This window comes from Anas acuta, chromosome 6, assembly GCF_963932015.1.
Source record: "Anas acuta chromosome 6, bAnaAcu1.1, whole genome shotgun sequence".
In the NCBI taxonomy this organism is placed as follows: Eukaryota; Metazoa; Chordata; class Aves; order Anseriformes; family Anatidae; genus Anas; species Anas acuta.
In genome coordinates this window covers 22574412-22692490 of record NC_088984.1, presented here as the reverse complement: position 1 = coordinate 22692490, position 118079 = coordinate 22574412, and the positions used below count along the sequence as shown (strand labels likewise).

General features: G+C 37.6%; 1 long non-coding RNA gene across 3 annotated transcripts; it reads left to right on the top strand.

The window, feature by feature from the left end:
• Positions 1-36766: 36766 nt before the first annotated feature.
• On the top strand, positions 36767-94290 carry LOC137858277 (uncharacterized). 3 transcript variants are annotated; one of them, XR_011097616.1, is made up of 6 exons: positions 36767-36803; positions 37544-37691; positions 37778-37862; positions 92792-92858; positions 92978-93051; positions 93637-94290. It is a non-coding gene; the product is annotated as an uncharacterized lncRNA (long non-coding RNA). The 3 variants fall into 3 exon arrangements; XR_011097614.1 differs by having other exon boundaries at positions 36768-36821; XR_011097615.1 differs by lacking the exon at positions 37544-37691 and having other exon boundaries at positions 36767-36821.
• The last annotated feature ends 23789 nt before the right edge of the window (positions 94291-118079 follow it).

The window sequence follows — 118079 nt, the reverse complement described above, 5'->3', positions numbered from 1 at the left end:
ATCTGCAATGTGCTATAAAGTATGTTTGGAAATAAACAGAATTAAGAGTCAATTTGAAGCATAAATTTTATTTGGTCACGACTTGGGCACAATATTTTCAAATTACACACTTCCCATTAGAAAAGGCAAAGTTCTCTTGTGTTCCACATCCATAGTTGACTGCCAGTCCAGATCTCAATACCTCTCTGGATATTTGGAATTGTTTCCAAGAGATTTGTCTCAGAACAAGCTGACATTTGAAAATCTGTCCCAAGTTTGGGAAATAAGTTATTTAGAAAATCAAATCTTTAAAGTGTGTGTGCCCTTGGCTGTGTTTAAGCAAGGTCTGGAGGTGATGGTTGACAGGATGTGGTTTGTTTCAGGAGATCCATGTGGGGAGCTCAGAGGCACTGGTTACATGCACTAACTCTGCAACAGTAGAAGGTTTTGGGTCACACAGCAGCTGATGGGGCCAGGGGAGATAATTAAGCTGTGTAAAAACTAATTTTGTAGAAAGTAACACTCCAGCATGAGAACTTTAAAGCATCACTGACACTTTGGAGAGAATAAAAGGAGTGATGAGTCTCTTTTTTGACACTACTTTTAGATCTTGCTGAGAATATTTGCTAATGTTTCATAATGAAGAACTGCAGCCTTTATTGATAAGCATATTTCAGCTCTTGAAAACTTAAGTATTATGGAAGTAACTCATTTTTTCTTACCCAACTGAAGTTATAGTGGACCATTATGGAAATTGATAGCACCACCTATTGATGTTATTAGAAAACTGCAGCTCGTAATGCTATTCTGCATTAATTTTAAAATCCAAGGGGAAAGAAAAAAAAAATCTTTGCTGTTTTATTATTGAATCAGCCAAATGTGTAACTGATCTGATTCTGTAAATGTTATATAGAAAGTTTCAGAGACTATTTCTGGCAAGTTTATTGAGAGAGAGGAGTGTAGTGCTGTGCTCATGAAGGAACCACTGACAGCGTGGTGTACAAAGAGGTGGTCCAGAGCAGATGATGCTGATGAGGCAATGGCAAGTGCTTTAGGAAAATCTTGGAATTACAGCTCGTCCACAGGAATGACTACTTGCAAAAAAAGTACTCCAGAAATATGCACCCTACCTTGCACAGCATGTGTTTGAGCTTGTCCAAGCAATGCCGTTTTTCTGTGGCAGCAGTGCAAGCCTCCGACAGGTTGTGTGCTGGGTGTCTCAGTGCACATGGGAGCTGCTGAAATCAATGGGTCTCTTTGCTGGTGCAGATCAGATTGCAAGACCAGGGCACTGGATGTCAGATTTATGGACCTATTACTTCCAACCTCGTTTTTGTTTCCTTTCCCTGCTAGCCTGTAGCACAACTATTTTAGTTGTTTCCCAAACTCCCTTTTCTTGCACGATAGGAAAAGACCCGGTTAAAAATAACTCTTAGCAGTTCAACAATTTTTAACCTTAATCTCCCATAACACATACAAATTTAACTCTTTGCTGTCTGCTGCTGCATTCAGTATGCCCCAGCCCAAATTTGGGAATAGGGAGTGAGAAATGCTATGTGCATGTCACCCAGCATACTCCCAGAGCCCTGCTGGTAATCAGCATACTTTTGGGCCATACCCAGAGGCCATACCCAGAATGGGCTTCTTAAGACCAAATCTGGATCTAATTTGGCTGTTCACTTTCTCACAAGACTTGCCCTCTCCACTGCTTCCCACAGACTCAGCTGAAGGTGGTGGGTGGAAGGCGAGTGCAGGATTTGGAAGGTGGGTGGTGCAGGATCTGCCTCGTTCCCAACACCTAGTGGGAATCTTTGTCTCTTCTGCCCATCCTAACTGCAGTTAGGATGGTTGTGCTGTGTGTTTGGGTTAGGTCTAATTCAGTGCTTTGTACCTATTGTTTTAACATTTAGGGGTGGCTTTGCATTTGGGTAGTTTTTTTTTGCAGTGTATCTGTCAAGCAGATGTTTGTGTGTGTTTGTGGGAATGTAACATTTGCTTCCTAGAACACTGATCTGCACCAGGTACTACCTCAAGCTAATAAAAACTCAATGAGAGAATCTTACTGGTAACTGAAATTAATGCTGCATTTTACTTGGCAAATGTCAAGATTTTCTTCTGTACTAAGCTCGAAATCCAACTAGGGTTGCTATGGGTTAATGTCTTAATTGGTCTCCTGACTAATTTTATTATATAAAGTTATAAAGCATCTAAAATCATAGATGATGCTTTTCTTCAGCACATTGTGAATAGTATAGTTCCCTAGGCTTCTATGCACAGCATATGATGGAAGACCATCAGCTTGAAATGGAGTTAGAAAAAAATGCACAAATTAAGTAATTTGGGGTACTGAGACACCACCAAGTGACCCTGATGACACCGTTCTGTTGCAGATGTTTCATCTTCTGAATAAAGCTTTATGAAAGAACAAGTATATAAAAAGAAAAGCCAAGTGAAACACCAGAAAAAAACAAGACCGTTCAAAAAGCAAGGTACCTAGCCTGAAAAAGTAGAACAATAAGATTCTCTCTTTTTCTGATCTTTTCATATTTCCCTTTTCATATGCCAGGCCAAATATGAGATGAATTTCAAACTGATGTTATAATATTAACTCTGCAGCATGTTTCAGTTCATCTGGCTTTGGCTTGCTGAGAGAGTGGCAGGATGCCTGTGCTGCCTTATTCCCTTTAAGCTTTTGGTCTATTTTTTTATTGTTATTATTACATGTTGTGCAAGTTTGTCATGTGAAAGGCTGGATCATGAACACACCCTGCTACCCACTGTCCAACAACTCACTCAAATTCCTGAAGAAAAATAAATATTTTATTTTCCTATCTAGTTCTGGAAATGTTCATGAATACAAATAACAAATGCAAATGGCACAGGGACAGTGATATTAGGAATTGAAATGCCCTCTGTGTATTTTGTACAAATATATTCATTATGCTAGAAATGCATGATGACTGAGAGACAGTCCCTGTTGGTCAGTAGTGGCTACAGTTGATGGATACAGATTATTAAATTTTATTTTAATAACAGGTAGTGACAAAGTAGCTCAGTGCCTAAAAATACATACAGATATCTGCCATATAAACACATGCAAATATATTTTTGTAACAGTCCATAAATACTATTACTTCTTTTAGGTTCAAAGAAGAAGTTGATATGTAAGTCCACATGCACCTAGATGGATACGAAGTCAGGAGAAGGGTGCAGTTTTTTGGTAGGTCATTCGAAAAAGATTTCATCCCAAACCCAAGGCCAACACAGGGTTTTTGTGGCAGGCATGTCTGCTGGACACATGTGATCATCTGAGGGCTGGCCACTAGCCAGGCTGGCAGTTTTGGTTGCACCAAATTTCAGCTCAGCAGGGTGTTCCTGCAGTGTCCAGCGCCACGACTGAGGCAAGGCCTGTGGCTCGCTGTAGGCAATGGAAACCAGCACGGGGCACTTGTGAAGGGAGCAAGGCCCCCACAGGGCACTGCTGGCAGGCCCAGCCATGGCGTGTCCTAGCAGATTCCTGCAGCCTCAGCACCCACAGGAGAGCAGAGGAGGCCTTGTGGGGGGAGGATTGGCAGGATAGGGAGATGTCATGCTGATGGTTTGAGAATAAACACTCTGCAATTACTGCTTTCCCCTCCTCTGACCTCTCAGCCCCGTGGTGCTTATTAGGAGTGGGGCCTGAACCCCGAGCTGCCCAGTTCGAAGGACTGACTCTGGCTCAATCCCTGTGCTCTGGCAGGTTACCGCTGCCTTCAGGACAAGTTTGATTTAATAGAAGGACTAAAATCCTCAGGGCCTGGCCTTGGGAGAGCAGTAAATGCGATCAGCTGCCTTGGTCTGACAGAATGAATGAACAGGGGCTCAGGGGCACCTGTGGCAGCAGAGATTATGAGGGAAGACCTGGATCACATTGCTGACTCCAACTTTGCCCTAACTACTTGTGCAGGAGGCGTAGGCATCACCCTGCACAGCCCAGGAAGGGGCTCCTCTCAGTGCCTTGCAGTGGTTAAAAACCAAATGAAAGGTATCAGTCGGGAGAGTGAAATGACAGCAAGAATATTAGAACAGCGTTATTATAAAAGCCTTTCTTTGCATTCAGTTCTCATTACTCTGACTCACAAAGGAAACAGCAGAAATAACGGGGCTTGTAGTAGGATGATGGAAATCTGTAAAGATGTGAAAAGACTTCTGAATGAGATGAGAGTGAAAAGATTGGTGCTACTTAATTTAGAATGAAGATAAACAAGAAGGGACATGACAGGGGCACATAGGGTAGCAGATGCTGTTCAGAAGGTAAATCCAGAACCTGTGTTTGCCTCTTCTCATGATACCTGAATAAGGGGACAATCAATGAAATGATAAAGTGCACATTTCATCCAAAACCAAAAAAAGGTATTTGAATTCATGTTATGAGACTTATTGCCATGAGGTGCAGCCCAAGGAAAGTAGATAATGAAACTTGAAAAAGAGCTAGATATTTGCATGGTCTTTTCCCAGCAACATTAGAGGAAGTATATGAGTCTTTAGGAGGTACATAAGCTTGCAGGCTATAGGGGCTAAGCAAATGAATGGTCAGAAGGTGGGAGGTGATCTCCCCTGCGTAAGTTATCTTGCTGGCCTGCCATGGGCTGCTTGCATATGCTCTAAAAAAAATGAAACTTTGGTAGGAACACCTCTCCACTGTGTTAGATAGGTCCTTGTTTTGAACTGGTGTAGCAATTAACTCTTAGAAATTTGTGTTAAAAAGCAAGTGATGTTATTTTTCCATCTTGTAACCCAACTATGCATGAAATGTCTAGGCCTGACCAAAAGAAATACCAGTAGAGTTGGCTGCTTGTGGTCGAGTTCAGTTGTCGAGTCTCATCCCCATGTCGCTGTGGCCATACTTCACTGCAGGTTTCTTCTCTTCCCTAGCATTTTTCAGAATAGCTAATCTCTGAAATCTGTAGCTGCCTTGGGATTTGCACAAACACAAATTACTGGTGACATGGAGGTAGGGACGGTCAACGAGTTCTGTTTTTCAAACCTTGTGTCTCAGGAATGTATGTGGCCTGGACTCATCCCTTGGGTGAACTGAAATGAATGGTTTAAGCTCACATACTCAATTCCCTAATTACTATAGGTTAAGAGCAGGTAGAAGTACTGCTGCTCAGCTAATGAGCAGTAACTAGTTTAGGCACAGAAATTCACTTGCTGTCTCTATACACCTGCACTCTGTTTTACTAGGGCTTTACATATGGGTGAACTTCAAACAAACCAAATTAAGTAAAGGTGTGAAAGGAATTTTTTCTTCATGTTTTCCATTCACTTGGTACTAATACATAGCACCTCTTTCATTCAGTATGAAGTAAGGGAAGACCACAGACTTGATTTTGATCACTGGTCATTACTGAAGTGAATAGCAAAGGCAACTAGAGAGATTTTGGTTAAGGTGATCATAGATAAGTCTTTGGGAAAGAACCAAAATATAAGAAAACATGTGATGTCACGTAACTGTATGTGACATGATGTCACATGACAGCTGCATGAAAAAACCCTGGCTGGGTGCTTGCTTCTTGCTTTTCCTTTTGCAGGGAGGAGTCAGGATTACCTGCTAACTCATTTCAGGTGCACTGAATCAGTTATGGGCCAATTTCAGGTTAGGGGGAAGTTTTGTTTGTTTGTTTGTTTGTTTGTTTTTATTTTCCTTCTTCCCTCCCTCCCTCCCTCCTCCTCCTCCTCCTCCTCCTCCTCCTCCTCCTCATAAAATTACTGAATGCAATCCTCCATGTATCTCTTTGTGAAGAGCTGTATTGCAACTCATATGAATACCTGGTGAGTAGAGCTTTATCGCTGTCCTGGCTGAGTTGTGGCTGCATTGAAGTTTGTCTTTTCACATCTCTTTAGCTGGACTATATGCCTCCTGTAGGAGGCACACTACCTATTATGTGGTTACATGGCAAGCATATTATTTCTTAAACTCCACATGGAGAAAAGAGAGCCAGAGAATGAAAAATCCCTGAAAAAGGCTATTGATATAATGGAGTATTTGTCATAAATTACTGAAAAATACACTACCTATTGTGTCCTAGCACATAAAAAGGGATGATTTTAAGTTGCCTTGATGGGAATACAATTCTATGTGTTTGTGGTGGTGACTGGGACTGGCTGTGTCTGTGCATTTGTGGGTGGGTTATGGGCAAGCTGGCGGCAGTCTGGCAGAGGTATACGGAGCAGGGGGCTCTTGGCATTACTGTGATCCCAAGGCTTGGCTTGGCTTGGCTTTTCTGAGGCCTTCTGTTTAACAGCTGATGAGTTTACTCGTTATGTACTCTGACTCTGGTCTCCTGACTGAAAACAAAGTCCACAGCAAGACCCAAAGTTTTTCATGTGGATATTGCTTTGTGCTTGCACCAGGTTCTCCCTGTGAACCTACCTTTGAGTTATGTGCCATGACTGGGGAAGGTCTTTGGAGCTGGTCAGGGTTGCTTGTGGCTGTCTGGCTGGATTTGGTTGGGGTGAAGCTCCAGAGAGCTTTTTTGAAGGAGCTCAAAACCAGTTTTACTTATTTTTCCTAAGTACTTATTACTTGCATTTGGGAACATGCTCTCATCAGGCTTGCAGAGAAGGATCAGATTTGGTAACATCTTTGTGCCTTGTATGCTTGGATTTTTTGCGTGATAGGGTCACAGTCAAAGCAGGGACCTCTTGAAAACTGGGCTATACAAGCCTCAGCATTTATTGCTGTTGCTCTGTGTCTTTAATGAATTGGGAATATGAAGGTAGAAGTAAAGGCAATCAATGAAGTTTGGGCTTTTATGTATAAAGGCAACACATTAGGGTAGCAGTAGCCTTGCTAGGTGTTGGTCTGAAGCCACACCTGCAATATTGCATGGAATTCTGGAAAATGCGTAGTTACAAAAATATTGACAAACTGTTGAGGAGGTGAAAGGAGTAACAAAGCAATCAGGGCAGAAGGGATCGAATGATGAGGAAAGATTAAAAAAAAAAAAAAAAGGCGCTAACTGCCATATCTGTGACTTTGCTAGAAGATGATTGATTGGAAACACAGATAAGTTTGAAGGGAGCCTGAACTCCAAAAAGAGAGAGAACGAGAACAGTTAGGATGGTACAGGAAGGTATAACTAAGAGTGATGGGGTGAAATTAAGCAAGAGAAAATTTAAGCTGAATCTTAGGAAAAAATCATTACTGAAATATATTAGGCTGCTGAGTGATTGCCCATGGGGAGTAGTGCAAACTGCTGCCAGTAGATTGTTTAGCCTGGGCAAAATGCTTTCAGGCATGCAGCTGAGGAAACTACAGAAGCAGGAGAGTGAAGTATTTGCCTTTTTCAGTGTTTCTTTAGTGTTTAATGTGTAACGTTTACAGGCATAATTTGCTTAAACCTAGAGCTTCAAAGAGTTTTTTTTGTTGTTTGTTTGTTTCTCTCTCTCTCTCTCTCTCTCTCTCCCCTCAGCCTTGTTGAAATTTGTGCGAGTTGGAAAATAGAAAAATGGAAGGTATCTATGGATTTTGGGTGATTTGGGATATAAGTGGCATCTTGATGGGGAGTTGAGGGCTTTGATTCTCAGTAATGGTGGCATAAGCAAGTTACCAGGGTCTGGATGGCCAGAAGTCTTGCTGGTGATGAGGAATATTTCCTTGTTATGTGGGGCTTCTGCAACTCCCACCTTGCCTTTGTGAAGGAGACAAATAGAAAATAAGTCTTGAAGGAAACAAGTCTAACCATTTACATCTCTTTTTTTCAGTTAACAATTTTGTTTCATAATGCTGCTTACTGTTTTTAGAGTTCTGGTTCTGTTTTTATAACTGTTTGGAAGAGTTTGGAGGGTGTTCCCTCCCACCTTCCATTTCTGCCCTCTGCCTTTTATTCTATGTATTTGCTACTCCCTATCTGAAAAAATTCTGCCTAAATTCCTTGAGGGTCTGACCCTTCCCTTAGCTTTAGTTTATACTCCTTTGTTCTTGTGTTTGACATTAGCTCAAACAGCCTTGTAAAATCTCATTTCTGTTCCCTTCAGGATTGTGTATTCCTCCATGAAGTATTTTCCCCACCCTCCTCTAGCCTGCGTCTGCCTAGAAAAGTGCTTCTATTTTAGTAACAGTTTTGTACAAGTAGTCGTTGGTGTTGTGAATTGTTTCCTTACTTTCTCTGTTACTGTCTCTGTTCCATGCTACTGTTCTACGCTGTTTTAATTAAAAAATAAGTTTTACTCATTTTTGGATATGCAGTACTCCATTTTATTTCCTTTACATTCTCTTATTTTTTCCCTTCAGTAGCTCAGTATAGAGTAACAAACTAGGCTATTTGCACCACATTCTGACCTCTGAAACATATATTTTGGTCCACATCTGATGCAGTTCACAATGGAAGATCAAGTCTGTCTTCCCTAAAACCTTTGTTATGCATTTAATTCATCTAAATGATCTTATACAAAATCCCTAGTTAAGCTATCCATAAATGGGAAATTAATTTTTGTAAAGTCTAACAGACTTTATGTTCCTTTGGTAAGAATTATATTTTTGAGCCTGTGCTAGTTCTGCAAATTGCCGTACTATCTATAATATATTATAAATTACATTTAAACCAGGTCTTTATCATAAATAGTGCTAAGTAGACACTGTTGAATTTGAATAACTGTATTGCTGCAGACAGCATGAAATTAGGAATTTGGCAAGAAGAAAGTTGATTGAAGAGGGGAATGAAAATTTGCAGAGAAAAGTGTTTCACTAGTCATACAGGAGAGCTGAAGGTTTCTGCAAGGCATATCTCTAAAAACTCAGGCTGCTTTTTATAACACAGTTTTCCAGTTTCTTTTCTCTGGAGTGTGCCATTAGCTTCAATCTTCCATTAACTTCCTTGGTAACTTCTCAGAAGAACTCTCTAGAGACCATCTCATCTCTGGAGGACCAAATACCAGCTTGATGAAATTGAACAAATGAGTGATCTTACTGGTAGGCAATTTTGCTGTTTGTCTTTTTTATTTTGACTTCAACCAGAGAATAGAAAGTCTGTGATTTTATATTTTATGAAATACAGAATAGGTATTAATCTAAATGCCTCATGATTAGTTTACACGCTGCACTGGCCAGGAAGGAAAGAAAGAAAACGTAAGCTTTAACATTGGTAGTAGATATTATTCATGAAATGAAATCTTTTATTGTGCAACTCTGACTGTGAATTTACATGCTTCCTGGTGTTTTAATTGTCTACAAAAGTTTCTCAAAATGAAATGCAAAATTCAACACAGGCTTTTTTTGCAGACATGGATATTTCTAGGATTGAGCTTGACAGATAATTTAGCCAACATCTTGAATGCTTTCTTCCCTTTATCCAAAGGAAGTACAGCTGGAGACTGAGGAAAAATGTTTCATCTTTGCTAGCGTTATTATCCTAGACTATTGTGCAATGTTTTCTAGCAAATGTTTTCAACTTACAGATTCCTACAGTGTTTAGTAATGAGAGGGAAAAAAAAAAGTTCTTTGTTACCAGCTAAAATGTATCACAGCTTTTAGTATCTTGAGCAAGTTTATGGGTTCCGGGGTTCCTGTTGGCACCATTCAAGCATAGTTTTCTGAGGAGATAATGGTGCTTTAGAGTGATCTGGCTTCTGGACAGCCTTGCATGAGGCACCTCTGTGGCAGCTCCCTTGGTGCATTTCAGTGCTCTGTCCTAGTAAAGGTGCATGCTCTTATCTAGGAGCTCTTATCTAGAGTGCATGTCTGATCTTCGCGAACTATGCAGTGAGCCTTGGGCCTCGAACTAGCTGGTAGGAACTGCTTCGCATATACATATATTTATTTTTTAATTTTGTCTCTGGGACTGCCACACTACCACCAGCAGAATGGGTCTGGCCCGCTCAGGTGAGTGCTGCTCATCATAACTGTGCTTGAGCTGGTAAAGGTGAAGTGGTGGTCCTCCTCAGTGTCATTATGATTTGTAAATCTGGTAGCACTAGAAACATCTGCCAAAATGCCTGCTGCAGGGGAAGCTCTATCTTTCATCCAAATGACATCTTGGATCATCCTGGGAGGTGCCGGAGGCCTCCTGAGTGCAGCCCAGCCTTGTCGGACACACCAGACAGCACATGCAGCAGTGATACCCCACACCCAGCAGTGGCCCCAGGTTTGGGCCAGATCCCCAGGGATCAGAGCCAAGGCCCCTCCAGATTCCGTGTTGGAACAAATGAAGCCAGATGGCCAAATGTTGTTAAAGCTGTTTTGCTTCCAGACTTCTGTTTTTATGGTATGCTGTCATGATGTGAGGATATGTCAGGGTACCAGAAAGCACAGGGCCTGCCAAAAAAGCAGCAGAGGGCTGTTCTGGGCAGAGGGAACAAAATCTGGTGCAGATCATGTTCAGGCCCTCTACCAGTAATGCTGTCTCTTCTCAACCTTGTTGTTTGACATGGGTGCACAAGAGCACATGAACATGCAATGATCAAGGATCAAAGGATTTTCTTCAGCCAAACCAAGTCAGTTATCACCAACCTGCTGACTCGCGAATGGTGGTGGTCAGTGGCAAGGCCCACTCCGCTCCTGCAGCACAGGGTATTCCCTTCCTTTAGCTCACAAAACTCCAGGTAAGCAATATGGATCTGAGCAGACCACAGTAGGTAGGATCAAACTAAAAATTACAGCATTTACAGGTAATTGTAATGCGTTGTATTTCACGTGAAGGCAGGTGTCATGAGCAAGAAAACTTTTTCCTTAACCTATTTTTCATTCTTTTTAAACAGAATTTTTAGGGAGAGGATTTTTTTTTTTTTTTTTTTTTTTTTTTTACTTCTAGAGCTAGCCGATACAGAGACAAAAGCTAGTTTGACATTCAGCAGAAACCACTGGGTTCAGGAAGGAAAGGTAAAGAAGCTTCCTGTCTCCAAATAAAATTCTGTGTAAGCCGTTCATGGAAGATGAGCAGATTACTCTTTAGAAAGATCAGGGAGATCATTGCTGTCAATGTGTATTTTTTCAGAAAACAGCGTATTTTTTCTTTTTCACTTCACATACACAGATCAGAGATATATCTGGCCTCAAATTGTGGAAAGTTTCTAGTAAAAATGGTTGCAGTGATGAATAAGACTGAGTTATTGGGGTTTTGGTTTTGCTTTTTGAGAATTATCCAGTAGGCTTAGATTTCTGACAAAGCTGATTACCTATTATTACCACTTCCATGCTGGATAACTGCAGCAAATAGCCTCTTTTTGATGGGATGGCAGACATCGCCTTGCTGCACAGTGCAAAACCTGCTGTTTGTTTTATTTGATGAAGGCAAAATTCAGCCTTGGGGTAAGGAGTTAAAATGACAACAGGGACTGGCCACCAGCATGCTATCAAAGCAGTGCAGAAAAGACAGACTTAGCACATTTCCAACATCCTCTAGCCTGTTTTAGCATTTTAAAGAAAACAGATGCATATATGATGGCTTTTATATAGGGCTGTGCTTTTGTACTGCACCTAGAAACTGTGTGTTTATACAGCATGTACCACGTTACAGCTTCATCCCCATGAAGACCTCTGTGCTCCACAATAATAATTTTGGTCTTTATCACTGCGCAGCTATCACAGTCTAGGAGCTTAGCTGAGCTCTTGCGATAGCTTAACTTTTTTTATTGACGATCAGAAAACAAATCTTGACGTTGTGGCAGGAGCTGATCTTAGTCTTGCAGTTTATTGGGCAGTATTCAAGTTGTTTGTACAGCTCCATAGATATTCTGGATACTTTACAGACAAATATAAACCTGGCATCTGCCCCAAGGAATTTGCACTCTAAATACAAGGTGACTTAGGAATAGGAAAGAGAAAATGAAGGAGGAATGGAAAGGACTGGGAGTAAAACATCAACTCGTAGTGCAACATTAGCATCGGCATTGTGAATACTGAAGTCACTAAAAAGCTTCTTGTTCTGAGGATTGCATTCTTCTTTTCTCATTAAATATTCACTTTTACAGTGATGCTAATGGCTAGTCACTATGAGACTTTGTAGGTAGCAGTTGCTGGAGGTCTGAAGTTGCGTGCCAGTGTACTAATCACAGCACACCGTACCAGCCAAGCAGCCGTGGGGTACAAAGCACGAGGCAGAATGATAGTGTGAGCATACTGCTACCACATTGCTTCTATGCAGGGATGCTCATTTTGGGATGCACTGCCAAATCTCTGTCGTCACACTGTCTAAAAGAGTTTTCTTCTTGTCACTGAACAATTTTATGCATACAGTCCAGTGCAGTAGGGCTGTAATCTTGTTTATTCTTCACAGAAACTATGTGACTGTCTAAAAGCCTTAGAGATCATCACCCCTTTGTTATCATAGCAAGCAGGTATGCACCCTGTGATGTCTCTGTACTAATTGTTAAGAAAATGTGCTCGGTAGTCCTTTACCGGCAGAATCCCAATTGCCAAGGTAATTAATAGTGTTACAGACTTCAAGGCCATAATGCTCATCAGTTATTAATTAGCAATTCATTTTGCTGAATAAATAATACTTATGATTGATGATGGAACTTGTAATTGGGCACTAGTAGTGTTTCTCAAGGGAACTGCTTCTCTGCAAGTATTAACTACGACAGTAACAGCTAAGAAACCCAGGATTACTTAAGAAAATCTACCCTAAACAACTGTGATGCAGCCAAGGGAATTTACATGTAATGCTGGAGAAGTAGAGCTTAAAGATCAGAGCCTTGCCTGTAGTAACCAAATGCTGTTATTGTCGTCTATTTTGCTTATGTTTTTTCCCCTTTAAATATCATCTCCTTATAAGGAAGTGTCCTATATAATTATATTGCAGATGTTACATTGTCCTTATGAGCTTTCATATGCATTTTTCACAATTTCAGAAGATGGTATAGAAAAGGAAATACTTTCCAATCACAACAACTAATTTTAAAGAAATTTACTCAGAATAAATCTATTTAATCTTAATAGATTGTGGAAAATCTATTTTATTTTATACTAGTTGGCACTGCTCTTCAGCATGAATAAAGTTGAGTTCAGCCCTCCACCCCCTGAGCGGAAGGAGAAGCTGGCAAATAAAGCAAATAAGCTGTTAGCTTTAACTGGGTAGTCAACAAAGACGACAAGTAGGGGAGGTCAGCTGCTGACCAGATGCTGCCTTCAATTAATATTCCAACCCTAAAAGACATTTATCGTTCAGTTTAGAAGGCAGAGCAGCTGAGTCATAAAAGCAGCCCACAAAAGATATTTTAAAGCATTTATAATGGCTAAATTGCTTGAAATAAATTAGCCCTGAAAATAAACATATTTTGTGCAGTCTATGTAAACCCAATTTCTTCTCCCTGCAAATTGCTCGGGCTAAGTGGGAGTTTGTGTTTGACAAGAACATACGTTTGCTTCATTACTCCGCATGGGTTATTTTTTCCCGTGAAAAGGGTTAACAAACTATAAGGTATCATTGCCAACTAAATGAGTCCCGCACCCTTTTAAAAGGGGAAGATGCTGCAGAAGAACAAGTTAAAAAGAAACGCAGAGACTGTGTTGTAATGCTAACAGGCAATTAACAAACTCATGGGTGTTAATTATCTTCATACTGTATCATGTTCAATTAGCTCAGCCCCTGCAACAAAGGCGACCATGAGCAATTGCTTTGATAGGCGTACAGTACTTCATTTGTAGTTAATCGGTTTAAGCCTTGCAGTTGCTAGGCTACACTGGTCTCCAGAGGTAAAAAGCTGCACAGATGCACTATGTTTAAATGACTACAGAGAACTGTTTAAACTCAAACCATGTATAACTCTTTATTGATTTTTCACAGAAGATCTCAGCTCTGATGATAAGGTTTTGATATATTTTCCTGCTACAGCCAGTTCCTTGGAGTATTGCAGAAAAAAAATCTGTCAATATGCTTCTATTATGATCTCTTGATCTGTGGCTATAAAAACCTTTAGCTGCAGCCCTTATTATAAAATAATGGAAGAAGCAATATTTGATTTCCCTCCCCCCTAGTCTGTAATACATGGAGATTTTTTTTTCCCCACTGCCTCTGGAACCAAATTACAGTATGTTCCTTCTGTATTTCTGTGTTAGAATAATACAGAAGAATTTCTAGCACTAATTAATTTGATTGACTCTCAGCAGGAAAGGATCAGCTGTAGCATCATGAACTTTAACAATAACTACCGACTGATGGGCAGTTCACATCAATAAGACCATCACTAGCCTCCCTCACCTGTCACCAGGCAGGGAATGAGCAATAACCACCCCCTGCAGATGCACTGCTTAGCACTTTCTGCCCGATTAGCAATTTATAATGGTGATCAAGAAACAGTCAGCGGCAAATCAAGACAACTGTCTGGCTGCCTGTTTAATTGGCCTTGTTTGCTTTTTGATAAATGGCTCGTGACTGCTATAGGCCCCCGTATTTTGACTTTTAATAGGCCACTGTGATTAGACTACCAACAGATACTAGGTCAAAGCCAAGGGAAGGTGCAAAAAATGTTAATTAATATCAATAATAGGCAATTATTAGTTAGACAGAAGGACCTACTAGCTGCGTGGTCTAATGACTCAGAGCTAACTTGAAGGGAAGCAGTGCCAAATTAGCATAACTGTGTATGCAGACTGCATGGTGGATCCTAGCAAACATCTGTTATGTGAGCAATTCAGACAGAATTCTTGCTTTTTGCATGATACCCACAAAATCATCAATTCTTTTTGGTCATTTTGAGACACTAATGATACCCTAGCGATTTGCAGTCTTGCAGTTCGGCTTTGTGTTGGCCCTTCATATCAAGAACTAAATTGCAAAAGTTACTTTGGGTGAGGTTTCCAAGATGTTTAGGTTAGTAACTTCTGTATAAAGGTCCCTAATATTGTACTTAGAGGAACATATGCCGAACAACTATGTTACACCAAGTGTTACTCCTATTACAGATAATTTTTTTTCCTCTTTATCTCTTTTAAGGAAAAAAAAAAAAAAAAAACACACCAACAGCACAAAAACAAACAAAAACCAACCACAGCAATAAAAAACAGTGATTGGGATGGGCAGTGAAATATTTGTCTGTTGTTGCTGACCATTTGAATATATATGATGTGATATGGGGGTCAGAACAATTGAAGGGATGAGACAAAGTAGTGAAGGAGTTCCTCTGGCTCACTACATGCTTATCTGCATGTTTGCAGTGATTTTCATGATGCTGGGAACGTCATCTTCATTGCAAATGTGAAGTGGACAAAGTGCGCACAAAGTGGAAGCATTTCACTTAAAAGTAGCATTTTAAGTATACTTTAGGTAGAGGGCTAATGGCCTTAGATTTTAGGGGACAATTTATTCTTGCAAACATAAAAGTCTAAGCAAGCTGAACTTTTCTGATGGTGGAGATTAGAGGAGACTTGTTCAGAGCATATTATTCTGTAAGTAGTTTTATCATTCTATTGATATCACACTGCAACAGTTTCTCATTCTCTGAAATGGTCAGAATTCCCTTTTAATAGTGGTAGTATCTGCTATGTAATACTGTTCTGCCTGTTCTTCATTCCTCTTGCCCTAGCATCTGCATGTGGTTGGATAAGGAGTTAGAGCCAAGCTCTGGCAGAGCTCTACCATTGGTATTTCTAAGGCAGCCAAAGTCCCCACTAAAGCTGATGTGTCACTGATGGGAATCGTACCATGACAATATCACACTGATGCAAACAGAGTCAAGGTCTCATTATCAGTCCAACAGAAACATCTCTGCCTGCTGGCTCAGGGAAGTGCTGCAAGTCCCAGTACAGGCTGGTTATGATTTGGGTGGAGAAACCTCCCTTGTTAAGGGCCTTCCCTTTTCTTTCTTATTTATTTATTTTTGTACATATAACAAATGCAGCACCAAGATCAGGTTGATGAACACTCTGATTTGAACAGGGTTTGGCTTTTGAAGCCTGCAGCACTCAGCTTTTTTGCTGATATGTTTTGCTATATAACTGTTTGGAGCAGAAAATGTTTGTGCATATCTTTCCTCTGGTATTTCAAAAACTTTGACCTATACTCTAAAGTTAAAGGCAGGTTTTCAGTAGCTGAGAGCTAACTTCTGGTGACAAGATGAGAGGTATGTTTCAGATGTCTTGAAAATAGTATTTGGGAAAGAGAACATGCTCCTGGCACATTCTCTTTTGTAGGATTCAGGTGTCTGGCTGCTGAGTACCCGCAGTGTTGACTGACAGGAGGGAAATATCTACTTAGCAATGCTTCACTTGTCAAGGGAAACTTTGCTGGAAGCTGAACCCCTCCATTCAGAGAAAGAAAAATGCAGGGAGCCAGTAGGATTTAGGACAAAACAAGTCACTACTTGTAGGATTGGACCACGCTGTGCTCTTGCCCCTGTGTAGTATGTGCACTTAAGGAAACCATTGTTGGCTTCTGACAAATACAGTTGGCAGGGAGCATAAATGCTCATTTCCTTCATTTTCTTCTTCTGATTGACCTCTGCTGCTTGGTAGCTTCCTTTGTAGGGTGCCACAGACCTTCATGGTTTTGTAGTTTGGCAGAGGGTGTTGTGTGGAGGTGTCTCAGCTTCTTCTCAGCAGCCTAATTCTTGGCAGCCATGAGCCAGCTGAAAGGGAATTGTAGTAGGTTCAGGCACAAACACCTCCACCTGTTATGACTTGCTTGCAGTGTTGCATTGTTTATTTGCAATAGAACTATACACAGGGGCCCCAGAGGAGATTATTGTGTAACACAGTGGTGAAAACACCTCTCTGAAAGAATTTAAGAGCTGAACAAACAACATGGCAGGAGATGTTTCCGCTTCCTTGCTGGAAGCAAAGGCAACGAGAGGCAGTGACTGAGGCAGGCTTTGTTCACTTCGTCATCCCCTGATCTCCAGCCCACAGTCTTATCTGCAGAACTGTGCTCCTAAATACTCCAAAATTCTCCTATGTTCTCCTATGTTTTTTTTTTTTTTTTAAATATATTTGCATCTAGTGCTTAATGGGCACACATCACCTGTAATCACACTTTTTTCTACTATAACGTGTGGACTTTTTTTTTTTTTTAAATAATATTTATGCCAAAGTGAGAAAGAAAATTGTGACTGAAGAATTATCTTCCCACTAAGAATCAACTAAAGACTTTACATTGAGGAGTAGAATTAATATGAACCATAGGAAAACATAACAGCTGTGTGTTCCATATAATGGCCACTTATAAGGAAGGTATTTTGTTGTCTATTACCTCATTTATGCAACAAGAGAAGTACTTTGTACTTCTAGCTTCTATAGGACTATGAGATTGTTATCAGCTTAAAGAGTTATACATGGTACTACTTAAATTTTGAAATTTGGATGATACCAAGAGGAACCATCATAGAAAATGATCCTTTTCAGGAGCTGATTTTTTCCCTTGAACAAAGGTCTTTTAGTTACATAAATAAAAGAATCAAACACAGAACCTACATTTATGTACTTCATATCATTTGTTATTTCTTTCACGTGTAACTGTCATTATTACAAATACTGCTCTTTAAACACAAAATTAACTGAATATACTAGTTTTTGGCTGTCTTGGGGCTGGGTTCCTCTGTCCTGGTCATAATTTCTACTTATACTTTTTTAATGAAACAAACAAACAAACAAAACCAAGGCTTCTGTTATCTACAGCTGAATTTTGATTTTTTTTTTTTTTTCCCTTAACATGAAATAATTGAAGACATGGCAGGCAGTAAAATTTTCTTAACTTTAAACTTTTTTTTATTTAGGCAGGATTTGTCTTGAAAATAATTTGCTTAAAATTCAGGAATCCTGAGGTCTTAAGGGCATCTAAACTGCTCAGTTGTTGTCTGTTATCTGTCTCTCTCAAGCATTCTTGATAGCTAGAGACTTAAACAGTCTTCTGGAGGAAGAAAACAAAACAAAACCGACAACCCCCTCTTGTAGTTTAAATATCCTGACTGACCTTTTTATATTCTCATTTATTTTGCATAAATTATTTTACTAACCTCATCAGGGAAAGAGTTGTGGAAATCTAAGGTTTATACAGCATGGAAATGTTGCATAGGAACTCATGCTCAATACAACATGTTCTAGTACTTAAGGACTATCATCTGAAAGAGCTCCAGGAGGTTTTCATTTCAGTAGGAGAGAAAAATTTACCCCAGCTGTTAAGTGTTTTTGTTTTGTTTTAATTTTCCCAGTTCCTTTGAATTATTCAGGTGCTTAGAGAATTGTTTCCTTCAACAGAAGTGCATTACACTAGTACAAAGAAGTTGCTTTTTGTCTTCAGGTTTGCTGAAAGCATTGGAACCTTTTGCCAGATCACAGTTCTGTCCCAGGGTGTCCTCATTGTTCTTCAAGATTAATTCTGTTTAAATCTCTTTTGAGGTGCTCTGGATGGAGATGCTGTCTTCTTGTGGCTGCGTGTGATGAAGTTGCTTTTGCATAGTGAGTGGTCTAGAACATGTTTTTGTTCTAGAATCCCATGCTCAGTGATGGGATTTATTTTCCGTTAGCATATGAATTTAACAAGAATGAAGAGAAACCAGCACTCTGCTGGGAAAAATAGTACGCTGTGGTCTTTAATGATTTTGTAGTCTTGCATCACAGAGCACAAATGTCTAAACAGCCCCTCTAACCTCAGAGTAGCATACAAACCACTTGTAACATTGGAAGTAATGACCATTTATATCGCATGATTTCCCCATATTAAAAGTTGGTTTAAAGTTCTTGGCTTTAGTTTTTATAAAAATACAATCTCTTAATGAAATGCAGCCATGATTTGTTATTATCATCTTATTTAAAATACATGAGAAGCATTTAAAATCCAACAGGTTTAATTCAGAAATCTTGCATTCAAATTCTGCTTCATGACTGGCTTTCAAACATTAAAATCTTTTCTGTAAAGCTGTAGGCACCAGGAAGCTGCATGTATGTATTCTAGATTTACAAGTAGACATGCATTGCATACCCATGTAAAATAGGAAAAAGCCTAGGAATACAACATCAGAAATGACCTTTAACTTTTCAAAATAATATCCCCTGTATTTTCCATGGTTTCTTGGATGATATATTTACTACTACATATATAAAGCGAGAAAGTGTATTGCTACTATTGCTACATGTGTATATTAAACACTATTATGAAAATACATGTGGAATTATTTATGGATTTAATTTTTTATGGCATATGACTTTATAATATTTCTGTTTTATTAACCTTTTATTTTAAATCAATAGACAATGCTTTATCACAGGCCGTCATCTCAGAACGTTTGAGTTCAGACTTTAGCAAAAGATGTCTCCATCTCCCATGCTTTGTATGGCCTGATGCCTGTATGCTGGCAGCCTGTTGTCACATCTACCTGATAGGGTAATGATATGAGTCTAGGTAATATATATATGTATGTATGTATGTGTATATATAATTTATTTATTTATTTATTTTTTGCACAGATTGTTCTTGGCAAAAGAGTCAATTGAAAAATGCCAGAGATGTGTAGTATGATGTTTTGTATCTTGGGGGGCAGGGCAGGTGGGAAGAAAGAAAGAAAGAAGCAAAGGAAGAAAGAAATAAAAAAAAGTGCTAGACTCAAAACAGAATCCAGGAAAATTAATTCTGATTTCTTGGATCCCTTGCAGCCAACTCTGTATTTGGTCTTGCTTGGCAAACTTCATGGCAGAAACTTCTGCCACTCTCTTTGTACTGTACTGATAACTATGCATCTCCCCTTCTATGCTTGCTGTGTTTTTAAATAATACTGTCCTGACAATAAGTGTTAGAAATTTGCAAATCAATGTGGCAATGAGTAGATAAAGACTTTGATATTTTAGAAGGTATGGTAAAGAGATTAAAACCTGATCCAATCTATGTTGTCAAAAGATAAGTTTAGGGCATAGTCCTTGCTAGAAGTAGGGAGAGGTTGAATTAAAGCTCTTTAAATTCAGAACTAATAAAGGTGGATCCCTGCCTTTCTCAAATTTATCATATTGAAGACATCTGAAAACTTAATCTTAAAAATCAAATAAAATCTCTCTTAAGGATACTGGGTTTTGAAAAAAAAAAAAAAAAAACAAACCACACAAACAAACAAACAAACCTTAATCTTAAATTGTGTTGGGAAAAAAAACAACCTTCAAATGTACAGCAGAACTAGCTTTAGGGACATGCAGATGATGCAGTACAGTCTGAAGTACATTGCTCTATTTCATACACTTAGGTAACCTGTGTACTTCCTTACAGATAAAACTACCAAGTAGAAAAACACAAAGTAGAATGATCTTTCTGTATTAAGCAGTAATCTCATGATTTTGTACTAGGATTCTTAGTTAAATGTTGTGAAAAGAGCACAGACATTTATGTGCTATTAACATGAAATAAACAGTTCAGCAAAGATGGGGGGGAAAAAAAAAGGCCCATTTCCTAGGTCTTTCATTTTCTTCTTCCTATATATCTGGAGTCATATAGTCCATCACAGGTCCCCCTCCAAACACGTTACCTTTCTATGATGATTCTGTCATCTTTGTGCGGTGTCAAGAGTTGGACTTGATGATCCTTAAGGGTCCCTTCCAACTCAGGATATTCTATGATTCTATGATCTTTATGTACCTTTAGCATTAATAGAAAAAAGCCCTAGGAGCAATATTAATATTGCTGATATTTGAGGAGTTATTTCTGGCTAGATCAACACCTAGATTAAATGATAGCCTTTAGGAAGGCAAGTGCATCTGTTGGAGTTGCACTTGGACTGTGCTGCTTCTATGGACTCGGATGCAGAGGGTACATTTGGGAGGAAAGTAAAAAATTCTGCTCTCATCTGAGCTCAAATCCTGTAACACCATTGAAAACCAAATCCTTCAAGTGTATCCATTTAATCTGTGAGGCCAGATACAAGACTAATTTGAATGTACTTCTAATCTATAGATCTCCAGGCACAGGAGCTTCCCATAGGGGCTGAAAGAGATGCTTCCCGACATGGTGATGCTCACAGTTCGTTGTCTGAAGAGGCTCAAGCAGCTGTGCTCCAAATACTCACCTTGCATGGAGGCTCAAAACTGCTTTAGATTTATTTTAGACTCGGAGCACACCGCATGTATGCATGGATATACTTTTGACTTTTATCTTTGGAGGGTTCGTGAACAAGCAAAGCAGGAGAGCCACTCTAGTGCTCTAGCTACTCTCTTCTCTTAGGTAGAAATCAAAATTATTGCTGTCAGGAGGAAAGGTTTGTTATCAACTTCCTGAAAAAAAAAATCACCCTATTGACCAAAACCTCCAGCTTCCTTAAATAAAGCTGTTGCTAGTTAGGATGTAGGACTTAAAGGGAAACAGAAGAGCCTCTCAAAGTGCAGTTTGATGTGATTGAGTTTAGGAGAATAGATGCAGTTCTAAGCTAAAAGCTGAGTATTTGAATTGACTGACACCACTTGTATTCACATAGGAAAACCAAACCAAAACAAAAACCGTTAAGACAATTAAAAGATTTTCTGGTTTTCTGACAGAAAAATATTCTGCTACTGGCCAACCCCAAACAGGTTTCTTCCCTTATCACTTCTGTATCTTTTAGTGTTTTTGTGTTCTTGTTGAAAAATAAAATTCAGCTACTTCTTGAAACAAAACACTCAGTGTTTTTTTAATGAAGCTTTCATCAGGATGCAGTCCAGATGGAAAACAGAGGCAAATACAGCAGCTTCACTCAGCAGTTGGTATCTGACTGTAGGTATCCAAGCCCAAATGAAATAAAATGACTAACTTTAATTCCACTACCTTAGAAAACAAAAGAAAATGGCACTTTGCTTTGATCTTTATCTTTACTTTGTTTTACTTATAAATATGCTGGACATAAACCAAGTTGTTTCTCCTGAAGAAGACAGAAAAATGAGGCAATTCTTTCATTTCATTCAGTATTTGTACAGTACTTGAATGTGACAGTACCTGATGTGGTATGCAAACCTAGATACAATTGACTGCTCACAGGCAAGTCGCCTTTTGAGATGGCCTCAGGCAAAAGGCTTCTCCCTAAGATCAAGTGCCTCCCAAACACTAAACAGACCCAATGGTGCCTGTTAGGGTCTCACAGGTGTATCGGGAACCCCAAGCTGCTGAGATCCGGACCAGCTGGTATTAGTCCTCTCCTTCTGTATGTGCCTCCCATTCCCAGTCTCAGATAGATCTCTGGCAGTTTTTAACATTACCATGGTTGAGCCCTAAGAACAAAGGAGTGGTTTTAAGTAAGGTTTTTTCCTTTCCTTACTCTTGCTTTCACTTCCATGGAAGATGACATATTTCTTTCTCTTCCTGCCCAGTCTTGAACAAGGCCAGCAGCAAGCAAAGCAGGGAAATGTAAAGCTGGTTCTGCAAAGTCTGAAGTTAAAATCCTGTTCTTTGCAGTGTACCTAGAATGCAGGGAGAAAACTGAGAGCCTGCAGGTTACACTCATAAAGCTCTAGAGAAGGCTTAATGGTATTTTTATTTTTGGACATTTTTTGTTAAATTAAGTAGCAATTATATGACTTGTTAGCATGGATGCTTAATGATTGATTTGCTTTCCAAACTTTAGCAGGATGGGAGAAATTTCTGCATGACTTGAATATGAGCATCTGACCTCAGTGCATATTCTTTTCCCTGAGTTTGTTTAGGCATCTTCAGCGTCCCACACGATCAGTTTAGAGCGAGACAGTAACTCAGGGTTCACTTGCTTTTTCCTTTGTACCTTACCGCCCTCTTCCACTGTATGTCATCTCTATCCTAAATAAAAATAAGGATGAACTGTATGTTAAGTATATCATAAAACCTGCTGGTACAACCATAATTTGTGTATCCAATCAGACTGTGTTATAAATAATTGTCCTTTACTTTGTTTTCAGTAGTCAGCCTTTAGCTATACATTTCCTCAGGAATTCTTCACCACATTAAAAATTACCACATGGTTAACTAATGTTCTGTTTAGCATTTTTGCAAAGAATAATTGACATAGATGCACAATCAATGTTGTCTATACTAACTTAAATTTAGCTGTTTCAGCTCTCATTAATGCAAAAAATTGCATGAAATGCTATAATCTGATGGTGAAAAGTTTAATAAATGAAGCACACTTCTGCTTTTCTGTCTGTTATTTAATGCAAAATAAACAAGGATTTGTTCTTTGGGGAAGTAAGTTTTTTTGGTGAGGGGAAAAAGGGGGGAGGAGCTGTTAAAGAAAGCTTTGGAAAAGCCAAATACATGACCAAATTTTCAATGAACCTCCCAGGATTTGTTTTTATTTAATACCACTTAGTTGTGAAATTTGAATTCTATTCCTTGGTTTTAATGGTTAATCTGTTTTAAAACTATAGAAGCTTAATTGTGACATACGAAAGTCCTTATTTAGGGTAGATTTTTAATTTGATTGCTGTCTGCCCTGCTGTGTAAATAGTCTCTTGGGTATGGATTTTTAAGAGTGTGTGTTCTCCTTTACATTTCACTGTATAACAATTCCTCTTTACCCATCCTCTCCATCCTCTAAGCAAGCCAAGAGCAGACAATAGATACATACTAATGGAGCTGTGTACTTGCCATCTGTAAGAGCAGCTGCTCTCCTGCATCTGTACAATATGTTGGAACTGAGAGCTTCACTAATCTGCATAATAAGGAGAAGGCTTATCCCACTCTAGCTAATAATCGCAAGCAATCGATGCACTTCATTCCCTCACTGTAGAAAACAACAAAGTTTCAATATGTTTACATATTCTCCAGATATACAGAGGTCAAGCAAAAGAATGGACTGCTTATTCTGCCTCAAGCATAAAAAAAAAAAATGTAAAAAATCCAATTCACTGTCATTTTTTAAAAAATGTTATCAACAAAACCCCGTTATTATATTCTTATTTTGCAATTCAAATAGAAAATTAAGAACCTTAAGAACCAAATTAAAATATCAGTACATTCAGTCAAGCATAGCTTTTAAGCTTTCTGTAGTATTGAGCATTTTGATTTTGTACTATGACCCCTCTACCGAACTCCAACACCTTTGGAAATATTAAATTAGCTAATGTGATTTCCCTACCCCATGTCCTGCTGAATATAATCCACTCAGAGATGTGCTGGATTAATTTCTTTTGGTATGAACTTGTTACAGAAAAGCACTTGTGGTTGAGTATACAAATGTCCTTTTCCTAGCTATTGTGCACATACGGGATGAATTTGATATTCATAGCCATTTTAGAATGGAAATTCTATCCGTGACTCCCATATTGTCAGAAATAGCTGTAATGTTATGTTACTCTACAGAACAACAGAATGAGCATGAAAATGGGTCAAGAGCAAGCTATAAGCAGTATTTATTTTCATTTCACTTACAACACCAGAATGAGATGTATATCTCATCTTTACCGGCATACTGTGGGCAGCAATGCTGAAAGTAGAACAATGAGAACAATTCCATGAAGGAAAAAGAAAAGTAAAATACAAAGGTAGGAGAATATCTGCATTCCTGTTGAAAACACATCTAAATAAATGCTAACCTTGGATTTCTTGGCAACATGTTGCAACTATACATTTTCTCATATTGACAACTTATCCTAGATGAAATGCAAGGTGACTCTGAAGGAAAATAGGAGGAGATAGCACTCACAGCCATCAGTCAGTGTGCAGTCCCTCTGCACCTAGCCCAGTTTCCCAGGAGGGAGGCAGGCCAGCAGGCCTTCCCCATCCCTCCTGGAGGAGCATCCCAGCGGCAGTCGTGGCAGCTTCCTGAAAACTTCTCTGTTCTAACATATTGCATAATAATAAAAACTCTTTCAAGAGCAGGGCCTGCAATAATCAGCTTCTCTTATAAACCAAATATTAATGCTCCAGTTAGGCTAAAATCTCTTATGTTAAAATCAATCTCTTATTATCTTTTAGTTGTCCCCAAAGTCAAGGTTTAACCACGAATATTTGGTGATACTGTGTAGGTGATTATGTAGTAATATTGTACTTGTGAGTAGTTGTGTATGTGAGTGTGCAGACAGTAGATGTATGGGAAAAATGGGAGGCGAGGCTGAATCACTTGTGACAAAAGTACCAATGAATACCAGTGCTCTGGTTCCAGAGCCCAGGTAGGAAGCCCAAACAATCCCTCTTGGTGTCTGTTAGTGTACAATAATTGTTAAAATAGAATTGAGGGGAATATATTAAATCATATTTTTTCCAATAATTTCCATTTTTTTTTTCTGGGATTTTGTGATATTCTGGACATGTGAGGCACTTCAGTTTGTCATATTACAGCTTTTACATTTTGCACTGTTTTCTTGCTCTGAGCTAAGCAGAGTGGAAGGAATCTTGGGAGAACATTCAGATCCTAAGGATTTGGAGGTAATGTCAGATATATCCATCCTCCCTCTCACGGTGGTCAGCCAGGCTCTTTGCTTACATCATGCTTAGAAAGGAACCAGTGGCTCTAATGGGGGAAAATCAGCACAAAACAGTGACATCCCCAGATGTCCACTCTCCATTTGGTGACTGACAAATGTGCAGCAGATGGTACAAGTGCTCCCAGATGTATTTACAGATCAATGTGAAAGTACACAAATAAATAACCAACAACAAATGCAAGCCACCAACCTTACTGCCAGTGTCTTGGTGGTACTAATGAGGCATGTGGAGGAAGAAAAAATGTGTGATGTGCCTGAATTTACCTGGGCCAGTGCAATGAAAGGAAATGCTGCATTCTCTGTAGAGCTGCCTTTATCTTAGGACAAGGCCCTTTTGCCCCTAAGAGGAAATTCGGAGATAAGTACATTTATCAGTGTTATTGTCACCTTCTCTGTAGGTGCAGAGATCCCACCTGTTTTAAGGTAGCATCTGACTTCCTCCATCCTCCATACATACGGAAATGTTGAGAGATGCACAGTCTTGGCACACCCGGTGAAGTGTCTGATGGGTATCACTTGCTGGTTGCTGCCTCTGCAAGAAGACACAAGAACAAGGGTGAAGTACAACTGGCTTTTTATTTCCCTCTATAAAAGCACCAGTTATACAGGGAGTCTGACCACATTTCCCTGTGAAGAAGGCAAGGGAGAGCTGGGGCTGTGGGGTTAAGCCACTGAACTCCTCTCACTCTGTCCCACTGGGCTGTGCTGGATGACCAGAGTAGAAAGGGAGCACTAAGTTTTTTCAAAGCAGAGTTTAGCAGGTTTCATAGTTTGGGGAAGGCTTGTTAGGCTCCTGGGTTAATCAAGCAGGGAAAAAAAAATAAATCAGCAGAACATTTTTCATTGGTATTATTTTAACAGTGATCATGATGCCATGCTCTGTAAACAAATGTGAGCACAGCATGTCTGCCAGTAAAATGTCTCATAGTCTAAATGCAAGAGTACTTGAGGCTTCTATATGGCACAGGTGGCACAGAGATAGCACAGGTATTGCTTACCTTAAAATCAAACCAGCCTGACTCACCTGCCATTCTCCTGCTTGGTTTTTGTGCTGAAGTAAATTCCTCTTCTAAAAGCAATCACACACTCAAATTTGTGAGTAAGAATCCTATTACTTGTGAGATGTTTCATAGCTGTGAAACACTTCATGAAAGGCTGTTAGAAACATTATTCTCTGGAAAATGTGTTAAAATTTTTGCCCAGTGAAATCAAGGACAGCAACCTACTCAGACAAAAGAAGTATGTCTAGATGTGGGAATGCTTTGAAGTTGTGTAGCTACCAGCTAACCACCAGGAGCATTTTAGAAATAGTCTTCCCCAGTGAGCATTTATTCACTCAGCCACTTTTTCCATTTACAAGTATTTCTGTGGCTAGGTAAAATTGGGACATCCCAACATCCCCAGTTTCTCTGAATCTGAAGCTGTTCTTGTGATTTCTCAGTGCCATGACAGGACGAGATTACTGGATTATTGATTTGTAGCATCTACATTTTAATATCTGTGTATTCACAAATTTAGTCTCCTATTCCAGCATTGAGCTGAATGTTTGTTTGACCTAAGAACCTTCCAGAGCTGCTTTCAGACTTTACCTAGGAGGTTTCCAGGGCTGGAGAAACAATTACTGCCTGTGGGAGTTTGATTCATTACCTCCAATGTTAAAAATTAGCACCATTTGTCCATTTTAAAATTGTTTGCCTTTAAATTCCAACTCTTGTCGAGTTCTTAATAACACCAACACAATGAATTCTATATAGTTACAAAAATATTGATTTTTAACGCGTGTTGAAGTAATTGATGGCCTTAAAAATACAGCCACACAGAAGCTGTAGCGATGCACAGAAGCGACCAGCTCTTGAAACAAATTGAGTCATGAGAGTTTTTGCACTCACCTTCAGTGGGTCCAGGATTATGCCCTTCAGCTCACAGGCATGAAGAGACTAAACATTTGTTGGGCAGTTATGGTTCTTCCTCTGATGAATGTGTTAGTTGGAAGACTCACTTTTTATGACTTTGTTTGCACGGTTTATATTTCACATTGCCTGCAATGTGGTATTAGACTCTGGACATGAAGTCCAAACAGGATCCAGGTGAGAATCGGGCAGTGCTAAACCTGGGAGTCAGACCTGGATACAAGATGCAAAGACAAACACAAAATGGTGGTCAATTGTTGCATCCACCCCATAGAATCAGTGCTTGGAAGGCTCAAACACCTCCTCTTTTCTGGTATGGACTTTTTTTCCCTCAAGCCCTCTCTGAAATAAGAGATTTGCATTGACAATTGGACAGTGTTTACTAAAGGATGCCTTGCCTTCTGGCAGTTCTTTGTTTTCCAAGATTAAAGCACAATTGTACCCTTTGCCACTGGATATTTGTTTGCTTTCCTGTGAACTCCATCCTGCAGTGCCCTCTTGCATGCACAGATTTTCTTCTTTTTGTGTTGGATGTCATTTTCTCTTGCAAGTGATAATTTTGTTGTTTTGGTTGCTTTCACTCTGACATATCTTTTTTCGTGGGAAGGCTTTTCTTCAATTTAAGATGCTCTCCCTGACTTTCTGGATGACATTTATATTTTAGATTGCAAAACTGAAATGTGTATGTCCAGCAACATACACAGGGGTTTTGTTACTTGTCACTTTTTTGAGAGCTTAGAGAAATGACACTGCTTTTGGAACAAGAAAATCCCAATTTTAATTTGCGACTTTGCCACTAATTCTCTTTGGCCATACACAACCAAAGGTGTAATTTCAAATCAAGAAACTGCACCTGAAGTATGTAGCTAAGGCAGCAGTATGTGCCCAGTGTCCTGGATGGGATGTGCAGCTCCTGTGCCACAGCACGTTGTGCCTGGTGGTGGCCCTTGCTGGAGCAGGCACATGTGGGCAAGCAGCAGCCATGTGTTCAGCTAAGGTATAGTTACAGCAGGTGTTGTGATCTTGTTTCGATAGATATAAACCATAAGATGTATCTATATACCCAGCTATCTGGACTTAATTTTCATTCTATAATTCCAATTTTATTTTCATTTTGCCTTTCAATAAAGATCAGAAGCTATCACGATGTCTCTTACCAACAGTATTGGTATAATCTCGAAGAGGGCACGTTAGATTTAAAGAAGCCTGTCTGCGTCCAGATGTGAAGAGGTCCCTGAATGAATGCCCAGCTCACAACAGAGAATAGTATTGCATGGTGAACAGAACGCACGTGGTAGGGGAAGGAGCACACAGTGCTTTGCAGCCTGGGTGAACTATTTTAATCTGAGCTCCTGGCATCTGAACCTAAACTGCAACAGGTAGTGCAAATTCAGCTCCACTGCCTTTGCACAATAATGGCATAGAGTAAGTGTTATCCATTGCTGACCCTGTGCTGAAAAAATAACTCCAGATGCACTCCATATACCCAGACATCTCTTGTACAAAAGCCTACTTACTTGCACTGTGTATAACAAAATAGGGTTTGGTGTCCAATACTGTTTTTAAAATGTAAAAAAGCAAACAAATACAAATGCATACAAAATAAGTTTGACATAGTCAAAATTAAATACCGACTGAAAAGGCATCTCATATTTTTCAGTGCAATTTGGAAGTGGTGGTTTTGGAAGGCAGCTGCTTCTGTGCATCTTTAAAATTATTTGCCTTCTCCTTAGCTGTGTATTATAGTGGTTAGTTCCTGTTTGAAAAACATGCAGCAGGAAAGTGTATTTTCAGTTCTGTGATAACCAGCTTGTGCTTGCACTCACAAACCTGGGCAAGTCTTTGAATTGGTGCTGCAGGAATTTAGCACTCAAAAGACAAATGAAGATTCTTGGTTTAAGAAATGTTACTATCACCACCAAAGGCAACAAAAATCAGACCTTGCTCTTGACTTGGAATAAGGAAAAATGTGCAAGGCGAGAAATACTTAAAAGATTTTGAATAATTGGTAAAGTCAATTTAGATTTTAAAATATGTTGGGTCTTCTGCCTATAAATGCAGAACCATTTTTCCCCTCATTTACATCATTACTAAGCTGGCTGAAATAAATGATGTTCTCCTTTTTAGTCTGTGATATTGCAGTGATGCCATTTCACACATCTAAGTGGGAGCAGATTTTGCCTGACTAAGCCTATTAAAAAAATTCCTTGTTTTTGTTGTACCAATGTATGCTGCGTGTGACAGCACAGCAGGTGGCTGTATCGAGGTGAACTCTAATTAATTCAAATCAAAAAGTGAAACCCAGATAACAAGCTCTACAATTAGCGAATTACATCAAGTGTATGCAAGCATCTATCAGCAAGTGGCTGACTGGCCACCGGTGTCCTCAGGGTAGATTCAGCCAATGTGTTATTCATGACTACAGTGAGTGCTTACACTTCTAAGCCAATGGGAGATTTCTGGGTTGATTACCACTGGTGCCACCACTGTCTGGCCAGAACCTGTGGGCTTTTCTCTCCTAAAGGGGCAAAACTCCAATGGGAGCACATTCTGGGGTTTAACTTGGGTTGCACCAAGCAGCAGTCCATCCAGTTGCTATCACCACTCACTTCATTACGGAATAAAATAACCCACAATAATATGAAATAAAATGGGTGGTCTTGCTTCGTTACTATTAGAGAGTCTGGAGTTATACAGCGTATTTATGAATAGTGCAGTCTTATGCCTGCTTTTAAAAGCTGTGCTCCAAGTATTTCACTGTTCTTTTCAAAGTAGCTATAAAACGTAGGAAAGGCTTAGGGGAAAAAGATTCTGCTCCCACAGTAAATCAAAAGTGAGCAGACAAAGGTCAAAATACCAAAAGACACAAGAACATTAACACTTAGGATATAAAGATTTCCTAAGAAACTAATGCTTGCTCTTTCCCCAGATAACACAGACACCTTATCTTTGGGAGTTTACAAAATGGAGCCAAGCTATACAAGTAACCACTTAACTAAACCAAGGCCTGGATCTTTTAGCAGTCTGCAGTCATTAAAGCTCTCAGAAAGTCTCCCAGGAGCCAATGTGCTTGCTTAAGTATATGCTGTAAAAGGTCCCTGAGATTTACAAGGAACCACTCCATGCTAAGCTAGGCACCATCTGATAAACAAGCAATTTTAGCTTCAGGGTAAATGATGCTCTTTGAGGCTTTGATTTACAAGGCTGCCGATGATATATTTGTAGTTCTAGGATAGGTTCTGTTGTGGACCTGCTGTGATTACTCATCCATGAACCAAGTTAGGGCTCAGATCTTCAACTAGGAGGTCAGAAAATTGTCAGTGGAGTAAGAAATGTTTGATAAGGTTTATTTAGATGCTAACTGTGTTTAAAAAAAAAAAAATTAAATTAAGCAAACAGTGGTGAACAATTCTTAAGCTTTCTAGGGAGTAAGGCTATTTTTTTCTTTTTTGTTTTTCTTTTGGTTAAGTTAAATGTATCTTTGAGTCAAAAAGATATGAGAGTAACTCCCAAATTGACTCTCTGGACTAATTTTACTTTCATTAGACTATCTCTTGGAAAGAGGAATGCACTTAGTTTAACATCTTAAAAAAGAAAATTCTAACTTAGAGTTTATGAAATTTCTGAGCTCTGTTATACTTCTCTCCAACATCTAAAAACCAGCTTGGAAATAAACTATACAGGACAAACCATATAAACTTCGGGAGTTTAGATTAAAAACCTAGACAGCCTTAGGGGAAAGGAAGCAGGACCTAGCATTTCAGGAACGTGTTGCTTTCATAATTTTTTCACTGATCCAAGACCTGTGGGCCCAAACCTGCACACTGCTGAGTACCTTCTGAAAAATGGTGAGTAGTCTCAAATGACATTCAAAGCAGAGATTTTTTTTTAGAAGTTCCTCTAAAATTGCTGACAGTAATATATAATCCATGGAATAATAATAATAAAAAAGTGATTTTAAGCTTGTCACTACAATTTTTTTTCCTCAAAAAAAAAAAAAAAAAAAAGCAAAACACAAAAAAAGCCAAGTTACATAGATAAAAACTTGTTAAAGGTAGTATAAACACAAAAGCTTTAGTTCAGGAAAAATACAGCATTAATTTATTACTTTTAAACAGAATTCATGTTTTTTTGAAGTTTAGAAACACTGTAACAGTTGAGCTTGTTTAATGTCACTGTAAAAGGCTGAAAAAAGTTTTTTGTTATCTCAGAAAATGTATACAATTTTTAAAAATATAGCTAAATTTTTGCTGTTTTTTCCAGATCATTTTCAAATTTAAAGCTCATATTTTGGGGAAACTGTTGATATGATTATTTCCAAAAATGCTTTTCTTTTAAAATGAAGTTTGCAAAAACTCTTCTGAATATACAATTTAGTTTCTATACCTATCTATATTTGGCTCCTTTAAATATTTTTTCCATTAACCTCTGCTTTGCAAGTGCCACATGCTATTTATTTATTTCTTGCAAAGTTAAATTGAATTTGTCTTGAAGTTTACGCAATCATTAAGGCTTCATAATGCAAACAAGGCATTTATCAAATGATCATATGCCTGAAATAAAACAAAATATTGTTTCCAAAACTGTCAAGGATGCAGCAACTGCAAAAGGGCATGCTGCAGAATGTACCTGGGCTTGCCTATCGGTGTGTGTGTGTGTGTGCGCGTGTAAATACGTAATGCTGTGCAAAGAATGCATGTGGTGATCGAAGTACTCAGGTAATATAATCCTGTAACGTGACATCATTTTATTTTTCAGAGCTGTGGCAGTTATGTCTATGAAGGATCATATTCAGTGTTTGGAAATTTTTAAGAACAGCAATTGTGGTCACATAAGTACTAATAGCTAGACCTAAGGTACCCAAGACATATTATAAATCACTACATATTATTTTCTCACTTTTTTTCAGATTTTTATTTATATAACTACATTTCTGTTGAAATCTCTCAGCACAGTAAAATCTCACCGGTGAAGACAAGAGCCTGGGTGTGCTTCTGAGTGCTAGGGGAATGGCACCCCTGAAGGAAAGCAGCACCCTGCCTGCTCTTCTCCTCACTGTCTTGGCCAGTAATTAAGTCCTGCTTTTTCTGCAGATATTGCATGTGATACAAGCCAAATTGTATCAATAGCGTGATAATGCAGATATCCCATGGGAGATTTCTACTTCACAAAGCACCCTACTGGAGTTTTAACAGTGTCAAGAAAATGACTTTTAATTGAAACAACCCAGAGGCTGTGCACTAGCTACCTTCTAGAGTGTGCGCTCGTGTTGTGCCTGGTGACATAAATGGGATTTACAGGTTTGCAAATGACTGGTGTGTATATCTATCTATCTATCTGTTAGACATATAATGTAGGTGAAATACGGCATTGAGGTTCAATTAGCAATGTAGAAAGTCACTTAAAAAGAGCTTGACTTTTGAAGTAGTTTGTAAGAGCAGACAACTGGTGTTCCTTTTTTGGTCTCAAGACTTTACATAAAATTAAATATTTCTTTAATAAGAGAAAAGCTAGTAGAATAAGAAATGTCTTCTAAAACATAGTTTTTACTGTAATAATTGTTTTTTGGTCATAGCTTTTACTGCCATACTATCAGTGAGAGAACATGTATGTTTGTGTCTGGTACTTCCAAGACAAAGACTGTAAACATTTAGAAGTGTCCTTGCCCCAGCCTGTTACACTGATTATCACTCCCAACCATGTTTGTATGTTGGTTGAAATTAAAGCCTCTCTGTCCAGTCTCAGAGTACTGGACTGGCAAACCAAGAGTGGGTTATTTCCTCCCTGCAATGCTCCTGGGATTGTTCTCACCCCTGGAGCTTGCTCTTTGAGATCCTGTGGCCTCATCGTATCTGTCAAGGTCAGATGAATGTGGAATCTGAATCCTCATGAATATCATTATGCCCCAGAATTTTCCCAAATTCTGAATGTTGGGACCTTTTCCGATCCTTTGCAAGGCTACTCATCTTGAAAAATAAAATAAATTGGTAAATCTCCATTCCAATTGCAAAAGATAGAATCTAGGCAGCTCACAAAAATGTGAAAATATGCAAAGTAAACAGATTGTTTCTGACAGTAACAACCTTGCGATTGTATAAAGCATCATCAAATTGCAACATGCACATATTAAGCTTTGAGAACAACTGAATTCACAGTGACACATTCTGAGCTCTTGAATTCATTATCACACCTGCTCAGCTTGGAGATTTGCAGTATTGTACCTTGTTCTCAAAGGTGGCCTCCAAAGGAGCGCCGTATTATCAAGGTAATCTCATTTCGGTTCAATTTTCTGAAGTTCTTTGTGAGCTATATGGAGAATTGTAGCAAGGGCAGGGCAAAAAGGTGCCAAGTAGAGAGAAGGATACTCAAGCTCTTCTTTTGGTACTGCTATCTGGAAAGATGCCTGAAACAAGTCCTTAAGAGCTGCTGAAAGGAGACTGTGGAAGGGTGAAAGGATGTGTACTGCAGTGCCCTCGCACCTTGCCATGGTCAGCTGGGCTGATCCACATGCACATTTCTCTTTGTGACTTATAACAGCTTTTTAAATAAATTCTTAGGGAAAACAAAAGAAAAAATATTTAAATATCTAATTCATTATTAACCAAATGGTACCAATGACCCACCAGAAAACAAACTTTTTAAAACAAGAAAAATAAATACTTCTAGATATTAAAGCTGGGCTCTCAGCCCCCCAATAAATACCTAGATAAACTTTAATTGAATTATAAAGAAATACGTACTTCATGACAATGCTGCAGTCTCGATACTGGTCAGTCTGCTGGGATTCTTTAAATCAACAAGTTAACGGCTATGGACATTTTTAATAGTCTAATATTTGAACCGGATGTAGAATTTTTAAGCATTTCAAAGTGCTGTGGCTTCTGTTAGTTCTACTGGGTAATTTATTAAAGTACTTTTCCACTTATTCTAAGGAAATATATATATGTGCAGACTTGCATTTGGGGCTGGTCGGTAGGTATCACTAATGCTTATATAAATAATTTTTCATGGTTGTATTTTCCAGAAGTAGTTGTTATTGTTATGTTTGGAATCTGAGAATTCTCTTGTAATAATATTTAAGGTCAGAATTAAGGTTATGCTCTGATATAATGCATTCTCTATAAAACATGTGTGCTGAAGCAGCACACAATTTATTATGTATTTATATTCATTTCCTTGATTTTATATAATTGATACATGAAGATGAGATAGTTGATGATATATTTATTAAAAAGACTTTAAACGTGTTAAAGGGTTTCCATTTCTGTTTGTTTGGGTTCACCGTAATGTGTTTATTTACGCAATTCATTTCCTTAGTTCTCACAGATGTAATAATACATATTCCAATAAGAAAATTGTTTCCTCTCATGAGAAGAAACATGCTATTACAGCAAACGGCTGCAGCTAATAATGGCTGCAGACTGATAGATCTTTACAGCATGAGGTCTTTCAAGGTCTTGCAGAAGCAGTTTGGCAGAGAGAAGTCACCCAGTCACTGCAGCAGTGCAGGCAGGCAATGCTGGGTCTGACAGCAGTCGTCTGATGCCAGCAGCACCAGCAGTCAGTGACAACAGGTGCCCTACTTCTTCCTCCACTCTTTTGCTCACTCACATATATGGAAAGTGGAATGCAAATACGAAATCATATCATAAGAAAATGAAAAAGATTTAAAGACTTTTCATTCTTACTCCTTTTCATCCTTATCCTAATAAGAAATGTTACCATGTTTCAAATTTTCAGTGCAACTCTTACTCAAAAATGCCTGTCAGTTAAAAACTGGTTATACGTACCAAAATATCAATAAAAAATGTTTTTGGTAGGGTTTCCCTAACACTCTTTCTGCACAGAGCAGAACGACTGACAATGAAGGACTTTAGGCTCAGAAGAGTTTCCTAGGAGCAAGCTGTAACAGGAGGAGCTGTAGAGATATTCTATTTCTATTGCCACAGGACAGCATGCCAAGCAAGCCAAGTGTTCCCTTCACCATCCAGTCTGTGTCAGCTTGCTAATCAGGTAGCAATCATTATGAATACAGTATTGTAAAACAGAGGGAATTGAGAGAAGAGATAAGATTTTTTTATTGCTTTTAAGGACAGAAGCTCACTGTTTACAAGGAGAGCTCTGAGAGCAGCAAATGTTTCCTGCTAGCAGGAGAAAAGTGCATTGCACAGCAGAAGCTGCCCACTGGGTGATTGTTGCTGATAACACAACAGTCTGTCCTGATAGCTTTCTCTGATTTTTTATTTTTATTTTTTATTTTTTTGAGGTGTCAAAGCAAACCAAACTGTTATCACTTTGTAGCAAAGGCAGTTTTAAATATGTTTTCTGTCCACAATGCTAGTTCATTTTTCTTTTTTTTTTCTCCCATAAACCAGGTGTGTCCATTTTCAGTAGTGAAAGGATAGGAACAGCAGGCACACAGAAGTTTTCTGTTTAATTCCCTGCTATAAGAAAACATGCCTCCTTCTACAACAGTCTGTGCCAATTCCAAGATGCCAAATAAACTTTGCCTGCAATGTTTAAGAGGTTGAGATTTGTTGTATTTTATATCTGAATTGGTAGGGATAGTAATGCTGCATCAGACAACAAAGAGCAGTTTCTCTTCTCCTAGTCCTCCGCTCCATCATCTACTTCTATTCATCTTCTCCCATTCATCCACTGTCACTACAGTTAAAACCTTTAGCCAGGTGTTTAACGGGGTTGTTATTTACACCTCAAGGTCATGGGCTAGGTCAGGAGTGCCAAACTACTGCATGAAGGTGTCCTCATTGAGCCTGCAGCTCCAGTCATCTTTGAAGAGGCAGAAGCTATGCTCAGCTCCTGAGGCCTTCCCTGCAGCCTGATGGCTCTCACTGGCTTCTGCAAGAAAATATCCTCATGCCCAGATGCCAGCTTGTCACAGCTCATTGCCACAAAGTAGTGCTCTTCACTTCTTCTAGACATTAGTAATAGGCAAAGATATCCAAGTATATGTCAGTACATAACCTGTCTGCTCTCCTTTGCCACTATTCTACATTATAAATCACCAAGGGTGCCTGTCAGTAAATACATTTTAGCACAAACATGCCTGGTATTTGTGTACTGAGATACATTTCCATATAACTGTGTGAGAGGACAGCTCAGATACCCACACGTAAATGGGACTTGCCTTTATTACAACATTTCTATATGCTTGCTATAGTGTTGAAAAGCTAAATTAGCCATCTAGCTCCATTTAACAACGCTTTGGAAGCAAACATGCACCTTTAACTCTTCAAACAGGCTTTCTTGTGCTGATGACTTGCTCATCTCCACCAAACATCAGCATGTCCAGGAAAATCCTCCACACCTGCCATTCAGGATGGAGCAAGGAGGCAGCTGGCACTGCTCTTGATGTGCCCGGTGCCAAGCAAAGCCCTCAGTGGCTGGGGGAGGCTGCGGAGGCCCCAGCTGCAGGCAAGAGGCACCAACAGAGGCTGGAGAGCAGCTGAGCTGATGGCAGGGCAATGGGAGCAGGTGGAGTTGGTTACCCTGATCAGGAGCTATATAACAGCTGGGGAGGGGGGAATGGGGTGGTTTAGCTCAGCCCAACCTTGGTTTTGCTCTGGATGTGAGGGGTCTGTGCTGGTTTCCAAGTAGTCATTCATTTTCAAAGCTTCCAATTTTATCCTCTGTTTGCAGGTTCACTGTGGTGGTGGTGGTGATAGGGATGAGGGATGTTTTGCTGGAGGCTTTTTGTTTTAGTATGGGGATAGTGTATGTGCTCTTCTTGCCTGGTAGGACTGGAAGAGCTCTCGTTTTTGGGGCACTGCTGGAAGAAAAGGGAGAATGTGTGCTTCATCCCCTAGTAGATGGTTTGCTTTTGCAAATAACTGTAACTAATGTAATAATTTTGACAATAACTTTTTGCAAAGCTTTTGACACTGGCTGGGTATGGTTAGGTAGGTAACAAGTACAACATTTCTGAAGGTTGGTGTAGTCTAGCTATTTTATGCCCAAGGAGCGGAAAACAGGAGTTAAACTAGCGTTTTTTGTTTGCTATATGTAAAGTTTTTCAGTACTAAATGACTCCCTTTGTAGAGGTGAAATGTGTCCTCAAAGCATAGCTTGTATGCTAAAGAAGTTAAGATAAGTTTTGTGTTAAAGATTAATAAAGAAATCTCTAAAGCAATAGGACCATCTCTGTGAAAGTAAATGTAGCTTGCCTGAATGGTGACTCTTAGAAAAGAAACCCTGTCTGACTTATTGCTGGTTTAAGTTCATGGGTTTCTTTAGTTCAATTCTAATTTACCTTGGACTGACATAACAATTCTATTCTGTATCTCTGCCTGTATTGAATTATCTGCCAACTCAACAGTTGGTTGCTGATGCAACTGTTGCTGCAGCAAGGAAAGTTGCAGCTGGCGTTGATGAAGCTTAATGAAGTTTAAAGCAGGAGGCAAAGTTTGCTGATGACCATGGTTGCTTTCTTTGTCTTTGCTTCGAGTTTATGCTGAATTACCCATGTAGGTAGCTGAGAGGAAAAGGACTGTGTGTTCTGTTTCCTGCTCTTACATTAAGAATTTAAATTAATTTTGTGTTTTAAACCTAGAAGACAGTTATGAAGAAGGAAAATGAGAAGCACTTCTTTTGGGTGACATGAAATGCACCTCAGGCTACCAGAATAAATGAATGCGGTGAGTAACATATTCTGAATTCTTCTACCTAATATTTGCTTACACTTTCTGCTATGAAGTACACAAAAATACATCAAATATACTGTATTTACTAGTTATCAATGCATAATTAAAAATAAAGGCTCTCAAGGAAGCTCTTTTAATAATTATTCAAGGGTTGTAAACGTTTACCTTCATTTACAATAACACTCAAAACTGAAACTGTAGTCCTGCAAAGACATTTGACTGTGTCATTTAAAAAATGTGTATTCAAACATTGGAAAAAATTGAGTAACACAGAGAAGCTAGCAGAGACAAAAATAAGTGATAAATAACTAGGTAGAAAAATAAAATGAACTGACTGAGAAAGGAAAAAAGAACAGAGAATAGAGTGAATGACAAAAAGAAAACAAAAGCCAGAGGTATCTTAACTACTGCTATAAACAAACACTGAATTATTTGCAGTATGGAATATTTGCAAATGTATGGATTTTTCCCATTGTAAACTCAGATCACAGGATGTCACATTAGTTTTGATCTCATTGGAATGTACTGAAGATGGGGTTTGGAAATATTTTCTGATCACTGTGTTGCCAGGTGGGTGGGAACAGGTTCTACTCTGAGGCTTTGGTGCTTTTAACTGAAGCTGGAGATTTGTGCAATGGGTATCTTGAGCATAAATTCTCGATGACCTTGAAGGTCTCTTCCAACCTGAATGATTCTGTGATTTTACATTTTGTCCTTTGTCCTTGTGTTATATCTTTACTGTCTTTGTGAGGAATGTAAAATTAATTGGTTATGGAAAAAGTGTGTGGCTTTTTTTGTTATTGGAAACTGTGTATACATGTGGTTCCTAAGCTGTAATGAAAAATCTTAATGCTGTTTTGGAATACTTTGAGAGGTGAGGAGAGAATTTCACTGTAGCTCTTAGAAGATATTCTAGTAGTTCTTTCAGAGGTTTGACTGTCCTAGAAGAACTCTATTGTTCAGCAGTAGGAAGGCTATTCTTTGGAAATGTGAGGAAAGTATGTCTTCTGTGGTCTTTATAAACAATTAGCTTTAACTAGCTGGTTGCATGATGGAAATCAATGATCTGCTGATGGAAATCAGACAATGTTATTTTAATACTAGATAACTTTACTAAGATTGCTGTTCAATTTCTTGTAGGCTCTAATAAGTAATTTCAGAAGGAGCTTAAATAACGCAAAGAAATAGGATTGAGTATCTGACTCTGTACTGGAAGAGGGGGTCAGAAGAAACAGGATCAAGTCCTCAGTGTGACTCCTCAACTGCATTGGATGGCTTTTAAGCTGGAGAGATCTTGGTTCCCTGTTTTGTTTTTCTTGAAAAGGTTTATCAATAAGAGATACTTCAAACTATTTGTTCTGTCCACATTAATACTATCCCTAGCAAAATCCGTGGAAATTCTGTTATTAGTACCAAAACTTCAGTCAGGATCTGCAGCTCCTCATCTCCAGTTTATCACTTACTATTTTCTGATGGAGGTAGGGGATGTTGCTTTAAACAACAAATTTTGCAGACAAATTCATTGTAGCCTTAATGGACAAGACAAAAGCTAAAGAAGAAATTCAGGGAATTTTATGCCCCTTTCATGGGGCAGAATCAGATTTGGGAGAGACACAGCAGGGTGGCTGGAGCCTTACAGCAAAGGAGCTAGAAAACCTGGGTTCCTCGTCACAGCTGGATGCTGGGTCATACAGCCAGGACATACCAGCAGGTGTTATGTCCTCAGCATGTGTCCTGCCAGAACCTGGGAGTCAGTTCTATAGTTAATATTCATCTGACTGATGCTAACAATAGTAACTGATAACACTGAGCTAAGGTTATTGCTCTAAAACATTTCCAGTTTCAAGTATCTAGGACAGTGAGTATACTATTGTGAATGCTAATCATGTAAAGGGGGCTAACTTTCAGATACCTGATGTGAAAATATATTTATTGATTTAAAGAAGCTAGTAGGGTTTTAGGTTTTACCTATAAAACAGAAGTATCCTGGAGGTAAAGAATGTGGGACTTGGATAAAGATTTAAGTATACAATTTTCTTTGTAGTGTTGTGTGTAGAAGTATTTTTCATTTTCAGATAGATGTGTTTTAAGCAACTGAGGGCCAGCCGTGCAATGTTTCAACACGTTTTAGGGAGTTGCAATGTAATCAGTCATATTTCAGATTAATGGATTGATTAGATTAGGAAAAATGTGTATATATTGCATTTTAAACACTTTTAAAATAGCGATATGCAGTAATGTACCAAGCTAGTCTCCTCTATTACCTGCCTTATTAGAGTAATAATGTGCAGGTCTTGTTTTGCAGTACAGTTATAAACACTTTTTGACATGTAAATTCACTGATGTTCTTCAAGCTTGTATTGATTTTTGCAAAAGAGAATTGGTTTATTTGACCTACCTTGCTTAGCTTTTTTTTTTTTTCCTAGGAAAATCAATATAATAAAGTAATTCTTTCCTGTTATCCTCTTCTTCACTAAGCTCTTTTGAGAACAGTCTAAAAATGTCTTTCCTTCAATTATTTCAGTCTTGTTTGCATTAAATCCTTTCAAAGGGACCTATGTAAATGTGCTACTTTAATAAGGATGTCTCCCTATGATATAAGCTAAATAAAATTTTATATTTAAGGTGAATAAGAACCAGTTACAAAGAAAATTGTTCAATATGTGTTCTACCCTAATTTCTTTTTCCATACAAAACCAGCTCTAGCTATAAAGTAGGATGGGAATTTGATGATACAGTATGCATAATTCATGCTTTTGGCCTTCTGTCTGCTCTTTTTCTGGAATCCTACATATTTAGATTAGGTAAAATTATTCTTGTCTACTATCAATACAGTTTGTTTTTGAGGGATATAATGCAATCTATAACAGACTACTTGGGGGAAAAATGCTATTTTCTGTTCTGCGTGACAGATCCTGACTTTAATGTTATTTTGGTGCTCTGTAATAGGATTTTGAACAAATTTTCTATATTGTTGTAATTTATCTTTTTTTTTTTTTAATAGAGGTTTATATACTTAGAAGTTTTGCTAGCTTGTTGTTTCAATTAATGTTGAATTTATCAGTTACTCATTACTGGCTTTATGGTTCACGTGTCTTTTCCATGGCCAAAAGTCACTTTCTGCTGCTGGGCAGGAGTCTTACTTGCCCAGCAGCAGAACTGTTTGAGATTTCCTGGCCGAATATTTTAAATTTCATAATCCTTCAAGACAAAAATTTAGACTGACATGCCTTTTCTGGACTTCTGGAAGTTGCACAAGTCCAATGCAACTTGCCAAACAATGTGACAAAATTTGGTGCTGCAAAATGCTTGCAAGACAACATGTTATTTTTCAGTCTTTCAATGTTCCAGAACTGTAGAGGGCAAAAAAAGGCTTTATGGATTAAACTTCGTGTTTGATATTACGGTTCAACCTGATCTTGGTCATGAGGTGGTACTGTACTGAAGTAGTGGGACTCAGATTTGATTGAATATAAGTATTTGCTGTTAGATTCCTTTATGGTTTTGTTCACTCAGACCAAATGGGGAGGGATTGGGTTTCAATAAGATTGTAAAAAGACCAAATTAAATGATGGTTTCCTGACTTCTAGAGTAAGCGTTAGAATAAGAATTCTTCATTTTAGAATAAACTGGTAATAATGTTATTCAACCTTTTTCACCAGCATTACAAGTTGAACATTTTTGGGAAAATGACAAACATAGCTTGCATTTTAAAAACTTTGAATATTTTTTTTTAACAAAACTATTCTAAACTATCCACCAAAAGAAATTTCATTTGAAAACCTCCCTTATTTCAATTACTCACTAGTCTTTTTCTGCCCTTTTTTTTTTTTTTTTTTGAAAGAACTTGGCATATATGTATATGCAATTATAGCTTTGAAACAGCAGAATTGTGCAAAATCCTTATGTAAGATGGCCAGTCTGGATTTCACAGCTGGAATTGAGTTTGTGTCTACAGATGAACATGTAAAGTCTTATTCTAAATACTTTCTCATGTGTTTCAAAGTTCCCTTTCTGCTCAAACTTATGCTTACAGAAAGAAAACATAATAAAGGAGTATTTCTGCACTCCTAAAGAAAAACTCTCTTTTCCTTGGATACCCTAGCTGCTACCAGTTTCAGGTGTTGCAAGCTAGGGCTGGAAAATGGCTGGAGAGACAGTTTCTACTCTTAAAAATGTGGAATTTACCTTCATTCCTCTGAAAATACTTACTGAAAGGCAGGAATTGGTCCCTGATGGTTAATTCACTGTCACAGACAATATCAGCCCATCCTTCCCGAACTGTTTTTATTTACCCATACTATTACTTGAAAAGAATAATACTGTGAGTTCCATTTCCCCAGGGGTCTCCTGCTTCAGTATAGATCCTCCTGCTTTGGCATAGATCCTAAGTCTGTGAATTTGCATCAGAAATTCTGATGTGTAAGTGTTCCTGTTTGTTCTGTCTGCGGTTACTTAACTGTCCTGGAAAGTGAAACAATAGTTTAGCACTGCATTTATTGTTTTGTTATTATGCATTGTGACTATTTTGGTTGCAAGTTCCAAATTCCTGGTAATACTCTATGCTACGTAGTCATTCTTGACTGAGCCCAGGGTCTTTTCTGTAGTCTTTTCTTGTCTGGAAAATACTCTAATTCAAACAAATATTGAGGAAGTAAAAATGAAAGCATTGGCAGGGTCAATTCCTTCTAGCACAGCTTAGTTTTTTTTTTTGTATCGCTCACTTACCACTGATGCTGGGATCTGCCTTTAGTGGCTGCTAGATGTTGGCAAACTTCATTGGTTTACCAGATTGTGAAAGTAATTGTGTGAATGGCACGAAGGTGCTTAGTACAAAGTCTTGTGTGAAATAGCTCATATAAAATACAAAATGATTTTTGAGATTACTTGAAAAGCCACTTGTGACTCTTTGGTTCCTGTTTCTGTGTTGTAAATGCTCTATAAGATAATCTTGTTCACATCCATAGAATCTGTATTTAAAGCTGTTTGAAAATGATTGTTAGCTGTGTTCAGTCTGACTGTGGACAGTCCTGCTCTGTGCCTAGTAGAATTATTATGTGGCTGCTCTCATTAAAGCTCGGTAGAACTTAATCATAACTTCAGGATCACTTCTGCTAGAGTGGCTAGATCTGTTCTGGGCTTTGGTTTTCTCAGGACTAGTACTATTCCTGTGATTGTAGAACTGGGTTGGAAAATGCTCAACACAGTGCAAAAGTAATTAAGTTGGCTAGATGGCCAAAGAAGCATATGTCCAAATAATTTATAAATCTTATTCAGAATCCATTATCTTCCTTTTCATTCTTTCTGCCACATTCATATTTTTCTCAGGCTATTCTGTCTCTATTGGCATTGTTCATGGAGTTGCAGCCTAACAGATCTCTTGTAAGGAGCAAGCTCTCCTTTACAGAGTCTTCCTGGTACCAGTTAAAGGCTTTGTGTTGGGTCCCCCAGATGCTTGCCGTGATGTGGGACTAAGGGCAGTTTCATAGTCTGGGAAGGAAGAAGCATCATGCTGGAGTCAGCAGAGACTGGGTTGCTCCTGGAGTTAGTCTGGGATATAAGCTGTATTTAACTGATAAATTTTGGCCTTGAGAGTGCTTTGACTCTATATTGCCTCTGTTGTGTATCTTTCAAGGAATTTGATTTCTCCTCACTTATTTTACTGTGCACTTCTTGAGTTCAGTAGTGTCTCTCTTTACATGGAAATCACTGTCATAATTTATGCCATGTTCTTGCTGAATTTAGTACTTTGTAAAGGCAATAATCCTAAGTATGAATAAAAATTCAGCACTCCAGGCAGTAATAGAAGCAATTCTTATATTCTTAATATATTGTAGCATTTTTAAACGTTTAAAAAAAAAAATGTTTTCAGTTTTCCTTTAAATGACTTCTGAATGATAGTCTTCAGCTGATTGCTTCCTTGACATCCTGTGTTGCACATTCATAACTTAGGATGTGAAATGTGTTGCAAAGGAAAGAGTAGAAAATGGGTTTGAAGTTTAATATATTGTTCTTAGGACAAAATTAACAAGAAATAATGCATACATTCCTAGTCTTTATGTTTACTTAGTACATACACAGGATGGGAATGAATATATTATATCATGATGTATATGTTCTCATATATAAAATTGAAACTATAAATATTTGTCTGTCACTTCATATGTAGAACATCTATTGTAAGTCAGCGGGAATGTTGTGCAGGGAAAAAGTATTCAATTTAACTTCAAAGACCAAGCCTATCTTGGCTTTAACTAAAAGTAGTGGAACTTGCTGCTGATGAATTTGAAGAACAAATTCTTCAGTTAAGCCTGTCATCTGTACTTATGTAAAATTTCAATTGAAAGGTGTGTATTACTTTCTTTTTTTTGCTTAGCAATATTGCCTAGTGATATATTTTAAATGCAACTTATTCATGTTAGAACTTCTGCTGACATAGAACGAATTAAAGGAGGACACATTTTCTTATAACTTTTGCAGAATGAACTACCTCAAACTATTTTGGAAAAAAAAAAAAAAAAACAAAAACAAACAAAACAACAACAACAAACAAACTGTGGGACAACAAACTTTTGAATAAACTGGTGGAGTTATTCTATCTTATACCTCTTAGATATAGACTGTGCTTCTGAAGTTATTGTCATTCAGTAAAGATTTATCGGATTATGGAACTCTAGGAGCATTTCAGCTGGTGCAAACCAGTGGGTGGTGACTTGGGCAGTTTCATGAGACAAAGCACATCACTGCCTCAGTGCTGCTGCAGAGGAGGGCTGGTCCCCTTCCCTCCTCTCTCACAAACTTATGCTGCTCAGGCGTTGCTGCCATGACAGAAGCTCAACTAGCTTCTGCCATTTGAGCCAATGGTGGAGCCTGCAGAAATGATGGGAGGTCAAAGGGAAGGCCCTGGGTTTCAAAGTTGGAGCTGGGGAGGGAGCAGAAGGGAAAAGATAAGACCATTCCCCTTCATGCTTTAGTGGCAAGGAGCTCGCTAGTCTTGGAGACTGCAGTGTAGACTACCTGGGACACATGATGGCACCTGAGGAACCAGTTCATTAAACCTACTACTTTTACCTTCTGCACCACTCCCCATCCCTGCCCACCTGCCTAGAGCTTAAAATTATCTGTTTATGGAAATCTGTTAGCTCTTCCATGTGAATTGTGGCATTCAGATTTGCAGATCTTCATATATTTGTAACAATTCCTGTGTTTTAATGCTTCTGCATGAAATATGAAGGGACTTATTTTTTTTTCTTCACGTATCCATTACTATCTAAAAAGTATTACTGTTCAGTCCTTCCTGTCTGATCAGTTGCTTTCTCTTCCTGCACATAAAAGTTTGAAAATGAGTGCTTTATCAGGACCATATTTGTTTGCCTTTTTACATTCAGTAGTTCAGCCACAGGCTCTGGTGTGATCTGTGAGCTTCAGGAGTGGTAAAGAGCAAAAATCTATTCTTAGAAGTGTTTGCTTTTATCAAGATCTAACTTGTCTTTTTGCCTATAGTCTTTTGTCTGTAGTTATTAATTATAGTCAGGGCAACATTTTCAATGATTAATTGACTACTGCTTAAAACAATAAGGCTGCTTAATAAGCAAAACACAATGCAAACTTCTTTTGCATTGTTGTCTATATTTCTGTGTGATCTTTAAGTGAGCTCCTATGCACAATACCAATTTTGGCTCTATAAAATAAGGGAAAACATTTCTAATAGCTGTATACTGTTAAGACTAATAAACTGCTGGCTCTGAAGAGGCCTCAATGCTCGTCTCGACACACTTCTTGATTTAACCCCTGATTAAAACAAGAAATATAATATTGGTATTCTTTAAAAAGGAGGAAGAAAAAAAAACAAAACAAAAACAAAACAACTAAAATTGTTGGACTTAGTAGAGCTAGCAGAAGTATACAAATAACAGCTTTGAGACAATAGGCTTCAAAAACCCTAGAGAGGAATGATAGAATTCAGATAAAAGGAGGATGTAATCAAGATGATCCCATTTTTAATTTCACCTTGACGTTGATGAGTTTAAGTTACTGAGTTAAGGTATGACCCTTGTTCCACCTTGTCCACCTCCAAGTTGTGGTGTGCTCTTACTGCTTTTTAGATATTGCTGACTTCTACTTCCTGTAAGAAAGCATCTGAATGCTCACAGGAAATTATATACATCCTTGACCTCTAATTTGTCTAATTATACCATCAAGATGCTGTCAATATCTTCAAGGATAAAGCTAAGACCTGCAGGTAGTGCTGGCATAAGCTGACACCTGACTTGTGTCACCATATTGGCATTTCCATACCATAGCCTCCTGCCCTGCCACCTCCTTTCCATGTGCTTCCTCCACATCATGGACCAGTACAATAAATATTTTTGCTAGCTGAAGAGAGAGATATGTTGCATGAGGGATTGATCTCTCACGTTCTTGCAAAAGTTAAATACCTTAAATAGTGGCCGTATACACATGGATTGCTTTTCATTAGATTATTTAATTCTTTATTTTTGATTGCTCTGGTTTCTTTCACTTCCTTTTACATGCCCATCCCTCATAACTTATCTCAAAATTCTTTTGCTATTTGCACACCATCTCTCTTAACTGGGATACCATTGTAATAATACTTAAATATGGTATCATAATAGTATTTGAGATCAGGCTAAACCAGGCTCCCTTTCTCCTGCCAGGAAGATGGCAGGGATGGTACTTTGTAGATTCTCAGTGTCTTATCTACTGCTTTGCAAGAACAAAACAAAAAGCCTGATGACATGTTTTAGAAGTGCGGTTAAGGACTATACCAATCAAATTTCATATGCTTTCATGGCCTCTAGCAAAGGAAGGTCTCCCTTGGAATCCTTGGAATTAACATTTTAATTGGAATTAAAATCAGACTTCTACTACTGACTTTACAGGAACAATGGTATCCACAGGTCTCTAACCATAACCAATAGAATGTGCAGTAAATATAGCAAGGAAGTAAATTCAGAAATGTGTTAAGATTACTGTAGCTGCTTGGTTTGAATATAAGCAAGTTAAAAATAAAATAAATAAAAACACCACCAAATTGTGGTCATTCCAGTTCAGTGATTCTTTATTGAACCAGCTTAATTCTACAAGTTTACTGGGAAGCTATGTGAATACAATAGCAAGTATTCACATTCTCTTCCCCTAGCAGGAGATAACTCTTATAGATAATTAAAAGATGAATTATATCACTTATGTATTTTTTTTCATGCTGGGATTGTCCTTGGCACCTGTCTTGTTTGGTTCCTGAAAGTAATCAACATGTAGGGAACAGTGGAAAGAATTCTTACAGCTGTGTTTTTATCTTTCTGTCTGTAAACTTTCAGGTAATCTGTAATATATTGTAGATGACACTGCTTATCAATAAAATTGACTTAAGCATCTTAAATCAAACCCACAATTAGACTAAAATTGGCAGTACTAATATATGTTAGTAATAGGATGGAAACCTCATTTTGTGAAACAATAATGATTTCTACTAGTTTACAAATTAAACTTTTAGTGTTATAATTGGCCTACTAATGTACTGTTGTTAATGCCTAAAGCAAGCTAAGTTGATCTATTGTTAGGCAATAAAGCACTTAAAAATAAATTGTGACAATAAATCAGAGCTTTGTGAGATCTTTTATTTCTAGTTAAAGATAGAGGATAATTTCCTAGAAAGGGATCTGAGAGTATAACACTTCAAAATGTATATATGACATGATTTAGGTGGTGTTGAGCCTTCTGATGTGCATAGCAAAAGGAGATGATATATCTAGTATTTTTTTTGAAGATCTATATGAGAGAAACTTGTTCAGTGAAAGCAGTGTACAAGCTGTAAAGTCCACAAACAGCATTAGCAATAACATTTAAGTATGGTGGCTATCACCATTTTTTAAATTAAATGTATTAAACACATCTTTATAAAAATACATAAGGAAGCTCTTCTAGATTTTCAGCAGAAAATTGCTACCACTCTTGACATTTAATATCTCCACGCTACCAAGTGCATGTCTGACATCAGGAAGGTCTTTGATCCAAATAGCGTTCATGTGGTTATAAACTCGCAAGTCATATTAAGGACTCCCTAGGTTCCTCAGATAGTTGGGAACAGTGGAAGCTAAGAGCTGGGTACTGAGATTCTTGAACAGACCTGGTGAGAGAAAAGCTGTGAACAGAAATTTGTCTATGCTAGGGCAAAAATTTGGAAATGAACATGATGTCATCTTATGCATTAGATATACTGACTTCCAAGTGGGAAAGTGTGTTGTTTTTTTTTCTCTGTTTTGCTGTTCTCAAAGGAACAAGAATTTGCATTCAGTAGCTGTTAGTAAGCAGGCTGTTACTGAGAACTTCCCCTGCTACTCCTCTAGGTGGAAGAAATCCTGCGAGACTTGTTTTCCGAAGATGAATAATTTGACCAAAAAATGCTCTACCACAGAATTTCAAATCAAGGCATTCTACAATTGTGGAGATGATCTGGCTGTATTTAAATATATGTACTCTGCAGCTGTGTTTGTACCTTCTGGAAGCTTTTTGGTTTTTAAAGTTCTCCAACCAGAAAATCAGTGTCTCCTCCAACAAAAACTGCGGTCATCTTTGTAATATTATTGTTTCTAAACAACATACGTCTATGAGGCGATAAACTTCTATGTTATTCAGACCAATACTTTAAATATTACATTTATACTCTTCAAGAATATTTTTGATTGGTTTAAGAATGTTTGAAATATGTACAAGTGGCACTATTCCACTACAGCAATGTATGACACTTGTCAAACTCACCAAAACAATCCTCAGAAAACATGAAGTTATTCTTTCATAAGAATGAGTTACTTTCACTTGTAAACTTGTACAGCCTTGAAAATAGGAATTGCTTATTGAAAAAGACAAGTGATTTGTATAGGTAAATGTATTATTAGTGGACAATGCCAAATGGTTAATATTGAATTTAAAACATTAAGCCTCACTTTCTGCTGAATTAACATCCCTATGTAAGGGGAAGAAACTTATTGCAAAGTCTCAATGTGTTGAACTTTAACTTTTTCCTGCTACAGTTACGCTTAGCTCTGCTATAATAACTTTGGTGTTCTATATTCAAGATGTACCTTACAATGAAGCATGTCAAAAAAAAAAAAAAGTGAATTAATGCCTGCTTTTTGGGTTTCTGCATCCTATCATAGCTAATCAGATGATATGCCTGGGTAGTGAAGCTCCTTTGGGAGATGAGTTATTATTTTATTGGAACAAATAAGATTTCCTTTTACAACTTAAATTGTCCCTGAAAGCCAGCAAAATCATCCCAAATTTATTTCCAAACACTGAAGGTAAATTACTATGGAGGTGAAAACTTTAAGAAATGCTATTCATTTCTAATAAAGAAGTTATAAAATGTGAAACAGATCTAGCAGAACAGAAATGGTTAGGAAATGGAAAAGCTCATACAGAGACTGAAACACTTAGTGGTAGATGGGGAATTATGAAATGGAGGAGGACATTGGCATTAGGCTGGAGCTCCTGAAGAACTTAGGTACATGCAGATAAAGTGAAGAAGTGAGAAGCTAAGTATCCAGCAAGACACTTCCAGAGTTTAAGGTCTAGCTGTAATTCCAGAGAACACTGTAAAAACACAATTTTTGTTGTTTATTGGTTACTTGCTGTATTTCTCATCTGACCTTTATTTTTACAGACAACAGGTTTCTGGTTGATCACCCAGAATTTCTGGTCACAATACGGATTTCAGACAGTTGCAGGGGGTTGATAAAACTGTAATAAACCTATATTGGCACAGGAACCTGTGAACTGTCATTACGGGATCTGACCAGTGGTCTGTTACAGCCACTCATCTGTCTCTAACATCAGTCTACTGCTCTTACAGAGCTGAAAAAAAAAAGGCAAATCCAAAGTAGAAACGGATAGAAGACTCCTTGTAATTAAGGCTACAATTGCTCTTTTATTTTTTTCTCTTTTATTACAATTTTTGCTGAAGTACTGCCAATGTATATTCAAATAGAAGAAATTAAAGTGTTTTTCTGACTTGATTGGAGCCAGACCTGTGCAAGTGGCAGTGATCCTATTCCAAGAGGATTTTAATTTCAAAATAAAATTCCCTCCCAAACCTGGAAAATAGTAATGTTTTCCAACAGTATAGCAAGAGCATCTTGAAACTAAAGCCTTTACTTACAGTGCAGTTTGTGATCTTACAGGGATAGCATAACTCTACTTTGAAATAAAGGACAGGAAGGCTGTGTGTAACTTGAACTGGCTGCCCAAGTTACTGGCTGTAACAATTACAGCTAGACAAAAGCTTCAACAAAGATAAATCAGGAGGAAATAACCTTCTTGTGAGTCCATTATGAAACTTGGAAAGAATTTGCTGGTGCACCTCTGTGAGTAAAAATGCTAATATGTACAAAATTTTCTTTATCAGCTTTGAGGCTGGAAAATGATAGTTGAAGAGATATACATTCTAAAACTGGAAGATGGCATATGCAAATTCCACTGTCTTTTTTTCCTAAATCCTCTTCTTAAAATTCCGTGGGGCTCAAAAACATGAGAGAAATTCTGCACTTTTAAAAGTAGAATTTATTACATAAATTAATGGCATTTCAAGTGATCTTGCTGGAGTAAGGAGATAAGTCTGAAAGGAGGAAGAAGAGTGATGAGCAAGTTGTAGCTGTTTGAAATGACAGCACTGAGGATTTCTAAATGTAGAAATGTAGCTATCACTATATTGCATGAGTCATAGCAAGAAGTAATAGAAGTGGAACTCTAGAGAGAGAATGACTGAAGTTGGTGCAATAGCAACATCATTTGAACATAAAAATTTTGGAAATAAAGGAGAGCCACAAAAAAAAGGGGGGGAAATTGGAGAAGCAGACAATGGATGCAAGTGTTCCAAGCAGCTCAGCATGCATCAAATGCACATTCTAGTGGGTAGTATTTACTAAAATTTCAGGATTATTCATGGGCATTTTTATGACAAAGCATGTTATTCACCTTGTGTAATGCGGCTGATACTTTTTTTTTTTTTTTACTGCTATGCATGTTGTTATTTGTACTTAACTGCAATGAAGCTATATGTTTCGGTATGGAGAGGAACTATGCACTGGCTGGAGAATCATAGAAGCACAGAATCTGGGGTTAAACACTAGGTTCCTTATCTCTAATTAAGTCCAAGAAGGACTTCTGCATGAGGCCCAAGGAGTGTCCCTTTCTATCGTGGTCTCCTTTAGCAAGGCAAGTTAATCTAATAGTCCCTGGCATCACAGTGCCAGGGGTTAAGCATATTTTGAGTAATGGCAGTGGGAATATTTTAAATAGGTGACAGTGGCAGCTCTTGTACTGGGAGCTGCTGATTCTCAATCTGATGATAAAACCTTCAGAGAATACACAAAACTTGTAATTGCCCTAAACTCACTCATGAGAAAGGAACTAACACACATGAAGTACTTTCTGTGCAGTAGTTAAGTGAAATTAGCAGAAAGAGTTAGGTTTTAGGTGGCAATCTAAAATGGCCATATTAGTATAGCTGTTCTTCAACACAGGGATATTATAGTTGTTACATATGTACACTGTAACTGAGATGAAATCAGAACAGGGAGGGAAAATGGTCTAAGTCATTGGCAAGACCTTTATTCTGAGCTGGAGAAATTACTGTTACTTATAGAAGAAATATCAGAAGAATCTCTAAAATAACTGTGTGATGGAAAAGGCAGTGTGAACTTCTTGATCTGAGTGAAAATACAGAGAATAAGGAGCTGAGAAAATGTAGCAGTTAAAATGTGGAAGACAGGTACTTCCTATTATGCATCTGTTGGAAGTCAAAGTCAGTATCCAGCCAGCAGTCTGTGCAGTGCCTGGAAATGGAGAAGCCTCTAAAGCCTGCCTGCAGAGCACTTCTCTTCAGTTTACTGCTAGCTGCTGGAGCTCTTTATTGTCACTATTATCTTTCCCTTTTTGCATATGTACAGTATAGAAGTCTGTTAGAGTAGCCTGAAGAAAACCTAAGGGACAAATTCTACATTCTGATGCACTGCTAATACCTGGTCAACAGGAGTCTTAAGTGTTTTGTTTTAAAGTAAAAGTCATTGCCTTATAAATCCATGTGCTACAGATGGAATTTTTAAGAAATCCTGCAAAACTTCGTAATAAAAACATCACTGGTCTGTTCTGGGCTCATTTGCTGTGATAAGCACTGTGTTCAACAAACCTAGGGACAGTGTGGAAATATTGCAATGACAGGTTCAGCATCTTGATCCAGTCTGTTTTCCTGGGTCTGATAATGAGCATCATTGTAGAATTGCCAGTGACAGAAGAAAAGTCTTCCAAAAATACATGTATAAATTAGTACTATCTTATTTGTAGGCTGAAGTGTTCAAAGGACAGTTAATTACAGCTGTGTGTGCTGTAGCTGCATGTGCAGACTGATTATGCTGCTGCATTGCTGATGGGAGTTGTGTTGTGGAGTTGCACTGGATCGGAGCTGGGCTTGTGGGGAGGTGTTGGGCAGCCTGCAAAACTCTTAATAAACCTGTGGTCTGCGTATAGCAACTGGCTACCTCATACAACCAAGATATTTAAAATTTCAATATTAGCAACAACAAAAAAAGTAGCTGCTGGGCCTCCACACGTCCTGTGTGGCAGTTCCTACCCCTAGCAAAGAGATGGTACTTGGAGGTGTTGCTGTACCAGGTGTACAGCATGGACTGCAAGGTCCATGCTGGATCTAAACCAGGACTGGAATAATTTCTGTAAGAACCCATTCACCTTCTGAAGTGTGTTAGTTTCCATTTTTACTCAGAGGAAATGGGAAGCCTTATTTCAGTAGTAAGCCTTAGTCTGCGCTAGGAAGCAAATTCTGTTGCAGGCATAAAACTTGTTTATGCTGTCTTAAGATAACTTACTGGCATACAAAATCTTCAGCATTAGTATTGCTAAAACTTTCCTATTGTGGATAGATGCACTGCAAGCCAGAAAGCCCAAACCTTCTGAACTTTAATTTTTACAAGTTAAAAGGAGAAAACAAAAAAAAAAAATAAAAAAAAATAAAAAATTATAAACTGCTATAGTCTTGACTTACTCGCAAATTTTAATATCTAGAAACTAAAACTGTTTTCTAAGTTAGTATCTCTAGGGAGAAACTATTTCTGTTTCTACACATCTTTGTTTTCCCTCTGAGATGCTTATGGCCATTTTGTTTGCAAAGCTCTTTCTCAGTTTGTAGTAATCTCTTCAGCCCATGCTCTCACAGAATGCAGCTTTTTGTACCACTCTCTGTTCTGGTGTGTCTGTTAGCAAGGTCTGAGTGCCATGACGCTGCTGTTGCTTGTCTGTGCTTCTGTAGGTGCCTCCCTGTCTCCCTTCTTTTATAGCTCTCTTTCCTCTGTCTCCCAAAAGACAGGCAGTATGTATGCACAAAAGTACTTTGTACTAAGAACTACCTTCTAGTGCAGATTTATTTACGAATTTGTCAGAAGCAGGTATTTATGGGTACTCTGTTTATTCTTAAATGCAGCTGGTGGCTGCTGCTGCTTTGGTTTAGAGCCGCAGGACTAAATGAGACCTTGAGTGAATAACTGCACGTCACCCTGAATAGAGCAGCCCTCATGTACTTCATCTACAAAAAATTCAGAAAACTGGAAACGCTGCATAATAGCAACCAGCAGGACAGCTGAGCCAGTTCAGGACTCTGGCACCAGAAGGCTTCTGTAGCTATCTCCTATGCATCCAAGTCTGTCTCTTCTGTGCTTCATTCCCAAATGCATTTGCCTCATAAAAAAAAATAGAAATAAAATGGCATACATGTCTATCAAAAATATCACCTAGCAAAATCAACTGAGTGGAAAAGCTTTTAAAAAGATGATTCTGCCACAACTAAACAAAACTCTATGGGGACAAAAAATAGTAATAGCACTTAGTGAATTTATCATTTGTTTGATCTAGAGCCTTGCTGGAACAGTGCTACACAGAAGCTGGTGAGCAGGAGAGGAACACACAGCATGTGGATAAGCTATGAAATACCGAGCTGTCCTTCTGTAATTTGGTAGCAGCGTTCATATTTGTGTTTGTCTTTCTGATGTAAGACTTAAGAAGGTTTAAAGTGACCCTCCAAAAATTCCTTCAGGATTTTTCAAAGCATCTTCATTTATGCTTGAAAACTTGAAAGAAAACACAGCTTAAAAGAAACAAACAAAACAAACACACCCCACCAATAACTCCTTAGAAAAATATCCTGTAATCACTGGGTTTTTATTACTATTATCCAAAAGGTAAAATGACAAAAGAAAAAATAAATGTTTGAGCCAGAGATGCCTGGCAGTAATAGTTTAGAGAAGAAATGGTACAAAGAAATGGTTCACCTCGAGTACTGTGTTCAGTTTTGGGCCCCTCGCTACAAGAAGGACATCGAGGTGCTTGAGCGGGTCCAAAGAAGGGCGACGAAGCTGGTGAGGGGCCTGGAGAGCAAGTCCTACGAGGAGCGGCTGAAGGAGCTGGGCTTGTTCAGCCTAGAGAAGAGGAGGCTCAGGGGTGACCTTATTGCTCTGTATAAGTACATTAAAGGAGGCTGTAGCGAGGTGGGGGTTGGCCTGTTCTCCCATGTGCCTGGTGACAGGACGAGGGGGAATGGGCTAAAGTTACGCCAGGGGAGTTTTAGGTTAGATGTTAGGAAGAATTTCTTTACTGAAAGGGTTGTGAGGCATTGGAACGGGCTGCCCAGGGAGGTGGTGGAGTCACCATCCCTGGAAGTCTTCAAAAGACGTTTAGATGTAGAGCTTAGGGATATGGTTTAGTGGGGACTGTTAGTTTTAGGTCAGAGGTTGGACTCGATGATCTTGAGGTCTCTTCCAACCTAGAAAATTCTGTGTGATTCTGTGAAAGCAAAACAAAGGAGCTCTCCTGCATACTCTTGCTGTAGAATTAATTTTTTCTTTGCCTCCAAATGCTCAGAAAATTCTACCAACAGGTCTTCAACATCTTAAGTTTCTGATCTGCCATCGCTCACTGTCAAATTGTGAATTCTATAAGGGTCTTTATTATTTTTTTTGGTCCTACTATCTATAATAGTGGTTCTGACATAAAAAGCCAGAGCAGGGTTTCTAGGCCCAGAACAACCAAGGGCTGGAGGTCTGTGGAGCCATAAGTGGAATGGAGCCATTTTCTCAGCCTGGATGTAGTTGGGGGAAATACAGGAAAGGACAGAATTGCCTTGCTACCTCGGCATCTCCTCACAGCTGGAGGAGGAAGGCCTCGTCATAGCTGTAGCCTGTGGTACTGGTTGGGGACAAATCTTTCTCCAGCACAGACCATTTAGGCTTTCCCAAGATGTGGGCCATGTTGTCCATCTCTTCCCAGCTTGTCTCTCTCCATCCATAAAATCCATTTTGTTTAAAGGCAGAAGTTTAGTCTGTCATTCATAAGTAGTGAAATATTTATTTTTGAGTCTTACATATTGCATACTCCATTATTTTAGTTCCTGGCAACATATACAAGATTTTTTAAGAAGTCTTTTTTAAAAGGTAAACCTGGTCATGAAAAAAAGTAATGAAAATGATGTTTCATTTATGAAATGTGCAGCAATATGCTACACTATCTTATGAACACATGAGTGATGCAAGAAAGCAGTGCTTTAGTCACTAACATGAACCTATCTTTGAGGTCAGGCATATCAATGGAAGGGAGAGCCCCCCATGATTAAGGTTGTGGCTGAGGCTGAGTCTGTGGACAAATGGGGATGCTCAGAGCACTGCAGACCAAAGTTACAGTCATTAAGGGCTTCTTCTGGAGGTTTTGGAGGAAATTGTGTGTAAAAGACTGGAGAGGCAGAAGGGAAGGATTTATGGAGTCTTATCCCTGAGGGTTGCTGGAGGTGGGTGAGAGAAAAGGATTTGGATGTGTTCCTGAGATGGGAGGGAAAGAAGCGGTAGGAGAAGTGAGAGAAACCTTCAAAGTCTGGATCTGAAGAGACTTCTGCCAGGGTAGAGACCTGAATAAAAATTGAATAGATACCTCTGCAAATGAGAGACCTTCGAGTAGAACTTGGGTCAAACAAAATAAAAAACAACCACCTTAGATGATGGCCCCATAACACAAATTATCCTTTAATGACTTCAATAAAATTTTGTCTTCCAGTTCAGGGAAATTTAGGAGACAGATAAGAACTACATGAGTTTAATAGATGAGGAAAAGAAGGATGGCAGTTTTGACTTCCTTTCCTAAGTGACCATTGCCATTTTAAAATGTTTCAGACTGAGGACTGGATCTATTGATTTTTGCATGATTTTTCATGTATTGCAAGCTGCCTTCTTTGCCATGTCTTCCATTTAAATTGTGCAATTACCATTTCTTATTTATCAAGACAATTTTTTTCTATATGGGAAAATAACTCACAGCTGGTGAAATGTTGAATCTGGACAGACCTATGCCACTTGTTCTAGGTACTTGAGAAGATATCTTAAAATAATAAAATAAAACAACACTAAAGGTAAAGTAAACCTTTAAATAGTTAAAACATGTTTCAAGTACTTAAAACAAATAACAAAACCAAACCAACTAACACTTCTCCCTGTTTTTTGGGAATGAGGAAAGGGGAAGAGGAATATATACTGCCAGGAAAAAACATTGCAGATACATATTTGGCAAAAAAGTCCTTTTTTCCTCCTGTGTCTCATGAATAAAAACAGCACTTACAGCCAACTCTAGTTCTGCTTTAGCATTTCTACTTTTTTCCAGTGTTCTGTTTTATTAAAAAAAAAAAAATATCTTTTAATATAAAAAATATATTTAATTCAAGTGATATAGCATTTTAGGATTCTGCAAACTGGACCCATAACCTATGATCTTTTTCTTTAGCTCTCATTTGCAGAGTGACTGTCTTTCTTCACAATGAGGATTAAATGCTCCCCTAAGAATGCTCCTTAGCTCTTAGACAGCCCTTGCAGTCTCTGATCCCCCTGAGGAACACAAGCTGAGAAAGGAAGAGAACCATCTGTATTAACTGTGTAACCTTTCTAAACATAAATTGTCAAAAATTTAGATTGGGCACTTTTAGTTAAATAAACTGGGATTGGCATAAGGGTGATTTGACCATCAGGATCACTGTAATATTCTATATGTAACTAATAAATTTAAAAATGTAATGCTTGTTAGTGGTACATAACTTCTGGAGATTTCTTTTTAAGCTGACTGGATTTTTATGGCACTTCCAATTATTATTGTGCTGGCTGTTTTCTTAATTTCTGTACCAAATAGAGAAAGCCAAGACACCTCTCCCCTTCCAAGAAGTGAAGAGTATGGGTGTGTATGATTAGTGACAACCAGCCCTGGCTTCAAGATGCAAACACGCTTGATCCAGATCATAAATACTCATTAAATTTAAGAATGTTCAGATTCATGAAATGGCTCCTTCCTATCCAAAGGAAGAACTTGAGTTAATCTGACATTGAGATTTTTTTTCTGGTATGGATGTTATGTTGATCCTCATCTAATAGCTTCATCACACAGGAAAACATTAACTTTGAAACCTAGCACAAAAGGCATTCGTCTGCATTTTTTTTTTTTTTTTGTAAGGGATCAGCCCGCAATTTGTACCAGACTTGTAGCTGTTTGACGTCCTATGGCTGAATCTGAAAAATCATTTAAATCAAGTGAAAAATGCATTTTTTCACTTGTTTCTAACAATGATAATTCCTGCTCTTTGGTACTCTGCTTGGAGTCTCCTCAGTTCTTCATGGTACATAGCAACTTAGGAAAGATTGTTTGAAAGATGTAACAGGAAAAAATGCTTTGTTGTTGCTGGTTTTAGTACCCATCTTATTGATCAGTGACTCATCAGGGAGAAGACAGTATTTTATTTTCAGATAGATGGTATGGCTGCCTACATGAACAATATGATTTGTGACTACCGCTATAGACAGTTAAGCAAAGGAAAAATGTTAGTGACTCTTACTTTGTGGGCTGCTGGCTGGTGTACTTGCCTAGCATGTGCTGTATGAAGTCATGTCCACTCAAACACATTTATCTCTTTCTGTGGCTACCACACTGACCACAAATATCTGTCTCATGTCACGAGGATTTTTTCTGATTTGGTGGAAACTAGCTTAATTTACTGTTACCAGCTGCTACTAAGCTAAGTTGACCTTCCTGTAGACTCAGCAGTCCCATCTTTTTCTTTTAAAAAAAAAAAAAAAAAAGTTGAAACCAGGTTTACTTAACCTTGTCTTTGCATCTCCTTTTCCTTCTCTATCTTCCAAGAGTAGACAAGAAAGTTTACTTTTTTGGGTTTGCATGTGCTTGCGTGAGGTGAGAGGGATGAGGACTTACTGCACAAAAGCCAAAGCAGTAAGAACAGCCTTTTTTTCTTTTACTGCCAGTGAGTTAAGCCTCTTGGTGCTTAGTAGTGCTTGGAGCTAAGTGAGTTAACTCACTTGGCTCTTGCAGCAATGAGTTCTATAGTTGAAATTTTTTGAAACTTATCTGATGTATGATGGAGACTCTTGCTTGACTGTAACTTTGGAGGTTTGAATGGAATCAGTCCTTTGAAGGTGGTCAATGGCACTGGAGGGAAAAAGTTGACAGGCCTTGGGATGCAGCTCACCAGTTCTGATGGTGCATCAAGCTCAGTTCATGCCTATAGCTCTCTAGAAAGCCTCTTAAAGCTGCAAGTATGATCCTCAAAAATGCAATGTTTTGGTAGCCCTGATAACCCAGAAAGAGCTGTAGTGTTGGGGGAGTTAATGTTCCTGTGATGTCTCAGGAAAGACCATCCAGAAATGTTCCTCCACTGGATTTCACTACAGAAAGACATTTGGGCAGCTGATGCAGAATAAGATTCTGCATTTGGGCAGAATAAGATACAGATGTAGGTGGTAATTATGTAATGAGGAAGAAATCAAAACAAACTATATGCACTGTTATTTATGCACAAAAATGCTTTAAGAAGACCAGACCTTGTAACTAGCTTATAAAACATGAGTGCTAATTTCAGTTTGGTGAACTACTATTGCATATCTTAACTATTATAACTATTGCATTAACTGGCAAGTATTTGCAGTTTCACTTTGTTTCCACTGATGCCGCTATCACCAGAGGAATCTTGTCACCATGAATATCCTCTTTTCATTGTCTACTGAAGTTAAGATGGGTTGGTAACTGCTGCCGGTGTGTGTCCTGCGCTAATACTTCTGTGTGGTCAGGCAAGTAAAAGAAATATGTACGGAGCCAAGCTGTTAGGTGGATGTATCAGTGTGTCCTTCCCCTGGAAGTGCAGAAAATGTCTGACATTGAAAGGGAAAAAAAAGAGGACAAAAAGGCTTTTCTCTTTGGTCTCCTGCCTTGAAAGTTAATATGAGAGAAAATTTGAAGAAAAAAATGAATGAAATATGAGTTGTTCATGTGAAAAATAAAATAATAAAATATTAGTATTGTGATACCCCCATGAGAAACTACTAATCCTTAGGCACTGTAAATTAAATATATCTAGTCCTTACTACTGACATTTTAACAAATATCATATTCTTCCACGACTGTTTTCCAGAGGCATTATTCTGTGTTTAATATTTAGATTTCAAATGGCATTCTAGCTATAAACCCTGTGACAGTTTTACAATTCAGTAATACCAGTACACTTTATTTTCAGTGTTTTTATTCCTTTATTTTAATAAGTCAAGAGGGGGAAAAAGTATCTGTACATTTGGATTTATCAGTGTACAATATTGCTTCATCTCTGCTGCAAAAAAAAATAAAAACTCATAAGAACTGCCTTATATCTTTATTATAGAATTATATTTTCTCTACAATGTAAAGTTCAATTTCAGAAGGCTAAATTTTTGTTAATAGATTCTTCTTTCTAATTTTCATTTAAAAAGCTTTTTCTATGCTTTCAGAATATCAAAATGATTATCAAAATGTATATGATCAAAATTATTCTTATTCCAAAAAACTGCTCATACATAATTGGGAATAATTTTCATCCACTGTTATTACTCATCTCGATGAGAGAATGGACTTGCTGTCTGTGATCCCATCTGCTCTTTGGAAAAAGGTCCTAGAAATTACTAGGTCAGTAAGTTCATCTTCCCAGTTGCCTTCAAGTGCTGTAGTTTAAAGTGCTTGTTTGAAGGTAAGAACTGTATTCCCTCACTGCATGAGCAGTATCATACTGTGAGATTTACAAGCAAGCAGCTTAATTCCTTCCTCATATTGTCTTCAAGGTATTCCACGGCCTTTATTTTCCTTATTTATTAAATAAGGCTGCAAATTTCAAATCTGAGTGCTTAAAATTAGGCTTTTAGATCTGTAGTCAGGCTTTTAAATAGCAGTGTTCTGATTCTCAAAAGTGAAACCAGGTTGATTTTGGAAGCCTACAGAGGGTATTAGAAAAACAAATTTAAGCAGGCAGCTTTGGTATTTTTTTTAACCTCAAATTTATGGTTTGCACTGAGGTATTTTCTTCTGATCACAGGGAGTTATGTGGTCGTCATCACACAGCAGCAAACCCTGAACTAAACTGTGTATGCGCAAAGAATAGGAGTCATAACACTCTTCTATTATGACCACTGAGTTGTCAGATCATAAATTATCTTTATTTAATGTCTTAAAGTTATGAGGTGCTTGTGTGTCCAAACTGGGTAAACAGCTCTGTGCGTGAAATGAATTCTTTATTGTCTTTAATTCTGAAGTTTGAATGATTCAAATATGAAAAAAAACTTTTCACCTTGTAAAACTGCTTTTCACCTCTCTTCCAAGATCACATTACTTAGGAACCCGTGCCCAGAATTTTTTTGCTACCTTCCTTTTGCCTTGCTTGTAGCATCCCCAAGGAACTCAGCAGAGCATGGCAGGGTGGTGATGGATCCAAACAGATCCTGCAGCCACTGCATGGGGACCTGTGCAGGGGCAGTGCAAAGCATCCCATGATTAACTTTACTCCTCCTAGACAAAGGCTCAAGTTAGGCTACTGAAAATCTGCTCAGAAATAGCTGGACTATATCCAGCTCCACATTTATGTAACTGCCCAAGCTAAGCGGTTCCGTATTCTCCCTGCCAGTGGTCTCTCTGAAGGTAAATTTATGGCTGTGTTTGTCAGTACTGTGTCTGAATCAAAATAATAACCTCTCTTCACAAGCAAACAAAACATTCTTACTTTTAAGGGGGATTTCCAAAAGCATAATGTGGAGAAATCAATATGGTCACTGTACAGAGATATAATTGCAAACAGGTACCTTTAATAGGGGGTGTGCTGCCTCATTTAGTCAGATAAAACCCCACTTTGCCATGTCAAAGTGGGTTTGGCTCATTGCACTCGGGAGAGAACTTTTTGCCAGTCTTTTGAAGCTCCAAAAGGTCATAAAAGCCCTTAATGTTTATCTCATGTAAACTACCATTGCTGTTATTTTATAGCTAATTCTGGATACTCAAGTAAAAATAAATGAACCTTCATAGTGTTTTTGGATGAGCCAAGTATATATTAGAAATAACTAAATAGAATCTAGTGTTATGACAAAAATCAATTCATTTCTCTTCTTGCCTACCTTGTTCTTCATAGTAAGAAGTCTTACCCAACTACTGCCTCTGTGTCCTCCCATCACTCCTTCAGCTATTGAGAAAAACAGTTTAATTGCTTAAAAGACATGAGACAGCTAAGGCGTGAGAGATTGGTTCCTGCAATACAGGACATTCACCAGTGGTGTCCCATGGGGCTATGCTGTTCATAAACATCCTTATAAAAGGGCTTGAAAAGGCGGAGAAAAGTGAGGTGACTAAGTTTGCTGTTGATAGAAAATTATTCAAGGTAGTAAGGATGAGGGCAGGCTGTGAAGAATTACACAAGGATCTGAAGAGACTGTGTGACTGGGCAATAAAATAGTAGATGAAATTCAGTGTAGATAAATGTGAAGTGATGCATGTGGGGAAAAACAATCCTAGTTTCACATATAAAATGATTGGCTCTGAGCTGTCTGTTGCCACTCAGGAGTGAGACCTTGGCTCATGATGGATAGTTCCATGAAAACATCAGCCTGTACTGAACAGCAGGCTAAAAAGCAAATCAAATTTTAGGAATTATGAGGAAAGGACTAGAGAACAAAACAGATAACATCATTATGCCACCATATAAATCTGTGGTTCACCTGCACCTTGGATATTGCACGTAGATCTGACTCTCTCATCTCAATGAGGATGTACTAGGACTGGGAAGATTCAAAAGAAAGCATGTAAGCCAAGGCTTTGATGCGAAAGGATGAGTGGTTTGGGACTCTCATCTAGGAAAAAGACAACTGAGGGTGATATTATAGTGGTCTACAAAATCATGAAGGGTTGGAGAGGGACAGATCTGTCACTGTCTGTTTCAGCATAAGAGCCAAGGGCCATCAAATGAAGGTTATAGAAAACTGATTCAGAAAACAGGAGATGTCATTCTTCAAAAGTACATTGTGTGCCTTGCCAAAGGTGTGTAGAAGCTCCTTGGGAGACTGGGCGAATACTTGGATTATATGCCTGGTCAAGGGTTGCTAGATGTGCAAACAACAGCGAGCTCAAGAAATCTCCTGAAAAAGTGTTGGAGAGTTTTAGGTTAGAAATGCGATGTGTTCATCCTGTACTTTCCAGTGTGTCCACTGCTGGTCTTTGAGGTGGGTAAGTGCACTTGAGTAAGCAAGCATCTATAGTCTGATTACTTGAGTGAATCTATGAAGTATATGCATGCAAGCAATTCATATATTAATTGAATACTGCCACAACTGCAATCTCTTTTTGTCCATTCCTGAGTGCAAAGATAACAGGAAAAGCAGTCTGACTTTGGTAGCACAACAAACCAGTTATTAAGGTCTAACAAACACTTTAATGTGACCAAAAATGCTTATAGTGCAAATTCAAATATGATTGATGTTGGAATCTGAGTGTACATTAGTAGAAGAAAATGTATACCTTATGAATTTGAGTAATATTCAAGGGCACCAAGTAGCTATTGAAATTACGTATGAAGGTGATCACAGGTGGGAATCAAAAATTTTGGTTGGATCCTGCTCTAAATATGTTGAGATGTAAAACTTGGAAAAGTAGTAAATACATCCTCCTTCTCATTTTACTTTTTTTTTTTTTTTTCTGAAGTCAGTTCTCTATTTACACTTACTGCATTTACTGGATGCAAACATTCTTTTCACTATATATTTTTTCAGTTAAAGAAATGAAGTATTGTGCAGACAAATGAATAAATGGAATAAAATAAAACAGTTGTAGTCAATCAGTGCTCATTCTTTTACTTGTCTTGCAAGGAGCACAGTGGTTTACTTGAGCAGCTGCTGCTTGGGACTGAAGAGAAATTTAATTTATGAATGAAGAAAATGTAGCAGTATAATGTGTATAGTAAATATGACAATGCAAATTCTAGAAAGATATGGAGGAAGAAAAGGGTATGTGCACAAGAGCTATGTATATAAAGCTGAGAAACAGTAACTAAGATGAGTAAAGAATTACCTTGAATTCTCCTACTAGTTTTTGGAATATTACACCTTTTGTGTCTTCCATTCCACAAATCAAAATGAACTTATTGAGTAAAATAGAAAGGTAAGTACTAAATTTGCAATTCCTATATTTTTTATTATGCATCGAAGAGAAAAACCCTAACTTACATTCTGGGAGTAAACTAAATTATCTTTCCTTTTGTATTTTGAAGAGCCTATGAAAGTATTCCTGGTAAAAGGTAGGGGTGAATAGTATATTGATGAACAGTGATGCGTAAATTTTAGGTGGAAGAGGTTGCTCTTCTATGCCTATTCCTTAATCAACGTTTTAGGTCTTTCTTCAAAGGAAATTGCAAGGTGAGGAGCCCAGCAGATGGTAGGGAATGAAAAACTAGGAACGTAAAAGGCCAATCTGACATCTAATTCTTACATTGTGGGGAACATTTCTTTAGCACAAAGAAATATCCTTATCGACTATTTCTCTTAAAAAGGCAGAAAAATCAAACCCCAAATACCTGATGTATATATATTGCAGGGAAAGTAGGCAAAGTATTTTCAACTCAGTGTTCATTTATCATCTTATGTCTGTAAGGCTGCATTATTCAGCCAGAAGTATTATGACCTATTTAAATATTCTTTTAGAGTATTGGCTAATATTTAGTTCAGTAATAACCTAAAAGATGTGAAGAATGGGTTTTTATTTAAAAAATAAATTAGTAAAATGTAACATTGCAGTGTCATCTATGGTATTCAAGCAACAGATCATCTTTCTTTTTGTAACTCATGAACCTATTTCTGGAAGATGTAGGAAGTTGCCTGCTCCAACACCATTTTTGTTAGCATGCCTATAAAAGCCTTGTTAAAATACACTTGTTCCAGCAGTCCCTGACAATACGTGAATAGTATGTGTCCTTGTTTTGATTTTGCAATCCTCCATAACAGAAATTAGAAACACTGTTAAAGTATGAGTATAAAGTCTGTACAAATATCATTCATAATAAATACTGGTACTGCTTAGTGTTTATATCTGAGGGAAAACTTCATGTGAAAAAAAAAAAAGCTTTGTTTCCTCTCAGAGAAAGGAAGACTTGAATCTGGCACTAACAGGAAAAGCTATCCTGTGTAAGAGCCACTGCAGCAGCAGCTGACCACAAAACTGCAACTCTTTGGTGGTTGTTAGCTGCTTCAAAAAGCCTGCCAGGTGCTTTCTTATGACCTTTCCTGCCTTCTGCTGCCCTTTTATTTTTACGTAGTGTAATAGCAAGAATTAACTTGTATATTTTTTTAGTTTTACATATCAGTGCTGGCTTTCCAGAAGGCCAGCCTAATCTCCTTGATGCTATCCTACATTTTGTTTGATTGCTAACATTAGATGATGTGACTGCGATAATGTCCTCATATTTTCACATACTGATTAGCAACACTGCTGTGAGTACAACATTTTTATCTCTTCAGAAAGATTTGGTGGTTTTGGTTGGCTGTTGGAAGTATTGAAGATTTCTGATCATTCTTTTAGCTATCAGTAAGACAATAAACTTGTTTTTTTGCTTTCCAGCTTAATCTGCTAGGCAGGTTGGGGTGTTTCTGCAAGTCTGAACTACAGCGTGCTTGTTAAAGACATTTCAATTAATTCACAGTGCTTGCTACAGAAGGGATAGTGGCATCTCTATGAGTGCTTTCATTCTGTTGAATTTTTGGTGGCATTGTTAGCTTGATCGTTATTTGCATGGCCGGAGAAATTGAATCCTATTTATTTTTACATAGATAAATCTTAACTATTTAGTGCACTTTGCAAAGTAAGGCATCTGTCTAGAGGTCTTTATTTATATGGTCCTTTAATGATTTTTTTTTTTCCAGGCCCTCAATTCTCAGCTGATTTTGTAAAGGAATAGTCACTGAGATACTGAACAATCCTGAGATGGCTTCTTTGCTGCTGATGGTTAGGAGGGTAAAGAAATTATCTGAATCTCTCTCTTCATTTGCTACCTTCCCATTTTCATTAGGAACAGATATAAATGTTCACCAAGGATAATTATCAGATTTTGGAGCAACTTAACAGGAACTGTGGTGGATTTGAAGATACCAGATCAATTGATTTGAATACTGGTTTTAGTTCAACCAGAAGTTAGTTGTCATTCTCAGCTAAAGGTCCCTGACTGCCTTTGTGTAGGGCTGCAGAGTTGTAACCAGTGTTAACACACAGAGCTCTGAAGGCAAGATGCTTCCTGAGAAGTTTGTGGCACTGTGGTGATTTGAGTTGTTTTGTTACAAATTTAATTTTAAGCAGATTTCAAGTTTTTCATTTTGAATTTCCGAAGCACCACATGGCTCTAAATAGAGAAAAAAGAAAATTAAATGTTTCAAAGTATTTTTTTTTTCTTTTTCTCATTATCAAGACCATTAGATATTAGTTGTCCTTACATTTCCCCAGCAACTACTGGTAGTTTACCCAGTCTCTGCCTTGTAATATTGTCCTACTTAATATCTCATACAACAGTACTTTTTTTGTTTGTTTGTTTGTTTGTTCTACTTGCTGAACAGGAATAAGATAGATGTGTGTGTTCTTGACCCCTTGATGAGACATTTCTAAAACATGGAGGGTGTTCTCAATCAGCCCCTTAACCAGTTAAAGCTCTGAAATATTAAGCCTATACCCACCGTTGTAGAAATATATATCTCCAAATGAAATATAATTTTAGATATCACAGTACAAATCCGACCCTTTGCATATTTGTTGTATTACATAACCTTGTTGTGGGTTATGTGGCAGAAGACATGGTTCAAATCTGCAAAGTTAACCTTCATTGTGTTGCTCAGATGATCTCATTGAGCAATGCATGCTCAATGCATTCCTGGGTTTTGTTGGGCCGTTTCTGTGCTCAGGAAGCCTACATTTCAGAATTGCAAAGCTCATAACATCCAGCTACTGTGTTGGGAAACAAAAAGTGCTCAGTGGTTTCCCAAAGCTATTCTATGTCCATGTAGGAATAAAATTAAACTTATGAGAGTTAATGCCACAAAGAGCTTGAATGATCCCTCTAAGTGAAATATTACAAACCTTCTTACCTCTGTCCTGCAGTCCCTTAAATGAGAGCAAATAGATGAAAAAAGTATTGTACCAATGAATAGTTCAGGAGCTGAAAGTGTGACTGGAAGGACTGTTAGTGGCACAGCTTCAGTAGTGCAAAAAATAATAATAATAATAAAAAATAACTAGAGATCCACTGTTTTCTACTTCTGAATTAGAAAATACTTCTGGTTTACTTCATGCATAGGTTGATGAACAAGGTAACAGGATCTTGATTAGAAAATGTATTCATGAAACTGCCAATATTTCCTGAAGTATAAATCCAAATTTTACTTTGATCTGTCACAAGTGCTAAATACTGGTGTAGAAGGCACCTGAGAACTTGCTGATGCTGATCTGTTAGGAGATATATTGTGAGGTCCATGAATGCATGGAGATAGCCTCTCTGATTAATAGTCCTGCTGTGTGTGACATATCTGTGCTGCTGTGTAACTTTCTGGATGCTAGACACTTATGTTTAATGATATTTGCCACTTCAGTAGGAGGAAAAAGATTGAGATGATGTTAAATTGCTTTTCTCATTGTGTGTGCCATAGAAAGGGAAGTAAAACATTGTGGGTTTTTTTGTTTATTTGTTTTTTCTTTTTTTATGCCTGTGAAGTGAGGGCTCTGGTTTTACCCCATCAGTCTGCACGTGGGCAAATCTGAGTCAGCTGTGCCCCATCTGGGAGGGGAATATCCTGTCTCAGTAGCGTGGTGGATCCTCATGCTACCTCTGATGGCCAGCCAAGGACAGTCACAGCTCCTCTTCAGGGTGGAAGAGCCTTCCCATAAGTTTAGAAAACCCCCAAAACCTGAGCTCTAAACAAACTCAGAACTCAAAATCAGGCAACTTAATTTTCAGGGCTTCTTGTGCTCTTCATCTGAAACAGCCTGTTACTGCTGCTAAAGCTGAGGCCCCAAAGAAGTTCGCTTTTTGAAAACGATACCTTTTAAACCCCCCAAAGATACTATTTTCCCCTGACTTTTAACAATGCTTCGGTGTGGGAGGACTATGGAAATAGCTCAGTGGCGTGACTGCCACCTACTGCTCGCTGCTCATCACACCAGCCATCAGCAGCTTCGGCAGCAGGAGGGATAATATTCTTGTCAAATTCGAAGAAAAGCTATTTATTACAAGGTATTTTTGATCTAAAAGGAGGCTACAGCTGGATTTGCAAATATTAAGTGTTGCTTGTGGCTTGAAATCTATAAATTTCCAGTGTGAAAGATGCTGAAGAACTTGAGAGGTGTATTTAGCATGCAGAGCTGGCAAAAAAGTTGGAGAAGCTCCACATTTGAATTTCAAAACCAACAAAGTTAAACAAGGGAAAGCACTTGATTTAGAAGCCTCTTGGACTTTCAAATGGCAAATATGGGTTTTCATCATTTTTTAGTGTCTAGCAGATTTCTAGTTGGGGCTGTCATTTAACTCTCATTTCACCCAGCATTAATCCCAATTTAAGGGGAAAACTGAGGAGCAGCCTACCAAATGCTCTCTCTCCTGCTTCACCAAAGGCCCCATCCTGCATCATACAGAATTGTCCTCTCCATCTGAGGCCCTTGTGGGGGCCCTGTCACCAGTCACTACCATAATCTTGTGCAGTATCTGTACCACTCAAAATCCTGAGAATCAGACAGCACAGTTCAGACCATTTTCATGGTAGCATTTCTGGAAAAAAAAAAAAAAAAAAAAAAAAAAAAAAAGTTACTTCAGACAATTGAGATTACATTACTTCAGGGACTGTCACAAGCTTTTCCTTTTACTTGGTGTCCTGCAGTCTCGTGCCTGTGGTAATTATAACAGTTACTACATGAAAAATATTGTGTGCACACACATAACATTACAAAATGACAAACTCAAGCATCAAACTGTATTACTATATTAATGTTTACTAATAGAATCAGGATAAGAGGTAAAATAAAAATTTCTTCACAAAAGTTATAGTTCACCATAAACTACATATGGGGAACATTTTATGTAATAGCCTCTCTGATAGTAAGCAGGTTGCTACCTCTGGGGTTTCATTTACTACATGTCTTTTCACACATTAAGTGCCTGTGATGGGAGATGGATTTAATTCCTATGAAAACCTTTCACTGTCCAGGAGGAGGAGGAGAAGAAGAAGGGTGGGGGTGGGGGTGGGGAAGCTCATCCTCCCTCATTTTCCAATGCTGGTGGAAAGAAAAGGCATGCTCACAAAGTTCAGTGACAACCTTATATAATGCTTTCAAAAAACTAACCATTAGGGCACCATCCATGGAGACAAACTAGTGGTGTCTTTTCAGTACTAATATCATCCAGTCACGTAAAAAGTAAAACAAGTCCTATGATTCAAGTGACCAATCTAATTATATCAAATAGTGAATAACAAACAGCCGCTTGGAGTGAGCTGTTTGTAAATTATTCTGAGCTTAAAATTCTTTTAAATAGATTTCTCACAGAGGAAAATGTCAAATATCTAGCACCTTTACAATAAATCCATGGGCTTTTCAGGAACTAAAATATGTAAATAATGTATCTGTTGAATTTAGTTCAATGAGTAACTCAGCCAGCTGTACTCATAACTTTAGGAAAGCATTGTCTTCTGCTTGTTGTTTGTCTAAACTCTGTCTGAAGATAAATGTTATTTAAAGATTTAGAGAAATACTTTTAATCTGGTAACATAATTTTATCATTTTCAGAAAAAAAAAAAAAAAAGAAAAAAAGAGGTGAAATTAGTAACTTCCCCCTGATGTGGTTAATAAGAAAACCTGGTAATTATTTCATTTAGATGAGTGAGTAATGCTTACAGAAGACTACCTGCCTTACTAAATTTTAAAGAAGGTAGTGTGAGAAATCTATTAAACTGATAAGTGCACCTAGCAGAGTAAAATAGTTTTAAGAAAACAATACATAATTCTTGAGAAAGCTCCATAGTGTATGCAGTGCAAGTATGCAGTCAACCAGTTAAAGGGATTTTGAATTTACTTTATTTCATAACTTTAAAAATCCAAACATAAATGAACAATATCCAGCTGATCAAGTGCTGTTGAATAATTTTTGGCAGTATTGAGCTGTTGATTGTTTTACTGAACCTAAAGCTGTGCTAGACCCTTCACAGCACAACTGAATGAAAACATGCAAAGAGCTTGCAGTTTAATTTCATGTGACAGAACAAGAAGACAAAGCGATGTAGGTTGTATTAATAAGTTCATATGATTATTCAGCAATGTCAGTCCACCAAATGTTTCAACTGCTATTTTGGGGCATATATTATACATACATAAGTATATATTTATAAATAGCACATAATAAACGCTACGGTTGACTCATTCCTTAGGATGTGGCAGGGGGATGGCTTTTAAAGGGCATTTTGGTGCCTGCCAAACCCATTCAGGAGTGTCAGAGGCAGCGCCTCTCTAAGCAAGAGCTTTGTGTGCAGGAAGGCTTGAAGTATCGGGTCCTTTTGTATTGTGTGAGCCAATATTGTAAAAAGTTACCAGGTTGAATTAAGGGCTAGCTGTACTCCTCAGGATTGAATTACACATTTCATCCCAAACCAGTGCCAATGAATGCTTTGAATCTGAATTGCCAAGAGGTAGCATAATGGCAAAACTGACACATACTTGATAGCTGTAACCTTATTTACATCGACCCTGACAGAACTCATCACATTATAATGTAGTATTAATAACATGTTAATTGAACTACTAATTGTCATCAGCCATTAAAGTTACAGGTTGCTGCTTCAGTCCTCAAATACAACATTTATCAGCAACTAAAGAAAAAAAAATGCTTTTATTTAAAATATTGGTAAAGAAGCTGGACAAATAAAATTAGGCTGACCTTTTGATAGATGTCTGTTTATTGATTTAAATTCACCATTTTGTGAACAATGTCGAAGAGGTCTGTTAGAATAGAAGCATGTATAATAACACGAGCTAAACAATTTCTATTTCTTTGTGTGTCATTACGGAGAGATTGAAGCAAGCTTCACCTAAGTGTAGTGATGCAAAAAAAATAATAGTACCCAGTCTGGATGTGCAAAGGCAGAGGAAAACAAGAGCTTCATATTAAAGTGCCTTCTAGGTAGCTGACATGACGCATCTAGTCAGACGTAAATAATGACAGACGGAAACTATCATGAGGTCTGTGAAGCATCAACATGCTGCCATCATTTTCTTTCTAACCTTGCCTTGCTAGCAGCTCTCAGACTTACAGGCTGAGAGATCATTTAAAAAGCAAATCCTAATGATGCTGCCCACTGTAACAACAGCCAGTGAGATTGGCATCAATTTAGTTCGGTTTGGGAGCTCAGGCAAGCAGCCATGGCTGGCTCCTGACACCCTCACCAGGAACTATCCCTCCTGCCCTGGCTCCTGGGTGTCCTGGGGAAAAGGAGGCTCCTGCATGGGCACGGGGGAGAGGGCAGCCACTGCTCCCACCTGCATCTCAGCAGAGGAGCTCTCTGGTTCCTTCTTGTTGTATTGGTTCACTTGGGTGCAGGATGCCTGGAATATGTTTTTCTCTGTATATGTTTTGTTTGCAGTATGTGTGTGTGTAGGAAAACAGGTAGTAACATGCCAGTGTCCCTGTAGCATCAGATGAGCAGTGTTATGGTTCAGATAAACACATCTGTACATGGCTGCCATGATGTGGAATGGCAGAGCAGTTTTGCAGCTGCAACTCAGGGAGAGAAAAAAAAAAAAAAAGCAAAACACAAAAACCTCATTGCAGTTACCTGTCTTGTCCAGCTCAATAGACTCTATTCGTCAAAACCACCTACAATAAAACAGTCACACATTTTATTTAAGCCCGTGACTTCATTGCAAACCACCGGGAAACAAAGCTGATGTGCAATAACATAATGGCATTATCACTTTGGAAATCAGCATGTGGCTTTGCTTGGGTGCTAGCAGGGCATGAGGTCTCAGAGAGAGACAGATGACAATGTGGGGGAAAAAAGCAAGTAGCTCAGACTGCTTGTTTTTGATTGTAAACATCATTTTCATATACAACAATGAATTTCATCTTGTTTGGTAAGCCTGACCCCAGTCTGTATCACTGTATTTCCATTGTTTGTATGTAAATTAAAACGTGACCAAAAAAAAATATATATATATCCTCCCCAGCCCTCCCCATCAGAAGTCTATTTACGCTTCATGGATCTTTCCAGTACTTTAAGCACAACTAAGCAGATATCTCAGGTAAAGAAGATGCTATTTTTTTTCAAGGAGGCATTTTAAAAGATTTCTCCCCACACACTTCTAAATGCTCTAAATACTAATGCAGAATTCGTGACTCTCAAAGTAAATAGATGGCACTTAATTATGCTGGTGATGTCAGGTACTGTATAGGTTGATTTCCCAAGGCGTAAGTGAAAAATGTACTATTTGGTCTTAAATTTAGACTTAATAAATAGCTAATTTAGGATCTTGTTCTATATGCAAGGATATAATCACAAGGCATTCATTTTTAAAAGGTTTCATTTATTCTTGTGAGCTTAATTATTGCAAGGAAACTGTGAGCAATTTGTTTTTTTACCAGTGTCTGATTTCTGAGAATGGTTATTAAATATTAAATGGATGCATAATTCAGGCAATTAAGAAAGTAATCACACAAAGTAATGTAATGGAAGTTAATTATTACTGCATAAGCAAATAGTTCATTAATGCTAGTAGTTGCTATGGCTGCATTCTTAATACATGCAGAACTGAAGCATGAATCCTCTGTGTATTCAGAGGTACTAGAAGTATGGTACTGCAGAAAGAGTGCTCCTAATGAAAGGCACAGGCAAATAAGGTCATATTGACCCCGACTTGTCTGAATGCTGTTGGATCATCATTACTTAAGAGAGTTTTATCAAAACCATGGCTGCTTCAGATGCTTATAATCTCTCCTGTTTGTAATACAGACCATGGCTTAAATCAAGGAAGAACTTGGGGAATTCATCCTGTTTAAAAATAAATAAATAAAAAACCCACCAGTCCTGTTTCCCCTGTTAAAATCCTACCCAGTGGTGCTCCTCTTGTTAAAAGGCTATAAAATCATTATATGTAACTTAAAAGGATTGTACAATTTTTCAGTGCAAAAGCATAATAGCTGACAACCACCTTGTTAGATTTTGTTCTTGAACGACTAGAGCAAAATCTGACATTTCCTTGCTAACATTATTTCCCTAAAGCATAGCACTTCATAAAGACTATTTTAAGTCGAGAGACACTCACGCAGCTGTATTCTGCCTAGTAGGCTGCGATGCAGTGATATTAACCTTAAAGCCACACAGTTCAGCCAGGAATGGGGGGATATGACTGAGGGACGAACAATGCAGAAATTATAACAAGGGTCTTGTTGCAACCTCAAGAGGTGTTCAGATGGGCCAATTGGTGCATTCTTTTTCTGGCTTTGGAGATGAGCTGAAAGTCACTTGTTCATTATTGACTAGTCAGTATTTTGACTATAGAGTGAAGGGGGAGTATAGAGTAAAGACTGAGCTATGCTCATGACAGCAGCAATTACCATGTAGGACAATGATTGTTAAACACTGCAGTTATCTGCATGCCCTCTTCTGCCAGCTGTTGGTTTTCATTTATCCTTGCTCAAACTACAGCCATGTTGGGTATAAGGAGATGGATTTTGTTGCTAGTTTTTCACTGAAGCTAAGCAAAAAGTGAGGTTGGATTAGTTAGCATAGACTGCTCTGAACTGCCTGGGGTGTCTGTAGCCCCAGAGTGCCATTTGACAACTGAGGATGCTGATGTTCACAGTTTTAAGTTATGTACTCCTCATCTCAGAGCATCTCACAAAAGGACCGTAAGGAAAGGAGGGTGTAGGAACTAGCTGTTGGTAGCTTGGTGCTTGCTGATTTTTCTGGGGAAATCTTCAGATAGTAGTTTCATGGTTCCCTATGTATGTAGGACTCAATGAGGCCACGGAATCCAAAGAGGGGGAGGGAAAGCGTCGTGGTGACAGCTCAGCAGTGCATGCTGTAGTCTTCCCAAGAAGCTGGGTCAATCAGCTACAGTAGTGATATGAGAAATCAGGAAATAAAGCTCTTATAAGCCCCTGTAACTGTCTAGGGGAGAAACAAAGATTACCCTTTTGGATTGAAAATGTGCTCTTGTGCACGCACACACACACAATGACACTTCTTAATTTATATTTAGGACTACTCATTCCATGAAAGTGTTCATTATTTTGAAATTTGTAATGCTGTTTCAGAATGAAAACAAATGTGAAGTACAGGAAATTCCTACAGGACAGAAATTGTGCGCTTTTTTTACCAGCTTTAATAACCACCAATGCACCAGCATGAGCAGTCAATCAAACAGGAATTGAGCCAGCACAACCCCAGGAAAGTTCCTTTCATCCCTTCTTTATTTGAGAAGCAAACCCTTAGTCTTTTTGCAAGCCCTATTAAATGTACAGCTTTTGTGGAACGTCTGGGAAGGCTTGGGATTCGTCTGCCATGCGCTGAGTGTGAGAGAACAAGTACCAGACTCCCGCAGGCCCCACAAACAACACCTTACAAACTGCCATCTGAAGCTTTCCCTGCCCAGTGCCCCTCTCAGCAGTGGCAGTGTCACGCTGGAGGTGGGGAGCCCTTGGGCTCAGCTGCCAGCAGGCCCTCTGCAGTGCTTATGGCTCTGAACAACATCTCACACTGCCCCCCACACCTCTTTTGGAGCCCAGCTGCCATACACTCAACAAAAAGCCTCTCTCCATGCATACACTGCTGGCTCTGCTGCACCTTTGCACCCAAGTGGTTCCAAAGTGCAGCCCTATGCAGGTGGCAATATTACCCCCCAGAGGAAAAAGATAGCAAAGGCGGCTTCCTGTGGATAACTGACCAAGTGGTCATCTAAAAGGATGCCTAGGTCAATTCAGGTGGTGGAAACACGGACATGGATAATAAATGTTTCTTCAGTCCTGCACCTGAAGCAGAGTAATTGAATTAATTTCTTGGATAGAACAGAACAAGGGCAAAAATGTCATAAGACCATTTAAAAAATTAACAGGCACTTCCACCTCAAGCAGTTCCTCGCAGGCCACTGAGTAGAAGAGTACCTTGTGTATCTTAGCCTAGAAGCTGTTTAAGAAGAAATGAGCAATGAGATCAGCTGTTACTCAGCCCTTTCCACTCCTGCCAGGACTGAGTGCTTAACAACGTGGCTGGCAGTGAGACTGGCCAGGTCTGAAATGCTTTGTGTGAACAGCTGAATATCTGTTACCCAGAAAGTCATCAACCAGTGCAACTCATGACAGAAACTTCCTTTGCAGGTGCGCAGCAGACCTCACCACTGCACCATCCCTGCCAGCAACTGGAGTTGGGACGGGCCAGCAGGACATTGGTGCCCACAGCTCTCCGGTGTGCTGGGACTGCCTCTAGGCACCTTGGTGCTTCTCCTTCTTTGGTGGTGTTCTTATGTAGTACATATGTTTTTTGGTGACTGCATTAGGAGCTGTGATTGTGGTATTGACAGCAGTTTTAATTGTGACGTGGGCTGCTTATTCGTATTTTTGACAAATGAATGAGCGGTAAGTGCAGTTGGGGGTCTTTCAGTGCAAATTCATTCACAGTGTGCAGATGGATTTGCACAAACCGTTCCTAGTAATGATTTAATTTTTAATTTTTAATTTTTATTTTATTTTGACCCCACAAAGAAAGCAGATTTCTGGAAATGTATGCACAGAGGGCAAAGATCTGATTAAAACTATGATTCTCTGAAATGAGAGAATTTAATATAACTTCAAAATAATTTGTTCTGAATACAAAATTTACTAATGTTATTGTCTCAACACTATACTCTTAATATGCTATATTTTTCTAATCACACAGATGCAACTTAAGTCTTATTTGCTGTGCCCAGTATTACAGAAATATCCATCAAAACTTCCATTTAACAGTAATAATGGCACCATTTTTTATTAAAACTTCTCTTTGTGAAGCAAAATAATCAGTCATTTCAAATATTGATTTTTATTTTTGAACAGTCTTGTAATTCTTCTAAGTTCTGGATTAATGTGTAATATGAATAACCAGTGGATGTTTTGTTTTCACTTTCAGTGGTAAAAGTGATGAATTCTCAGATTCAAAAAAAGTACTGGACCTTTATTTTCAGATAAGAAATGTAAACATTAGCTTTCAGCTCTTTGTTAGAGCTATAAAGTTATCTTGTTTTCTTTAGTTATGATACGTTATTAGAAACCTGAATTCCCACAGTAAAAATGTTTCAATCTGAAGAATTTTTACTACTAAACCTGACATTTACCTGATGAAGAAGGCAGAGATGCTAGGGCTTTGGGAAAGGAGGGGGAAGTACCTAAGTGGTGGAAAAAGCTTAACATTTGAGTGCATGAGGTTTTTTGATAATGTACCATCTGGCAATAAGATCAAAAGTCGAGACGAATATGCTTACCTTACCACAGAATTTACTAACTAAATTCAAACAAAAATCTTATAAAATAAGTAAAGAAAAAATAAATCCCTGATAAAGACGAAAAAGATGAAGAAAACGAGAGTAGCTTCATTCTTAGTGGAGTTGTAATGAAGTAGCTTGCTGGTGAAGTTCCCTAATCAAGTATGCATATTTACTCCTCCACTTTGTGTCAGTTACCTACCGTTTTAATATTGTATACTAAAAAAAATAAAAAATAAAATAAATGAAACTCCACAATACTGGTTCCTATATAAGAGTTTTTGCAGTAGGTTAATTATTAAAATCAACAGCTTGCTGTCATCAGAAGTGATATTATTTAAACTGCTGACTCTTCTGTTTTTAAAAGGTCTGTGCTAAGATAACTGACCAGCAGCTGAGATTGGTCTTGTTGAAGCCTTCTAAAGCTATGTTGGATGCTACATTAGCAACATGCCTGTGTGTCCTTTGTCCTGTGCCTATTGTTTAGACAAGAGAGGTTATTACTTCCATCAAATGTCCTGTAGATTGGGAGATGAAGTATGACAAACGCAATTTCTCATTTCTCAAGAAGCAGTTGTAAATAGATGAGGAACAATAAAAATATTACATATGGAACTAATCTGCAGTGCAACTGAACTGGGTGATACAGTAGGAAAAATAAAGCAAGGTAGAGGTAGTTTGAGCTGAGAAATAGGCTTGCCAGAGCCCAGATATTCTGAGGGAAAACATGATATACTCTAGAGTCAGAATTTCTAAAGAAAATTCCACTCTTCATCAATGAAGCCAATTTCTTATTGAAAAAAAAAAAAAAAAAAATCTGGGATGACTTTTAAAATGGCATAAGAGCTTGAAAAGATGGAGCAGAAACATTTAAGAGATGGTAGTGTATGTGGAAAGTTCCAAACTGAATATAATAGGCCTCTGCATCTGGGAGGCAGAATCTTCACAGAAGATAGTTCAGGCATTTTTTCTTAACTAACTCTAAGAAGTTACCATGGCGTGGCTTATTTTGAGTGATTCCTCCTCATTTCCTCAATAGTCCTGTTGATTTAACTCAGCATAGTCATACAATAAACATTTCAATAACCAGGTCAACATACAGTATTCATAAATTCTTGCAGAGCAGCTCTACATCCATCATGTAGTATAGTAAAGGTTGAACACCAGGCTTATCCTATTTTTCATTTTCCTTAAGCATATGCACGTACTTTTTCAAATCATACCACACTGTTATTCATAGATTCTGGGAGGCTGTCATGAAATGTGAATAAAAAACGGTGTATGTATAATTGTATGGATTCTGATAACAGAGATCACAAGGAGAAGATGAAGTTCTATGTATGTCTTTTAAGTTTTGGATCCAGAAAATATTTTCCTTTTTCTCTTTGGTCTTTGGCACACAAGTATAGAAGTAACAAATGCTCAGTTGTGGACCATCTATGTAGGTAAGGTGATGTATTCTATTATCTATTACTGCGTCTGTATATATTGAATGTGTTCTCATTTTAATAGATATTCTAGATAAATATAGAAAATTCTGAAGACCCACCATCTAGACCTTAACAGAGAATGTAATGCATGTCAAAATTTCCATTCTAGGTCCATTTGAACAGAGGTTGAAAAACAGTATGTGCTTGTGATAATACATAATCATTTGCTTATTCTGTATATAGGACTTGTTTTTTAAATATTTTTCATCAAAGTATAATTTCATGCTCCTTAAATTTTTCTCTAGACTCTCTGCTTGTTTCATCATTTTATTTGGTGTAATGATGGTCAGGAACCTTTTTTTGTTTGCTCTTTTTAGACTCTTCTTTACTTTTAATTGTTTGCTCAAACATCTTGACAAGGTCAGAAAACTACTTGCCTTCTTGTACTCTTTGACAAAAACTTGCTAACCTATCAAAGGTAGAAAAAGCTCTACCTGCATTACCTGACTGCACACCCCTTCAGTGAAGTGACTTTGGAATTTTCTGTGAGCCTTGGCAAAGTATAACCTGGTTTGAAGCTATGTAAACCGATGTGATTTCTAACTGGGAACCCAGTACTGTCCTGCCAAGTCAGAACTATGTTATAGCTCATTGTCATGTTAGTACATGGTGTTAAGCACTGTTTGCATGGAGTAAACTGAGAGGTCGAACATTTTGAAATCAGGACCCTTACCTGTGTATGTAAGTCTGTTAACAGCTCTTGGAGGTCAAGATGTTGTGTCTGTTGTGTAGGAATAGCACTGTAACTTTTCATGAAAATTTTCTAGATCCAGAACTCATTAGTGAATTCCTAATAGTTCACGCCAGTGTTTGCCCTCGAACTGAGATGCTGGTGGATTGCCAAGACTTGCTTTGCAAAATGCTCCCAGGGAAATTCCAAGGAGTATGAGATCTGCACACAGGGACTCCCACACTATGTCTCAGTGTCTCAGTAAAAATATAAAAGCTATTTCAATACTTCTAACATTAGGATGTGTTACCAAAAAACAAACAAACAAACAAAAACAAACAAACAAACAAAAACCCTGAAGTTGCCATGCCTTCAAGTTTTAAATAGGAAACTAAATATTTAGCAAGTTTTTTTTTTTTTTAACCTTTTAAGTAAATTGAAAAACATGTTTTTTTGTTTTGTTTTGTTTTCCTGTGGAGAGATGATAATTCTTGTTTTTAGTTTCTATGGTTTAACTGGCTAAGTTTTGGAGCCTACCAAAGCACATTACAGGTGTTCTTAGCTGGCAATACATTTCTTAAAGTTTGGATAAGCTCTGGAGAAATACTGAATACTTATACTTTAAACAGGTTTTTTTTAATTATTTTCTCTGTGTCTGGCTATAAGTTTTCAGCTAGCTTTGTTAGTATACTGCATATACCACACATTTTGTCACTTGCCAATTATAGCATGTGAATAATAAAAATATATATGTAGCTTTTATTTAAATTTTCTGTTTACTATTTGTTACATGTAATTAACTTAGTCAATTTTTTATTCATTGTAGCAATACTATTTCCTCCCTTCCTCAGTGTAATACAATAGAACTCTATTACTTGGATTAGAAAGGTAAATTAAAGGGAGACAGGAGGACTTCCATTTTCACTGAGCATCTTTAAAGCCATACTGGAGCAAATTTTAAGGTAATTGTTAAGGAAGATTTGTGAGTAGGATGTGTAAGACATGAAAAGTTTGTCTCTTATTATTGTTCAAAGACTAAGTGTCTAGGGACATTCAGGAATGATGTATTATGATTTCTTCAGTACAAAGAGTGCAAGGAGGAACAATAAAATGAAGTGGAAAAACAAAACAGGAATAAGTTTTATTTATTTTGTAAATAAACACTTCAGTTTCAAAGAACCAAATACTGGAGCAAAAGCTTTCTTACTGGCTTCAGCTTGTTGAGATCAGATCATAGATGAGATCATTGGTAAAATAGGGCATTCCAGTTTACTTAAAATATCACATGTGAAAATGACCAGTATACACAGACCTATGGTTGTTTCATCCATGTGTTTATTTCCAGTCTCGGTCCTCCAAAAATGCTGGTACTTTATCCTTGGAAGAGCATCCTGACTTGTAATATAATTACAGGTTGCATTTCAGTAGTCTCAATGAACAGAGAAAAAGAATGAAAGGACATTTTACACTTTGGACGGCAAGTCAAAACTCAGCTAAAAAAGGACATGGTTTTAGTCTTTGCCATGTTTTAGTAAGTATACAGTCACTGAAATATTCAGGAGTGAATTAGTCCAAATGTTTTGTATCACCTGTAATTTTGTAGTTGAAGAGAAAATAAAGAGCAAAGACAGCTATGAAAACATGGAGGAAATGGCAGAAAAGCAAAGTTTAAAAAGCTTGCTTGGGCAAGTCTTGCAGACCAGAAACACAGGTCAGGAGTCTGAATACTTAATAACACTCATGAGAGGAGGAAATTAAGAACAAGATCAAGAGTAGCATGGGATAAATGTAGTCTACACAGCCATGAACAGGCAAAAGCACATTGCAGGACTATCACGTGCATGTAAGGAAGTTACCCTTCAGCAATACTGTGTGGTCTCTTTTGAACAGGTGTGAAAGAGGGAAATTTAAATTTTTTGCTTCAAAAGCAGAAACAGATCTTGGCTGAAGTGCTAGTGATGTCCTTATCCATCTTGGCCCTAATCCTGAGCTCAGTGAAATCAAAGGAAGGTGATTCCTGTTGAATTCAGAGCACCTTGGGTCAGACACACTATGAAGTATTTGGTGAGAATGAAGTGCTGTTGCTATGCTCTTTCCTGCTGCCAGCTCCAGTATGAAAATTAATTCAAAAAATCTATAACCAGTGTGAAGTCAGTTGTATGTTGCTATTGCTACTTAGGGATAATTATAAATACCTGCAGAGACAATAAGAGTGAAGTCTCTACAGATGCTGTCTGGGACATTTCTAGGCAGGAGAGAGCTTGGCGCCATTTTTATAGTTATGCCTGTTAAGATTTAATAGATGGAAAGTTTCATTAGTGAACTGTGTTGCAATTAACTTGAAGGAGGTTCCAGCCTACTGTATGCAGTCCTTCCTCAGAGAAATTTATTTACATTTCCTTTTGGTAATAATTTATTGGCTTTTCAGCACTTGAATGTTAATGAATAGTGAGGACCATGATTTAACAAAAACCCACCACCAACATAACATGCTTTTCTAATTACTCTAAGAGAGGATTGAATCAGCTGTATAACTTTTTATTTCTCAGTGAAAACACCAGTTGCTGAAAGTCAAGACTGAGCTAACCCAAGGGCAAGGGATAATGCAGAAATGCAAATTTAAGGGAATAGTTTTCTCCTTGGTAACATCAGTAATAAGGATTAATGAGGTAATGACCTGGCTTTTGTTTGTCTCTTTACCTGAGGCCAGATCCTGCTTGCTTCATGCAATTTTTTCATTGTAAAAGAGATTAGGATTTAGGTCTTGGTCTTGTTGATGACCTGCAGTGAGAGAGGAGTTGCACAATTCCTACTGACTTCAGAGCTATTGCAGATTTTTTGGTGCATTTGGTGCAGGACAGGCCCACATGCTTCTGAAAGAGGAACATTTGGTTGCTTGAAGCTGATTGATGCTCATAGTGATAGAAGATCATGTTCCCTGAACTTCCTGGGTCTGCTTAAAAACAGCCCTATCAAAGCAAGTCTTCCCTTTTATCCTGCTCAGAAAACTCTGCCCTTGGAGGCAGTTCCAGGGCAGGGCAGTGCTAAGGCATTCACAGCAACAGTTGAGATGAGCCCAGCGGCTGCCATCTGCAAGCTCTGTCACAGTGGACAGCCTTTGCTGCCCAACTGAGCTGTAAGATCACATTGCTGAGATGTCTGGAGGACCCTTTCCCCTTTAGAGAGGCTACCGGTGTACTTTTGCTGACAACCTTAACCATGAAGTGAAGGCAAACTGCTCTGAAAAATTGTTGTCCCCAGATCAGAGGAAACTTTCTCAGATTTCTGTCAAAAACTTTGGGGAGAAAAAAATGAAGTGATCCATATGAACATCCTTTGGGAGACATGTTTGTGCTGGCACTGGTGAGTACTGGAAGACTTCTGTGCAGTGTAAATATTCACGTAATGCCAGCAAAACTGAGAAACAGATCATGTGATAGAGCGAGAAGTTATATTGGCCTGATTAAGTTGCAGGTGATGGCAGTTCAGAGAACAAAAACTGGTGGAGATTCTGGTTCTTACTGAACGGATATTTTTTCTCTGAGAGACACAACGCAGAGCTGGTGTTAATAGGATCTGGAAGGTTTTGCATTTCATATTTATTCTGAAATCTGTATATGATGACGAGTGTGTGACATGTGACTTGTATTTGGCCTGGCACCATAATTTCAAAATGAACAAACAGAAAAAAAGGAAGGTATTATACCATGTTATGCTATTTAACCTATATAGAGAGTACTAAGTATCTGTCTCTGAGTCATCATAAAACCCTAAATATTTTCACTGCAACAGCGGTGTTATAACTTTTTCATGTTTCATTTTCAGGATGTAAAATTACTAACCAGGACTAAAAAATAAATGAAGTAAATAAAAGAAAATCATAAGCCATCAAAGCTTACTTGGTAGGAGAACGTGTTCTGTGTGAACCATCCCATGGGCGTGGTTTCTAGGACTGAGGGAAGAAAGTGTTTTCAGAGTAGACACATGGACTGGCCAAGTGTATGTGAGCAGCTGGAATGTGTGGGTTTAAGTCAGAGCTGCAAGGTAGGTGAGAATTGTTTCTGCCACTTGTAGTTCCAACCAAGTGCCTTTTCTGAATGGGCCTCTGCCTTTCTCTGCCTGCCCTGTTACAGAAGGCCCATTTTGTATTAAAGGTTTAAGAGACCAGAGATAGGGAAGAGGAGAAGCCACCATTTAGTCCCACTCCAGTTATTGATTCATGAGAAGTGGAAGAAGGAGTGTTAGAGATGGGTATAAGTAATCCCTTACATATCAGCTTATTGTCTCATGAGCTCCATAATTCTTATGGGAGAATCTTTCTCTTCCCTTTTCTGTCTCTTGTGCTGTCATAAAATGTTCTGAAAGGTTTTCTTTTTGCTTACAAAAAGACAAGAAGAAAAGCTGAAAAATTAAAAGAATAAAAATATGCTTCAAATATGATTGCAATTATGAAGGTGAAAGGGAAGTTTTGGACATGTACAGATCATCCTTGACTTCTTATTTTGATGGACTTAAGACAGAAAATAAAGGATGAAAGAAGGCAATGGATGTATAAGTAAGGGATAAGGCTAGATGTATCCCTTCAGGAAGAAAAAAAAAAAAGATATTACCATGATGCTATGAGCAGGATATCTGCATATGTGCACAGATGGCAATACATGTTACAGCTTTGGCTTAATAATGAGAAAGTAATTAATTTTTTCTTAATTTTGGATCTTTCTACTTCATTTAGTAAATTCAATATTATTAGTTAACACACACACAAAAAAAAAAGTCAGAATAAGATGGAACATGGTAAGAGAAAAGCAGCCGGCATTGGTCTGTATAAATAGGACTAAGAACATTTTCCAGGGCGTTCCTCACACACAATTTATCCGGAGCTACCCTGAGGCAAGAGTGAAGGTGTCGATCTCACTGTTGCAGATTATTTTTGTTACTAAAGGTGTCTGAGATTGCCCAAGTCAGTTAGGGCTGCAGTGTTGTTGTGGCTGCGGTTCAATGGGACAGCAGTGCATTAATTCACTGCACATTATAACCTTCCAGAATCCCTGTCTCTCACTCCTCTACCAAATTATTATTTGCATTTGAGTACTGTAATCCTAGAAAGAATACTTCCAATTACCTTAAAGGAATGTTCTGTAATCTTTTGCACATAGTTTGTCACTACAGCAGAGACTACTTTGATTTAGTGACACAACTTGTGGTTAAAAGCTTTAGGCAAGGCCACACACATGCAAACAAGGACTGGTGATTTGGATAATTAGTAAGAATGGCAGAGCCCTGTCTCTTTACACAAAAGTTAGCAATGATATGCAATTAAAAATGAGCTGTAAAAGGTAAAATCTTGTAGATATAATGGAATGCAATAGATCAGGTTGAGCAAAACAATGTAACTACTGGGGAAAAAAAAAAGTCCTGTTTTCAAGAGTTTTCAGCAAAACCATTTCTAAATGTGGAATCAGAGAGACTGCTTTGTGTGTCTCTGCAAAGCAGGAACATCTCTGTTGTACAGTGGCTGTCCTGATGGCTCTTAGGTTCTGCTTTCTTAGAACACTTATTGAAGTGTGAGTGGGATACATTGACAGTATGAAAAGAAAATAAAAATAGAGCTAACCAGAAAAGAACAACATCCATTAATATTTTCTCTTATGCATTTTTTCTACCTCTTTTGTTTCTTGCTGACTTCTGGAGTCCTTGGCCTTGCAACTGGTGTTCTTTGCATTGTGAAGGCTTCAGGCTGCCCCAGCTTTATTTACATTTCAAAAAAATTTGGGGTACATTCCATTCTTTGCTTATATATTCCTCCTTATTTATCTTATGAAACTAAATTTCGGACCATTTCCTTGTCATAGTCCATGATATTTTTTATTAGGAAACAAGGTCTGCTTCTTATTGTAGAGCATCACAGAAGAAGATTCTTTATTCCAAAAGGATAAAAACTTGTGTTCAATGACAAAGATGGTAAAAGGAAGGAAAAGGAATGCAAAGTAATTGACTAAATAGCTTAGTCATAAAAATCAAATGCAAGTGTCAGTCCAATAATTATAGAATGTTTAAGATGTGTGCTCAACAAAACCGTATTTTTTAAAATGAAATTATTAAATACTATAATTATTTAAAACCGTTCAATACTACTGATTAAATTCTACACTGTCTTCTATTAAGGTATGATCTTAATCATCTACAAAGAGTTATTGTCAAATTATTTGAATGCATTTTTTAAAAATATTTTCTCATATGAGAATATGAGAAAAGTCTGGTTTTTTGCTTGTAAGTATTTTTAGAGTTGGTTGCTATTCATCAAATACTCTAATTTCAGTGGGATTTTTTTCCTCCAAAAGTATTTACAATAAACTTTATTATTTGCCATCACTTTTGTTGTGCTTCTGGTTCTCAACTTGAGCACACTGTCAGCACATGAAAGAATAGCATGTGACTGAACCTGCAAAGGAGGAAGGCAAATAGTAAATTAAAAGTTGAAACTAGCAGAATACAGGCCATAAATGTAATGAGAAGCATTTGTCAAAATCACTTAGTAAACATTGCAATGTCCTGAGGAGACCTCCACATGGAGGAGAGTTTCTGTTATCGGAGACTTTCAGGGAAGGGCTCAACAAGCACCTGTCAAGGTCAACTGACACAGCTAATTCTGCTTGTGACTCATGCACAAAGATGATGTGGTCATGCTGAGTTACTGAGTACAAGGAAGGGATGCCAGGATCCTTGAAAATTAATGCTTTGAAACATTTGAGGGAGTGATCCTCAGTGGTAGGCTCTGAGAGAATCCTGACTGTCCCAGCCATATTCAGCATGGTTTGGCATGGAAGGAAGCTACTGCAGTGCAAAAATACATTTTTGCTTCTTGGAGTGCCTTGGCATTATAAGTTTGCAGCACGGTCCATTTTAGGTTTTCATAGCAGATGATTATAAAAGGGAAACTTGTGCTCTTCTATGAAAATGGTAAAATCTGCAGAGGGATGTGTGACAGTCCCCTATCAAAGACGTTATTGGGAAGAGTAAAAGCAGTTAATTAAGACTGTCATTCCAGCTGAACAGTTACTTTATCCCATTGTAACAGTCAGGAAATATTGTTTATTCAGTTATGACTGTCCTGGAAATAAATCTGTTCACTCACCAACTGAGGAGCACTGCTCGACAAGCTCCCTCTTGGATTTGTGTCTAAGAAACCAAAACAATATTTCTAACAGTGTAGATTTCTTAGTAAAAATGTTACCTCTCTGGCAAATAACGGGGAAGACTAAGAAGAAGCAAATAATTATGTAACTACTGTTTCTGAAGATCATAATCAGAGCATTTCTCATGTAAAGTGAGAAATGCTACTTGTTTAAAGACCTATTGTACTTCAATATATATATATTATATATGTATATGTATATATAATATACACGTGTATATTGAGCTTAAAGCTTTTACAGTTGTTTTCCTTTTGGCAAGTCAGATTGGTTCCTTTATTTGCTTGATGGGGATATTTGGAGGAAATGGGGAGGTCTTGATTGTACAATGTAACTGTTTTCAGCATGCTTTGGTTAAGTAGTAAACTTTAAACTTTGATAAAGTAGTAAACAAGTCTTAAGGAGAAGCTAGCATTTTAGTGGAAAAAAAAAAATCCTATGGCAGCCTTGATGACCTTGGAAGAAGAAATTAGTTTGTTCAGCATAGAAGAACATGACAGAAAGCTTCCAGTTACTTTTGAGTTAGAGAAAACATGAAGATAGTTGTAATGTATTTCTAATAAATCAGAATGACTTCACATTATTTTGTGTACTGCATATTTATAGTACAGCTTTAAACCTTTGGAACGAGGTACGCTACGATACATGTTGGGACTGTCTAATCTGTCTATCAGATGATATAATACAGAGGTCCTGACCGCTGAGGTTGCTAAAGATCCACAAGCATACCTCACAAAAGAATTTTTAACCTCATTCTTCTGCTAAAATAGATTTTAGATATTTCTGGAATAAATATATTCTGCTGAAGTAAGTTCTTTCTAAAGATTTGGTGTTATATAGTGCTCTATCTCATTTCTGTCCTTGGTTGTGCACTATTAACTGCATGTATGGAGTAAATTGATATTGTATAGGACTTCACAGGAAGCTTTAATTCAGTAGCTGGTGAATGATTCAAATGTGAATATATAGGTTTTGTATTTCAAAATACACCAGATAATTATTAACAAAGACTGATCCTTGCTTTTTTAGTATACAAGGCACACCTGGGTTTGTAGGTATTTTGATCATTTTTATATACTAATCGTTAGAATTATGTAATGTTCTTTCTAAATTTGTTGTTTTCATGTCACATTAAGTACCAAGTTGTCAAATGTCGTCATACACATAGAATTTCCATCCATTTTTCTTTAATAATCTGAATAGCCAACTAATGTTAACATGACACCTTTTCTTAGGGATAGTTAGAGCAAATGTAGTGGAGTGTCAACTTCCCATTCTGAGTTTTTTTTTTGTGTAGTCTTCTTTCTTTGTGTCTTGATGTCTCCAGTGGAAGTGTGTATATCACAGGAATGGGACCATTCAGCTAGGTGCACAGGAAGTGTTTTACTTCTAGTTGGTGATGTGTAGGTATTAGCATTCGAAGCTCTCGTTTATGTCTTACAAATGGCTCATATGGTTCAGAAGAGAAGATGAAAGGCCTTGAATAGTGTTAAGTGAAATCTCTGTGGTGACTCTAAACTAATCCTTAATGGTCATGTATTTGTAAAACAAATAATGAGGGAAAAAAAACAAACAAAAAAAAACACAACAACAACACAAAAACAAACAAAAAAAACCCACCTCTTTTGTACTGGGATCAGATATGTGAAGTGTGCAAGTATACATTGAAAGTGGTTGTTTTTCCCTCTTACCCAATGGGTCAGTGTTAGTGTCTGTAGATATGCAAAAAAATGCAAATATACATTGAGAGTAGTTCTTTCTCCCCTCTTACCCATATGGTCAGGGTTAAGGTCAGGAGGTATTTGTTTGGAGATGATGGTTACATTGTGTAAAATTGCTTAATGAGCTTAGTGAATGTTGAAATAAGCTTAACAAGAGAGGAGTAGTAGAAAGATATCTAGCAAAATGATCTAGTTTGCTTCCAATAACTTTAAGCAGAATCTTAAAAGATCTCTGATAAGGGAGCAATCCTGAGTGATGCTTTACCTCCTAATAAAAGCAAAAAGTGGTAGTTATTTTTTTGAAACCTTGAAGACTGCTACCCACTCCTAACTCCAGCCTCCTACCAATTGTTATGCATTGCATATGTGTACGATACAAAATGAAGCCATGTTTATAAACTTTTAGACTACAGACTGACCTGAATCTGTGCTGGAAAAAATGCTCAGGAGTGTAATAATATAGAGGTTTTGGTCAAGAGATGAAATGAGAGGATGTTATGTACACATTTGATATGGTACTTCTCTTTGAGGGAAATGTTCCTTTGAAAGTGGGGATAAATAAATGTGTCTACAACATGCATAATATTATCTGGAAAAGAATAGATATTCTGATTATACTGAAAAATAAAGAATCCATATCATTTGGAAATTTCAGAAAGATTTGGCTCAAGTTTCATTGACTTGATTTCTAATTTTGCCCTTCTTGGTTCTCTGAAATATCCATTGAATTGTGCAGATGTAATAGAATTGCAATCTGTAGCTAGATTGTCAAACAGTGTAGCTGGAAAAAGCAAAATGTGCTCACACATCTAAAATCTTTTATTTTGGGTCAAAAACTTTCCCAACAGTCCATATTCCACATTCCATTGTGGAGTCTCCAAAAAAATATTATCACATTGTTCACATTACAGTAATGTTCAAGGTTACAACAGGGTTGTTCTTCAACCCTGTTGCAAATCAGGATCATTACCTGATTTGCAACATGGCTGTTTGGTTAAGTGGCACAGAGTAAGGTGAAAGACCTAGATCTGTATTTGAGAGAGTGTACATGGTGCTCAGGATATAGGCGTCCTGCTCCATGACTAGAGCAGTTGTACTCCAACACAGGCTACTACAATGAAAATAGTTTACTAAGATACTTCTGAATCTACAATAATCTGCTGCATCAGCAGTGTTTTTTTTTTTTTTTTTTTTTTTTTTTTTTTAAGAAATGGACCCCTTGAAACAAAACCTCCAAGAGACCTCTGTTCACATTTTTTTTTAATGAGTAAATAATATTTTAGGTAACAGCTGAAAAGAGAGTCTATCTAAACTTTCATCCAGAAGACAGCCCAATGGTATTTTTTTGTATTTCTGTGGATGAATTTAGCTACTTTTCTCTCAGAAAGAGCACAGCTGTGACTTGTGAATAAGAAATGCTCTGAGATTTTAGTGATTAGTTGATTTGCATCTTTAGTTGAAAGGAAATTCTAACTAATTAATGGACTCAACTACACTTGTTTCAATTTAAATAAGCAAGCCTAAAAGCTTTCTCTGCACCTCTGTTTGTTTAAGTTGGGTTTGCCTCTTTGATCTCATGTTAACATACCTTAATGACAGGTAAAGATTGATAATGGTGTATTGTAAAGTTCAGGTAATAAATGGTGTTTTACTCATAATAATGCTGAATAATGTACTTTTTATGACCCAGTTTGATGGAAAATTTCCTTGTCAACTCTGCCTAATTGTCCAAACAAAACCACCCATTACTTAAAGAACTACATGTCTAACCTAGACACATTAATTAGGGTCATGACTGAGCTACGCAAAGGAATATAGTAACACTTCAGCTATCTTTAAGTATGATCTTTGGATAGCAGTCCTAATGTTAAACTGAAATTTAATGGGGGAGATGTTTACACTACCCTTTTGTAGCTCACAGGCATATGTTGGAATCCATCCATAGTGGCTGGGTGATGGGAAAACAACATCTCCCTGAAGGTCTTTAAAGGTCATAAACAATATTAGTCTGAACATCAGAGATCACAACATCAAGTAAACCTGGACGAAAAAGGAGGAAAAGAGTTTTCTGGGTTTTCATCCAATCAGAACTTGAAGTCAGTAAATATCATGTTCCATTGAACTGAGGGTTAAAAAGGGGGTTAGTCTTCAGCTGTCAACATCTTGCAATCCTGTACATCAAAGTGTTGTGCCAAGCCCTCCATGAGTGCTGGCACTCTCACAATACTTCATCTGCTTTGAAGTTTCAGGGATTTTTGCTGATAATGTAGCAAAACTACAGAAGTAACAGTATAGCCTTGAAAACAGAAGTTCAAATTTCAGAAAATTCTCATTTGAAAATTTAAAGTGTTCAAAACCATTTTAGGTGTGGAGATTTTTTTTTTTTTTTTCTGCACTGAGGATTCAGCACATGCTTAAAGTGTGAGACTCTGCAAATATTGGTTTAATTTGTAGTAGGAAATTTCATGTTTCTGACCAAGGATTAAGAAACAATTTTTAACTCATTTGGGTTTATGCTGCAATTGAAAGTAAATGTTTGCAATAATGTGTTCTATATTGATTCAAATCTTCGGTCCTATTCTTCTGTAGCCTTTCCTCTTTCTTGCAGGACTAACCTGCACAAATTAATAAATCTTTGCATATTTAGTTCCCTTACTGTTTTCATTGGTGTGTTACATGCTTGTCTTTCTTTCTTCAAAGGAAAGAATAGCATGTTCCCTGTTTTAATTTGTACATAAAAAAAAAAAAAAAAAGACAAAATTACAGGTGTTCCTGTTATTTTATGTTTAAAAAGTGATACTGAATTCTCATTGTCTAAGTTTCCTTGCAATTGTGCTGAATTTTGTGGGAAGTTGAAGCATGACAGTCTGTTTAGGGCTAACAGCTTCCAATTACTTGTGATTACTTTTGTGATTACTTGTGACTCCAATTATTAACCTGAAGGTTAATGCAAGAAATAAAAGCAAACAAACAAACAGCCCACTTCATTCTTTATTTGGTATCTTTGCATTATTTTCCCTTTTATTATTTATAGAAGTTTAATTTGTAAATCAGAGCAAGCAGATATACTTAACCACATCCCCTGGTGGTACTTTGACTACTTGTTTTGGCATTGCATGATGGAGAAAGCAGAGGCTACTTCTGCTCCCATGATGAAGTCCATGAGGACTTTATCATGCCTCTTGGTGAATCTGATCATGATGATTAGATTTCACTTGAGAACCCAAATATAGGCTAACGTTGTACATGTGTTAAAGCCTTTAGGGTACAGTCATATGTCAGACTACTTGGAGAAAGTTTTCCTCCTTCATGTGATATGATATCCTTCAGGAGAACACAGGACAATTTTTCTTTATATTCAGCTATGGATTTGTGGGTTACAGGTTGTTCTCCAAGCTCGTTGGGGAGTTCCTGTAAATAGCAGTACTCTAGCTAAAAGCCAGGAGTGCTTGGTACAGTGTTGTTGGTTTTTTGTTTGTTTGTTTCATCCCTCTGGGAACACAGGGGCTGCTGAGCCATTTTAGAGGAGTGTACTTTTTGAAGTAATGGATGTGTCAAAGGAAAATTTGTACAGGTTTGTAATATATACATATAGTTCAAGAATAATGGAACTGTAGAAAGCTTCTTGATCTGTTAATTAGTGATAGGGGTATGATACAGGAGTTTCATATTTGTTTTCTTATTATAGAAAGGTCGAGAATATATTGTATATAATTGTCATATAAATAAAATAAGAAATACCTTATAATATAGCAGAGAATGTTGATGTCAACAACATTGTTGATGTTGATTTTCAAATCCTTCTGTCCCTCACAGCTGTAAGGCAGTCAATAAATTTCCAATGGTCAGTCAGATATTATGCAAAAAAAAAAAAAAAAAAGTGTCATATTGCTTATGCAAATTTTGTTCTAGAAATCACTTAACTACTCCTATTAAGAAAAAGCACTCAATTTCTTTTCCTATGTCATATCTGACATAGGAAAACCTATATACGGAAACCTATATATAGGAAAACCATGTATATGTCATATAATTTAATGCTGGTTAAAAACAAAACAAAAACAACAGCAGCAACATCATTCGATTTCTTTCTCTTCAAATGGAAATCTGTTTCTTAATTTGTCTGTTATAATCATTGAAAGAGTTAAAAACACTAATAAGCAAAGTATTAATAAATGCTTCTTAATTAGAAAATAATAGAAAGTAAGTCAAAAGACAAGTTTTGTATTCACATTCTTTTTTCTTTTAATTCTTATAACCTTATGCCAACCTCCAAGCAGAAGAGGACTCATTCATGTAAATGTTCTGAAGGCTGTATTAGTGTAGCCTACGTAGAATTCTTTGGTCAGGGTGTTCTTGTATTTGATAAGTTTAACAAAATTTGTTCTGTATTGGTGGCACTTGAAGTAATAATAGCAATACTATGTGAAATCTGAGTAAATCTGATTTCAACAAATTCTCATTGTATATTAAGCAAAGAAAGTATAAAACTATCTAGCCCAATATGAATGTGGTTCTCAATGGAGCCTGCATTTAACAAAATAAAAATTGTAATGAAAAATGAAAACATGAGCTTCCAAAAGTAGACTATGCTGTGGGACAAAGCAATTTTCTAATGAGAGGTTTTCTTGATGCAGAGGTCAGGCTCTGTTGAAAAAACAATGCTCACTTTTCTAAGTACCTTACAAGCAAATGTGATATTGCTGATTTAAGAGAATGTGTATTCTCTCCCACTACCCCCATGCAACTAAGCATTCGTTGGGTCTTGGAAACATCAGCTTTCATGAGAGACCGAGTGTATCAGCATGCTTGGAATAAAAAGAAAAGCACCTCCAGAAAAGTAATGCTTTTTTCCTTTTCCTCTCTCTGTTGTTTTCATACAGTACTAAGAGTATATAAGATGTTATGCCAAAAGGGATTTGTCCTTTTTATCTAGTAAGAAAAATGCTTTTGTTATTTGCATTTCTGAATTGCTTAGCTGCCCAAGCATGCTTTATGTGTGCTGCTTGAAATGTGTCATTGGATCACGTGAGTGCTGTTCTCTAGCTGATGTTGGACTTCCTCCAACAAATATGGATTATGTTAAAGTAGGTTCTGAATTGACGAGGATATGTTAATAACTCCCAGATGGGCATCTTTGTGCAGGGAAATACAAGCAGTGTATGGCAGGAGCTAGTGTTTGGCAGGTCCATCATTCCGTCATTAAAGGCCACATTATTACTTACAACTCTGCTTGCATGACAATTGCTTGCATAAACTTAGTCTCTCAATAACAAATACACACAATTTGCTTTTAGATATGTTTTCCTCTTGCAAGGATTTTTTTTATATGCCAGCTGGTTTTTCCTCCAGTTTAAAATATGGATTTTTGAAAATGAAATAATAGCATGAAATAAACACTTAGGTTCCACAAATTCATGGTTAAGATCATTTTTTTCAGATGTATGATAGAAGCACAAAATACTTGCACCTTACTTTTTTTTTTTTCAGTCTATTATTCAAAGCTTAATGCTAACTCAAGAATTCTGATTGGATCAGCACATTTTCACTGTGTTTATTTAAATTGTATTTATAATTACAATTGGATATGCTATGTTTAAAAAAAAAAGTTTATTTCATTCTCTAAGGGGGTTTGTAGCCTTCCTATGAACAGTTAAAAATAATGTTGTTTTTCACTTAGTTGTATGGATAAAGTTGTTATGATTAGATAACTATATAGGCAACATACACGAGTATGAATTATACAATAAAAATGTTCGCTATTTGCTATGCATCTTGATCACTGCACTTGTGCTTCATTTATTAATCCATTTCACCAAAACATTCCGAAGCTCTGTTCAAAGCAAACATCTGCAAAATGTCTCTGGCTGGAAAATATTCCTTCCTTCCTTTTCCACCCAACATTTTTTTTTTTTTTTTGCAGTTCTACCCCTCCTAAATATCAAGTCATGAACCTGAAAAGAAATGCAAAAGCCACACCAATTTTTGAGGTATCAAAAAAAAAAAAAAAATTAATTGCATCTTTCACTGCTAGCTAGAAGGGGAATAAGGGCTTGGGATTTGGGAAATGGGATACTTTGGGATTCCCAGTTTCTGTTTTTATCTTCAGTCCTAGAGCCTTGATTCTGGGGGTGGAGCCTATAAAGCTGGACTTCTGGTAATGATTTGGGGAGTAGTTCCCAGGTAAGATGATATAAATAACATGGGCAATAATATAAAAAAAAAAAAATGTAGCGAATGTCATGAATGTTTTTATCAGTTGCCTAGGTCATTCTGCACGGAAGTCAGATCTTTACCTCATTTTAATATATTCTCAAAAGCATGCATGTATATTTTCTCACTAATGCACTTATGCTCAAACCTGGATTTTGACTGGCATATCAATGATAATGATTACTTCACCTTTTTTATTAAGAACAATGAAGTATACATTTTGCAATAATCTCATTGAGCCAGCTGATGAGAATTTGCATTTCGCAGTACATTCTGGAGAATACTGCTGTGCTGGGGCAGTATTTTCTGTTGATGACCCAAAACATCAATACCATCCAGTGTCTGGAATTGACCCAAGCAACAAAGATACTGTGAGGGCTTCACATATTTTTGTACTTCTCCAGTCTCTTTCTGCATGTTATGATATTATTACTCTCAATCTGGCACTTAATTTTCTTGGCTCTTAAAATGAGTGTTGTAAGAGCAGTTGAATGTAATATGTGGTATTTTAATATTGTGACTCTTAATGCTACATAAAACCTTTGTTTCCTACAGGTTTATTGAGCTGGTGTATTAGATTTCCTGCTGCATGAGCAAGAAGATTATGGTGGCTTACGTCTAAGTGTACTTTTGGGAGGCATTTTGTATTTTCTCTATAAATAGTCTTTCTAAAACACAATTGTGAAACTATTAATGTTTATATTGCATTATACATCTCTCTAAGTTTACTGTGCTGAGTATACAGTGTGGTAGCAAGAGGAAATCTTTTTGTCTAAGAAACTTGTTCAGAATTGTCATTGTTAAAAGGCTACTAAAAGGCAGGATTGTTATATTTATCTTTTTATCTGTAGGGTGTTTTTGGCTTGTTATACTGAGTCATTCCTGTTTTCAACAATAGTAAAATTGCATCTCTTAAGGAGTTAAGCTCTTCAATAGAACTTAAAAATGTTAAACTTCCAGCAGAAGTGTGGGCATCGTGGCTATTCTTTTTGTGTCGGAAAAATGTCAAATGAGTCTACTGCAATTATAAGCTCTTCACAGATAAACCTTGGACTTGGGGCTGAGAGCACGTGCATAGTATAACTTGTATTTTACACTGAATATTTTTTTTTTCTTAAGAAAAAGAAAGCATTTATTATGTAATTTAAAGAAAAAAGCAATGGAAACATCCTTCATCCTAAAATAAATGGAAAATATATGTAGGTGGAAGGAAGCAGAGGAAGTTTATATATGTATTATATTACTGATGTATATTCTGTTTTGAGAATAATTTAATGAGCAATTTCTTCACAATTTATAAGAAGATGCCACAGGCCTAACTCTGCAAGGTCCCTTGGAACCACTTATTCATCCGTATGTGAACAGCCAGTTTCATTATTTTTAAAAACAGAACATGAATGAAACAAATGGTTAGTGTCGCTCTGTCCAGCAAAATGAAAGATTATCATCTCAAGCAGTGGCTGTCAGGTGGACCAGGTCCAGCTCTGCATCCTCCTTGGGTTTAGATGCAGGGTGATGTGTGGGTAATCTGCAATTTGCTGGGGGCATCGTTAGCTGGCTCTGCCTCCAGGGTAGGATTTGAAGCAGGCCTGGAGCAGCTGTGTGCCAGGTGGGTTGGGGAGTGATGCTCGATGCCCCACCATCACCCACTGGAGGTGGTGCCAAAGCCCTGGTGACACGGAGGAGGCATTAGGTCACATGAGTTACATTAAGTGGCAAGTGATAAATTCAAGATGACAATTCAAAACAGCGGTGTTTCTCCCAGTAATTAATTCCAGTGGTGCCTGAGGCAGTGCTTAGTTGCTACAGCCATTGTGGCCAAAGCTGAGCAGCTAATGAGAAAACATTACAGTAAGGATTAGGGGCCAGTGCATTCTGGCAGGATGAGGTCACTAGGATTAGAAAGTATTAATGCAGGTTTACTGTGATAAACTATGACAAAGAAACTTTGTGTTATTTGTGAGTGGTTAAAATGAAGAATTTTTTTTAGTCATTATTTTTTTCCCCTCAAACGGCTTTTACACACTGCTTGGTCCAGTGGCACCAAGCACTGCATTGGTCCTGTCACATGCAGTCCAGGCCAAAGCTAGTAAATTGCTGCAACCAGACACAAATTCTTTCTTCCCTTTCATTTGTTCTAATTACTTTTGTCAAGTAATAGTAAACACTCAGCTTAGAGGATTGAGTTTTGCTGTTGTTACCTATGATTAGAAAGAATGATGAGAAAATAACACTTCCATGTTCAGCATCCTCCTGCCCTCAGTCAGCAGTGGAGATGTGGTTGCACAGTATTGGCTAGCAAAAGCCAAGCAAGAGCTTCCTAAAACTTCCACTGTCTTAGGTATGAGGAAAGGCTGCCTAAGAATAGAGTTTTATAGGTACAGTCCTTCACTGTTGCTGCAGCAGCACAAGTTTGACTGAGTTATTTGTGAAGAAAACTCCACAGACAGTGGAACTTAAAAAAATAAATAAATAAAATAATGTTTCTCTGAGATTTTCCCAGGCTGTTAACCCCCATAGCTGCAGATTTGCATTATGAATAACTACAAGTGCTGTGTACTATCTTAATGGAAACCCATGGGTTATAATGTGCTTATTAAACGCTTTTACCAACAGACTTGAAAAAGTGTTCTGCTAATTATGAAGTGATACTTATCTCATAACTGTTTCATGTTAATTGCAAGGATATAGATGAGATAGACTGCATGTTGTGGCATCCGCGTTTTTGTTGTCTAAAGCCTAACAGTTATTTTCACATTTTGCTTTGTTTTCTTGTTACCATATTTACGCAACAACCACTTTTCATCTGAAAGCACTGCAAATACTTCAGTACAAGTACTTCTGTAGGGCAGATAAAAATAGTATTTAATCAGAACGGTAAGACTTGATCTAGTCCCAAATGTCAAATAATATAACTAACTAGCAAGCTTGTAACCAAATCTTTATATTATCTCAGAAAATATGTTTCAAGTACTATGTACTATTAATGTTTGTACCCTACATCTTTGTACATACCTTTATCTTTTAACATCAATTAAAAAAAATCAGCAAGACATTATGCATTTTCTGTTGTATTTCACTCACCTAACTTGTACCTTTTATAACAATTCCCAGAATACTCATAGAAGAAAACATAATACCATATATTTTTTTCTCTTATTCAATTATTTTTATACAGCATTGAACTAATATAGTGAAAACATGCAGTCTCTGATAAAAAACAAACAAACAAAAAAACCCAACAACCTTAAAAGTGATGTTTGAGATCTACAGTTACATAAGTATATGATATATAAAATATGAAATACATTTTCATAATCAGACTTGCAATGACACTAATATTTCTCTGATGAGCAGTGGAAGTATCATCAAGGGTAATGTGCAGTAATATGAGCTGTAATCTAGTAAGTGTCAATGGTTTCCATGGTACTAAAATCTTTTTGAACATGTTCCTATTTCTGTTTGTATAACAAGCTTGTCAGTTTGCTCAGGTTTCATTCATTTATTTGTGTAGTTGCACAGTGGACTGTGCAACTTCTTCATTTTCAGGCAAAGGATAAAATATCCCATAGTTTAATCTCCGTAACACACAGACATAGAATTTTCATGAATTGGAAATTGTAGTTAAAATATATTAAATGCAACAATTAGGCCCAATTGCCATTTATTTTTAATGTTTAAAACACATTTAGGCCAAAGACTTTAAGAGCAAATTAATCTCTAAGTGGGACAATTAAAACCCAGGGTTAGAGCTATTAGAGTTCTAGATAAATTCTGGAATTTCTGTAGATTCCTAGAATGTTATTGCAGTGATGAAACAGTCACGTAATTATCTGTGTTTCAGAGGAAAAAATATGCCTTTCATGGAAGGCATGGGGAAAATGCTTTTTGGCTACCCATTTGAACTCATGTTGGAGTCTGCCATTTGAAGAGAGACGAACAAATGTGTAATGGTGTTCAGATGAATAGGAGTGCATTCACCACATCAGCAGGTAAGATCTATGTAGTGCTAATTGCTAATCATTTACAACCCACGTTAGATCAATTTGCTCATCGGGATTTTGTGAGCATAATAAAATGTGAGCAGGTGTAAGAAATCTTTGCGTAGGTTTTCTATTTGCAAAATACAACTGTTGCAAGTCTTCGTTTCCATGGCAGGCATATTTGATTGTCCTATCTTATGGCTCCTGAGCCAGAATAAGGCTTCTGATAAGGCTTCTGAGACTAATATACAGTAATATTAATGTAGAAGAGAATGTCTACAGATGCCATAGTGTTTAAGAAAGAAATTGTCATGAAGATAGTTTTTTACATGTTTTTCATGTCTTTCTCTGGAATTTTATAATTAGTGAAGATAGCTATGTTTTGCTACTATTTAAATTATGAAATGCTTAGGAATGGTATTGTGAGAAATATTTCGGATAGGTTGAAGTGTTAGGCTCTAAATGGGTTATAATGTTCCATATTTCATATTTTATATATTTATAAAATATATAAATATTTTTTATATATTTCTTGTTAAACTGGAGTGCCTGGAAAACAAATTGACTGCAAGTTTTTGAGAACTTTTAAAAATTATTCTAATAACCATTCCAAAATGTCTCATTAATACAACAATGATCGTATCAAATAAAGCCTCAGTATCGCTTCCAGTTTTAAATATGAGTAATTAGGAACGCATTGAAAGTAATGCACATAAAAACTTTAAAAATAGATTTTCAGTATGACTGTGGGATATGTTCTCACACCAGAGGACGGCCAATGAGTCTGGGCTTTAATTCTGAAAAAAATAAGCCACAGTATAGTTTAAATACAGGCTTTTTATTGAATCCCAACTACTGAATTTCACAACATCAAAATAAATGTTTTATTCCACAGATTTAGGCAGGTTTTGGAAAGTCTGTGTCTCTTTCTGTTTTTTTGTTTTGTTTTGTTTTGTTTTTTTGTTTTTTTCCAGAACAAGCTCACAAATTTATTAATAGTTCCTACTTTGGATCCCAATGTCAAACCCATATGGTTGGTAGGAAAAGAGAAGCTTGGAAACATTTTTTGCTGTGTCATATCTTTGGTTTATGCTTACTAGTACCTACATTTTGTATTCTTTTTCCATCCTTTAGTACCTGAAGCTATTTAGTGCAGTGAACGTGGGGCCGGCTGCACGCATAAACACTGAGAGATGACAGTGTTTGCTGCAGTGGGAAACCAGGGAATATATAATTGCATTGTTGTCTCTTGTTCCGTTCCCACATGTAACTTGCTTAAATGTCACTGCAAGCTGCAGGCTCTCACTCTTCCTTTCACTGTGAGCCTTATCCAACCCACGCTCAACCATTGCGAGTGCAGAGCCTGAGCCAGTGCCCAACACCCCTTGGGGATTCATATTCAGGCATCACTGATCGTTGACCTGGCTATTGTTTGTGATACTTACTGGTAAACTTTTGTAATCAATACAACATCAACCCGCTCAGCTCCTGGGAATGGAAACCTGAAGCAGCACACTTAATCTTGAGCTCCTGCTCCCTGCTCTGCTGCTAAACCAGGCGGTTGGCCTCCGTGATGCAGCATGATTGCCGCAGAGGTCAGGAGAGAGCTGGCTTGGCAAGTGCTGATGGATGGCTGCTCATGATGAAGCACCTTGTTCATCCAATGAGAGGCGTTAATAATGATGGACCATAACTGTGGGCACAAAGAAGCACATAGCTTGTTCATGGACTTGCACAGTGAGAGCTGGAGGGTGCCATGCAGTAATTTGGAGCAAGTCTTTAGGGAAACGAAGAAAAAAAAAATGAAGAAAGTGAGATCTCATTAAAAGTTAGAAAAACCTTCCCATTCGTTACAAAATTGGAACATTTGCTGTAAATATGTCACTGTGCATGTATTTCCCTGCCATTCTTCTTGTGTTGGGTCTTTTCCTAGAACTTAAATAATAGTAGCTACATTGCAAATTGAAGAAAACAAGAAATGATCCTGAAGGCTACTATATTAAAATCAGAAAATACGATCTCTACAGGAATTTACTCAAATTTGTATGTTCCACTGCCAAATACCATATTTTGCCTGAAATCAGTGATATGGGCTGAGCCCTGATACTTTGGTATGTTTGGCAAAAATTAAATTTTTCCCCTTTAGAAAGGGGAGAAATCTCTGTGAATTAAATGGATTGTGAAAAGCTCACCTCTTACTGGAGACAGCTTTCTACTAGGTTTGTACCTTAGAAAGAAAATGCTAATGTAACCAAATAATCACTTCTGGGTACATCTAGGTGGACACATGATTTTTATCATGTTATCCAGTGCTTTTATTGTACAGGTTTCCCATATCTTATCTCCTCTGTCTCCTACAGATATAGATTGCAATATCACTGCCACACCCTCAAAAAACAAAAACACCCAACAATGGAAACAAAAAACACACCCAAAAACAATGAAATCTGTCACCAGTTAAATGCTAAAACCACAGGCCAGAAAGACTTCATCTCTATTGCTCTGTTTTGCAGCAGATTCAAGGAAGAGTAGTGGTGGTGTTTGTGGACCAGGATATTCACAGCCATGGAAGCACTTCTTGCAGATGCAAAACACCCCTGGGCTTCTGCATGGGAGCACCTCTGTATTTACTTGTATTTTCAGATGCATCAAGCAGCTGTGTGTGAGTAGCTGTTGTTAATGTCTATAGTGAGAAGGACATGAAAGCTGGTGAACTGTCTCCAACATTGTTTTTAAATTTTCCTCTTAGTTATGTTTGCAAACAAACCTAGCTGTGGAGAAAAAATTTAATTACCTATCTTAGAAATTATGATCATGCAATTTAATGTTTTACAGCTGAAAATTCAGCTATATGGTGAAGTGTCCATTTGAATCTCGATACCTTTTTGATTGTGGTATTTCATATGCTTGAAAACTGTTGTGTAGGCAGCTAGAGTTTTGCTGCAGACACCTGCAAGTTTCCTATTTCAGTCCAATAATTTGATATTCAAAACAAGACCAATTTCTCTTTTCTAAAAATAGATTGAGTTATCTGATTATTAAAATAGTACTTGTGTGATCTTCCTAGTTTTCTGCTAGTGCCACATCGATGGCTTTGTAATATTTAATATACTTTTCATGAAAATGTATCAAAATTCCCTGTTCTTCTCATTCCTAATGCATGGTGATGAGATTTTCAATAGACTTTTACACATCATTATGGGACATCTACATTTATGCAAAAGTAGCTTTATGAAAGGGAAGTGGTTGTAAGGCAGAGTTGTCTGATAAGAATTGAAACTAGACTGTTAAGACCAATTAGCTTCAGCTGAATGTAGGCCACATCATTCCTGGTCATGACTGTGCTTAGACTTGTGAGTTTCCCCCACACATCTCCAGAGTATGGCTCACTGACAGTGAGTGACTGTGCTGGTGTTTGGTATTTTTGTTTCCTTGTGCTACATGTTGGGTTTGTGTACAGGTTTTGAAAACAATAAAAAAAAAACACAATCAACAAAATACATATTTTTTTTTCAAACAACTGAATTTTGATTAACAGAATTTAGATGCTGTGTTGGGTTTTATTACTGTTATTTTTTAACAGTTCCATTTTTGTCTACGAAGGCAATGCAGACTCTTGGGGTAACCTACTGGTCACTTGAGCCAAGGTCAGAGGCATTAGCTCCACCTGTAAACTGGGAGGACAAATGGATGTGATTTAACAGGTATGGGAATCAGGAAAAAAATAAGTTTTGACCAAGGTGCTTCTGCAGCACCTTGTAGTCTCTTACTGCTTGTTCCTCCTACTGCAGCACCTCTATTCACTTAGCATAGTTGCTCTAAAATGTTTGAAAATGACCTCTTACAAAAATGTTTAAAAAAATAAAATAAAATAAATCACAGGTATCCTCCTAAGTGTGGATGATCTTGCACCATTTCTTTTCATGCTGAAATATGCTTTTCTTGATTTTTAACTAAGGCAGGAGGCAAGAGCACAATGCCAATGTGCTCTGCGAATACTTCAAGAGACTGTTAAGAACTCAGAGAGTTTTTCAGTCAGAAAATTTTAACTAGGGAGAAATTTTTGGATAATAACTGCCAACAGTTTTTAGTAAATAGCAGGCACAATCACGGGGCACATTCCTTCTTTCCGTACCATGACAGCAGTGCCCAACAGTAATGGCTGCAGTTTTTAGGCATGATATTGTTATTAAAGAGCTCTAAAGCACATTCACAAGCCCCAACCAAATGGCAAAAGCAAAAAACTTTGCTTGAAAACAAAAACAAAACAAAACAAAAAAGTAAAAAGAAAAAAAATCTGCTTCTGAAGTTGAGCTGAGGCAGGAGGTGCTGCTCTCCCTGAGGCAGGACTCCTGAGCCACCAAAACAATGCAAAAGATGCAGTGAAGCAGGAGCTCTGTGCCACCATTGCCCTAAGGGAAGACATTCTTCCTGCCCAAGAGCAAAAGCAACAGAGGGTAGAGAGCATGTCTGCAACCCATAAAAATTGGAAAGGTACAACAATTAGGGAGCATATTGGTATGGTCTTTAGGGTGAATCAAGGAAACCCAATTGGAATGAAGCTGAGTATCACAAAAATTTACCTAAGTGTAAGGTCTATTAGGTTAGGGATCAATTGTAGAAAGGAAATTGTGAAAGCCTATTTCTTAAGACTTTTAAAACTGAACAATTCAAGACCCTGGAAAATATACTGTAGATAGCATAATATAATGACAGGAGGATAGAGTTACTTTAATAGGCTTATTTCATTTCTAATTCCTGTGAGTCAGTTAAGCTATTTATGCTTAATTTTATATAGTTATGACTACAGAGTATAATCATCCAAATTGTAATAAAATCCTTATAACAGATAAAAATAAAAAAGTGATGCCTCATTTTGCTCAAATGAGCTAACCTACCTCAAAAATGAGTGACAATCCATGCTGCTGGGGCAGCAGGGGGGTCACCAATGATGCCTTTAAGTAATATTAAGTACTGTATGGAATTATACTTCTGTATTTTGTTTGTCCAGAAGCTAAATAAACCCAGTAACTAGGTGACTGGCTGGGAGGTATGTGCAAAGTGCCTGTGATGTGCCTAAATGCTTTGCTGCCAGGCGAGCACGGGGCAGAAAGGGCTGTGGGCCCATCCTTCCCCAGCAGCTGGTGATGTCTGCATCTGTTTGACCTTTGCTGCTGGGTGAGTGATAAATTAGTACAGCTCCCTTCCCTTTCCTCACAACCATAGGTATGTATAGTTTTAAAGATATGCATGTTTATATAGTTGGATTTTCATTCAACCCCAGTTTTATTCTGTGATTATTCTTCCCCAACACTTTATTACTGATTTGATTTCAGAATGGGTAAAGACTGCAAAAATGCTCACATGAGTATTTATCTTGCCTTTTCTCAAATGCAAAAACCACAAACACTCTTCTGTAGAATTGTTTACAGCTGTGTAAAGAGAGAGCTGCTCTTATGTGTTGCTGATTGCTTTTTAGTTGATGCTTGGATCTCAGATTTAGAGCCCATTTTGGTTTTTTACAAAGCTCTGTTCTGAATTTTCTACAAGCAAAAATACACTGTTAACAATTAACATGGAAAAAGCTGCTTTGGATTTGTATTAAGAACTATTTTGGTGCTTGTAACTGTCTCATGCATTATATTTTTAATTTCCATCTGGCTAATCATACCAGTGCACAAGATGTATCATCCCATGAATGGTTATTAAATTCAGCACTAAACCACCTGATTGTGACAGGAAGAGAGAAATCTGAGCACAGTAAATTTCAGTTGGTTTAGAAATGTGTTTATTCATCACGTTTATTTTAATTAAAATGGAAAATAGTGTGAAATACCTTATTTTACAAAACAATAAAACATTACCTACTAATGGGTTAAAAATAAACAGAAGCCGTCATATAGAAGAAAAAAAAAGAGCTAAAGAAAGAGAGAAACGGTAATGACAGTTTTGAAGTATCCAGTACCTGTTGTGACAGGAATAGCAAATTAATTGGGACTATAACGGATTCTTTGTAAAGGTGAAGTAAACACACTTGACTGTATATTTTTCACCATCAGTTAAGTCTCAATTGGTTCTAAAAATAAACAGAAGACATTGAACAGTTTTAATGGATTTTGACACCTAGGTATTATGCTGTCACTCCAGTATAAATGAATCATAACTTTAGACTGCGCCAAGGAATTACTACACATTTGGAGAAAATTTATGGTGCACCAGGCTTTGAATCATGATGTGATATCAAAACTAAAGTCACAAGAGGAAAAAGTCTGGCATAAATTATTATTTATCCAAGCCATGCATACCCACAAATGCAACAGGTACGGATTACAGGGTTAGCTGGAAATGCTACTGTATTCCTAGGTGTTTCTGCCATCCTGAGCTCTGTTTTGGTAAATCTCCCAGTAGGCTGCATCCAGAGCAGTGCTGGACAAAGTACTACGAGGACCAGAGGTTTGATGCTTCTCAGGGTTCAACTTAATCAAGGGTTTTACCAACAAAGCTAAAGGAAAGGAGAATTTCAGTAGTTGACCATATAAGTATATTAAATTTATTTTTACCTAACACAGGACTTGTAGATGAAGTTTTGACTCTGGGCTCAAAGACAAATTAAGCTGTCTATGAAGTGAAGGACATCTGCAGAGTCACTAGTTGCTGATCTCCAAACTGGCCACATCATTTGGTCTGGACTCTTATACAGGTAGGTAAACACTTAAGCTATGTTATACAGGCATACATACAATATTTGATGAAACGTTCTCTTAAATACTATTTGAAAAACAAACAAAAAAAATCAAAAAACAACCACAAAAAAACAGAATTTTTGCAGTTGCTTAAATGATGATAGCATGCTTTTGATACTGATACTTTTAAGGAACATTGGGATATATAATTATTTCTCTATCAAATTATTTCTAAAAAATTTTCCTTCATTGTTTGGATTGTATGCAGTGCACAACTGTGTCGTAGTGACTTTTGTAAGTCCTTAGAAAAATATAATGTTCTTAAAAATGGCTTAATTCGTAGCAGAAATAGTTTTTAAAATATTTAATTTACAGTACTTCAGTTTCCTGTGCAGCCTTTCTTGAAAAGATCATCTGTTTGAGCATTTTTCTTTAAATCTTAGCCACTTCAGAGATTGTTACAAAATACTGTGAAGAAATGGTCTGGTTTTTAACTCTCTATTCAGCAAAAAGGAACAAATCCAGAGAAGATTATAAACAGAGTATGTTTATATTTAGGAGTCCACAGTGTATTGGTTTAGAAAGCTTTTCTACATTCTAGCCATGGAGCTTTATAAACACGGATTGATTCATTATTTTTGATCTGCTGGAACAGTAATCATCCTCTTAATGGCTTTGGTATTCTTCCCTTCAAGCAGTGGTGTGATGCTGAACTACCTACAACTGATCTTAAGGCCGGAGGCCAAATTTATGGGTGATAAAATGTTCTATCCTTCACTGAGTCCATCCTGCTCGTACAGCCTCTTGTTACTTCATGCACTGTGGCTTTGCCTTTGCCCAGGCATTGCCCCTGCAGGTCCTGGTGCTGCAGGAGGCCAGGTGTTCATCCTTCTCTGCCCCTGTCTTCCTCTGGGGCGTCTTGTCTATGGGCACCGCAGCTACTTACTAGAGCTATTGATCTGGTACAAGATCTGTTACAGTTGCTTCAGAAAGCAACTTTACATGTGATTAACCAGGTTAGTGCCAAACATCTGTCGTTCTGAAAAGAACTATGTACAGGATGACTTTTGGTGTGCTCTGCTGTTGATCTCGGGGAGAGGTTGAGGCTGGAAGGGACTTCTCAAGGTCACCTGCTCCCTGTCCATGCTCAAGAAGGGCCACCTGCAGCAGGCTACCCAGAACCATGACACTACTACAATCTTCAGTCAAGGATTTAGCCAACCTCTTTTCAGTGGTTTGTGGGGACAGGACAAGGAGTAATGGCCACAAGATGAAGCACAAGAGGTTCCACACCAGCATGCAAAAGAATTTCTTCACAGTGAGGGTGATGGAGCACTGGAACAGGCTTCCCAGGGAGATTGTGGCATTTCCTTCTCTGGAGATATTCTGGATGCTTACCTGGGCAGCCTGCTCTAAGGAACCTGCTTCGGCCAGGGGGGTTGGACTCGATGATCTCTTGAGGTCCCTTCCAACCCCTGAGATTCTGTGGTATAAAATATCCACTATCTCAAGCTGGGTCATTCTTGGATGTAGTAATGCTAGCGTGTCAGCTGCTGGTGGACAAATCTGAGAGGGCCCCCAAAATTGGTGCAGGTGGGGTTGCTGTATGATTCCCCAGCTAATGTGGTGCTGGCAGCGTCCCCCTGGATGCAATGCTATGTGGTGGAGGTCAGTATCGCAGTGTTTTGTCTCAGTCTGTAAGCAAGAGCACTGACACCCGAGAAACTCCAAGCACATTCAGTTTTGTAGCTTGTCCAAACAGCAGGAAAGGAAGAGTTGGAAGATGTGTAACGTAGCATGATGAATTTCTCCATTTACTCATTTCTAACATGAAAATGGTGTTTTTTTTTTTAAAATATTGAAAAATTCTCATTTTGAGATATTGTAATACTTAAATTCTTATGTAATTGTCTCAATTCCTACAACATTATGCAACTTATAATAATTAAGTAATGGTATTAATTAAAAAAGGGTCTTGAAAAGGAACTCAGAGCATTCTCGTGGTGTGGTTACTTTGCAGACACTCATTTTTAGGTCTTCCTTACTTCAGGCTTATTTGGGGCTTAGCAGCGCAAGAGGTATGATGCATTTCTTTTTACATAGAGTGTTTTACTTAAGGGTTATCAATTAATTTTTCATGTATGTCTTCAGTTTTATCTGCAAATTGTTCTGGTAATGAAGATGTACTGTTAAGATAAGTATTTACGGACTCTTTTTCTCTAAGGGAATTTTTCCATATTTTTTATTCTTGTGTTCTACAAACTCTAAGGTATTTTGTTTTCATAAATTATGAAAGAAAAATGTCACAAGTTATCACTGTTTCTGTGCTCTGCCTTTGCTGACAGCCGTATGATGCTCATTCAGTGCAGCAGATTGGGAGCTGAAAGTTTCATCAATAAATATGACTCTGATGGCTTCATGTCAGCGGTCAAGGTAATGGCCTTTTATTATCCTGGAAACACTTTCACAAGGTACATGTATATTTTTTTCTTAAATACTTCTGAGAACTTTTTTTTCAACTTATGTGCACTATTTTACTCATTATCCTGTGCAAGTGATATAATGTATTTTAAACAGAAGAAATGATGTAATTATTTTTACTTTTTTTTTTTTACTATATGCTGAAGAATGAAAAATTGATAAGATATAATGCTGAAATGTTTTATTATAAACTTTGTGATGAGAAGTATTATGTCTTGTACTTTATAAAAATAAAAAATAAAAGGGAAACTTGGAACTGACCTATTTGAAAAAGTAAAAAATACAGTACTTAGAGGTATGCAGTATTAAAAATCATAAAAGTGTTATTCATCTTTAGTTGGACGGGACATAGTTTTGAGTTTAGCTGATTTTTTTAGTATTGTGGTTAAAATATTGAATTTTTCATTGGATTTTCCAGTCCATTGTCCTAAAGAAATTAAAGAAATTTTGTAACCCATATAGTTACCGCCAGGAATAGCATACATTTATTTTGGAAAGAAATGAGCATTACAATGTTTCATGCTTTCTTTTTTTTTTTTTTAACTCTATTTGGTAATTACACATTAAATATTTCCTATTATTTCAATTGTTTTTTCCAAATTCCAGCTGTTCTTATTTTTTTTCTAAGTGATCTATTAAATATATTTATCATTAATTAAGTATCATTTAATTATATCCACAAATACTTTTTTTTCTTCACATCAGTTAGGTAATACTCGGTGCTTAGTCCTCAAGTAAATAAAAATCTAGGAAAGATGATACCTGCTTCTACAAAAATATTTGTCATGCAGTGGGTGTTCTATTTTTGCTGAGTTTTAACATATAATTGGATTTATTTTAAATATCCACCTAGTTTTATGGTGTATATGATCTCAAAATGCTTTCTAATTTGCACAAATTTCTGTGTAAAATACATATTCCACAGCATGTAGAAAAACAACAAATTTCAGTGAACTCCAACATCTGGATGAACTAACAGCTGCAAGTAGATTATCATGCTAGTGAAACTACTAGGAGATGCAGTTTTAGACCTACTTATATGAAGAACATGTGAAGAACACTTTTCCGTGTTAAAGCTGTGTTTCAGCCTTGGTTTCTTTTTTATCTTCATTCTATGTTTTTGTTGCTGTTGATTTTTAATTTATTAATAAATTTACTCCCAAGCATTTCAAGAAGAATGTGTAGAATATCCATGAAAACAACCCAATTTTGATCATGTGTCCTAGTCTCATCTAGTAGAACAGTAATTTCTTTGACATATTTGCACCTGTCATCCTTTTCCTAAAATGACATTTAAAATGCAAGTATCCAATCAGTGCTACTGCACCCAAATGCTGTAGGTGTAGTTGTTCCCAAGGTAAGCTCCCAGCAAGGCCCTGGGGGCTGAGCCCTTCATGCAGAGGGGATGCTCTGTTTGCAGAGGACCTGCGAGGCCCTGCAGAACTCAGGCATCAGTTTGCATTTTCACAAGCAAATTGAGGGGTACTTAGCTAAGTACGTTATGTTAGTAGCATACATGAACTGCTATTCTCTGTAGAAAATATGAAAATACCAAAAGTGGTTTTATGAGTCAAATCTGTCTTTCCTGGTCTCTGAAGTGAACAGATCAGGGCAATCCAGCTGGAGACCACCAGAATTATCTGTTGTGGTCCTGGTTCTGCAGCAGACTTGTTCTGGTTTCAGCAACGCTGAGGCAAGCTTCTTATCCTTCTGCTAGCGGCAGAATTGAGGAGTTAAAATTCCCACCCTTGCATGCTGGCTGACTCTAAAAAAAAAAAAAAAAAAAAAAAAAGTAGAGATATGAAGCAGATAAAGCAACATTTTACTGAAAGTTCATTCATCAAAAAGCTGCATATTTTGAAAAGGGTAAAAGTACTACTAGACCCATCAGGGATAAGTAAAGGCTATATACTATAGATTATTTTAATCCCCTTGCTAGATATAAAAGGGATAATTACATATTTGTGGTTGAAGCCATGTGGTGGAAAAATCAATACAACTTTTTTGTATGACACTTCATTAGTGTGAAAAATTTTAAAAGCTGAAAAGAACTGCCTTGCAATTAAATGCCTCTGCTACTCCAGATTCAGTAATGGGTTTGTATTATTATCTAGTTTATTTGAAATAGTGGTTGCACTATAGCAGTAATTGGAAAACATTGATTATGCACTTGTATATAGAAAACCTGGCAAATCATTACAGGGCATAGCAACAGTTAGTTAGCCTTACTAATGAAGCACTAATTGCTGTAAGTAGGTTAACATGTTAGTGAAACTATAGGGAGATACAGCCTTGGATTTTTTTTTTAATCTGTTCAGTGCTACGTATTTTTTTTAAATTGCATTTTAAGAAATCTCATTTGGCAAATGCAAACCACAAGACATTCTTGATGCTATATTTGGAATAATTTCAAAGAGATTTGTTTTTGTGTTTTTTTTTTTTTTTTTTCTTTGAATGTAATGTCTAGTACATTTAAGTCATATTTATGCTACTCCTATCAACATCGTGACTTTAATGTATGTAAATGGCTAACTGGAGTGAAATGCTGGTCGGCCCCATTGATTTCCTTATTCTAATGCAATTATGTCATCCATGCTATATGCTTCTTCAACAACCTCTTTTTTTTTAATTAGACTGTTCTATGTTTGAAGTGGTAGTAGTTAAAATGTTATAATAAAACGTGACCAATTGGGAAACTTATTTAAAAAAAAAAAAATTCATATTGTGAAAATTTGAGCAGATCAAATCTATTTAGTGAAGTGTATCAGAACTAGGAATAACAATAAATAGATTATTTTATTTTATTATAACTATTGACTGAGAAAGACATTACAATTTCTTTAATTATGCTGCATTAATGCATTCTGTTTGAGAAATATATGATACACATATTCTTATGACAGGATTAAAAAAATAAATAAATCTAGATTTAAACAGAATGTGGATGTTTAGCCAATATGCTCCTGTAAATTTGAATTTAAAAATGAAAAAAAAAAATAATTGCTAACCATTGCTGGCATTTGAGTGGATGGCCTTCCTAAAAGATTTCCCTAAAACATATCAGTCCTGGAATGGAAGTATTTATATATCTAATGCAGAAGGTCTTATTAAGGTGACAGTATTATATGGGAAGCACTTGTTTACTATGTGGGTTATCGAGCACTGGCACAGGCTGCCCAGAGAGACTCTGGAGTCTCCTTCCTTGGAGATCCTCAGAAGGCACCCAGGGTCCTGGGCACCCTGCTCTGGGTTTCCCTGCTTGAGCAGGGGGTTGGACTGGATGACCTGCTGCCAACCTCACACTTTCTGGGATTCTGATTTTGTAGACAGATGTGTGCACGCTGGAGGCGCAATATAGAGTTTGTTTATTTATCTACCTTTGTATGTAAATTGGGTGGCTCTGTCTGTTTTCAGACATGAGCTCAGGTGTCTACTTCAATGCGAGCAGCTGGTGGTGAGGCTGATACAACTTCCTAAGGGGTAAACCTGTCACAAGAGAAGAGGTTGCAAACATTTGGCATGGTTTTTGTACACTCTCTAGTCTGGCAGGAGAAGTTCCTCAATGCTAACAAATGCGTTTGACTTGCAGAGAGCTGTTGTGAGATTGCAGGTTGATTTTGAGAGAAATCAGGCAAAATCCAAGCATGAAGGTGTAGCCTGGATGACAGCAGGAGGAATGAAATCCTCACACATCCTGCAAGGCAAGGGCGCTTACTGAATCTCCACTCAACACTTCACTTTCTGAAAGGATTCTCTGTGGCAAATCTACATGGGATAGTGCTCTCTGACCAAGAAGCAGGTGAGCTGATGACCTTTGCTTGGTCTTCCTGAGATGTTTCTCTGGGAATGCAAGCAGAGAGCTTGGCTGCACAGGATGGGTTGCAGCAGCATCTACCCTTCCTGCTTCCCTCCCACCATACAGCTCAGCAGCTTCATTGCATTTTGATAGTGCTTGGCTGCGAAAGTGCAGAGCAGGATTTCCTTGTTTAAATAGGTGTTAAATTCTCTCTCAGATTCACAGGAATAAAGAGTGGCCCCCTAAGAAGTTGCATAACGACCTTGACTTATAGAACATCTTGGAACAATTCTTACATTGAAAAGTAAATGAATAACAACACATAAAGTTTACCAAGCAAGTGTTAGAAAATGTGAGTTGTGATTCTTGCCACATTCCAATTTTTTAAAAATAAGCGTGTGTTTTTTCAAAAGATTTTAAAGGGGAGGAGGGATGTTTTAAAGGGAAAACTGCTTCCAGTTGAGAGCTAACCTCAACTAGTTCTGCTTTGACTCAGCTTTCCAAAGAACTTAACAATATTATACCCCTCTGTTCATAATAATGAGCTGTTTTGTGCAAAGCAGCTCATTATTATGAATGTAAGAGCATGTTTCGACTAGTAAAGCAAATCATAAAAATTGCTGCCCATGTCACGTTTTTTCCTTCGTCAATAAAAGATTTTCCTCAGGGTCAGAAACAATTATTGAGCAGAGAAAAATCTCAAGTCTTATTTGGAAATTTTTCCCAATGAATCTGAAAGTAAGGGAGTGAAGTTATGAAACTAAAAGTATGTGTGGTGAACATTATCTGCAAGGTCTTTTATGTTAAGGAAATCATGACATCTGCCAATCTTTCAAATTCCAAAGGGTAAAGAATGAGGTCTGTTAGGCTGTCATTGAACATGACAGGCTTAATGTCAAGTTTATAACAGAAAAAGGGCAATCTTATTGTGGTTTATTCAGTTTTATGTTGCTTGTTCAGTAGAAAAGCTCATTTTTTATCTAATTTATAGCATTTGAAATACCAAACAGATTTTTTACATATCTCCTGAGCTCACAGCTCCTCTTGACTACCCCTTAGTCGTTCCTTTAGGGAGCAGTCTTAAATCCTTCCAATTTAGCATCTATGTGAGACCAGACAATTGTTTTACTTGAGCATATCCTTCAGTTGTTATAGAGCTGTTTCTAACTCCAAACATTTTAGTTTAATTACTGCTTAGAATATTTGCTATATTTTTATCTAGGTTGCCTCTCACTTGAGCCCATTGGGCTGAAGAAAGAATTACTCCCCGTGCTGTTCTGTAGCCCTTCTTGTTCAGATCTGTAATTGGCCCTGTGTTTTTGACTTTTTGCTAATAAGCAGCTTACTTGCTCTCCCACTAGACTCAACCCACCACTTTTGTTTCATGAATTTTACAAAGGATTTTAATAGATGCTTTAGGCTATGCAAAATGTTATATGAAGGAAAGCATTAATGCTCTAGCCTTGACACAAAGGACGTGTGAATGGCTGCTTATCATTACCGTCAGGTATCAAAATTTTCATTAGGAGTTCTGGAGGACAAAAGGGGAAAAAGTGTAGCTATATGAAAGAATATTAACCTATACTGTGTAACCAACCACAATTGCTTAGCATTTTACATTAACTCTCCTCAGACACTGGCTCTCATTATTTTTACACATACATAATAACTGCTTATTATAGCAGTACAGTTCACACTGATATATTGTAGATAAGGTTGTGTCAGCACTTCCATTATAAACCCTATTTTCAGAGGTTTAAAAGGCAGCTGTAAAAATTTACTCCAGACAGAAGATTGGTTTTCTAGGTTCTGCCTCGAGCAATTTTTTTTTAAACCAATTAAAAACAATTGGCTGTTTTTTTAAGCCATAGAAGTAAACAAAACAAATTAAGAGGTTTAAAGCACATTTTGCACTTCTGTAACTCACAAACTTTTATTAAAAAAAATATATATTTAGAAAGCAATCTGTTAATATGTTATATTGCCAGTAGTTTTCTGTAAAAGAAATATATACTGGGTATTGCAACAGAGAGTTGTAAATCAGGATATCACAGCTTAAAATTACTTACTCCTGAGTTCAGCAAGATGCTACTTACAAAAACCATTTTTTTTTAGCTCTAGAATGTAAGTCCAGAGTTTGCTGTCACCAAACACCTACTTTTTCTGAAATCCTGACTCCTACAGGGGCTAAAAAGGGCCATTTCATGTTAGATTTCTCCTGGGTCTCACTGGGAAACTGAGGGGTAATTTTACACTCACATGGATCAGCAACAGACCCAAATGGTTTGGGGTGCTGGGGATCTCTCCTCAAAGCTTTCCAAGTGCCTTTGGCAAAGCACTGATCAGGAGGTGGTACTGTTTAAGAGGACTTCTGGAAATGATAACGCGAATCGTTCCCTTTCTGGTTGTCAGCAAGCCTGGCTCTTCCACCTTTGCAGAGAAGATAGAGGTTAACTCCTTTCCCTGGTTTGCATTAGGTGGTTATCTATGGAGGCAGCCTTGCTGATGAAGGGCTCACCAGGAAGAAGCTTACATAGTCAATCTCCAGGTGAATTCTGGCTTCATTTTGCCTGTATGTGGCATTTCTCACCAACAGTGGTGTGAGTACATGCAAGCATTTAGTCTGGAAAGCAGCCAAAAATTCCCTGAAAGTTCCTGAGCAGAGGAGTGAAGTGTCCCCAGCTGGGTTTGAAGATGACTTTGTGACATGTTAGATACATGATGCTTCCTCCTTGCATCTTGAAGGGGAAGGTGTGGCTGTCATTTGCAGAGCTCTTCCCTTGGGTTAGTGAATTCTGTGAATGATGCCCACGTGCCATGCATGGCGGTTGGAGGAGCACTGCTGGATTTTGCTCTGTAACTGTACCTGGCAGTGAGAGGGAAAAATAACAGCACACCCATGGTTATGGAGGTTACTTGGGAGGTACCCAAATGAGTCAGTTTGATATCCCAACATTTCAGCCCATCTGTTCAAACAGGGATTTACCCACTACTGTGAATTGTGCCTTACTATCTACTGGGTAATATTATGCATTAATTTTTGCAAATGGTTTTAGGTATGACATTTCTGACAGTTGTTCAGCTGAATTGGATTAATAATGCATTTTTATAACCCTCATCTCACTTAAAAATATATTACAGTGCAATGTTTTGAAAACCTCTACAATTGAAATAAATATTTAAAATATATTTAAATAAAGTTGGCTCATTGTGTTAGACATCATCAAAAGAAAACAATCCCCATGCATGTTCTTGAAACCTTGTTGCAAATTTGGAGGTGCTTGTTATCTTTTCCCCTGACTGATGAGGGAATGCTCTGTTCCAGAAATGTGGCTGGGAAATGTCATCACTGTATCTTTTATCATAAGATCAAGAGGCCAAATTCTGAAGTTCTCTCTAAGTATTTGTTCAGTTTCCAATATGGTAAACTCCCTATTGGGGAACCAAGGAAAGTATCTGGAACTTGGAAAGAAGCATAAAGGCACTTGAAACAAAGTCAAGCTTTGATAATTGAAGTTTTTATATGACATGGTTTGACGTGACAGTTCACACAAGTCAGAAGAACATGCATGGTAAACCCAATGTTTACCTGCTTAGCTCTTTTTGGTATAACATAGTGATAACTAATCTGCTGCTTAATGAAAATAGCTTAGTAAGATACTGAAGTTCTGACACGTCACCTTCTGTTAGTTCCTCTTCTGGTCTGAAGGCAGAGACTCAGCTTCTGGTTTCAGGCAGGGAACCATTTCTGCCTGCCTTTCTGAATAGCAAGGTTAGATGAGGTGTGGAGTATCCATAATCACATCTGTCTGTCTGGCAAGGCAATAGCTACACAAGCATGAAGTGTAATAAGGAAAACACTGAAAGAAATGTGAAAAGGTAGCAAATGCATCATAATGTGGTTTCTATCTAAAGAAAAAAAGTCAAATTTTGTTCTAAATTTGAGTCAGTCTTATTTATAGAGGAGCTGATCTAAAGCTCATTAAGTATAAGCAATTTTATTTAAATCTGCATTAAAAAAAACAACAACAACAACAACAAAAAAACTGTGTTTGCAAACTTATAAAAGAATTGAAAATTGAGGTGAAGTCTTGGGCAGGTTTCATCTGAACCAAAGAATTCTTGCCTTGCTTCAGTGCTTTAATCTTTCTTGAAAAAGCTGTTTGGTAAGCACTTATTCAGCACCTAATGAAAATATAATATATCTTACAAATTTTATTGGACAGTGCACCAGAGTGCATGAAAATCTGAAAACCCAAAGAGTGGGTCTGCCAGCAGTAAGGAGCAGAGAAGCCCTTACTACATGTTTCTATCTCAACATGTAGATAGAAACGCAGATAGGCAGAGCTAGCTGGCAAGAACATGACTGCTGTTCCTATGGCACTGAGCAGAGAGATGTACAGCTGGTGGTGGGGCAGGGGGGAATGAAATCCTTCCCTCCAACCTCGCAAGCCAGTCCCCCAATTTTCAGTAAGTAAGGGGTGTGCTACACCCTTAAAAATTGCATTGAATGCCCACCATATTGAAAATTACCTGCCTTATGCTGGATTTTAACACAACACCCCCACTTACTACTAAATGGGAAGAACAGTGTTTGTGGTGGTCCAGAACCTGTCTCTTCTCTTCTGATTTGTAGATTACTTGCAATATTTAGTGCAAATGAGGGACCACCACTTCCCCTGCATGGCAGTGTTTCCACAATAATTTTACATAAATGAAATGGTCCAGGGTTACAATACAGGTTTCAATCATCTTGAAGCAAATAACTGTATCTTAAAATGTTGCGAAGATTTGCATTTCTTTTCCTAAAGAGATGTTTAAATTTAAAATATTTGCAAGGGAGACATGGGTACAAGTTTCTGCCAACCTTAACACGTATGCTGTCTTCCACCACAAGGACAGTTCTTAGTAGTGTTCTTCACCTTATTTCCCTGAAAGCTTATGAAAGCGTTATTTAAAATAGGCATTTATTTCTGTAATCGAAACAGAGAGGGCAAAAACAGTTTTTGTTTCTGTCTTACTGGCTGAGACCAGCTACAGACGGAATATAGATGATTTATTTCAATTAACTATGGTTACATTCGAACTGCAGGGGGGTACAAGAGCAAGGTTACTAACTCTGAATGAGCAGTTCAGTTCCAGGGTTATTCCTCAAAGTGAAGACATATGAAGTGTGTGTGTGTGACTGTTTCTCATCCTAAATAATATATTTAAGCAATTTTTTCTTCTTAGTCTTGGTTTATGTACTAGCAATAGGAAAAACATATGCATCAACTGTGGAATGTGAAACAAGGCAAGTTCTGTAGAGCACTGCTATAATGCATGTTTCTTCCAAAAACTAAAATATTCACAAAATTGCTCACTATGCAACCCTTTAAGAGTAGAAGTGGAGAAGAATTGAAGGACTGGGGTGATAAGTAAATTTAAAATACACTGAGAAACAAATAAAAACTCCTCAGTGTCCTTGATGAATATCAACAACTAAAAGATCTCCAAATACAGAGGCATGATTTGTAGAAATAATGTCATTAATGTAGAGACCTGAGAAAATTGATTTTCTCCCCTCATAAATCAGCAAAAAGTTCAGAAAAAGCAGCTGATGGTGAGTGTCTGAGAAAGGCAGACCAGCCTCAAAGAGGAATTGGAGGCAAGAGCAAAACTTTCCTAGCTCGTTACAACATTTATTATTTAACTTCACCAGATGGATCCACCTTAAGAAAGGTCCAAGGAGCTAGATGGAAACCAAATACAGCAGGAGGAAGTTGGGGATGTGGGTGTCAGGTTGTCAGTAATCTGACAGCTGTGGTAACTACCCTCTAATCCAGCGGCTCCAGCCACGCTCTCGGCTGACACCGCAAGGACTGACTGACAGCTGAAGAGCGGGCACTTCTTACAGGCAAAAGTGACATCCAGTCTATTAAGGCTGACAAGCACAAAGCAGAGATTTGCCCTGAATGGTTTGGTACTGAAGCCTAGTAAAGGGGTTATTTGAAAGGTCTTAGAGAAAGTGTCAGACTCAAGCTCAGATGATAACAATATTGTAATGATAGCACTGGACAATGAAGTGCTATGATTGCCCATACAGGCCAGGAAGATTGCATGTGGATATTGAGCTCCAGAAGCCAGTTTACAGCAGCAGATTCTCAAAAGCAAACATGCCACAGCTCTAAGACCACTCTTTGTCAGAATCTTGAAGGCATTTTTTTCCAGTGTAATGATCTACTTGTGCCTTTGCCATTTTTGCTCTAGTGTTAAGGAAAAAAAAAAAATTAGCAGTAGGAGCAATTATTGCAGGCACCCGTAGAAGATGCAGATGGTGAAGCAGCGTTATCCCTGATCTGTGACTTGTAGGTTAAAACAAGATGTGCAAACTAATTTGCTTAGTGTTGAGAAGAAAATATACAGTAATAAAGGAAATAGCTGGATTTTAGTTTAATTTCAGAAGTAGTTGAGGAATCTGGGTCTGATATTGCAATGTGATGTCATGGTGCACAAAATGGGGCTGATTTTATAAATACATATATAAACATTTTGCATGGTGTAGCAGCTGAGTAGCTGGCCGGTACAGAAATTGAGAAGTTCCAGAAGGAATTGCAGACAGGAGATCATTCATAATAGCAGTACCTGTACCTTCTTGAACAGAATTAAAAAGGAAACCTCTTCCTTATTCAACAAAGATTTATTATTATTTTTATTAGAATATAGCATTTAATCAAATGATGGGAGGGTTTTTGTTGTGCTTGGTTTTTTTGTGTATGTGATTAAAAAGCTGAATTCTATAGGCAGCAGCAGCAGCTCAATCCCTCCTTCACCCAGCAACATTCATCAGATCTCTCTTCTAGTCCCTACAGCCTACAGTTAAGGCTGGCTTTCTGAGCAGCAGAAGTTGCACCATTCAACAGCTAACCCAACCTGCACCATTTACTGCATCTCAGAAATTATCATTAAAAATCTGACCAATTGTTTTCCCAATATCAAAATGATCCTGCAGTTTATTTATTTCTGGATATTTTCAGGACATTGCCTCTTTTTTTCCATTAGATTATTTTTGTAGCTCTAATGTATTAGTTGAATCTAGTCTGAAGGGGATGAGACTCAGTTTTACATCTCTTCTACATTTTCTGAGAAATGAAAGTTTGCAAACCAAGATAAACCAGTTGAGGTTTAGAAGCAATTCAGACTCTAATCAGTAAGAAACAAATATGGCTGAATCATGATTACTGCCTGGAGAAGCAAAAGAGGTGACAGAAAAAAAAAACAAAAAAAAACAACAAACTTTTAAACACTGTATCTGGTTTGTTTGCCAGTGGAAAAAATAGCCAAGGCTGGAATAACATCCAGCCATTGCTGCTGTGATTTTTTTTTAATATTTAAATAATTGTCTTGAAGCAATACCATGTGCTAAGTTGTTTAACAGCAGTTTAACTCCTCCTGATGTGCATAATATCAAATAACTAATATTGTGTGCTTATAGTTGGTTAGATTTGTATTTCTGCATAGAAGCAGTAGTCCAAATTGAAAACTTGGAGAACAGCAATAAAAAAAAGACATCAGATAGGCACAGAGCACTCAAAGTGACAAAATTTTGGCACTGGAGATCACTAAAAATAACTTCTGGTTGTGGCTTAGCTTAACCAGATTTTAAATACAGTGATGCAAACACTACATATGTGTTTGCATCCAGCCACATCCTCACCCAGCCTGGGCTTCTCAAAAAACTACCAGATGATATGCCATGCCATGCTGTGCTGCAAGATTTCCTGCCAGAGGACTAGGAAAGTGTGGCAATAGTGGAGGCTAAAGTGAATTCTAGGAACTTGCTTTACAGCTACTGTTTTTTTCAGGGACTTTATACTAATGATGACTTACTGCCTATTTTTCTCAGTAAAAGGGATTTGGGGTTTGTTTATGCTCTCCGTAGGGTGTTATATTGTCCTTCCTCATCAACAGATGGCGAAGGCATGCACAAAAACTTGATCAGAAATAGAGATAACTCTCCAACTCTTTCCCTTTTTGCCATTTCCGAGACACAGTGATTTCAAAACACATTGCATC